This window comes from Oryzias latipes, chromosome 10, assembly GCF_053564925.1.
Source record: "Oryzias latipes strain Hd-rR chromosome 10, Olatipes_Hd-rR_3.1".
NCBI classification, from domain to species: Eukaryota; Metazoa; Chordata; class Actinopteri; order Beloniformes; family Adrianichthyidae; genus Oryzias; species Oryzias latipes.
Window position 1 is genome coordinate 25,695,665 of NC_136246.1, and position 144,179 is coordinate 25,839,843.

A 144,179-nucleotide genomic window follows, 5' to 3' on the forward strand; every position below is an offset into this window, starting at 1 on the left:
TTTTTAATATTAGTTAAAGTCCCACTCTGTTCCTTTAGCCTTTTTTTCATGATGGAGGACATATATAAAGATAATTAATCTTATAATTGAAAATGTGAGTATTTCTTTATTCAAATGATTGTGAATCAAGGGCAGATGAAAAGTGCAGTTTGAAAAACAGCATATTTGTGATATGGGAATAAAGACATTGGGCGGGCCACAAGCTCCATGCTCCACTCCATTCTGATGTATCCACTTGAAGACAAATAGCTTCATGAACATCTTTGTTTTCCTCGTCTGAGCTGGCATCTGCATCAAAACTGGATGGCTCCAGTATTGCTCGCCATTATTGTTTCACTGTTAAGGGGCTGTAAGCTGGCTGGACGGAGTTCAGTTCAATTAAATTTTGTTTGTATAGCCCAAATTCACAACAACAGTCATCTCGATGGGCTTCGTATCGGTAATTGAAAACGTGGAACACACAGTCAAAAGGATCATGAATACATAGAATTCAATAGGAAAATACTAAAATGAACTAACAAACTGACTAAGCTAAACTGAAGTGTGAGTGAAGAAAGGGATGATGGGAAGTAGGGGCAGGCTTACTCCACGACAATGGTCCCTTGACTTCCTCCCACAACTCAGAGGTAAATTTCTATTGAACTCCAGAAACTATGTCCTGGAAAATGAAACTTTTTTTTTTGCTTTAGGCCAAAAATCATTATTAAAAGAACACTGGAAATGCTTTAAAAATAGATCAAAAGATTATTGGAGTGGGACTTGAACTCTTTTTATTGTACAATTTAGACCAAACAAAAGTATCAGAACTTTATTTGTATTTGTATTACTAAACATGTATAGCCTTACAAAGTACACAAAGATAAAAAATTAATTACGCGCCTGCTTGTAAGTAATTTCAGGTCATGCCTTCAAACTCAGAACCTTTTGGTGCCCAGATGATTCATGGGTCACTGTCAAGTGGTCTAATAAACACAAACCTTCCTCTGAAAATGGTCGAGCACAAGGAGCAGAGTGGAGTGGTAAAAGCAGCTGATGTCCAAAGAAAAATGGTGAAAGACCTCCAGAAAGCCTTGAGAAGCGCTGCTCAAGACCACTTTAAGAGATTACAAGAAAATCGGACTTCTCTGTGGAAACTATAAAGAAAAAAAGAGGATAGTGTTTTCTGCACAGCATGTGGATAATGACATCAGGTTAAGCAAAAACAGTGTTCCCTATAATACCATCTTTTGAAGCTCAGTGCCCCACAGTGCAGTTATTCAGAGGTAATTCAGTGCTGATGCAATAATGATCTTGGGAAATAGTTTTGAGAGAAAAAATCTCACAGTTGACTTACAGGTCTCAATTGTGTTATTATTAAGAGTAACTAAGTTGTTAAGTGCAAAAATTAAATCAGATAAGAAAAACATCTGTCAAAGGAATCAAACGTTCATGCCAAAATTCACGGTTGGTTAAGAAGCTTGTATGTGCTTGTTGAAACAAACGGAGTAGTTGTTGTAGGTGGATGGAAAATCAAGCAAAAGTTCTTTACGGTTCCTCATGCAAGACTGTTTTCCGGGATGAAGGTGTGGGTGTTTCCTTATCAACAAACACAGGAGAACTTTGTGCACTGAATCTCAGAGGATCTACCTCAAGATGGAAACTTCTGGTTTGTTTCAAAAACAGAAAAAAAAAAACAATACAGTTTGCACAAAAAAAAAAAAGGAAAGAAAGCTCAAAGATGGAATGCAAAGATTGTTTATGAAACTATAAACGGGGGAATTCAAGTTCTACTGCATTTGAAATGATGAAACTTTTGCACAAACCACTGCGGGGATTTTCAGAATGATGCAAAAAGGAGCTTTGGTCTGTCTTGATGACTTCTACTCCAGGATTAATGCAAATGTACACAGGAGCCCGCTTTCAACTAACTTCATCAAAACAATGGAGTTACCCTTCATTATTCAGAAGGACAAAGATCTTAAATCTGTAAGCAAATAGCTCAAAGTTGTGGAATATCCTCGAGTGGCTCAGTCAGTCACCTGATCTCAATCGGCTTGTGCTGCATTCCACATGCTGAGGAGCAGATTAAAAGCTAAAAAGTCCCCCAAAATAAGCAAGAGGTGAATATGGAAACAGACAAAGCCTGGGAGAGCACGACCAGACAGGATTCCGAAAACATGCTTTGGCTCATTTCGGCCAATATTTGTTGAGGAATTTTCTGTGTAATACAATCATTTTGTTAATTCCTTTTAATAGAAATAAAAATTTTACATTTGAACTTGAATCTTATTTAAAGGCTATAGAGAAAGGATTTTTTTTCCCATTTGTTTTAGCTTCTGTTTTGGCTGATATCTGCCTCTGCAGTGTCTCCTTTGGGCTGTGCCACCTCCGTGCGTTGGCGTGTGTATGTGCGCACGCTCATACCTGTGTCTCACCTTGACACTGCTACAACTGTGGCACACTTTCAGAGGACACAGGGACAAAGAACCCAACTGGGGAGGGAGATGAGGCACAGCTGGGGATAATTAAACCCAGCACTGTCTCTGTGAAAAGACCACATAGCCTTGCTGGCTCGGTGCCCCCCTCCTTAGACCAAACAGCTTAGACTCCATGCACAAAAATGTCTTCTGCTTACTACGACTCTGAGGGGGGGTTGGAAATATGGCACAGACCAGTCAAAGACGCCACGAGAATCCCCACAAATCAGCGGAATCTGCAACATATTTAGCTTTCTGCTTGACCATGTTGGCGCATCCACCTTTGCTCCCATCACATCTGCAATATTCACAGACAAGACACAAGTGGCAGCTTCTGAAGAGATAATTGGCCAAAGCACTGATAACATGGAGGTTTACTGTAACAGGCCTGGCCAGAGTTATCAGCTGAAAATTTGCCTTGGCTTCCCATGAAACGTGGAAGCTGGCCATATCACAGCCAGGGTGTACCGGCATCAAGCCGGGGCTGGGGTTTGTCTAATCTGAGAAATGCTTTTTCTCGTCTCTCCCCCACACGGCTGCTTAATTTACAATGGCACTGCTCTCTGGTTCTGGCTTTTTGATTCTGTTTCATTGGAAATGAAAGCGTTTACTTTGGATGTCGCATTAGAAAACAAGAAACCCCCCCCCCCCCCCCAGATTACTTAATATCTTTGTAACAACCTGTAAAGCACGCCAACTCAAACAGTTTTTGGTGGAACGATCTGACCTGTCCAGCATTTAAGAAGCCTGTACTCGGCGAGATGATAAATACTGCTTTGTAAGAGCCATCAGACTGTTCGCTGTTGCCAAAGCTGTTGAGGTGAATGACCTAGCGCACAAAAATTGCTGTGCGATTAATCATAAACGGGTTGGGAAGGAGCGCACCGCCGGCTGAGCCTGTGGTATCACCACTGTTTTTACTTCCCGCTGTTTGTTTAAATAAGCTAGACTGTCGAACGGATTCATTTGATTACAAAGGCATCCAGTTTGCTCATTAACGATGTCGTTAATGGCATCCTCCATCATTCTGGAGTCACTACATTGTTGTGAAGCAGTCAACACACAGTGCATTTTGCCGCCTACACTTTACTGGTTTGTAAAATTTGACTGCAGGGCTTTTATTTGTCATTTCCTTGATAGCTGTAATTTATAGGCCGTAAGGGGCTCCAAGGAGAATCTCTTCATTGTATCTTACTGCACTCACATGGCTGTAAATAATACGTTTCATTTATTGCAACCTTCACCTGTTAGCAACTTTTTTGTCCTCACTATAAAAGAAAATGAACTGGTCCACTGGGAGATTATTAGCTGCCGTTAGTTCCGTTATTTTTCTGATTAAAGCCCCAATGGTTAATGTGAGAAAGTGCAATATGTCTTCATTACAGAAACCATTATAATGTATTCCTCAGGAATGGAGAGACTGATCGTAGCACTTGTAAGTGAACAGCTAAAGGATTTTTGATTAAATCCCAAGATGCAGAGCCGGAAGAAATGAGCTTCATCGGCAGCTATATTAGCATTTATTGCCTGAGCTTTCCCAAGAAATTACACTTTAACTAAGCAAAGCTTCTTTTCTTCCACAGTCAGTTCCCATGACAAGCACAGATCTCACAGGAACATGTGTCAGTGAGTCTCACAAACGAGCACTCACACAGACATGCGCGCATACCATGATCAGTCAGGCGTGAGTTACAAAATAGACTCTGGATTCATTATCAGGCGGATTAGAAACAAAACTGATAAAGCCTGCATGCCGAGCAGTTCCCAAACAAGTCGTCTATTTGTTCATTTGGCTCTCATATTTACTCCAGTCTCTGCAGCCACTGGAGAATGACTCTCATTTCATGTCAGGTAATAGATGTAGAGATTAGCAAACTCTCCCGCTTCAGTTGCCATTGCAGGAAGTGATAACACCGCTCCTTCCCTCAGTTTTACACACATGCAGAGAAAAGCAAACACTTTCATTTTAAAGCACATCATGTCTCTGAAAGGATCATTTAACCAAGGCCTAATAAATGCTGCTAACCATGATGGATGGCTGAACAACTACACAGTCCATATCGTGCCTCGACGGAGACAAGTTGCCTGTGAGATGTTTCATGCATTGTGACTTCCCCCCCTCTTCAGATTCTTGTGGAGGGGTAACTCACTCCACCCCACGAATCCATCAGGCTTCGGAGGCAGGCTCTGTCCGGCTTGTTAGGGAAACACGTATGACCGTGTAGGGGCCCTAATGAGCTGGAAGCTGGCTGGGAGAACAGTGTGTGGACGACAGAGAACATAAATCTCCTGTTCTGCTCTCTGCTCTGGGGACTGCATGAACACCGAAACTGTGTGTCTGCACGAGCCTACAATGTATGTGAGCATGTCTGTGAGCATGTCTGTGCAGCGTGCAACTGCACACATAATGCAGATGGCTACAGCAGCATCCTCCGGAGGTTCTAGAAAGAAGTAAAAAGAAGCAGGTTGTCTGAATTATTTTCCAACAACAGTGTTCCTCTCCTGGATGCATGAATCCAACATGGGTACATCTATCATTCCAGCTGAACTCAACTCAATCCAATTGTTTGTATTTGAATGAGAAGATATCAAAAATTATATAAAATAAAAAAATTAGAGCCCATAGACGCTACCCTCGCCACCCCTTTTCAACCCGCCATCACTGGCTGATCTGCAGCTATACGCCCCTCACCCTTCCTTTCTGCCCCTGCCCTCCTAGTCAGAGCTGCATGGGACAAACTCTTGCTACCCTTGTGCTATCTTAGATGACCCCACCCTTACTTGACGTGTTCTCCCTACCATGACAAAGGTGGATAAAGGTGGAAAGATTTCATGTAATCCATGGACACCAGTGAGGTTCACAAATCATTGAAGAAAAAAGGTTCAGCGCACTGACTTGTGGGTCTAGATGACCCAACTCCCAATGTTAAAGTGCCTAGGATAGCACAAGGGTTAAGAACAGATTTTTTTTTTCAGAATGGAAGCTTTCTGTTGTTTTTATCTCCATAACAACCATTTCATTCTTTGGTTGCCTGGGGATTGACATTCATGTCATTAGGAGGATTGGCAAAAGGAAATTCTGAGATTTTCTTAGCAACTGAGGTTATTTGTTAACCACACCCACATTCCTAAAATGTTCACATGTTATATTGTCTCATTTAGCTTGTGTCAAGGATTCATGTATTACATTTTGTGAAGATCAACTCAAATGAAAGTTTAAGCGAAAATGTAAAAATTGTCAAACTTCACACCAAGCCCTGTATGTCCCTATGGCCATCTCATAATAATTTCAAAACTTATTTTTTGTATCCCAGACATGTGGTTTTGTACTTGACTTTAAAAAACTATTTTTTTTAGTCCTACATAACATTTCATGTTTTTGATGGTTCCTCCCGTTGTGATGTCATAATTCTTTAGTGAATGTGTGTGTGTGTGTGAGGGGAAGTCATTGACTGTGCCCAAAATTCATTTTAAGCTGATACTACTAGTGTGCAAATTTTGGTGAGTTTTTGAGTACATGGGGGTGAAATTTTGGCTTAAACTGTAAAAAAGAGGAATGGCAGAAAAAAAAGCTTCTTGTAGTCCAGAACCGCTGTGGGAAAAAACTTTGTGGTGAAAAGAATTTTCTTTTACATTTCCTGTTGAGGGAGCGTCTCATTACCTTCTTTCTGCTTTGAGAAAGGACTGTCTGAAATTTTTATCAGAGGAACTGGATAGAGTTTGCACTTAAGGTATGAAACTATATTAAAGTATTTTATTGTCGCTGTTCAGATTGGGATTCGTCTGCCTTGGACGGCACAGACAGGGAAAATGGAGAACAGCTTGAATTTGTGCCACAGGAATGCGTTGCTGATCACGAGTGTGTGTGTGTGTGCAAGTGAGAGACACTTTACGTGCAAGTTATAAAGCCTCAGGGAGCTGCTATGGTCATATTTTAATAACTCGTAGTGTGTTGGATTATGTACTGTGGGCTTGTAATATCACACCATCAGGGCGAAGTCCTAGCGGATTCTCTGTTAGCTGGCTCTTAGCAGAAAAAAAACATATCAGGGGACTGGCCAAAACATTGCTTTCAGTTTTGCAGCACTTGTGAAAATGGGAGCTCCCACATGATTCTAGTTCAAAGGTATCTCTTCGCCGTTTTGTCTGCCTCAGCACGCCACGCTGCTTCTCCTAGCTACAACGAACAGAGCTCCAGGTTTAATAGGCCTTAAGTAGCACAGCCCCTTTGCAGCCTTTGAAGAGCAAACACTCTCTAGCTCACACACAACCCCATGGATGTACATCCAGTACACAGTGCAGTGTGAGCAATAAAAAAAAATAGAAAGAAACTGTGTTACTGTGGGCAGTTCTCCCTCTGACACATCAAAAGGGGAGCTGAGGGGAGTAATGTGCGGAATGATGTGTGTGTAGCCTGAGCCCGGATGCCACTCATGGTTGCAGCATTGTGGTTTTAACTATCCAAGGAGGCTTAAAGTCTGCAACTGGGGACTGTTTGATGCATCACCTCAAAATGTCGCTTCCAGTAAAAGACCCACTCCAATGACGATTGTGTTTTTAACATGTTCTTGTGGCACTTTTCTCACGATGGAGGACATGTATTAGGAAAATTCAGCTTAAAATTGCATTTCTGAGTATTTCTTTATTCAAAATGATGTGAATCAGGAACAGACAAAAGAAAATGCAGTTGGTAAAGCCTACAGTGAGGTAGGTGCTACAGTCGGCGGACCACATGCTCCCTGCTCTGCTACAATCCAATGCATAGACTTGCAGACAAATAGGTCCGTGTACGTCTTTGTTTTCCTCGTCCAAGCTGACATGTGGCTCCACACTGTACGGCTGGAAAGCGTCGATAATGCTCTTCAGTTTAGTTACACCGCTAATGTTAGGCTGGGGTTGTAAGGGACTGTGAGCTAGCAGGAGAGAGTGTACACAATGGGATGATGGGAAGTAAAAGTAAAGTAAAACACCGCTGGGAACGCTTTTACAATAGATCAAAAGATGATTGGAGTCAGACTTTAAATGGATAAAGAAATTGTTTTATTTGAGCAAAGTTCATCATGATACAACTATCACATGCCTGAGAACATTACAGTCACGCAGCTCACGCTATAAAAAAATAAAATCAACAATACGAATAAAAAGCATCTGTGCTCTTTGCATGTGGGTCCATATGTATGTTTCTGGGTCTCACAATAAGCTACAGGCACCGAAGGAGAAGTGAAAAAGTTACAATTAGCCGTCTGCCGGAAGCCTAGCCTCATGTTTACGCTTTGCTCATGTGGTAATTACATATGTCGTCTTTTGTTTTCTATTTCCCATAAAGAAGGGAGCATAATGAGGGAAAAAAGCTAATTTCTCCTCAGTGTTGTGTAACACTACACAGTGCTCTTTTTGTCTTCAAGCTCATTTAGGCCTCAGAGGATATCTATGGGGTTTGAAATGGGAGGAGAGGAACAGAGGACTGTAAACAGGGGCACTGCCTCTCCAGATGGGAAACTTCTGTTTGGCTGTAATGAGAATGCATAATTACACGAACATGCTTGATGAAGCTCGGCATGGAAGGAATATGAACCCCCCCCCACACACACACACACTCACACACCTTTTTGTGTTTATTTATTTATTTTTTTCACTCCACATTATATCAATTTGAGGCATAAATGGAGGAGAAAGGTTGAAGTAAGTGTTTGACGAAACATATTTGAGATCTTTTTCTAAAATTAAAAAGCAGTCATGCCAATTAAAGATACACGATGAAAGGAGAGTATGAATGATTAAAAAGAAAAGCAGAAAAGAAAAGAATGAGGGCTCCTAATAGGGCTGTTTTCAGCAGCTGCATTAACAACCCTGCTTGATTTGCTTCTCCTAAGTGAAGTTGTCAGCCCATGTGTCCAGGGTGCTATGTTTAGGATGTCTAAAAGAGCTGTGTTTTCTGGCACATGCGGGTAATAAATGCTAAAGGCCTGACCTTATGTCTCCCTCCAGCATGTTGCTCTACGGTCATTCTCAAAACAGGCAGAGAAATCTTCCTAGGCTGAGGTCAGGAATCCATCACCAGGGGTTGTACAATAACACGTATTTCCATATTGGGGGGGGGGGGGGGGGGTCGAGGATGAGAACTACTCTCAGGATATCAAAAAGTACCAAGATGCTTTCGCGTAAATCTCATGTGTTTCACATTTGCTTAAGATAAATGTATTTCTCTGAGTGTGGCTCTTTACATATGCCAATGTAGGAGTTTGGAGTTGTGTGCTGTCATTTCCATTACGTGAGTCATAAAATGCAGATTTTCTTGGTTGATTTCCAGCCCTGCTCCAAGACAAAATCCATATCTGGCTCTGTAATAAGACACAAAGATGATTTTTTCTTTCTTTTCCTCCCTATCTTTTCTTCAGTGGATCACATTGCAGACGTAGCCATTTGCCATCGGCACACAGTTTTCCGGTGTCTCCTGAAAGAACCCTGTGATTGTGAATTATTTTGTCATGACTGTTTGAGGAAAATGTACTGCCTTGTCCTCTGAAATGAGGCACAGCATGTTGATGTGGTTCTGGAGAGTTACTCCTAAGGAAACAGACATTCCTTCTCTTTTTTTTTTCCACTGTTGAAACAATAGTCAAGGAGGAGGGGAGACATTCTTTTGCAGACTCTGCATTATTGGATTTGGATTGTAACACTGTTGTATCAAGTTAGACTAAAATGGGCCTATGAATATCACTTGGACTCACAGTAGACAAAGGCCGATTGTTATTGCACCAAACCCCCATTAATAATTCAATCATTTGACCCGTGACATGATTTCCAGTAAAACAATCTGATCCTCTGAGGGCTTATATAGATATTTGAAATCCATGAGTGTGTGTGGGGGGAGTCAGTGTGTGTCTGTTTTGACCTTCCCAGTATGACAGAACTGATGCCTCGGGCTGCAACTACAACCATAATGTTTGGAGGGGAGGAAGGGAAAGAGAAGAGAAGATATCAGAAAGTGTGTGCATGAAAGATATCTAAAGTGTGCTGCAGCAAATTCCTCGAACTACAGACGTGTGTGCCCCAAGGGGGCTGCAATAAGCTCCAATATGAAAATTGAGGATATTAAAAAAAAAGGAAGAAAAAAATATGCAGAAACTTAAGCAGAAAACCAGCAGAGTAGGAGGGGGAACGCAGTTTTAATGAACAGTTTGAAGAAGGTCTGTGACAAACCTTCAATGAGATGAATGCACTTGCAGCTGCACACACAAAATAACTCCATTCTTGCAAGCAAATGCAGTGCCATCTCTCAGGCTGCAGATGAGAGCATGGGATGGGGGGAATCTTTCTTGTGATGGCTGTAGATGAGGACTGTGGCGGCGCTGTCACATTGCATTTAGCTGGGACATGGGAACTGTGAGGGACTGTGAGGGGGCTACAAGGGACGGACTGTCTGTGAGTGTGGAGATATAATGAACTTGGTCGGAGCATGGACCGACAGTGCGACTTTGTCACAGCTGGTGGTGCTTCTGCTGCAGGGAGCAAGTGCAGAAAAGAAAGTGTAAAGAAGAAGACAGAACGAGAGGAGTTGGAGAGAAGCCCTGCAGGACGAAAAGAAAAACAGCAAATATTCTGCAAGAGTGATGAGGCAATACTTGTGTTCCACCAGAAGAATATTTACTCTAATTAGAGGCAGCTAATGTGTCTCCAGGTATAAAAGCTGCCGCGCTTTCCTGAGAATAATTGCGAGCACAGAGCGCGCATTGTCCAGACCAGCGCTGCAGAGCCCCCTTTGTACATCATTAACAGTTCACTGACAACAAATGCACAGTTAATAGAATGTAATGTGGTTTCTGCACCCATTGGTTTGTTCAAACGGTCATTAGGGCAATGGGAATAATCCCTTCCCTCTGTGCGCAAAAGTCCTGGATTTTTTCTTCCATTTTCCCTTTACGCAAACCTTCCCTTTCGGCTTTTATCCCCCATATCACGATAATAAACATAATTTCATGGAGCGTTACAATCGCCAGTCTTCGTAAAACACATCAAATCCCCTGTTAAAAAAAATAAAAAAATAATAATTTCGCTTTGGAGAGACAGAGCCAAATGTATAGATTTACAATTCCACACTCAAGTTGCCCAGCATGTTTTAATGCTTCATAAACACTCGCTGTTTTTTGGTCTCTGTTCCAATAAAAACAGGGCGAGCGGGGGTGTAATATCTGGAGCTGGGGGAAATTAAAGATGAAGTTCTTCTCCTCCTCTTGTGCGCTCCCAGCTCTCTGACACACACGCTTGGAAGCGCGCGCGCGCACATACACGCTTACGCACAGTTAATCAGCAGCCCAGGGAGAAATCTAAGACCACATCTACACCCAGTGGAGGGAACCTGATACAACCACATCTTACCCCCACATTTCCCCTCTTTCTCTTATTCATCAACACGCACACGCTGACAAATTAGACACAGGGTTCAACACGATTAACAAAAGTTAATGAAGAATGAAACTGATCCTAAACAAGGAAACCAAGAAGAAAAAGGAAGTGTTTGAGGTAAACATCAAGCTTGCATTAGGCTGCGTTTTTTCCCCCCTCTCTTTCATTTCTTCTTTTGCTGATATTTCCAAAAAGTCATTTCAGTGTGCGGTGACAAACATAACCCTTCCGACTCGCAGGAAAATAAATCATGCTTTCAAGTGAAGACAAATGCCTCATCCGCCGGGAGTAGCTGCAGGCTACAGTCATAATGGCCTGTTTCTCTCTGCTTCTCTCTATTGCTCTTTCTCTCAAGGCGGGGAGTTTCCATGAACCCGTTTTGAGCGTCCAGGCGCACAGCAGCCTTACGCAGCACAAAGCCACTGCAGAAATATATTTCTCTCCTTTTGAGCTCCTTTTCGTGTGGATCACCTTTTCACTCTTTTTGAAAGCATCAAAACCTATAATTCAAACAATGAATCATCAAAATGTGTGACAGGTCCAAATTAATCATCGTTTTCTGTAAGTGAAACACACGGTTGCTCAGTTAACTTATTCCTGTCTGATCTTGCGTCTGAGAATTAATCACACAAAAACACGGATTTCCCAACACTGCGTTTGGCTCAGGCTTGGCCCAGTTTGGGACAGACCAGCTGCAGAAGTCTGTCTCCACTACTCTGCTCTCAGTGCTATCAGGTTGCCACTCCTCCTCCTTCAGCCCATTACACTGGGCTCTTTATGCTGCGCTAAAAGCTGCTCATGTTCAAACACTCCTGGGAAAAAAAGCTCCTTAAAACATGTCAGGAGGAGAGGCCCTGTCTGGTAAAATATTAATAGGAAGTTAATTGGTTGTTAATGGACTGGTGCTTGGGTAGAAATCAGTCTCCATTAGACAGACCACCACAACACCCCATTCAGGGGTGTCATCTTACCACCTTTATAATCTAATTGACTTCCGGTCACAGCAGCTATGAGCTGTGGTAACCTGGTGTTTTGGAACATTATTGCTTAGTTTTTATGTAAGGAGCACTTCGCCCTATGTCAACCTAGTTTCTTTGGCACCATGCATTCAGTAACTTTGGTGTCAAGTTTTAAGAACCCACTCCTTCTGTTGGTTCTCTTTCAAATCCATCCTCCCACAGCCTCCATTACCCCTGTTTTAATCCTCCCTGCATCTAAACATAAGGACAGAGTTTCATCTTTTTGTTCTTTGTGGTCAGCGTGACTCTGCTTTCTGCGGTTGCTGTTTACCCAACAGGAAAAAAGAAAGGAACGACAGAAGAAAATTCCTCCTCCACCGAAGTAGACATGTAATATTGATGGAGAGCAGACGTGGAGAAAGACAAAAATCAGATGGAATCTAAACTAAGTTCAAATGTCGACATCAACACATGCATTTTTAATCTTTGCAAACCTACATGGACGCCTGGTTTTAAGGGAAAACCTCAGGGACACTAGAGTATATTTAGAAATAAGTGATATTTCAGCATGTCTTTCAAATCTAGCTTCGTTCAGCTCCAATTCATTTATGAGAGGGACAAATGCTAGCTGAAAAAGGAGTTTTCCAGGAAATGGGGCCGAAAATGGTAGGTTACCCAGACAATAATGGCCTCTGCCTTCAAATGCACAAAGTAAACCAGCTTGTAAAGTAAAGGGTTTTTCTGCAAAATTGTTAATTTAAAGAAAGAAAAAAAAAACTTTTTCTAAACTCTAAACTTGTAATGAATAGCAGACCAGCCTTATTTACCCTGCAGCTAATCTGTCTTGAATCACATTTTCTCATAAGGAATATATTATGACTCTTGAATAAAATATGCAACTTGCACTGTAATTTAACCTCAGTCAAATGTGGCGTGAATCCGTGTCCAATTTCACAACCAAGTAAATATCAGTGGATCCAACAGATGTCATCTGGCTGCACTAATTATACGTTCCCTCATTGGCCGCTAGAGGGCACCCCAAACCAACTTCATAAAATAATTTTCTCTAATGATTTTTTTTTTTAAATGAACCACGTTTTTATTTAATCTTGTTCTCTGATTCCATTAAACAAATTAAGTCAGTAAAAAGTCCTGCTGGAAAGAGCAGCACAGCCATGCTTTGTAGTTTAACTTCATTTTATTACATTTTCAGCTTTAAATGAACGAAAAATCTGTTCTGCTCAATTGTTTGTTATTTTCTTTCTTTTTTTTTTTTGCAAAAGTGCAATAAGCTACAATGAATACAAGATGATACACAAAAAAGCAGCATTGGCAGAGAACATCCATAAGAAACAGTAGAAAAGTTACACAAGAGTAGGAAATATTCACTTGGGAAAAACATTGTGCTTGAAGAAAGTTTGGCACTCGAAAAAAATGTTTTCAAAGTTACGTTTTTTTTCTTCTTTTTTTTTTTTTTTTAAATCAGCTGAAGAACAGGTCAGTGGAGCGTGCTTTTCATACTCCAACTCTTAAAGATTCATAAATATACATTCAAAATAAGCTCGACTGAAGGTACTTGCACTTTAGAGGCGTTTATTTTAGCACATAAAACTACTTATGACATCTTTAAGAAGGTTTTTTTTGTTTCGCCTACAGGCAAGATTACTTTATTTTTCAGCATGCATGCGACTACTGCTTATTCACTGTCAATTAGCCTTTTTTTTCACCTTAGGTGCACACAACGACATTTATTGTGGAAAAAAAGCTAGATCAAACGCCATGCTGGTGTACACAGAGAAGCTTTAGGATGTGAAATCTACAAAAAGTCCCCCCCCCCCCAACTACATGTTGACAATCAGTACAACGGCAGGTTTTATTAACTGGTGTGGACAAAGGCATGCAAGAGTTTTGATTAAGAACATCTGAAGTTTGTGACACAGAAAGCAGGCAGCTAGAAGAGCAGGGTGGATGGATCTACATTACGCTGGAAGAATGTGCAGTCCTCGTCTACTGTGAGTGTCCACTCACCGCCTAAATCCGACTCATTTCATCTCCATAAAGCCTATTTTTGCCATTTCAGCCTGACAGCTGCAGATATGCGCCTGCAGTTGTGGGACGCGGGTACAGTCAGCGAGACGCTCTCTCTGTCTAGGCTGTGTTGTGGAAAAGGATGGGCTTGACCATGCCTGAGAGGATTTTGGGCACATGAACACTGACAATCTCCGAGATCATCTCGGGGAAGTTGACACGCGTCTGCAGGGACTGAGCTTGGATGAAGAGATCATAGGTGAACTGGTGCAATTTCCTCACAACCTAACAAGAGAAGACAGAGAAACATATTTAGGTAATTAGTGACTAAGATGGTTTTAAAGGTTGAAAGAAAACAAAGTAGGGGGGATTGTGGGAATGTAAACAATGGATGGGGCTGCCTGTCTTTGGACAAAAGCTTCAAGAGAGGTGGATTTCAAAGCCAGCACCTGACATCCCGAGCTCCACACGGCTGAAAGAGCCTCCCTGAGCTGAGAACTCTCCTCCAGCTCCACTTTTCTTCCTCAAGAGCCCTGCCAGATAATCGGTGGCTTCTTTCCAGCTCATAAAGCACAAAGTTGAGCATTTAAGGGATAAACTGCCGCTGCTCTGCTCTCTGGAGGAAGGGGCTCCTCCGTCAGCCACACCCTATTAACAACTTCAGGATTTTACTTCTGGAACTTAATTGTTCTTTGAGAAGTCCTCCAGCTATCTGAGGCGAAAAGCAGTTGATCTGCACCCCCTAGTGGATGAACGCCTGCTGAGAATCTTCAATGACTAAATCTGAATTGCATGAGTTATATGTGTGTTTGTATTGAATAGTAACTACTGATGATTGAGCCACAGTTTCCCTCAGCCAAGGCATTCTTATGAGCACTCCCGTGGGTTCAAATTAGGATTTTAACAAAAAAAAAAAGTGGTTATACAGGTTTAGGCTTTTCCAGAAATAAACCGAGAAGCATAATCGCAACAAATATTATCGTAAAGTTTTTACAGGCTCTCACATGCTTTAACGACGGATACATGAGTGATGAATTGCACAAGCTGACTGGAGTAGCCTGACATTTCTGCATGTTAAATAAGCTCTCAGCACAAGATTTATTTCAGCTTTTACTGACATTATTTATTTTGGCTTCGTATGTGCCCAGACGCTTGAGCAACTCCAACGACACAGTGGATGGATGGTGAGAAAATATGCACTGTGACCTTTTTATGTGGTAACACACACATGGATATGTTTCGAGGCTTTTCATTCCTGTTGTCTCCTGTTAAATAGAAATAAAACACAGGAAGACTTTTCTTTTCTGCGTGGCTTTATTTAACCAATTTTTTTTAATGGCTCCTCTGAAAAGCTGTTTTTAGAGTTTAGATCTGGGAGTTTTAAAACAAATGTGTATAAACAGAAATTGGATATCAGATTTTTAAAGACAAAACAAGAAAAACAAAAGAAAAAGCTGAAATAAGAGAAGAAAAGAGTTGTTACACGTTTCTGACTGCAGAGGGAGCCATTGCAGAGTTGACAAAACATTTAAGTAACAAACTGTCCTGGCACTAAAAAAACAACTAAATAAAAACAACTCTGGCTTAAATTTTAAATGTAATAGCTGATAGACTCTTTGATTAAATCTCACGATCTTAGTTAATAATAATCCAACTGTCCTAGTGTGTGCCAAATACAGTTTGTGTACTTATGAGGGACACTCAGACCCTCTATACTTTGCACAAAGGTACACAGGTCTGTGGCAATTACTAAAATTGAGTTTACAAACATGTTGTGGTTGTGAAATGGACTCGAGTGCATTACCGACTGGAGGTAGTCCAGCAGCTCCGTGAGCTGAAACAGCCTCTGTGTACGGGTGGTCTCCCCGCGGTGGCTGGCCAGCCGATCCAGCTCCTTGATGTAGGAGGTCCGCAGTTCATCAAAACAGCGCTGGCTCTTCAGGCCCTCTACTGGCACTGCAACCACAAAGCCAGAGCACCACAATAACTCACACACTTTATTCATCCAATAAATTCGCTGAAGTACGACTCTGCTCCTTTCTTGTCGTATTTCACGGGCCGAGGCAACATTAAAAGCTGTTACTCCAAACGCGATGCCAGCCAACTCACAGATGCTGAAGAGGACGAGGGCCTTCATGCAGAGGAACTCCTCCTCGGTCACCTCCAGCCGGTGGAAGCGTTGGGCGAGGAGCTTCATCCTCACGCAGTGTTCGTACATACTGGAGATTTGCATCCGCTGGCTGCAAAAAGTAACACAAAAAAACAATTACATTTCAAGAATGCTCCTACAAAGTGAAAGGAGAGAGGAAAAAGCTGCAGGAGAAGATGGATTGTGGAGAAAGAGACAGAGAAAAATGAGGGTGAACATGCAGGGCAGACCTATTCATTGCCACACAGGCCATAGGTCGGATGCAGAGAGAATGAGTGTCCTGCTAATGTTGCACAAAAAAGGCAGAACATTGAAAGCGACCCTGAGTCCCTCTGGCTGCCTTCAGCTCAGTGAGCAGCTCTCCTTTTTCGACCATTTACAGTTCCGAAGCAGGAAAAGAAAAAAAGAAAAAAAAAGGACTTTTATGTATAACATGTGTGATTCACACCACTGTGTTTGTCTTAAAACTTTAAAAGAACAAAAGAGGGAGGGGGGGGGAATGAAAGTAAAGGAAACATTTTGATGGAATCCAGAAAGTTGCAATAAAAATCAAAACTCATAAAGGTGAAAAGAGAAACAACTTAATGCTGCTGCAGTCAGTGGGGAATTAAGGCTGGTTACACGGAGATGAAATGGAATAAATCATCTGAGGTGATCGCTCTGCAGCCACGTTTATCTGACGCAGAGGAAGCGGTTCCAACAGAACACACTTGTTTACTGTCGCCTCAAAAGGAGATGTTTACTGTCTGATTAGTCAGACGTTCTCTGATGCTCGTCCTCCACAGCGCCACGTTTCCCTGTGATGATGACAGCTGAAATCTCCTGACGTTTGAGTAAACCCGGTGCCACAGAGAGCTGATTGCTCCCAAACAAGACGACTTTGTTCGACAAAGAAGCCGTTCTAGGTTTTCTTTACCAAAAAAAAAAAACTTTATTTACTATGGGTTTTTTTTTTTTTTGCGTGAGCTTGGTAAAGTTTGATCTTTAACAAAAACACGGAAAACTTCCAAGACTTACTCGTTAAAAACCAGATCTGGAGCAAAGTAGAGCATGGAGCAGTTGGTGAGAGTGTAGGATCTCCACCCTAACGCCAACACCATCACCCCCATCCACGACAGCTGAATCACTGACATCTGATCATCCACGTGGAGATCACGGAAACCTGGAAAACCACACGGTTATGGAAAACACTGGGTTGTTTTTGCAGTTAAAGAGGTAAATAAAGAAAAAAAAAGAATCCTTTTTAGTTCTATGATAAAAGAGACTAATAAAATTTAGGGAAAAGGAATCATGTCTGTTTTGAGTTTTCTTTCCTTAGCTTAAATGTGAACATGGCCCCCTCTAGTGGTTAGTATTTGAACTGACTGGCCTGCACACTGCTGTGTGCTTCAGCACGTTGAACTGAACTGGCACAGGATCCTGGCAGCTGCTGAAAACTACAGACCAACATCTTGAGGCCCCGCACGGAGATAACAGAGGATTCTTAAATATCCCTACTTACTGAAGTATTATTTTTTCGCACTTTTCAGAAAGAAAATCTTCATTACGTTAATGTTGCTCTTGTGCTGGCAAGTTTTTAATTGCTCTTTTACGTGACAGTAAAACAGAAAGGAAACAAAAACTATGAGAATAATCTGGAGCAGCTGCAGAAATGTCTGCAGGCGTCACCTTGGCACCAATTGCCTTACCTGGAATTGCCTTGGCCCAGCGCACCACGGTTACCAGCTGCCTCTCTCCGAGCTCGTTGAGGCTGGTTAGCAAGGACGAGGGGCTGTCTGGCTGGGCGGGGTCATGTCCCGCATTAACCAGAGTGGGTTCAATAGACTGCAGGATGCTCAGGAGGGATAAGCAGGAGCGCAGAGTCGGGGGGATCCCTGGTGGCAAGCCTTGAGGCCCTGCAGAAAAGAAAAAAAGAAAAAAGTACAAGCTTAAACCTCCCATACAAGACCTAATGTCTAAAGCAACCAGCTGGACTTGGTAATAAAAGATAAACCAAGTCCATTTTTAAACTGCTACTTGAGAGCAATACTTTACGGTTAGTTAGGAAATATTAAACTCAGGATGACACTTTTGCACAGTTAATCCTCACTACCTTGAGCCGTGGAAGCCATGTTTCCAGGCTCCGGGATAACATCTTTCTTTCGCTCTTCCCTTTCCCCAGGCCCCCAGGCAGTGGGCTGCTGCTCCTCCTCTCCGTTCCTCGTCTGTCCAGCTCCCTTCAGCCTCCGGCCTACAATATAACCCAAACAGGGCAGACAGGAAGCGGACATGCACACTAAAATATGCTGATTTTATATCTCATAAAGAAATGGAACTAATTAGCTTTTTTTTTTTGTTGGACTCTTTCCCTGCCTTCGCCCACAAGTGGCCGGGATAGGCTCCGGCAGCCCCGTGACCCCGAAAGGGATAAAACGGTTAAGAAAATGAATGAATGAAAAAATGAATGAATAAAGAAATGGAGCAGGATAAATAAGGTTGGAGTCAATGTGGAGCTTTTTTTTTCTTCTTTAAATTTACATGTGAAGAAGATGAAAAAGGAATAACAAATATTATGTGGAATGCATTGAAGCGCAAACAGCTCTGATCTGCTGAACGTTAAGCATCTGTTCTCCTGATTTGGAAACATTTCACATTTTCTTTCTCTGAAACATCCTCTTTTCATCCTTTCGCACCTTTCAGGCTCATCCCCGACATGAAGCACCTCTTCAAACGGCACGAGGCGCAGTTCTTCCTCCTCAGCTTGTCGATGGTGCAGTCGTTCCGGCTGGCACACAGGTGGTTCTGCTTACCTGGAAGCAACACACCGAGTCCCGGAGGACGCGTGTTCAACAATGCTTTGGCTTCTACTCGTTGCAATGATATGTGGGTGTTTACTGATAACGAATAGTCCTCCTAATGTCAGGTCACTGTGCCCTGTCGGCACGTGGGTGTAAGAAATTAAATCAGCGGATGGATAATTTTCCGCATCCCTCCTGAATGTTTGCGTCTTACACCCACCTGCAGCGGCCCTTTTAAAGAACACTTTGCAGCTGCCGCAGGTGACTGCTCCATAGTGACAGCCTGAAGCATCGTCACCACACACCTGGCACACTCTGCGGTCGGACAGGTAGACTCCTGGAAACAAATCCTCATGCCTGGACACACAAAAAACATGGATTGACAGGAAGAAACATATGGATCAACTTTTCATTTCTTTTAGAAAAGAAAAGAAAAATCAAAGCACAAGCTTAACCAGAATTTTTGAGAGATTCAGGTCAATCTGTCCATCCTCTTTGGAAACCTAGTGCACTAATTACTGCCAGAAAATCCAATTACCACAATGGTAACAGCAAGTGGATTCAAGGAAAGTGTTGATTAAAGAATGCCAGAGTCTGAATATTTTTTTAGGAATCAGTAACTCTTGACAAAACATCTTCTTCCATCCCGAGCACAGAATCAGCAGCAGCAGGTGCCGTATCTCTTGTTTATAGTGGCATTGATGCATTAAATCACGTCTGGATGTCTCTTGTGTGGCTAGTCACAGCACAAATAAGGCCCTTTCTGGAAAGTTGGATAGGATGAACTTTGGTTCACTCTTAGCTGGATACTCAAATGGCCAAGGCCAAACACAGCGCATGGGCTTTTTTAGAAGGCAAATAATCAGTGCTAATGCAGAGCACGTATTATGGTTTGATGGTGCTTTGATTTATGGATGCTAAAATTATGAAAGTGTTGTATAAAACTGTCGTGACATAAAGTTTGACACCTGACTGCGCACTTAAACCGAATGATTTCCTCACAGGCAGACTCTGTAATATTTGGTAAAGTGGAGCAGGATCATTAGACATGCTGATCACGCTGCATTTAGTCTTTTTGTTTCGGGTCAGAGAAGAGTGTGACTGAGCGCAAAACGCTTCCAGTCACAGGACTGCTTTTTTGGCCCGATGCCTGGCACATGCAAACGAAAACAAGTAGGAAGGATCAGAATCCACGATACCTGAAAGTTCGGTCGCCGCAGTCCACCCAAACTGAAGGTTCGGTCTTGATGGTGGAAAAAGTGTTTTGCCCTTGGGGAGTCGCGTCTGGGTAACTTTCCACTTGGCCGTAACCCTGTGCCATCGCTGCTTGTGAGCCACCTTTTCCGCTTTGCGCACCTCTACTGTACCACACACAGTTGCATTCCTGTCTGGACCCGAATGGAGTTGGCCCACAGCTGCAATATTTGCAGGAGAAATGATGTCCGTCAGACCCGCCTCTGTGGGGCTCGGGTCGCTCGCTGTAAATGCGCTCGTTTGCGCACCATGATGACCATCCGCCCTGGTTCTCCCTGTACAGGTCTGGATTAGCGGGATAAGCAGAATATGGTTTTAAAGGCGCGACCTCATTGACCTGGGAAGTCGCGGAGAGCTCTGCTGCCGGGTTCACGAACATGCTGGGATCCTTGCAGATGAATCTGGATATGACCGATCCGCGCGTAACAGACTGCGCGCAGTCCATTTCCCCCGATCTGAACAGATCCACGCAGCTCACCTGCCGAATGTTAGCGCACACTTCTCTAAAGTTGTCCCGTGCCGGGCTGCTGCGGGCTAGGACAAGTCCATTTCCTTCCGAGTTCACATTTCCAGGCGTTCCCAACTCTGACACTCCTCGGAAACCATGATTTCCGCTGTCGGCGGGGTCTGCAAAAGCGCTGCTGGGGCACTGGCTGTGGAGCGGAGACGACAGCGAATCCAGACCCAGAGACACCGACACCGCTTTACTCAGCTCGATTGTTGGACACGCGTTGGTGTCACATGGATTCTCTCTGTCACTCATCACGAAACAGTTAAACGTTTCTTGTTTTTCCGCCAAGCTGGAGCGAAAGGCCATCTTCGGCTCGCGTCCTTGGAGTTAAAGCGACGCGCAGAGTGCGCAGAGAACAAACAAAACACTTTCCCGGCGAGAACCCGCCTGTCCAATGAGACTCCACTCATGCGTCTCAGCGGAGGAGAATTCAGATCAGTCTACGACGTTGCCGCAGGGAAGGGACGTCCCGCCGATAGGATCCATAAATCATTGGCTGTGAACTTTTTTTACAAAGTAACTGTTTTCCACTCGTGAGCGTTGATTTCTTAAGATTAACTCTCGTCACTGATAGAGAAGGAAATGCAGATATCGCTGTGTTGCCTGGTTTTGAACAGCGGCCTAAAGAATAACCATAAAGTAACTTATTATAACAGTTTGAAGCGCAGGCGCTCACCCCGTCGTTATTCTGGTACACCAGCAGTTCTCGCGAGATTTGCCGGGATAAAAAATAAATCCGCTTAACGGCGCTTTCCACCTCACAGCTGCTGTCTGAATAATGTACAGCACTTAAAAGAAGAAAAGCCACATCCCTTTATCTTATATGCTTTCAATTTTATTTATATATTATTACAAATATATAATTTCTACACATTTAATCTAATGAGATGGCTCCATGTTCATTTATTTCTGCCTGTTATTAGTTTATTCCCCTCACATTATGCAAGTGTTCACTATAGCTAAACAAAAAATTATTATAAAGAAGAAAAGTTTCATAAAATTGCATGCCAATCCTTTTTAAATTTTTCTTATGTAAGAAAAAAGAATAAATTAGATACAGAAACAGCTTTTTTCAGAGCTGCTTTCCAGTAGGATGTCATAATTTCAGACGGGACACAAAGTTGTGGATAAGATGATTCACTGCTGACATTTAAAATCTAAAAAGCTCTCATTTGAATAAAATGTTTCGAAGTCCTGATGAGGATTAGAGGAGTCGCTTTTTTGTATCTCCTAATTGTCTGAAATTGAGGCTAAAATGTAGAAAATTTGAGAACATAAATTAGAATAGTAGAGCTCTATTAAAAGTGTGTCATATTTGGACATTTTTCATACACTTCCTTAATGGCTCCAAGGTTAGACTTTTTTAATTTTTAAATCACTCAATTAAGGCAAACTGATTGCTTCCATGTATATAGAATAGTTAAATGTATAAAAAAGAACTGTCCTCATCCTCTTCTTGTGTCTTCTTTATATGCTGTAAAGAATGTGTGGCATTATTGCAATCGCTATCCGACCCTACTGACCTCTGGCTTGTGGGGCAGGCAGGTCTTCCTCCTCTTAAAGGAGAGTAATTCCTCTTTACTGCATCCTGCTCAGGACACAGGCTTTAACTAAGGCCAGGTTAAGCTGCAGTCTGTTGGTTAGGTTATTTTCAGCATTGTGTGAATGAAACGACAAAAGATTGGTGGAAATGCACTAAACTAGATTAAAAATAACTCAAACTTGTTGTAATGAGATTGGATTAAGAGCTTGAACTGGACTTTATTTGCCCCCCCCCCCAATACTGAAAGGACCTTTCTTCTGAGAACTACATAAAATGAGCTTTAACAGGATTATAAAGTTATTTGAAATTTAAGTGCTTCATCAAGACAATGTTTGCCTATTTATATGGAAGCTGATACAGACTGCGATTGTGTGCTAAACGGTGGTGATGAACAGCAGAAAAGAAGGCCACAATCAGTTTGCATCTATTAACCAGTAATATTTGCCTTTTTTTCCCTTCATTGCTAATCATTTTATTTCTAATGACAGTTTTTATTTCATTCATTTCCCCTCCATATAGAGGTTAATGTAGGAAAAATCAAAGACAGCCATCCCACATTATGGCACCACAGTTAAAATAATTATTATTGATTCAGATACCTCAAACTGATTACTTATGTCAAAGTTAACATCTACTTTTCTAAAACTTTAGCTCATTATCTGTGTTTTTCCTTTAGCTGGAGCTGTCTCACATAGACTCAAACTCATCGATACGCTGTTTAGTGTTGCCTTGGCGAATCTGGCGAAGGGTCTTGTATTTGTCACGGCCTTGCTTCACATTCTCGGCATGGATCAGGTCATTGGGGGTCTTTTTGCTCTCGTCCACAGCTCTGGCCAGCTCGGTGCTCAGGAACTGAAAGAGAAAAGAACATAATAGAACATCTTACTTGATACTTGCAAACTATTCAGCAGCCGGAGCTCTCTCCTCTCAGTTCTGCCCACTTCTATCTGAAAACACTCCTTTGTCAATAGTTATTAAGTCTATTTTTTTGTGTCGAGTTGCACGTGCAACATGATATCACGCTCCGGCTGCGAGACCAAAATCAGGAGGGAGATTTCTACGCTGAATAAAACCAGAACAATGATTAAAAAAAACAGTGCAACAATGTTTAATTATGTAAAGTGCACTTAGTTCTGGCGAGACACGGTTTGTGAAAGTAATTAGTTTGGCATCTTTACAGGAGAGTTAGAGTCATACAACAAAAAACGGTAACGAACGAACACCAAAACCCTCAAAAGTGTCACAGAAAAACTAGGATTTTTCCGGCCAGAAACGGCATGACATGAGACATAGGAGTGATAACTGCAAAAGTCATTTAAGTCAACATAAAGTTTATTTTGTTAGAACACAATTAAATGCTTTATCCTGGTAATTATATTTGTTAATGTCAAGCATCTGTGTCTCTTATGTGGTTATGCAGATTTTGCTTGTATGAATGAAACTGATGGAAAACCCATTTGCTTTCCACAGAGCTGAAAACTTTTACAGAGAAAGAAGTTGAGTTTTTATCTGAATGCCACCTTGTTTTGCTCGATTATCTCGTTCTCATTCAGTAACTGTCACTATTCAGCAGAAGTGCTTTCTAATTTACAGAACATTATTCACAGAAACTGAACATTCCCATCAAGATAATTCATGCCATTTTTAATTCACCAAACCAGCCTTTTTGGTTTTGCTCAAGTTTTAGCAGAACAGTGAAATCTGTGAAACAGGGTTTTGTGAGTGCATTTCTACCTTTAGGTTTTTCTGCAGCCTCTGGTTCTTCTGCGTTTCTGTGACTCTTTCCTCCTCGCTGCGGTCTCGGACCATGCCTGGAGACCTCAGCTCAGCGCTCGCCTCTGCGCTGCTCTCATCCGTCTCGTCATGCTCATGCATGTGAGGATGGACAGAATTCTGGATGTGGACACCCATTAGTTTAGTCTTCAGCTCTTCTTTGGTTCGCTCCAAATCAGCTTCTACCATCACAGCCTGTCAAAACACGACTTACAGTCAAGTGTTAAGGTTGACTTTTTAAAGAGATGAACAGTCTTTGACGAGCACTGAGACTTTAGCATGCTAAAACTTTTGCTAAAACAAAAGATTAAAAAGCAGAAAGTATGAACCCCTAAATATTTCTCCAATTGTCTTTATATTGTCTCAAATCCTGTCCTGAAACACAACCCCCAAAGAGGGGAAACTGATTCATGTACAATGTGATTTTTTGAGGAACAAAGCTTAGAGGACATCATTGTTATTAATCCATTTTCCATAATGGCTTAAGCTATTTTGGGGTTGTGGGGAGCTGCCAAAGTTCATGACAAATTTCATAATTGACAGTTTCCCACATCGGTCCATTGAAAGGACTCATTTTCTGGAGTGTGTGACCAAATCAGAGTATTTAGTAATGGGAAAAACATGCAAGCAACACAGGAAACCTGCAGATGGGGTTTAGACCAGAAGCAAACTGGGCTAACCTATAATGCATGTGCACTGGATTCCCTCCAGAAACTTTTTACAACCGAATTCAGCAATATTCCAACACGTTCTATGTTCTTCCTGTATTTTGTGGTTAAACATCCATCTTTTGAAGCATTGCAGCCTCATGGGCTGCAGACCACAAATGGAGAGGACACGTTTTTATCTTCAACAAAAAATAAAAAATTCAGAAATTATGATGTTGTCAAGCAGATAATATGGCTTGCTTGTATTTCGTAATAACTCCACTGATGCAAACATGAACATTAGGGTTCTAGATCAGCTGATGAAGCTGTTTGGATGAGTGGCGAAAAGTTTCAAGAAGAGAAATCTTAAAACCAGATACCATAAACTTAACTTCAAGACCTGGATGGATGAGAATCTTTAGCAACTACTTTCAGGATGAGATTTAATGCAAGATGAACATTTTAACAGAGCTGTACGAATGCATTGCTGTAAACTGAGAGATTTCTGATTCTGGACTCCCCAGTTTTCAGTTCAGACTTGTTCCTCAGAAAGAATATGTGAACAAATTTGGAATCCAGGGATTCACAAAACATCTCATCATTGGACACCGTTGAGGTGTGCAAAAAAGAAAAAAATATTCCAAATTAACACCTGAAGTACACGACTGCTTTTTATCCTCAGAGTCTGAATATCTTTGGAGTCTGCGGGAAGAAATGGAATTATTACAAAACGGTGAAAGCTTCTTTACCGTATCAAACCCTTTTGGGAATTTGCGGCAGAAATACAACAATAGAGGTGCAGTGTATTAACAAATGAAATGAAGCAATGGAGATAAAAGGAAAAGCATCTTGGGCTCACTTTGTCTGTGCTGAAGTAAAAGTGAAATTTATATTTTAGTAGATTATTAAATAGTAATGAAACATCTCATATGTATACTTTCAGTTTAAGGGAAAACAGAAACAAAGCTCTATAGAAATGTTCAAATCTGAGCACAATCATTTATTTTGCACACATTTGAACTCTACTTCAAAGTTGCATTGACATATATTGGGCTTCTTTAATTGTCTGTGCATCAGAAGTCCCCCGTTTTCTTCATGTTCAAGTCCCCCCGTCTCCCTTTCATGTTTTATTTTTTCTCTCTCACCCTTTTCTGCCATCCCTTCGCCTCCTCGTCCTTTTTCTTCTTGGCTTCTTCCAGCTGGGAGATTTTAGAGGTAAGCTCTGCCAGCTCAGTGGCCTGTGCAACCATGCACACAAATGGAAAGAGAGTTAAGAGTTCTTCTGCTCTAAGGTCATTGTGCTCTGTTTGCAGGTGTGATGTGTTCAAAGAGAAGTGGGTGTGTGTCCATGTGTGCATGGATGATGTTCACATGTGGTTTCAAAGTTACGGCTATGGTTTCACAGCTGAAAGAACTATTTTAAAAGACAAAAAAGCAGATTTGTTTAAATTCAAATTTACTGGCATTTCTGAAGTTGATAATTCCCATCCTTTTAGGACCTACTTAAAAAATCATAAAATAAGTTAATTTGTTTCAGGTTTATCAAGTCCCTTAGGGTTTTGGGTTTGAACAAAACCCATTTCAATATGACTTTTGGTAAAGATATAGCAACAAAAGTGGATGTAAATGGGAGTACCAGGCTTTCTTGGTTCTTGATTTGGGTTTCAGAATTGTGCAAAAGGGTTTCTTTAGCCTCAACTGCGGCTCTGCGATCCTTGTCCAGACGCTCGGCCTCCTCTTGAGCAATTTTTCTCTCCTTTTCTGACTCAAGTGCTCTGCGAGTCTGCTCTTCCAGCTCTGTAAAAGCATCCATGTGTGCAAAACATCAAGTAAATATCTATCCAAATAAGCTTGCGAGCTCCAAAACAATCCAGAAAAACAGATTTAAAATATCAAGAGATTTTTTGAAATTGTCTTTAATGGTAAAGAAACCAAGCTGAAGTTAAGAAACATTTGCATTCAGAAAGTTGTCATACCATCTTGAGCTCTCTTTGTCTGCTCTTCAATCTGCCTCAGTCTCTCCATCAGCTCCATGGTCTCACGGGCAATCTTTTCTGTTTCCTTCTCAGCATATTCTCGCTTTTTTTTCTCACTCTCAAGAAGAGCCCTGACAAGTAGAATTGTGCATAAATACACATCTAGAAAGAAACATTACCTCCTGACAGATCTTTCTTAAAGCAGAGAGAACACAGTGTAAACTGTAAAAAAAAAAAACAATTCAGATTCATTATGTCCCCTCCTCTGTACCTTTCTTTTTGCCTCTTGCTCTTCTCCTCCCTGGCTTGGGCCTTCATCTGCTGCACCTCGATGGTGTCAGGTTTGCGTCTGCGCATGTACAGGTCATGATTTCCCATGCACAATGCCAGGATCCGTTTGTTGATACGAAGACGGGGCACGTAGAAAACAAAATCCTTCAGCAGCAAACAGGCAACAAATCAGTCGAGAGTCAAAGGTTCAGTTTGTACAACAGTTTTTTGGGTTGAAAACATGAAAAATGGATCATATTGTTGATTTTTTTTTTTTTATAGATTTTGTGTTTTTTTTTTATTATTTACCTCCAAACTCTACTTTAAATAAATCTGTGCTTGCAGAATCTGGCCTGATCTCATGTTTGTAAATGAGATCAAATGGCATCTGCTGCCGAAACTCTAGTCTGTGTAATTTATGCATCTTCAAAATTGCTCATCTCACCAGTAGCAAATGGGTTTCTGTCACTCTTTCTGTTTACAGATGTGGTGAGACAATATGACTCTGCATTTCTATGAAAATGTGTTAAAAACTCTGAAATGTAGCCTTGAAAACAAGCAGTAAAAATAGTGGGAAAGACCAAAATCTCTTAAATCCATTGGCATTAAATGGCTGTGTTAAGATACTGGCTCTACATACCATCAAGCTGTAAAAAAAAAAAACTTTGACGGGAACTAAATCACCTTTAATTCCATTTTCAATGCTTTGTGTTTAAAAAGAAATTTGTTCCGCAGTAGAAACAATTTGCTGTGATTTTTCTTACCGGGGCTCTCTTGTCAATCGGTTTAATGACAAACTTCTTGTCGTTGAAGGAAATGTTTCTGATCTCACTCCAGGGAAAACCAATTTTTGGGGTCATCCTGTGAAAATATCAGTATGTTTTTGGCCTGCAACAAATTAGCAGCAAAGCTGAAGCAAGGCGGTTGGCTACATTCTGGCACCATTGTGCAAGCATGATGCCATTCACACATTGATTGTTTCAGTTCAGCTGACAGAATTTGTTAGTCACAGTACAGGCTGAAACGCAAAGCTTAGAATATGCAAGTGTACAGCCATGTATAAAACAGCAACCTTACATTTGACTCCAGGATATTTTCAAAGTACTGACGAGCTGTGAATGTTGCAGCAAGACATGCCAAAGTTACAGCTTCAAGTGGAAATTGGTAACCAACATGACCTCTGATCCTTTGTCCCATCAGCCCCCGAGGTTTTAAAGTTGTTTAGTGTACTAAGGTTTCCAATCAAATCACGTTTTTGATTACCTTGAGGACATAAACATAGCAACCATAATATTATTTACATGTCTAGGGAGGATTTTCAGTTCTTTCTTTAAACTATGTGCAACTTACAAGTGTTTATCTTCTGACATCTTTACTGTGACTCCTGACTCTGGTTTTTCGTCAATTTTAAAAACAACACATTTTGAGGAAACTAGAGGACAAGACTGATGTCGTAATTTCTCTGGACAAGATGGAATTTTTTTACGATGAATCTTAACGCTTTTGGCCAAGATGGCTTCCTCTAAGTGCCTCTCTATTTTGCAATGTTTTAATTTGCACATAATTTCTCCTGACACGGGCAACAGTAATTTTTTTTCAACTCCTTTCAGACTGAAAATGTACCAGAGGGACGTCTTGGATATCCAACTTTTGGAGCAAATTTTGTAACCGAAGAATGCATTTTTCAGCCTTGTAGATAATTGCCGCAAAGTAGAGCCTTGCGCTGGCTACCATTACAATTGATGGGCAAAGTCAGCTTTTAATGAACAATTGTTTAAAACAGATTTTTAGTGTATTACACATTTAGTCAACATTGGTTCATGTTAGGTGGCAGAATTTCAAAGTTTAAAACGTTGCATTTGTTGCCACACAGCAGTGTGGGAAATGCGTTCTCCACATCTGAACCATCTCTTGAGAACACACCGAGCTGCAGTCACAGCTCCCTCTAGGTACCACTTGGAGGTTAAACCCTCACAATCCAACCTACGATGCAAAATGCAAATCAGGGTGGCAGTGGGACCCATTCCTTTGGTGACACCCTACTATGGATTCAAGCCCACACTCTTCCACTTTTACTGAGGTCACCCTCTCTCTGGGCCACTAGGATGGAGGCCCAGTGGGAAGTAAAATAAAAAAAATGTTTTTTTGATGTTTTATTATTAGTCTTCGTTTTTGTTTATAAGATTTGGGCAAAAAAGTACAACTTTAATTGCAGGCTTGATAGTTGAGGCATTTGTTCTCAAATGTTGTGTTTGGCAATGAAATCTCCTTGTTTTTGTCTCTACTGACCCATAAAAATAAATGTAAAAAGGTTTAATTCACTTTTCATGAGACATTTTATAATTAGAGGTACAGAAAATACACTTTTGAAAAATGAGAACAGGAAACTATACGTGCGTGTAGAAAATGATGTTGTAATTAATCCAGACTGTAAGGCTTTGGTTTTCATGAATTAGCGTACAGATTTAAGAACATAATTTGTCACTCACTTGTCCTTTTTGTCATAAATGTTCAGACCCAAAGCATCCACTCCGAGCCACAGCTCTGACCCTTTTTTGTTTTTAATGTTGAAGTAGTTCACGCCGTACATCTCCAGGTCTTGAGCTATCTTCAGATACTCCAACATAGCGTCCTCCCTGCAGTATGGCATGCTTTGATGAGATGGAGAACCCTTCCTTGCACTTGGACAATTTTTGCTGGAAGAATTTAGTACCTCAACATTCCTTTGTGCTCTTCATGCCACTTCTGGATTCTTTCCTCCCACTGAGTCTTATTCAGCTTGTGCTGCTCCAAAACCCTGGTGTTATCAGTAAAGAGGACAAAGCAATTAGAATTCAGGTGAGTTAAACTGGCATTAAGGTGAACCTCAGTTAATGCCCAAATGCACAGAATGCTCTACCTCTGTGGCAGCAGCCTTTCCTTTGTGAGATATCCCTGGACGTGATAATCTTTCCTGTAGTCCCCATGTTTGACCTGAACTGCATAAGAGGCCAGCAGCACTGCTGTCTCAGGTGGACAGTATATGTCATCGTTTAGGATACTCTCCTTCACCTAAAACAGGAGAAGATGGCAGAGTCGGTGTGCTTATGGAGAGAATCCTTTTCTGCTGTGTGGTGTTTACATCTTGAGCATGGATCAAGTTTTCTGTCCATGTACTCCCTGACGGAAAACCCATGAGTTTTTGACGGGTCTGTATGAGTCATCAGGAAACCCCTGCTGACCATTAAGTCATCTTTTACAGTTTGTTTTGACAGAGATTCCTTATTACTATTGCTTCTCCGTATTGCTTCTTGGAGAGCACAGAACTAATGTAACAACCAGAAAAAAATGTCTGAATCCTTAGTTTGTTTGCTTTATGTTTTTTGATTACATAAAGTGGTTTGTTATCAAAGAGTAGAAGAACAATTTGGTGTTTCTGACCTGCAGGAAAAAGAGGCGCTGCGTTGCTTCCTGGATGAGCTCTTCAGCCACGTCCTCGGGGTAAAACCTGGCCCTAAACTTGATCAACAAAGGATTGCTTTTCTTCACATCTTGAGCCGTCACCTGGGATTCACAGCCCACAGCAGGGGGACACCAGAATGAATAAATAGGCTTTAATTAACCTCAGGGGAACACCACAGTTGGACGCATTTGTTTAAATTAAGGCGGACGATGGATTGAAAGTCGACATGCAGCTGTAACTTTACCCTCTTGTTTAGCTTGAGCCAGGTGGAAAAGCCTTTGCTGTCTTGGTACTGAAGACCAAAGAACCACGTCTCTCGCAGCCCAATGGTTTTCACTATCTGAACACATCAACAGCTGTTAGCATAATTTCACTTATCTCAAAGAAACAGCTTCTTTGCATCACACAAAGTACCTGGTCAAAAAGCTGTTTGCCAGTAGTGCTGGGCAGAATGGCAAACTCCAGCTCTGCATCCATCGTTGTGACTCGGACATTTATCTACCAGAGCAAAGAGAGAAAAATCTCCTTTCTGTTCATACATCTGAGTCGGATTAAAGAGCATACAGAGCCACAACTGGATAAGACAGAATATGTAAGAACATCCTTGAAACAGAGTTAAATCTGTTGGTTTCTTGGTTTAAAAAAAAGAGACCAAAAAGAGTGTTCCTTACATTCTTCTGTTCAACCAGGAGCATCCAATCACAAGAGGTTGGAGGGGACTACAATCAAGAAACGAAGCCCGTTTTTAGACTTGTATTTAAGACTCAACTGAGAACATGGGGTTCATTGTATGATGCCAAAGTATTACTGACGGGTCGAAACAGTAAAATTTAGTAAATTTGGTTAAAAGTCAACAAAGTGACTCCACACACACACAGAAAGAAGAAGCATCATGTTGTCTGCAGAATCTCACATTTATCTTCCTCAAAAGACACAAACCAAATCTTTAAAACAGACTAGTTTAGTCATTAGGGAAAAAAAGTCTGCCAAATACTTAAGGTAAAATTGTTTAGTACTATAGAAACTGGAGCACCAGGAAGAGTGTAAGGCTAGATGTGAATTATCTTTGTCCCCTGTTCAGTTTACTTTATGGAACTTTGCTCACTACTAAAAATACTCTCTGGGCTTTAGGAGTACAGGCCTCACCGGTAAAGCTCTACCTGATCAATCTTAAGTTTGAAGTTACCGAAACCATAAATGAAACAAAAATAAAAACAAGGGTGTAAATAAAGACTGATAGTTACTTACAGTTGACATTTGTAGTTTTTAATGGATGGGCAAAAGCCTTCTTCAGATGCAGTATTTTGAGCAGCCTTTTCTTTGCAGTCATATGAAAGTTCTTGCAATACCTTTAAGGATTACAGTGAGCGAGAATACACTATTGTATTGTTTCCAAGTGCTTCTTGTGTGGTTAATCCATCTGCACAAAAAAGCCCAGACCATTTAAAGCGATAGATCTCAGTTTTTGTAGTAGCATGTTCTAAATCCTGCCTTTATGTAAAAAAAAAAAAAAAAAAAAGTTTGAGTGAGGAGGTTTATTGAAAATTTAGAACTCTTTGATCATTGAACCAAAAATATGATGGATCTGTCAGTGCAGGAAGATCTGACTGCTCTTTGGAAGCATCTTGCGGTGTGCTTTATTTGAAGAGATGAATCAGTAAATAAGAATCCCAGTCAAAACAGAACCATCGTCCTTGGTGAAAAGAAAACTGAAATGGAATTATTGGCGAGGTAGTATTACAGTTTGTTTGGTATAATTTTGTTTCACCATAGCCTCACCACATGGAATTTTGGGTAAGAGAAGTAAATGTGAAAAAGTCAAAGAATCTGTCTGTTCATTAAAGTTGATCAGAAAGGGAGTCACGTGATGAGGTGCCAGGAGGTGGCTGCATAGTAGATGAGCTCCGTACCCCGTCTTAATTTTTACACGTCAAATTACGAAACTCTTCCCGTCTGCATAATTTAAACGCAGCTAAACTTGTTAAGATACAAGATTTTTTTTCCTCTCCCAGCCGAAACATCGCCATGAGTCAGAAAAAACGAAGTATACAAACGCGCCTCCCGACTGTTTCTACTGGCGAAGCTAGCTCTGCTAATCAACATGAAGGCCAGAGGACCGAAATAAGCGACCTGCTTACAGAAATTACTAAAGTGGGAGCTACACTGAACGTGGTGGCAAGTGATGTTTCGCTTATTAAGTCTGACACGACAGAGTTAAAGAACGCCGTAAGTGCAATCCAACTACGGCTAACTGGAGCCGAGAACCGCATTTCGGACATGGAGGACCAAGTTGCTAATGTGGCTAAAGACAAGAAGCTGCTAGCTAAGAAGCTTGATCTACTTTGGGCTCGTGCGGATGATCAAGAAAACAGACATCGGCAGAAGAATATAAGATTGGTGGGACTGAAAGAAGGAATGGAAGGAAACGGCGCTCTATGCGATTACATTAGGAAGTTAATCTCTGACGGCCTCGGGCTGGATGGAGTGGAATACGAGATTGAAAGCTGCTACAGAAGCCCGGGACCACGTCCAGGACCTAACCAACCTCCACGCATCATACTGGTGAGATTTCTGCGATTTACAGCCCGGCAGAAAGTCCTCATGGCTGCCAAGAAGAAAAGAGGCATATTGTGGGAAAACTGTAAGCTGTCATTTTTTGAAGACCTGACCAAGGAGCGTGTGGCTCAGCGGAAGCAGTTTTCCCCAGTGATGAAGCTGTTGTGGCAACGCCAGGTGAAACACACACTGGCACATCCAGCAACCCTCAGATTTACATGGAAGCAGGGACGCATGAGCTTCACAGATGCGAAGGAAGCTGAAAACTTTGTTAAAGAAAACATGGCCGTGGAGACGGAGTAATGCAAGAAGAGGGGAGAGAGGAAGATTTTCACACATGACGGGGAGGGGGGGCATCGAGGCGTGGCTACATCCAGAAGACAGGTGGAGGACAGGTAGAGTCTTCAGAACCCACACGGACCAAAATAAAGTCTACACTTGGTTGGAGAGTTACTACACTGCCATGTTCTGTTTTAGTGCAGTGTTTAAGTTTTCGTTTTTATATTTTTGTTAATTATGGGAAATTTTCAAACAGTGAGGAAGTTGTTTATGTTGCATGTGTATTTGTTCTAAAATGTCATTGGATTCTAGGTCACGTTAAACGAGAAGCTGATTCTGAAATTCTATAACAATGGGTAATATGGATATAAACCTGGTGTCTTGGAATATAAATGGCTGCAGCACACCGATTAAAAGGAAAAAAGTTCTCAGTTACCTCAAATCTCATGGTACTGATGTTGCATTTATCCAAGAAACGCATTTTGGAAAAGATAAGGAAGCCTTAAAAATGAGAAGAGACTGGGTTGGCAAAGTGTTTCACAACTCCGTGTCGAGTAAAAGCCGTGGTGTGATGACACTTATCAACAAAAAACTTAACTTTGTATTTCTAAAGCAGCTTCAGGATGATGATGGACGACTGCTATGCATTCAGGCCCTTATTAATGGAATTAAGGTTGTCTTGGTGAATGTATATGCCCCAAATGGGGATGAACCTGACTTTATTTACAAGATTAGTAAGATGCTGAGTAAGTTAGAAGGACATATATTGATAGGTGGGGACTTTAACCAGGTGCCTGATGATTTTCTAGATAAAAGTACTAACAATGTTAAGTTCAACACCAGAAAAGGGTTAGCATTAAATTCCCTTAAGGAGGAAATTGGGTTGGTAGATATCTGGAGACTTGTACACCCCTCGGAAAGGGAATATACATTCTACTCACATTCCCACAAATCTTATTCCCGAATTGATTATTTTCTTATCTCAAACTCTAGCACTGAACTAGTTACTAATTGTGAAATAGGTGTTATTGCTCTCACTGATCATGCACCAGTGGAACTACACATTCAATTTCAAATGGGTAAAATTAAGCGTGGTAGATGGAGACTAAACTTGGGTATCCTGCGTGATGAACAGTTTGTAGCATCATTAAAAGAGGAAATCAAATGTTTTTTAGATATAAATATTGGGTCAACCGACAGACTGGCCACGGTATGGGATGCTCTCAAGGCATTCATGAGAGGAAAATGTCTGGGCTATAGCTCTAAAAAAGCAAGAGAGAGCAGGGAGAAAATAAAAATACTGGAAAATCAAATAAAGGAATGGGAAAAACAGCTAGCACAAAACTATAATGAAAGTACATTTAAAGAAATTTGTAAACTGAAATTTAACCTCCATGAAACATATAACAAAAAGGCGGAATATGCACTTTTTCGGCTTAGAACAAACTTCTATGAGAAGGGTGAAAAGACGGGAAAGCTACTTGCTAGACAACTCAAACAGCTGGACAATCAAAACGTCATCACAGCAATAAAAAAGAATGATAGACTGGTGACATCATCTGGTGAAATTAACACCGTCTTTGAACAGTTCTACCAAAAACTGTATACATCAGAAACTGCTGCTAGCACAGAACAGTTAGATGCTTTTTATAATAAGGTGACGATACCACAGATTTCACGAGAGGGGAAGGATGCAATGGACTCTATTTTAACGGAAGCTGAGGTTAGGAAAGCAATCAGTAAGATGAAAACTGGGAAATCACCTGGGATAGATGGCTTTCCAGTTGAATATTACCAAACATTTACAGAAGTACTGTGCCCATTCTTAACTAAAGTACTTCAAGAAGCCTATGATTTTGGGACACTCCCTGAAAGTTTTAACCAGGCAATAATATCATTAATACCAAAAGGTGACAAAGACTTAACGGACCCAGCCAATTACAGACCAATAAGTTTAATAAATGTAGATTGCAAAATACTATCAAAAATATTAGCAATGAGGCTAGAGAAGGAGTTGCCAAAGATTATTCATAAAGATCAAGTTGGTTTTGTCAAAAATAGACTGTCAGCTGATAACATGAGGAGATTACTACATCTTCTATGGATGAATAAACATAGTTCGAACCCCGTAGTCGCAATATCCCTCGATGCCCAAAAGGCTTTCGATAGGGTTGAATGGAATTTTTTGTTTACAGCACTAACAAAATTTGGATTTGGAGACAACTTCTGCCGGTGGATTAAGACATTATACTCGAGACCAAAAGCTGCAGTTTTCACAAATGGGGTACTATCTCCTTTTTTTGATATCTCTAGATCAACCCGTCAGGGATGCAGTCTCAGCCCGCTCTTATTCACAATATTTTTGGAACCCCTGGCTATCCAAATCAGGGAAGACCCTAGAATTAAGGGCGTATATGGAGGAGATAGGGACCATAAACTATTTCTGTATGCGGATGATATTCTAATACTGAGCCAAGACCCCGCTAACTCCATACCAACTCTACTTGAGGTTATGAATGAATACTCCAAACTTTCTGGGTATAAAATAAATTGGCACAAATCAGAGGCAATGCCAGTATCTCAAACTTGCACCCCAAGTTTGCTGTCTGGCTTTAACTTTAGATGGGTAGATAAAGGGATGAAATATTTAGGTATAGAACTGAACCCAAGTATTCTTGACATTATGGCAGATAATATGGAAAAATTACTCACCAAAATTAAAACTAATTTAGATAAGTGGAGTAAGTTAAACTTGACATTATGGGGTAAGGTTAATACAATAAAAATGGCTGTGGCCCCGCTAATTAATTACTACACCGGAATGTTACCAATGAGCATCCCAAAACAAATCCTACTAAGATATAATAAAATGATTAAAGAATTTCTTTGGAATGGCGGGAAACCCAGAATCAGTATGGACCGGCTTTGCCAACCAAAAAAAGATGGTGGATTAGCTCTACCTAATATAGAACACTACAGCATCTCCTTTGAGATGTCAAGACTGACAAAGCACTGGGTTGGTAGAGAACTGGACGCAGATTGGGTCCTAGTAGAACGGGGCATTACGTTCCCATTTACACCGATGGAGATATTAGTGCAAAAGCCAGGTGAGCAGAGAGGCAGGACCAATAACCCAATCTTGGAATTCTCAAAGATGGTGTGGCTGGAGGTGCATAAAAAGTGTAAGCTTTCTCCACATCTGCAAAAGTATGCATCTTTATGGCACAACCCTAAAATTAAGATTGGTAAGCGATCTATCTACTGGGCACAGTGGTTGCAAAAAGGTATTAGAACAATTGGGGATGTATTCCAAGGGGACATTTTCATGTCATATGATGACATTAAGATGAAATATAATTTGGAAGGACATGGTAACTTTTGGAGGTATTTACAACTTAGAGATTGCTTAAAAGGGAAAGTCGGACTGTCGCAAGATGGGAATCCAATAGAAAACTTTCTAAGACTACCCACACTGCTAGGCAAGGCATCCAAATGGTATAAAATCTGCCCATGGGCTAAAAAAAACACAAGCAAAGGACTTAAAACAATATGGGAAAGAGACCTGCGTTGTATAATCGATGATGATTCATGGCAAACAATTCTTTCTGACAATGGAATTTACATCAGGGAAGCCAGAGGCAAATTTATTCAATATAAAATACTTAACAGGTACTACTACACTCCATCTAGACTTCATGTGATCGGAATCAGTGAAAATGATCTGTGTTGGAAGTGTCATAAGGAGAGAGGTACCTTTATTCATGCAATATGGGAGTGCCCACTTATTTCTAGACTTTGGAGTAAAGTGTTGGAATGCATACAGGGCTGGATAGCATGTGAACTTCCCAAATCAGCAAGACTATGTCTCTTAGGGGATAGAAAAGAGGTGCCGCTACTAAGCAAAACTACTTTCAGAGTATTGAATACTGGACTGGTAACATGTGCTCGTCTGATTTTGAAATTATGGAAAGAACCCCAAATCCCAACGCTAAAAATGTGGAAAGAAAAAATGATAGAAAATAGCGCCTGTGAAAAGATGTTAGGAAGAGTGAGTTGCAAAAATATATATGTGGCTGAAAAATGGGACAGCTTTTGTCTTTACTTATCAATGATGCCTTAATGATGACACGTTAATACACTATGTATTGGAAATTGTTATCGGTAATCCTCACTTGTGTATGTTTATGTTCGGTTTTTGTTTTTATTTTATTTTTATTTTAGTGTTTTTTTTTTGTTTTTATTGGGGGGATTTGTCATACATGTTAACTGTGAAATCTCAATAAAATACTTGAATTAAAAAAAAGTTGATCAGAAAGTGTTGATACATTTAGCCTGTTAGCAGCTTTTGGCATGCAACCTGTCCCACCAAAGAACTGCTTCGTGGCCAATCTAAGGTCCAGATCCAAGGTGGAAGCACCAAAAGGAAGCACAGAAGATCCCAAGGAGACACTGACCAAGAATCCCAGAGGGGAAACCGTTCTGGAGGAGTAAGCCATAATTTTTGCAAGATGATGTGCAGCTCTGATCAACGGTTATTAGAATTGTTTAGCTGCCCTTCAAGGGGATTACACCCACACACTGTATATAAGAAGTCCAAACAACTGCTATTATATAATCCACTGGTTTTCCAATGACTGTTTTAAATCATCAAGTTTGACTTTAAGGCATTTCCTCTCCTTTCTGGCATGTTGACCTGTCCATTTTCATAAATACAGGCTATAATTACACCAAATGGTAACAACAAAGTTTTGCTTTGTTTTGCCACTCGTGTTTTTCTTTTTCTCTTAGAAAAGCAAATGATGTAGTTTTGGATAAAATTGTGACAGTGCAGTTTTTGGAAAAGCATTTATTTGTTTTTTAGATGTAAAATCTTTTTCAAATTGATATTTGGTATGTTTTCAGTTTGGCTTCAAATCATAGGGCTCTGGCGTGGCAGGTTAGACATTTCCAAATCCGTTGTGGCTAAATGTATTTTAGTTCTTGGTTTGAATCTTGTTTTAACAGAAAAAGATAAACTCTTGAAGAGTCATAGAGTAATAAGGCACACATTTTAAACCGGTTTAAATTTAGTACACAATATATATGTACATCTTTATTTTTATTATTTTTTGGAATTTTTACAACTATTTATGCTTTGTCTTTGTATGCTTTGCCCTCGTTCATGAGAGCATACGTTAGAGTCATATTCCATGTGTGTTCACTAATACTTAGTCAACAAAGCTGGTTCTGATTTGGAAAAGTATCATCTTTTGAAAAACAGAGAAATATCAGGGGGGAAGACCACATGTTGATATGAATGCAAGCAGAAGAATTTTAAAGTAGACTGTGTAGTTTGTGTAACAGAGAAAAGATTTGAGTATCAAAGTCACAAAATCTTGTTTACTTGTACCAGTGATGACGCTGGCTGCTGAGTTTGGCAAATATGTAATAATCGCTTTGATTTAAAAAAAAAAAAAGAAAAGAACTACAAAAAAAAGTGCAATAATGCTAAATTATAAATGGCTGCATTAACTTCTTTTTGTGTAGCTAAAATAATAGAATCATGTTCTTGTGTTTTGCAGATTTTTTTAAAGGAAAAGAAAGGCCAAAAACAATGCTAAGCTCCTCTCAGTCTAAAGCTCTTTCCATGACTGTATTTGCCATGATAATAAGAGGATCATCATTAAGCAAGCAGACGACACAACCGTCCTTGGTCTCATCAAAGGAAGGGACGAGTCCGCATACAGAGACTTGGTACAAAACATCACCATCTGTGGCGATGACAATGACCTTGTCCCCAACATAGAAAAACTAAAGAACTAATTGTGGAATATAGAATATCCCAACCACATCAGCTGCTTACCATCAACAGGACTGTTGTGGAACAGACCAACTGCCACAGGTTCCTTCATCTGCAGATCACAGAAAACCTGAGCTGGAAAAAAAAAAACACTGTCCCTACACTAAAAAAAATAATAAAAAAAAGCCCAGCAGAGGCTGTACTTCATCAGGCTGCTGAAGGAGGCCGGGTTCAAGCACCAGGCCCTCACCCAGGCCTAAAGGGGCTTGTTGAAAGCATCCTCACCAGCAGCATAACAGCTTGAATAGGAAGGAAAAGAAGATGCCGCAAAGAGTCATTAACACGGCAGAAACAATCATTAACCGTAATCTTCCATCTATTGAGACCATTTATGAATAGCTAAGGAGGAGAAAAGCGATGAGGTTCCTCAGGGACAGACGCCACCCAGCCCATACACTGATCCAGTGTGTGGACTCAGGCCACAACCTCAGACACTGCAGGCCTGAAAGCTTTTACAGAACTGCTTCTTCCCAGCTGCAGTGAGATTGGTGGCGCAGGACATAAGAGAGAGAGGACTGAACTATCCAACACAGAAAAGGACATAATCACCCCTGCCATACAAGTCATAATGCACCAGAACGGTTGGCAATAAGTAGGGATACTATGTGCAATACTGAAAAAATTGTGAGACGGATTTACCACGCGCCTATCCTTTTATTCATTATTTAATCATCTAACCGTCTAGTTGTGTTTTAAGTTTTCTTGTAAGTCATTCTCCCGACTTAGGAGCTGCCAAAAAAAATCCAATTAACTTGTTTTTAACTTGCACAAATGGGAATAAACTCTAAAAAACAATGTGTTGACTAGGAGGTATAGAAAATATAAGGATAAGATAATAGATTTGTTGCCCGTTTTAAAGAATATCATGTTTTGTTTGTGTTTGGCTGTTGGAGTTGCATCTCTTTAGTTTAAAGGCAGTCTGCAGTTAGCATCCTCAAAAGGCAGGGGACAGGAATGATCACTTAAAGGGAGACGTATAACTCAGTGTTATCTGTAAAATGTGCTTGCATCTGTCTTTATGAAGTCTGCTTGAGATTTGGAAATATCATTTTCCGATGTTTTATAGATGTAAAGCAGAGGAAATGTTAACATTCTGTGATACAAGTTTGTTTAAATCACACATGTTGTGTCAACAGTGTCAGTTGTACAAAAGTTTCTTACATTTTAGGTTGACTAGGTATGTGTAAGAGGATCGTATGAGTGAAAATGGTTTTGGACAACAGCTTTTTTCAAACAAATATGGGTGTGTCTCATTTCTTTAGCAGAACACTGCTTTTGATGCAGCGTTGTGGGACAAAAAAACATGGCAACAATACAGAGAGAAAAAAAAAACCGGAAGGTATTTTGTTAAAATAAGCAAATGGGGACTTTTATCTTGAGTTCAGAGCGAGACAGAGTCTCCACTGGAGGGTTGCATAAAAACTTCCTGTCCTTCTACAGAACAAAAAATATTGTGTACAAACATGAATACGAGTGACCACTCCATCAATATTTTAATATAATTAAACTTTACTCGATGGATTATTGAAAAGAAACATGATAATGGATGACAAGCTTTTATAAAAAAAGACAGAAATACAAGACTCTGGTCAACTGAACTCTCTTCAAAAGAAGGTTGTCTTCAAGTGGTCTTTAAGGATAAGCTGAGAAGTCTTTACATATGTAAGGAGGAGAAGGCCAAAGACTGAGCCACCAGTAAATCATGGTAGAGGATAAATGAAAAGAATAAAAAGTATTTACTATGAAGACCAAGCCAAAGATTTAAAAGCAGCAACAGGAGGTTCAAGTAAGGAGAGGAATAGATGGACAACCACATTAAAGCGGCTCCACCCTGGTCAAGTAGGTAGACGATGAATCCAAGCATACCTCAGAGCTTTTCATGACACACGGATCAAGAAGAAGTGCCTTGTTTTCAGTTCTCCATTAAAATCTGGAGGGGCTCCTCCGAAGCTGCGCAATTTCCATTTTCAAACTCAACTAAATAAACTGCATTTCATTTAAAATTTTTAGTGTCTGATCGTGCTTTGAGTGCAAATGATCCAATGCCCACAATGTGTTAACGAGATACCCTTTGCTTCGGATGGCATTTTGAACTCTGTTGACTCAGTTCTGACACCATGTTTCCTATTTTCACAATGTAAGTAATGCTCCGGAGGAAACTTGAGGCACAGCCATTTTTATACCAGGTGAATTACGACTGCAAGGAGATTAAGCGGAACAGGTTTGGGACGAATAAATCAAATATACACAGAATTGAAGAAATCTCATCTTTTGTCAAAAGATCAGATGGACTCATAATAAAATTAACTCTGGATAAAGCATTTGCATTGACTTGGTGACCATCTTCCAACATTATTCAACGGAATAATTTTCTACAGGAAATAACCTTCTGGTAAAGTTTTTGAGCTAAAAATCCCAAGGTGCTTGTTTATTTTTTTATTAAAATAATACAAGATATTTTAGCACATTCTTTTTAGCTTTTTACCTAATCCCGTCACTTTATAGTACAGTCTGACAGCAAAGGCGCAAGTCATTTTCAGTCTATTTCTTTTATGATGCATTTCTCTGCTATATGCATCACAAAAAGATTGTCAGGAATTTGTGGAGTAAGAATCAAATATGCAGGAGAAAAGGACTGATGTCAGAACATAAACACGACAGAATCCAATGACATAAGGGAGCAACAACAGCAGTTGGCTTGAAAACCTGGCACTTCTATACTTTGAGGACCATTAGTAGAAATGAAAACAGCTGTGACTTGTTAGCGTGTGACTGTGAAAGGGAGACTACTCAAAACACAACCTAAGAATATCACTGATTGGAATTGAAAATGTATTGTCACATGTACAAGTATGAAAGTACTAAAATAAAAATAAAAATAAAAAAATCACAGAAAAATAAACAAACAACCCTCACAAAGATGGAAATGATGTTTTTTAGCATGAGGAAAAACTTTCAACAACAAGCAATATGGAGTTACAATCCATGGCAAAACAGCATAAATAAACGACATGTAAAAACAAAAAAAGTTTAGCATTTTTCAAATAACATGGACATTTTTTCCACAATCGTTCTGCTAATCTAATTTATAAATTTTAATATATCAAGCTTTTTTCTTTACTAATTTTTCTTTTATTTTTAGAAACTCAAGAGATTTTTCTATATGTATTCTAATATAAGCTATAGGGTATTTTTGTCATATTTGATCTTTTAAAATATATGAAGTCATAGTGAAATAACAACTAACAAAAGTAAATAATAATAATAAGAAGAATAACACAAATTTGTAAGTATGATATTTTGAAAGAAATGCATCATAATTAGGGCTGCACGATATGAAGAAAACTCGCGATATGCGATATCAGTGATTAATATTGCAATAACGATATAATTTGCGGTATATAAACAATTAGCAAAACAACCAAAAATATTATTCCCATTCCTTTACAACAGCTTAAAAATTATACTACAAATGACCCTTGTTGACGTAGGAGGCGAACATACAACATAATAGGGCGCCATCCGATTAGTTAACAACGTGAAGGGGTCCATCTGATTGGTCAAATGCAGAAAGGGATTCTTTCAATCCAATAAACACTTCAAGCTGCTATAAGATTGCTTGGCCACATCTAAGGTAACCATTTATTGCAAATTTGCTGTCTTTTGCGATATGCATATTGCACAGCTTGATATTGCGATAACGATAAATTTGCGGTATATTGTGCAGGCCTAATCATAATATACTAGAAAATAAACAATATAACAAAACAAAACATGAAAACAAGCACTAGAAGTAGCTGAATGACTTAAAGAAAGAATCAAAGATTGGGTTGACATAGAAATGGAAAAATCAAGATGTTTACATTTTTTTTTACCAATAACTGTAGATTTTGTTTGCTTAAAAATCTCAAGTAATGAAAAAAATAAGGTAATTTACTTCATTTTTTGTTAAATGCTAATCATGCAAATTGTGCATCTATTGCAAATGCATTGGGGTGACAATTGATGGCATTTTCTTTTACCCAATGCTCAATTATTTTCTCTTATGTTTATTTAACTTTTGTATTTAAAAAGAAATAATCAAATTGTACTCATTTCTCAAACAAAATCTTAGAATAGGTTTCTAATTTAACTTAGAATTAACCTTCACACATTGTTGTCCTGTTTGAAGATGGTTACTTCAGCTCACTTGAAGTGTGGGTGCATTCTTGCACGTGCTCCATCATGTTGCCACGGTTTCACTTTAAGGGAGCGCGCGCGGAGGCGCGCTCTTGCTGCTATTGTTTCTTTTTTTCGCTCTCCCCCCCTCTTCAGTTTGTAGACCACCGCGGCCTTGTGGGGGAGCAGCGCTGCCCAGTTTGTTTGACGACAAGGCTGCTGAAATCATGGCGGACGAACAAGAAATAATGTGTAAATTGGAGAACATCTTGGAAATACGGTAAATCTCAGACTCCTGCTCGCTGGTGGCTAACGTTAGTTTAGCTAACGTCGTCAGCCATCGAGAAGCTTTTGTGACTGACCTCGCTAATATTAGCCTTCCTGCTAGTAATTAAAATGCTTCTGCTGCTTTCGTTTTACCCAAACGTCTCTATGAGTGACTGGGTTGGCGGGCTTGTGGGATGAATACACACAAGGTGTAATTTAAGCGCATATTTGGATGATGCATCAACAATCCAGATGTGCGACAACAAATGCCAGATGTGGGCTGCTGCGCAGAGCTAGCTGTTAAGCTGGTATTAGCTTATTAAGCCAAGTTGTCTGCACTTAATCAAATGTGATTTCTGCAAAACGATTCATTCTCTAATACTTATAATAAATGCATAATACCAGAGATGAGTTAAAAATAATTGTATGAATTATAACTGCGTGTAAAGAAATGGTTTTTGTGTTGTTTTGGGTGTAATATATGTCTTTTTGACACGTCATTGTGGCAAGTGACGGAAACAACACCAGTACAGCTGTTGACTATTGTCTTCACCGCTTACTAAAGAAATAAGACGATCCAGATGCAGAAGATCAAGTCTCGTTTGAAGATGGAGTTTGAAGCTCTGGAGTCTGAGGAGAAGCATCTGAAAGAGTACAAACAAGAAATGGATCTCCTTCTACAAGAGAAAATGGCTCATGTTGAGGAGCTGCGCCTCATTCATGCTGATATAAATGTGGTGAGTTGCTACAAAGAACTGACAGTTTGTAATTGATCCAGCGACAAACCATATTTGCTTAAATCTGTGACATTGTTGCTTATTTGGACCATAATAAGAGGATTTCCATCTTGTTTCTGTTGACTCAAACCTTTACAGGAACTGTGGCAACTCAGCTGACCTATAAGTGCAGGTGTACAAGAAGTGAGATAGTAAACTAAAATTAGCACACTTCATGAGTTTTAGTTCTTTTTCTTTGTTTCATTTTTTTAAAAGATACAAACTTTGAAGGAGAACAAACAAAGATAAGCAAAAAACAAGAAAGACAAGCAACAGTTAGAAAAACAAATCTTATAAATTCTGAACTTTCTGTAATTCTTGTCCGAGTTCAAATATTTTCTAAATATTGTTAAAAATATACAATGAACAGCTATTTACACATAATAATAAATACAGAGGTATAAAAGGAGAAGAAAAAAAGCATGACAACTGATTGGTAGTCGTCTTTCTTTAACATACACAGTTCAATTCCTGGAACTTTTCATTATTAAGTTGTGAGTCGTGATTATATTATTTTAATTAATCTTTGAATATTATTTATTAACCAGGTGTTACTATAAAAGGAGTTTGAAGGAAAGCTTTTTGTTGCATTTCAATTTATGTTGGAGATAAATGACTAACTTTTCCGGTTAAATGTTCACCTCATGAAATACATGACACTGTCTCCTTTCAGATGGAGAGCACCATCAAGCAGTCAGAGAACGACCTGAATAAGTTGCTAGAAACGACTCGCCGTCTTCATGACGAGTACAAACCGTTGAAGGAGCATGTGGACGCCCTCAGGATGACTTTAGGACTACACAGACTCCCTAACCTGAATGAAGAGGAGGAAAAGCTCTCCTTGGAGTCAGTATATGCATACACAAACATATATATTTCTTTTTCATATATAACCAAATCACTTTGGTTGAAATGTTCATTTGGCCAAGTGGATGATAACTCTTTATATACATCCTTTTAACCTGCTTGCTTAGAAGTTGTGATGAATGTAATTTTATTGGACGTTTAACCCAAACCACCTGCATCTGTCACTAATAGCTATCCATCTCAATGTCAAATCTGAAGAAAGAATTACACTTTTGAAAGCTTTTTAGTAAAGATTGTCTGTTTTTCTAGTGTTATCCTGCTGCCTAAAGTTCAAAAAACAGTAATATAGATTCATATGAATGAAATTCATGAAAGGGTTAATACTTATTAAAAGTTTAAACATTTAAAAGCCAACCTTTCTAGAATGGCACTCTCTTTATGTTCACGAAGACACTCTTGTTTTGACAAAAATTACTTGATATAGCATTTTTCCTGATAAGCATTCAGGTTATATAGTCTTTTAAATTGTAAAATTGACCATTTTTAACCTCAATAACCAATTTCAGGTACTACTCATCTAATTTTAACCATTTATTTAATATTTTTAGCTTAGCTCTGTTGTACGGAAATCAATCTTCAAGATCTGCATTCAAACAATTCCCTTTGTTAATTTGAAAAGCTCAAAAAATGATTGGCAAATATAGCATATGTAAAATATGTCAGTTAATATCACAGATATATGCAATACATTTTTGTTTACATCGAATTTTAAGGGACCAACTATTTTAAAAAGCCTTTTTTTTTTATTATATTGACAGTTATTTGTGTTTACTTAATGCCGTACATTTTTCTGTTTTTTTTTTTACAACTGAAATACAAAATACAGCTTCTAACAGAGTCTTATTGCACGATTAGTTGTTAGTAGTAACTGAAATTAGGATGTGATGCAATGGGGAAGGTGATAGACCAAATAAAGGGGGTTTGACTTGCTTGTCGTCGTTCAGATCGTTATAAAAATACAAATGAAAAATTTTTTTTAGTCAAATCAATGCTAGCAAACAAAGCACCGTAGCTACATCGCTAATTCATGTTCTGAACTATTTGTTGCACAGTGACATAATCATCGGCATACATTTGAACAAAGTTAGTGAAAGTCAGAGTACATTTGATTAAGTATCAGCTAACTCTCATTCAACAGTTTGCAGTTTAAATAACGGCACTTGAGGAAGTTTTGGATTTTGTTCAACCTAAAGGGACCTTAAACTTTCAACGAGGTTTATCACTTTTTCATGACCTGTCTCTTCTTTTTCCCCTGGCCGCTTTTTGTTGTGTTTTTCACTTTTACAACCTGTGCCATCAAAAAAACGAAACTTTGTTTTTTAACCTAAACGCGATGGCAGTGTAGAAGGTTTTATGACACTAATTCTGACTATTTTAAGGTTTATTTAAAGGATAACTTGAACCAATTAAACAAGGCTTTAAGGCAAAAATAAATAAATAATCCAAACTGTAATGAAACTGGCTTCAAATGAATTTTGAAACATTCTATTTCTTATCAAAACATAGACATTTGAATAGAGTTTTTTACTAGTCTCTTTCCATAAAATTCATGTGTTCTGCTTTATCTTTCTGGCACAAACACGCCTCAGTGAAAGACCTCTTTGTCTTTGAGCTCGCCTTATCAAAAAACGATAGAAACAATTTCTTTATCATATAGCGAACTTTGGCTGAGCACTTGTTGAGTCATCACTGCATCTCAACCCTATAAATGTGTTCCTCGCTGATTTATGGCCCTTGACTTGATATCAGAATGAGTTTCAGCATTACTCTTGGAATGATTGAAGCATAGAATCGGTGTCAAAATGTGTGACTCATTTGTTTGGCAGGAAAGGTTTAGGAAGTTTTCCAAATCAGAAAAAAAAAAAAAAAAGGTTTTTCATGCAATTAAACGAAATACTTCCCTCTGAAATGAGTTAAATGCAAACAGTTGGAAGCTAAAATGATATTTTTGCTTGATGAGTATAAAGCTGGGAACGTTGAAATTTAATGCCAAAATGAGTTAAAATGATTCAGCGATGTTAAGATGACTCTCGCAGTATCCAAAAGAAATGTACTTGGTGTGAAGAAAGTAATATAGCAAAGTAGTAGAGATTGCAATGGAGAGATGTTTTATTAACTGTGTGCTCATGGAGACCAGGGTCTCACAAAGAAAGCTGTTAAATGAAATGACCACTGCGAGCCATAGGGACCAGGAATTTCCGACTAATAGAAATGTATTGCATCACATGTCAAGATCATATTGCTCAAATGTCAAGTGCAAATGATAGATCCCTGCCCTTTCCTCTCCACGGTGTAAGTTATTTTTTTTTGTGCAGACATCAAGGTCGAACGTGTCCTTTGAAATATGACATGGGGCAGTTGTGAGGCAGTTCATGTTGTATGTTGAAGAGGTGCAAATACCTTTTTTATAATCATTGCACTAGCCACGGAGCATTTGTCATTTTTTAGTGGTTAATCGTAAAACTGTCCTGTGTGGCTTAGCGTGGTGCCATTTTTACTGCAAAACGAACGCGTGTCGTTAAAGGTCAATGTCAAAAAGTCTGACGGTGAGAGCAGGAAGCGGATCAGTTGGCCCCACTTTGGTTTGTAAATTAGTTGAGGACAGCAGTCAGATTAAAGGGCTCAAATTTGGCCCATTGTGATGCATTGTGTTTGATTTGAGATCAAACTATTGTTGGCTTTGTAACCTGACACATAAACCCGCTCACTGTTTAGTCAGGACGTTTTATTGTCCCATTTAGGAGAAGTTTTGGACAAATGTGTGTGTATTTGTAGAGATCGTTTAATTCTTTGTTAAACTGGGATTTTCTAAAAACAAATAGATGAGACGTAGACATTGGCAGCAGTTAGGGCATGTCCAGAAACCACTGACTGTATGTCAGAACTGGACCGAGTGACCCCTCCTCCTTAACATTCCAAACAGGAAGTACCCGCTGGCTCCAAGAAGCCAAAAGCCCCATAGACTTCTATTGAGAACAGCCATTGTGTTGTGAGGTGAACAACAACTCAGTCATTCTATTTGTCAGAGTAACCATTCTTGCTCTGCTGCCTTTATATCATTCATTCATTCATTCATTCATTCATTCATTCATTCATTCATTCATTCATTCATTCATTCATTCATTCATCATCTTCTGCCGTTTATTCCCTTTCGGGGTCACGGGGCTGCCAGAGCCTATCCCGGCCACTTGTGGGCGAAGGCAGGGGACACCCTGGACAGGTCGCCAATCTGTCGCACATTTATAACATGTTTTTTTTTTTTCCAGATACTTTATTTATCCCACAATGGAGAAATTCTTCTCCGCATTTGACCCATCCTCTGGGGGAGCGGTGAGCTGCAGCTGAACCGCGTGCTAATCTTAATTTTTATTTTAAGTTTTTTATTTTTAGTTACAATCAGATGCCCTTAAATAAAGTAGGTGGTGGCTCGTCGCGCCCACAGCGAACATTGCAAACGTTTGATTGACAGATTCCCTCTGAGCCCCCTTTTAGGTGGTAAGGGGGTGGATTACCAACAAGCTCACTCCTGATTGGCGAGAGTGGTTGCCATAGAAAAATTGACTGTCAACGTCTGGCTCCAACATGGCAGCGTCCGTATAGCGAAAAAATGGTGACTGAATTGACTTTGGTTAGTTGGTTAAAGTAAACCATTTCGTCTGGATGACGTCACACTGGCTCTCATACACAGTCAATGCCGGAAAGAATTTCCTATTGAGCTTTTTCCAGAAGAAGCAGAAATAGCTGCGGTTTCATGGACAAAAGTAATCGATTAAACGCCTGAATATAAACGCGTCACGTAAACACACCGTTTGGAATACTCTGACCCGATCAGACTCATTCGGATCAAAATTTTCCATTCATTGAGATAGGTGGGTTATGCCGATTGTTGATCCGATTGTGGTGCATATAAACAGTTTAGTCCGATTGTAGATCACTACTCTGGCTTTTACGTCAAAGTGTGGCGTATGTAAACGTTTGTTATAGTTGGATGAAGTTTTTCTGGGCTCATGTACACAGTTCAACTCTAATCTAATCTTTGATCCGATCAGAGACATTTTGCACATGTGACTGCAGCTACAGACAGTAAATGGAAATCTTTCCTCTGAGGAACTTCTAGTGTTTTGTATTTTAGAAAGAACTTTTGATTTTCTTTCAACAAAGCCACAGATATTCATGCTGATGGACGAGAGGGATTTGCAGAGATGTTCTACAATGCCAGGATCACTGAAAGAAAAAATCAGAGCTTTTTGCGGGAGCATTTGTTTAGCTCTGGATAACTTACAACCTTGGACGGACGGACGAACAGATAGAAACTTTATTAATCTCCCAAAGGAGAAATTCAGGTGTCCGGCAGCACTCACTTTAAAAAAAAAACGGAGTTTAAGAACTCTGGATGGATCTTTTGAAGTCTTATGATCCTAAAGCAGCAAGACAAATCCTGAAAAACAGAAAAGGAAAAATAAGTGGGGTTGCACTAGTAAATACCCAAGCATTTAGCTGTCCACGCCGCCATTTCTTCACCGTTTTATCTTAAATTAAAAAAAACAAAATCTAAATGAAGGACCCCAGTGTGGTTTTTATGGATTTAATCTACCTACAGATGTGAGGAAAAGGTTTTTAAAACCAGACAAATTGGGTGGAGTACAACAAACATCTAGTGGCCACTTGGTGAACTGACTTGGCTCCAGTTGCTTTTGACCTGAAACTTGGACATAAAAATGTAGTTTCTGAGTAATATCAGTTTTATTTTTAAGAATTCACACCAAAAAAAAAAAAACTTTTTCTCCTGTTGTTCAAGCTCTTTAGCCCCCCCCCCCAAATGGAGATGACAAGTAATTCCATTTGAGGTTTTACAAAGTCTTTTGTTTTTCACTAAACCGGAGGTCCATCACTTGAATCTGACAAGTTGAATTCCAGTGCCGGAGGCTGCAGGCTTCAGCAGAGGATGATTGCACAATTTACTCCAGTAAACCACAGCGGATGGTCCCTAGAATACAGATGTGAAGCCTTCCTCAGTGCTCGTCATCCTCACACATCCCTGGAAAGTGTTGGCTGTTTATTTGAACATTTTTACTCTGCTAATCAAGAAGCTGCCACATCTGGACTTGCACGGGTTTATTCCTAATCAACAATGTTCTTCTCTTTAAGAGTCAGAAAGGTTAGCCATTTACTAAAAACTAAAAAGCTGCTTTGCCAGCAATTAGAATTATCCAGCGAATTGTTTTTCATTTTCCCTGTTTTTGAGTCATTTCCTTTAAATGTTAAGGGCTTAATTGTAGGAAGCGGGCTGACCCAGCGTTGCGCTGACCTCTACATGGCTGTTTTCTCGGGTGATAATGTTGCTGACCAGGTGGCAGTCATCTCTCCTTCCCTGCTTCCCGGTACGCCCCTCCATTCTCCGAGTACGAAGATACCAGATACTTTCAAAGCTGCAGCTCATGTTCCGCTGCCGTTTTTCCTAGTTGACAGAACTCATCAGAGATCGTGAGAGATTTATAATGTAGTAAAGGGAGACGTTAACACTATCATTTACATATTTTTTTAGAGTAATTGTGCTTAACAACAATGGGGCCTTGTGTAATTGTAATACAGGCTGTGATGAAGCAGTTTGGGAGAAAATTAAATCACACCTGTGGGCAACATTTGTTAAAGTGATGCATCTGCACAGAAAGGAGCTCGCTACACCTCTTCACAAGCAAAACTATTGAAATATCAGCCTGTTTTTTAAAGAAAACCTGCAAAATCCATATGTGTATATATATGGTAAGGATTAATATTATTGAATCAGGTTTAAAAGTAACACAACATTATTGTAAATACCTAAAGTTCTGCTTCATGATCCGTTTTCTTTCAGGAGAAACTAGAGTATAATGAAAATGGATATCTCCCCCCCATTCCTTTTTTTTGAAAATGAGCCAGGCAGGCATAAAGTCCAAGGCCACATTTTTTTCTCAGCCCTCTTCTGCCCACACACATGCATACTGACAAACAACCCTGCAATGACTTGAGTTTCAGTGCAAAGTCCTGCATTAAAAGGAGTTTCCCTTGAGCACATTGTTGTCACTCTGTGCTCACCTCTCGAAACGCAACGCTGACAACGCTGCCAAGTGCTTGGTGAGTCACGAGCACACTTCACCAGGTCTCTCGTTTGCTCTCTGCAGCTACTTTGAGAAGCAGAAGGCGGAGTGGCAGAAGGAGCCACACGAGCCCGCCATCCCAGAATCCCTAGCGGCTGCCGCCGCCGCAGCACAGCAGCTGCAAGTGTCCAGGAAGCAGGACGCCCGACAGACAGCCACCTTCAGACAGCAGCCTCCTCCTATGAAGGTAACTCGCCATCTGGCTGAAAATAGACACAGTGGATGAATCACAAGATCGTTTTAAGACAGAAGTGGAGCCATTAGGAGTTTGACCTAAAATCCCACGTCAAGTTTTAGTCAAATCAAGGACATAATAACCAGAATAGAAGTCAGCTGAGTGTCTGCTTCTGCCAAGAATTTGGATTTCATCTTCTAAAACTGCCAAGTCTGGCAGTAGGTGCTGATTGAGCCTCTTCATGTTAACCATGTGCTGATCAGTTCCCATGTTTTGACATGTTTTTGGATGAGTGCATGCAGCCACATTTGAAGTTTTTCTTACCTCTTTTTTCTTTTCTTCAAAACTCTAAATCTTTTGAAGAAACTCATTGCAGTTTGAGAAACGAGGTTAAAAATGAAATCCCCATAGGTGGCTGAATTTCTTGCAACGCCTCAATGACTCCAGACAATGGACCAGCACGCACACCGCCACGGCCCTCCCTCCCCTCTGTGGTATGGGGTAATCTTAAATGCATCTCTGCATTTCCCCGGGCGGCGGCGTGCCACATTGTACTGTGGAAAGATCCACACAGAAACTCTTAAAATGACCCGGTGAACACTTCATTTATTGTTTGAATCAGCAAATTGTTGAATTTCTATCAAGAAAAGACCCAAAAAATGAGATAAAATTCATGTGAATTTCTCCTCAGAAAATAGTAACCTCCTTAGCTTCTCATGACTTACTTTTAAGATCTTAGATATGTTTTTTTCCAGATTTTAATCTGCTGGAATGTCGTTCACAGAATGGACACAAAAGCAGAAACAAGTTTAGGTCTGTTCCTACCAAGCTCATCCAGTTATGATATTTTTAGGCTCTTAAATAATTTTAGTCAAGGGCATTGGTGTGTTTGTCAGCTTTTTTACTGTCGGCAGCATGGGGATAAAAATAAATCATTCATGTCTTGTCGCTGCTGCATACATGCTGCCCTGCTGTTTCACAGAAACGCAGAAATGAAAACAAGATAATAAAAAAAAAAGTGAAGTTTGAGATGCAAAAGGATCGAAAATCGAACCTGTAACAGTTTGTTACAGGTTGGTGCCTCACAGCCAATGTATTCCTGCCTTGTGGAACAGAAATCTGAAGTTAAGGACAGAGTAGCAAAGACACAGTAACAAAAAGACTTTTAAACTTGATGAAAACATGAAAAAATCATGTCGATCTGACATGAATTCCAATAAACTCAGACGCTGAGTGAAGTTTTCTGCTGTGAACTCGTCTCCTCTCCAGGCTTGCCTGTCCTGCCACCAGCAGATTCATCGTAACGCTCCCATCTGTCCGTTATGCAAGGCCAAGAGCCGCTCTCGCAACCCAAAGAAACCCAAGAGGAAGCCAGATGAGTGAACGCTGCTCCCTGGCACCGTCGGTGGAGTTTAAAGGCACCTGGTGCAGCTTTTTTTCCATCTAAGATCAGCCCCAGTGTTTATTCTACTGACTGAAACTACAGGTCTGTGCTTCAGGACGGTTTTTGGTGTCCACTTTAGTAAATAGTTATTGTTCCAAATTCGTCTGCAGCTGGTAATGTCATTTCGTTGTTTGTGCGTTTTGGATGTGTTTATAAGTAATTGTCTTACAGTAGTTCATTGACGAGTGTTATTGCAATAATACTAAATGGAACTTGTCCAAAAACGGTAATGTTGTTTATTGCCTTAGCTAACTCCTTGTACTTTAACTTTTTTTTTGCAGTGCATGCCTGCTGTTGTGTATTTTTTGTGCCAATATGAAATGTAATGGGTTCAATTGTTGAGACGAGTACAACTAGGAGGTTGTTTTTATGTTTACAGACCAAAAAGGCCACTCATTTTGCATTGAATAGTCTTGTGTTTAATACTGCAAAAAAAGAAAAAAAAGAATAATAAATTGCTGTTTTGTACTAACTGGGCTAACGCGTCTGTTTTTTCTGTATGGAGAACAAAACCTTGAGGGTTGTTCCAGCTCTTTTACGGTGTGCACGTAAACATTGCTTTGCTTGACCTGCACAAATGGGAGGGCCTATCCTGTGTTTGGAGGTAAAGAGGTAGGAATATGTTTGCCTCTGCTGCGTCATTGTAATTTTCACTCTATTAATACTGTGACACGCCGTCATGTCTGCTGCTATCTTCCTGAAAAAGGACAGCGAGGTTTTGATAAATGAGCTCCAGTAGCGTTTTTGTCAGGGTAACCCCTCATTTCATCTGTTGCCAGGGAAACACTATGATCCTTAGTGGTTGCTAAGGCAACCCCGGGTTGCTGTGACCCGCATATCTTCACCAAAGAAGTTCCTCCCAAATCCAGTGAGGGGTATCTGGAGGCTTTAGGAGATTTTTTTTTTTTTTATCAACTGCCCTAACGTGTCAAATCCTGCAACAGAGTGGATCGAATAATTAGTAAGATGGACCACGGTGGGTCTAAAAGTTACTTAAAAAAAAAAGTTTGTGTTTAGTCTGTCCTTCAGAGTTTAAAATTAAAGTTGTGTCTTCTTCCACCTTCAGATAAAAGTTGTCAAGGCCAGCCGTGGCTTTCCCTGCTGCAGACGGGTGGAGCCACTCCCTCTGCAGACTGTCATAATGAAGGGGAGATAACACCAAGTGAATAAATCTGGGCCTCATTGGTCCAGAGTTTTACCTTCAGTTGGCAGGGACTGAGGCTGGACACTTGGATCTTTTCCCGAATAGAGGGAGGATTTGTGGGTATTTTTTTAGTCTGCTCCATCAGAGAGCTGTAAGCCTCCCGCTTTAATCTCAGCCTCTGCTGCAGCTCAGGTTTCACTTTCGCTCCCATATCGCCTTTTCGCCCCTCATAAGATTGTTTCCTTTCTTATCGCCTTTTCGCCCCTCATAAGATTGTTTCCTTTCTTCCCTTTCAAAAGACTGACGAATTGATGAGTAGCTTTAAAGGCCACAACACGTTCGGCCTCAAATAACATCTTTTTATTTAAATTCTGCAGCACAGACACAAGAAGTGAAGTTCTACTTAAAAAACAAAATAGTCAATTTTCTCTCTCAAGTTGTGAAATGTTCGAACAATTTTCAAAACATTCATAATATAGACAGAAGAAATACAATTATTACCAATAGAACACCGATAGAGCGAGGTTATTAAATATTGTTTACTAAAACATGTTTGTGTCCCTCCTTCAAATGTTTACCGGCGCACTTCCTGTCAGCTGTGTACCTCTTCCGCCATCTGGTGGCCAAGCAGGTGAACTTTACCAGTTCATGATGTGGAACGCGTTCTTCATAAATCTGTTCATAAAGCCGGTGTGAAGTTGTCATAATGTTTTCATCTTGTAAATTCACAAACACCTTCTTATGTATGCCTCAAATTTACACAAATACTCAAAAGAGGACCTTAATTAACAAATGTTGAACTTCTTCACAACAAAAATAAAGGTATTGCATTTTAAAACAGCATTATTTTTAAAGTTTATGGCTCTCTTTTTTTTTTTAAGAAAGGGCTTTGGGAAAGAAAACCACATTTCTACACGCACACACAAATGAATAGTAAGTTAAATAAAGCAAGATCTCATATGGAATTGCCAAAAACCTGACAGTCTGCCATCTGGGGAAAGAATCTGGTGTGTTAACCCCCCCTCTCGTCTAAATGTGGGACATTTACAAGACATGGGTGGGTTTGGCAGAGGAGCAGGTGACAGGATTCTCCTCTAAAGCCTGTGACAGTCACCCAGCTGACACTAAAATTGTTCTCTAAGTAGGGGGCGGAAGGTCAAATGACTGCAACAAAATTAAAGAACGACTCTCAAATACGCTTAAATTGAACAGGACACCCGAAAACAGTCCTTTGTTTACTTGAGTATTTTCTTTTTAAACAAGAAAAGTCAAACATTCCAACCACAAACTGAGTATCAGTTCTATCACCTTTCTAATTATAAACCTGAGCCCTGACTCTCCCAGAATGGAAGTCTATCCAGGCCCCCCGTGTGGCCTAAATTTAGCCCCCCACATTCCCCCAGTAAGAAGCCCTGGCCCCCATTGTCAGTTTTCACACACAAACTCAGCATACTCCACTTTGACAAATCGTGGTTGCTGCAGGGACGTCACTCGCTCTCTTCGGAGGACCTCTCTTTCCGCACGTGACCAGTGACAGAGTTTTGAAGGTGAGCCTTCTTTTGAGATTTGCGCAACACATTGAGGTAGGTGTTTTACCACATCAATCCCAGTTTGTCCTGATGCAGCAGGAGATTTGACATCTTCAATTGAAGGTTTCAGCTCCAGCGCTCCTCTGTCGTTACAGATGGAAAGTGTCTGACTTGCCTGGAGTTCCCTCCGAGCTCAGGGTGCAGCTGTCAACATGAGTTTAATGGACATTTCTAAGATCTTCTCCCTGCTGCAGCCAAAGGAGGAGGATGAGGACAAAGAGCAGTGTCAGGCTCTGAGCAGCGCTGTAAGCACAGACAACGTGACTCTGCTGTCTGAGCTTCTCTCTCAGGAGAACTACAGGCGGTACATCAATGCTCCAAGTGGGTGGGGGGTCCCTGTAACCCCCCTGCGCACAGCTGCCGCTCTGGGACACCTGAGGTGTTTGGAGCTGCTGTTGGAGCATGGTGCAGAGGTGAGATATAGGGTTTAAGCTTTTATTTTGAAGCTTTACTTGCTGGGAATGTACAAAAAAATAAAAAAAAAAGCTGCATAATCAGCCTTTGTTCTCTATAAAAAGTTAAAATCTTTATTTGTGGTATTTTTTTCCACTCAATTCTTACCCCCTTGACATAAAAAACAGCTGATATTTTAGCATACCATCTATTTAATCAATGCTGATGACAAGTTGAAGACATTGTCGGCTGTCATCAACATTGTTGTCATTGTTTTAATCATCCATTGTGATAACTTGATAAACAGTCTCTTTAAAAAAGGTTGACAACTATTAACAAATCACTGTAGCTGTGAGTGAATCAGCAGCAGCTATCAGTGCAGATCAGGATCAGGAAAGCTGTTGTCAGCTCATATGTAATTCACAGCAGGTCTCCTCCCCATTAAAAAGGATTTTCAAGTGCAGTGCAAACCGCAAAATTGATCATAAATTTTGATTTTAAGTAATAGGCTGTGAAACTCTTCACCCTGAATGCTGTAAATTACATTTTTTTCTGAAAGTAGCTGACCTCTTGAACTCAGAATGAAGAGACTGCCAAAACAAAAACAAGTGTGCCGCTGGTGGAGAATGATGAGCTGTTCCCTTACTGTCACTTCTCTTTTAAATGCTGCTGCTTTCTCTCAAGGTTGTGTGCACTGAGGCAATGCTGCAGTCACGCAAAGACATGCAGTCTGCAACCTATGGAGGCCCAGAGGCCCAAAATATCAAAAGAAACAAAAAAATTGACTGTTCCAGGCAATCATAAATCCTTAAAGCCTTATCATTTAAAAGAAATCTTGTCAATCCTCTTTAATTAGCTTGAGGAAATCCACAAAAATTGCCATTTAATTTTTGTACGAGATCTAGATAGTATCAATTATATGTTGGGTGATTTGGTACGTTTTTTCTCACAAATATGTAAGCTGAAGATGCAAAAAATATTGACATGAGTGTTCAGGAAAAAAGCTCCTCTTTTCCCCTCTGTCTCAAATTTGATCCACGTATTTTTAACATGGTGTCACTGTATCATATGGAATTAATCATTTTAAAAAAGCATTTTTTGAATACAGAAAGTAGTCATTAAAAAAGAATAACAATAGATGAGTTTTTGTTACCGTAAAGTTTTTAAAATGTGCAAACGTCCTTCAAAAAGCGTTTTGGGATTTCATGGAAGCAGCCATTTTAAAATGAGCAGGATCTACCATCCACTATCTACTGCCTCTAGTGGAATAATATTGAACTACAGGGCAGAAAACATGGACCAAGTGATACAGAATAAGGAAAGTTTGGGTCACGTTAATGAGGTAGGAATCACAGAAATGCATTTATCAAATAAATTCAAATGGTTATATGATGTTAAAGAAACAGATATGGGCAAAAGGATTTAATTAAAAACATGTATTTAGGTTGTGTCTGAATTCCCTTACTATTTAATGAACTAAATAGGACATTCACCATTTTGAGCATCCAAATCAGTGACGTGCGGTCAGGTGAGGCAAGTGAGGCTCGGCCTCACCTGTCATGATCGTAGAAAAAGGTAAATTAAGTAAATATTATTTTCCACTGATCTGTGCTAAATATAGATTTTCAGTCAACTCAACACGTTTTTTACAGTTTCTGAGGTTAAAACCGCCGAATGTGAATGTTGCGATCACGGAGCTAAACTCCAGATGAGGCTCTGAAGCACTGTGCCTCATGTCTGACGGCATATGGAAGCGATTCTGTAGCATAATTAAAAATAAAAGTCAAAACCAGAAATGCTTTTTCATTTTCAAAATGAAGCTGCATTTTTTGACTCAAAATTCAAATGAAAAAGCAATCCTTCAAAATGCTTTTTCATTTTCTACTTCAACACTGCTTATTCTGTCACGTAATTAAAATGATAAAGAAAATGGTATTTGACAAATGTGTGCTGAACACATACATATATATACTTTAATTTGTTTACAGTACATATGAATAATTCATCCGCAAGAAGTGTGTTCTATCTATGTCTATAACAGAAATATTCTCTGTGGGAAAATATTTGCTTGTGTGGATTTTCTAAGCTGTTAGCTGCTGTTGGATGAATGGTGAAATATTCCGTTTTTGTAATTGTAAATCTGACTCCAGAGGAGTCAGTGCCTCACCAGCCATCAACCTCACTGCACATCACTGATCCAAATGTACAATTTTAAAACCTGTTGCCCTGAAAATTTCCCAGAGGTCTCTGCAAAAAGCTCATGTGCATCGATGCTCACTAGCTTGTTGAATATAGACCATAATGCATTGCGTTTAAATGATTGCTCATTAAAAGAAAATGGATGTAAATTTGTTTTTTATAAACTGCTCTAGTTTATATTAAAAAACATGGTGAATTTATAAATAGTCTTTCTAAAATGTTCATACTATTTAGTTTTTTACTGGTAAATTGCTTTCCCGTAAAAAGAAAAAGTAGTGAGCATGTGTCCAAATTGTTATTTGATTTTGGAGTTAAGTTGAAATTTGTGCGTAAAACAAATTGCAGTGGAGCAGCTTATAGCTTAGTGTTTAAGCCTTCAGTTTCATAACTGTTTTTAAAGTCAGATTTTACATGATTTTTTTTTCCTGAAATTTTTCAAAATTATTTGATTTTTTTAAATGTATTTTGCTAAATATATTTTTGCTGTTTATATCACTAATAGTTTAATTACCTGTGTTTGCTTGAATTTTTTATTTTTGCTTTGAATCCAGGTGGATGTTTTGGACGTGAAAGCCCAGACCCCCCTGTTCACTGCTGTCAGCGGCAAACATCTGGACTGCGTGGTTTCCCTCCTGAAAGCCGGAGCCGACCCGAACGGCAGCCAGTACAACAACTGCTCCCCGCTGCTCACCGCAGCGCGGGAGGGCGACGTGGATGTCCTGCGAGAGCTGCTGCGCTTCGGAGCAGATGTAGACGTCAAACCCAAAGTCCCTGAGTGGGCCTCCAATGCCACAACCTGCAGAGGGCCCCTCTACCTGTCAGCTGTTTATGGACACCTGGACTGCTTTAAGCTCCTCCTCCTCCATGGAGCAAACCCCGACTACAACTGCACAGACGAGAAGATGTTGGCGAGGATTAAGCTGCCAAAGACTGTCCTGGAGGTGTGTCTCCGTTACGGCTGCGGGGTGGAGTACATTCAGCTTCTCATCAACTTTGGAGCCAACGTGTACTTGCCCACACTCATCATCGACAAAACAACAAAGCAAAATGAAGCTCTGCTTCTGCTGCTCAAGGAAAGAGGTGAGATCTATTCACACAGCACCACAGAGTCAACATTTCAACTGCAAATGTTTCACCTTTTTTCTCCTGTTTCTGCCCCAGTTTGCCCCAAAACACTGATGTCGCAGACTCGACGGATGATTCGAAGATGCATCTGCTTTGCAAACAAAGAGCCTGCAATTGACAGTTTGGACATTCCTGTGACCATGAAGAACTATTTAAAGCATAACCCCTCCTAACGTGAACCGTGTTCCTGGATGGATCAGCTGGATGGACGGTTTGAGCTGCCTTAAGCTCCAAGCTACACGTGGATGCCCCCAAGAAAAGGCTTTATCCACCTATATGTGAGTGCAGTAATGTCACGGGTTGTACAAAAAAGGGCACTGGAGCTCAGCAGAGAGGAAAGTTAAGATGGCAGCAACAAAACCCTCACAAATACAGGGCTTTTGGGGCTCCAACAGTGTTGCTTCATGTTTATCAACCTTATAAAGCCCGATTAATGGTTGCTGTCTTAAAAAAAAAAAAAATCACAATTATACAATCTTGGTATCACAATCACAAAAAAGGAAAGTATAGTACAGCAAACTGAATTTTTGCTTTAGTCTAGAAGGGCAAACTGATGACCTCATCATTAAAGGACACATGAAAGTCCCCAATATAACAACTCCTACCCGACTTTTACAGCGTGTATAAATTCATGATCGTTCCCCTTACTTTTTGACAAATTCATGGTAGTGTTGCACATTTTTATGAGATCCTGTCAATCTCAGCATTAAAAATATCAACTGGAGTCAGAATATTCATACATTTTTTAAGAGTTGGGACGTTTCTAGTTAAAAATGTCCATCTGAAAGTGGGTTGAAATTACTAAAACGTTAAATGCTGGTGATAGGGTTGGCACCATCACCTAACCATCCAATAGCAAGAAGGTCGTGGTTAAATCCTGGCATGCTCCCTTCGTCCCACAAGGCAAACAAAAACCTAACAAGTAGGTAGAAGGGATATTGTAAGGCACGTGTGTCAAACTCAAGGCCTGCGGGCCAAATGTGGCCCGCCATGTCATTTTAAATAAAATTGTTTAGTATCTCTTTGTTTTATGGTTCTGGAATAAAGGAATTTGCATCAACATTGACAACCATCTGTTTTGATGTTTCCTTTTCCAATTAAGAATCCATTCCATCAGAGTATTTAGTTGACTTCTTTGAACTTGTGACACTGAGATCGTAACACATTCAATTTAACCACATGTGCTGCAATGTCTTCATCCCTTTTAAGGCGCTCCTTCTTCCTCTTCAGATGTTCCTCTTGTTCCTCCAGTTCATGTTTTTCCTTTAGTAGCTTCTGTCTTGCCATTAACGCTGCCAGGTCAGCTTCTGTTTTCAGACATGCAGATGAAGAAGAAGAAGCAACAGACCTTCTCCCAGAAACTGAGGTTTTATTTTCCACGTTTGACACACCGTCATACGGTTTAATGTCGTCTTGCATATCTTCTGTACTGAGCAGTGATGCAGTGATATTTATTTGTGGACCATCCTCTTTTCGATATTGAAGCATTTCTTCACCTTTTACAGCTGGAACTGTTTGAAGCAAATGGAGGGCTTCCACTTTGTTGCACGTCTTCGACCCACTCCGCCATCTTTCAATATCTTCTTTAAATGCATTAGTATATGTCATGATGCTGTCAAACCACTCGTTTTGCTCATCCTCCATGAGTTAAGGCACCAAAACATCATGTGAGGCGATAGCAGTTACACAAAACTGATTTAATTCCTTGAAAAATGATTGGACATGTGAAACATTTTCTTCTGTCTTCATAAGTGATTTAATTTCTGGTATAGTGATTTCATTTTATTAACTGCTATTTTTCGATCATGTTGAAGCTTTTCAATTTTATTTGCCAACGCCTTGGCCGTGGGTTTAATCAGTCTGTTATCACGCTCCATTTTAATCAGTCCTTCAGTCATTCATTTAATTCAATGTTTGTTCATTTCAAAACCTGCAGCATCAGCGTGATTATGGCACATTTCATTCTTTAGCCACCTTTGGATATTGTCTGTGAAGCAAAATAAACTTTATCCAAATAATATCCACATTTGGAACAAGAACAGCGGCAACTTCACCAATTGAGCGCATTCACGCGTCACAGCATTGCGTCACTCTGCAAAAAGTCACTCAGCAACGGAATGTTTTGCGCAGAACTAAACCTCCTTCAGCCACGAGCCAGACGACAGCTCCCAATCTTCAAACTTTTGAACTGCAATCCTTCCTTCCACTGGCACAGCTTCCATGCGCACATCTTACCTGGCTGTAGTTCGCTTGAATGATGATAGCAGCTTCTCCTTAACTGTTTGAAAGCCAGCAACTATCTCCCTTAATCCTCCTTTGTTACTCCAAATCTCAGCTCCGTTGCTTAATCACATAATATCCGTGTTTATTGGCCTTTTTTTTTGTTGACAAAAATGTAGCAACTTCAATTGTTCAAAACCAAACAGTCGCTGAGAGGCTGACGCTGGGTGGGTCCGGGTATTGAATGACGCGCTCAAAAACCATAGAGCATAATAACGAAGTTTGTTTTTTGAAGTTTTAATAATGAAAAATGAAGGTAATTAAATCCACTTGTTATATTGTGATCAAAAAAGAGAAATATAAAGCGGTCAACAAACATTACGGCAACCAACCCAGCCCCCCCCTTACACAGGGAAAAACCACAGGTGAGTTAAAGTAAATTGATGTCACCGCCCACAAACATGTGACCCACCAGCTGATTATATGACCCATAATCAAAAGAAATCTATATTCATTCACCATAAGAAAGACCACACTTAATTCATGGCACCTACACAATATATTTAAGCATTTAGTGACTACAGTTTCATTGGGGAAAATGAGCAAACTCTGGGACTAAATTGTTGACTTTAGATGAGAACTGGACCTAGTTTGTATTCAAAGCAGGAAGTGGTTTCCAAGAAGCTAAAACCCCATGGACTTCTATTGAGAAATAAACAGCTAGTATTTAGCTATTATATTTGTAAGAATAACCATTCTTTCTCTTCTACCTGTTTTTCTCGATAATCCGAATTGCAGTAGTGCAAGTTATAAACTGGCCAATCAGATGCCTGAACAAAAGCATGTGGCACCTGCTGGCCCCCCACGCCAAACACTCAAAACGTCTGATTGACAGAGTTTGTGAAGCTCGCTTTCAACTGGTAGGGGTGTGGACTTCCAACAAGCTCACTCCAGATTGGTAAGAGTGGTTGTCATAGCAATGTCTCAGACCTACTTGGACAAATCGTTGCTTACTGATGATGTCTGGTTCCAACATGGCAGCATCCATATCCAAAAAAAAAATGGCGACCGAATTGACTTAATTTTGGTTGGAGCCAGAAATAAGCCTTTTTTTATGTGTGATGTCACACTGACCCAGTTCAGTTCTAAAATGAAGTCATAAAGCTTAAACTACTTCAGATATCTCACACCAAACAGAGATGGACAATGGATTAATGAGGGTGCCGAAAAAGAAGACAAAATCCCCCATTTACATTATTTTAATTTTACATAAAGGTTTTTTCATGCTGTAGACATGTAAACAAACATTCAGGATCACCCAGAGTGATCCTGACTGATTGGACCAATGGAAAAAAGTGTCGTACCACCACTGACCAGTAGAGGCCGCAGTGGCACTGTCAACTGCTTTGTCCTATTAGCTGGTTGGCTCCTCGGTTTGTATCTTGCATCAGCTTTTTGCTCTCTCCCATTTTCAAAGGTGATTTTCAAAGGAATTAAATGGACCCCCACTCACTTTAGACACAACTGAGGAAACACACACGCACACACACACACGCACACAACCCGCAGAGTGGGTGCATCACAACAGGATGCCTTAGATCTCGGCTGAAAAACACTCTTGCATCTTTGGGCTTCAAAACATCAGGAAGCGCAGTGAGCAGACACACTTCATGGTGGCCAAGTGGGAGATATCTGCGTAACTCCTCATTATTTATTGATTACAGCCGTCCAACGCAGACATGAGCATGAAACATATTGATTTATGCCGTGACGTGTGATTACGCTGTTTATCTCACGACCCTCGATCCCTCCCCTGCAAGATATCCTGGAGAGAGTGTGTCAGCAGTTGGGAATGGCCGCAACAAACAGGAGGTGATATCACACACAACAGGAAACCCGGCACAATGCTCCTACTCACACACTGACGCCTCGACACGCACTTCTGCAGAGGTTTTATTTTCAACAAAAGTACAGCTATATCAGATATGGATTTTTTTTTTCATTTTTTACAGCGAAATACAACATATTCCCAGTGCTTCTGATTACATCAAAACATATAATGTACAAACAGTTGACATCTCCACTCTCTCATTCACAGTTTCTGGATTGAATAGGCATTACTTTTCAGGATTTAAATTTCTACAAGAAATAAACTCAAAAGGCTGGCAAAAAACAAAAAGAGGAACATAGAAATGTTTGCATATGATGTCAAAGGGTTTTCTTCGGGGAGGGGGGAACAACTTAAAAAAGATGAGTAATATACAATGATTGATTTTTCCAACATGGGGTCTTCTAAATGTATCCTAGCTGCAGGATTCTGCTGTGCTAAGTGTGAGTATGGGTGATCACTGGCTCATGTAAACTCTGGACTAAGAGGAATTCGAGAAATCCAAGCATCCTCAGATGCATTCAGATGACAGTCTGCTTACTTGGCTGTCTTAATCAGATGCCTGAGGAAAACAAAACAAAGCAAAAAAATTTTTTTGAGCTCTCAGTACAAAGTCAGATTGTTAATTACATAAGAAAAAATATATACACCCTATTAACACTTTGGCCCAAATGAAACCATATAATACTGATGCCAATAAATAGAGCTGATGTCAAGTCATTATTGGAAACAAAAGCAGGAATTGAATTCTGATGAAGTGCTGGGTCTTCGGGATTAGCTGTATATTAAAGACCTACTCCAATAAAAATGGTGTTTTTAATGTTCTTGTGACATTTTTCTGATGGAGGACAAATGTTAAAAAAAATTAAGCTTAAAATTGCGTTTCAGAGTATTTCTTTTTTCAAATCGTTGTGAGTTAGGAGCACAGGAAAAGAAATGCGGTTTGAAAAAGAGCTCATTTGTGTATTCTAATGTATTACTGCCACTCTGCTGAAATTGTCTTAGAAAAAGGCAGGTTTTTGGTCAAAAACAGCATAATTATAACTGAAAGAAAAGTGGGAATGCTTTTAAATGAGCTCAAAAGATGATCAGAGTGGGTCTTTAAGGGAGACTATAACCATTTCTATACACAAACATCCATGGTGAAAGCAGAAACTGCTGTTTGGTTGACTGTCAGAGAGGAAATATACCCGTTTTGCCTCCGTTGATGAGGTCACTTCAAAAATGATAAAAAAGGAATCTATTTTTTAAATGTTTGTGGGATGTGGGCGAGAGAACATTAGTATTAGCTCTAGCAGCTATGAAGAGATTAGTTTTTGATTTAATCTTCTGATTTGCCTAACAGGAAATAAAAACAAAGGTGAGGTGATAGGGGGACTGACAAAAACAACTCCCTTTGGTGAGATGGCATGAACTCATTTAAAAATAAATAAATAAAACAAAGTAAGTTTATCTGTTAAGTGTTGCCTTAAGTCTCATGCAAAATATTGGATGCCACAAGCATGCATTTACCTGGTACTGAGGTCTACCGCACGCTAGAACTGGAACAACATTCGTTTCCAACGCAAAATACCAATATCCAAATATATGATCTGTTCTTTTTACAGTATTTACAGTGTGTAGCTGACAAAGGTAAAATAGATTACTCTTCTTTTAATTCATAACGCACTATTTATTATGATACTATATTTGAAAAGTGAAACTTAACTTGATTGACAAAGAAAAATGTCCTACCGTATATTAAGCCATCTTTTAGGAAGATAAATAGATACAATAAATCTATGCGGTTTCTAACACACCGGAAATTAGAGTGAGAGTCTTTCGATGCAGCTAAGCTTGCAGCTATGTAAGCATGACGGAGTACAATGCAGGGGGTTCCGAGTTTTTCGGTATGTACTCGCACAGGGAAAAAAAAAGTCTGCGCTGAGTTTCTGTCCGAGTGGATCTGGAGTGCTGGGAAAAAGGAATTCCCTGCGTGTGTGAGAGCAGAGAGAAAGGAAGAAATGCACTGAAGGGAAAATACATGACTAATTCAAATCTGCCTGTGAAACTGAATAGATAATCACTAGTGGAATGCTGGAAGGCACTGTTAGATAGCATCTCTCTTCTCCGCAGCAGAACGGGCCAACAAGTGCACGGGATTGTGCGTCGGTGTGTGTGTGTGTGTTTTCCAGTATGCTTGGTACCGGTGGTATGGGTGGTGGTGGGGATGGATTAGGGCGGGGCACGGGACCTGAGGTTATCATGGCCTGGGAACCGTGTCTTTTTGCTGTGCCAGGCAACAGAATTATCTTCCAAAACAATCTCAGCGGGAGCCATCTCTACAGACACCAGCAGCCAAATCGCCCTTTTCTCAACTTTTTTTTACTGAAACAAAACATAAATTACACAACATACAAAGCAGTTCTAAGGATCTTTGTTCCAATAGGTTATAAGGCCTATAAGAAGGCAAACAAATGACACAGAACAATATATAACTCTTTCATGTCACGCCGTAGTGAATAGTGAGGATATATAATGATATATCACATTGCACAAGTTGTCATACTGTATTTGTTCTGTCCATCAGGTGGTATAATCCAAACACAAAAGGTACATCTGAGGCATGATCATGAAGCACGGACAGATGTCTCACTCACATTCCAAGTAGAAAAGAACTACACTTTCATGAGTGTACAGTGGTAGATCCTCCTCGGTCGCTTCGGCAGAAGGACTGTATCTATGGCAGACTCTTGTCACAGAGCAGCCTCGGGGACTTTGGTGATTAAACAAATCAATCTGATCAGGCCACAGTTTTCCGGAAACCACTTAACGGTGCTGGAGCTAACTGTCCAAGTACGAATCAGATTGGGAAAAAAAAAACAAAGTGACAGGGAGGAAGCTAGGGTCTAAACCCAAAGATTTTAGAGGTGCACAAGTCTGTCAGAGGATATGCGTTCACTTCTCCACCTCCTCAGATAACTGCTGTTTTGGACTCATTCTCAGTTCTAACTCAAAACACCTGAATTTAACCTTATTTTTGATCATTTATCAAACGCTTTGCTTTTAGAGGCTTCAATTATCACGTCTTAGCACCACAAGTTTGAATGGCCCAGGCTCCGATCAAATGAGAACTGAATTTATAGTGTCAACACTACAAAATTATTAACTGAAGAAGTTTTTTTTATTTTATTTTTTTTCCAAAGAGAATTTTTAAACCTTGGCTGATGCGTCAACTTGACTTTTAGTGCTCATTCCCAGAGGTAGGCTGTGCTCTTTCCAAACACCCAGCGAGCTGCCAGCAAAGTGCTACAGGAGTGGTCTCCAGGGAGAATGGGAGAAGGGGCTGGGGCATAAGACAGGTGTACCAAAACCTGCCCCTCTCCTGCTCCCAGCCGCTTCCTCCAAGCAAGCTCTCTGTTGGACACAGCACACTGAGCCTCAGTGTGAGCGAATACCCTGTCACAAGTGGTTGGTGATAAAATGTAAATACCCTATCGATGTTCCAACTATTGATTTGTTCCCTGACCCATCATGCCATGGCAGGTTCGTCAAAAAGAAACTTCCTCCACGGATTAAAAAAAAGAAACAGCAGTTGTGTGCAGAAGGATGGAGAGAAGGAAGCGGGAATAGGTAAAAAGTGGGATAATCTGTTTGACAAAGGAGGACTGAGAGCAAGGAGATCCTGATTCAGACATCAGTGGAGTTTGATGAGATGACCCGTCGATGATCATTTGTCAAAGTGATCCAACTTAAAGGTGAAACTAACAGTGGGGCTTGTCCCGTCCAGGCTGCTGAGGTCGCTGCATCCCACATTCAGAGGAACAGAACAAGCATTCTAACATAGCAGCGCAGCAAAGTCTCAGCAACAGTCACGCAGCCAGGAGGGACCTGGCTTGGTCTGCGGTCTCTCTCCAGATTTTAAAAGCAAAATTAAATAACAATCTACATAACTGCAGGACATTCAGATGGTGTGAAGATGCAGAATCCAAGGGAAAAACGTTCATGATTGAGCTGAAGAAGGATGACAACTAAGAACATTACTAACATACATGAGCTGTAAAAGTGTTTAGTTTGTCTGAATCCTTTTAGGTCCACTTGGTGCTTCCAGTAAAACCTTCTAATCGCATTGGTCCTTAACTTCAGAGTCTTTTGTGGATGTGTTTTTTCTTTTTGTATCTTCTTCACCATGGAACATAGCAATCCAGTGTTTAGTGCTTCTAAGAAAAATAGCTGGTCCTTCAGAAGAGTCTGTGTTTCTCTATTTCTTAAATGGAGCTAATCTACTAAAATTCTGCCAGAAAGGAGCCTGGCCTCTTTTGGATTGACTGAATTCAAAAACTTCGCCTTGTGCCATGTCCTCCATTACCTCATACTGCCCCGCACTGAGAGGATCCTGGGGGGGCGGGTATGAGGGGGGCGTACATCTGTTTACACCTAAAAAAGCATGTGCAAATAGAACAAGAAGGGGAAGGCCAGGGAGACGAGGAAAGACACAGAGTAAGGAGACAAAAGAAGGAAAGGCAGAGAGCAAAGAGGAAACATCGTCAATAACGGTCATGACATCGATACTAGGATGCAACATCAAGTCATGCTTCCACAAAAACAAGCACACAGACAAAACAAAATAAGCCGTCACTCAACATTCCTGCATGTTAATCCTGATACATGATACAGGATGGATGTATGATGAGGTTAAATTGGGAAGATAAAGTGGATAAAAATGCTATTCAATCAAAGTGTGCAGCAGCCAAGCACGAGAACTGACGGCTTACACCAGACACCAGGCAGCTGGACATGGACCGCTGATCATCCATGTTTGTTGACAGCGCGTTTGTTTGAATAGCACCCTTAACACTCGTGAACGCAGGATTAGCCAAAGTAGAGCCAACAGAAAGCCGTCAATGTGCGTTTGAACTACACTCTACCATGTCATTTTGCTACAGTCTACAAGCATCACAGCTATGCTACTGTTATTAAGGAAAACAGAACAATATTTGGAGATGAAATATCTAAAAGTTGCCATGGCATCTTGGAAAAAAAAGGAGAAGATGATAAACAGTGTCTTCTGTTCCAAATCTAATTTTTTGCCAAACACTGTTTTAGCAGTTAGAATGCTTTGATCTGTTTGTGTTAGTAGAGCCTATTTATCTTGGATAGTCAAGATAATGCTTGTAAACAGATTGGACGGTGACTGCATGCTCCAGTGCCAATGGTTAACACAACACCTTCCAATGCGGCTTAGCAGTTGCCATGGCATCTTATTGTGCTAGCTCTAAGTAGAACTCTAATGCATATACCTTTATCATTTTCAAACCATGTCCATACAACATGGCCCTCTTTCTCAAGATGAAATCTATAAATGAATCTGAAATTCAAGAGAATACTTCACCTTGTGCCAGCCAAGAACACAAACAGAACTCAGAAACACACATTTACTTCTGACAGACGTCTGCATCTACCAAAGAGATCATTTCTCGTAGTGGTTATCGTTTTATTTATACTTCAATGGATGGTCATGCTTATTGTGGGAACTGGCGAGAATATCAGTAATGGTAAACAAACGAACATCTAATCTAGCAAATAAAAGGCTAAACAGCAAAGGATGATCCCAGAAGTGAGCGGATGTGTGAGTCCTTGGTTGGGAAAAATCAGCATCTCGTCAGCAGATGTTGGGCTCGGTCAGTGCAACTCGAACAGTTTGAACTATTTTAGGCCTTAGCCACATGCGCCCGTGTCTGTTTTGACTCCTAGAGTAATTGTGGGAAGTGCATTGTCAAGTATTTGTGAGGATAATGTAAGTATTTGTGAGGATAATGTAAGTAACACTCACTTATGATGTACGTGTGATGCTGCCATATGGTGCCCTTACGCCACTGTCTATTCGTTAAAATGTGCATACTGGCTCCTTACTGACTATGCACAAATGCTGCATGCATGGGTGTGCAGGTGATACACATCAGTGTCCAAAAGATGCCCCTAGGATCCACAAACTACCCTGCGATTGTCTAATTTCTTAGACAAGGAGCACACACTTATTACTCGACCAGCACTGATAGGCCCATAAGTTGAAAAAATGAAAAATTAGTACGCCACAATTGCATCTCACCTACTTTACCCTTATTTATTCTTACCTAGACCTGTTGCCAGCAGCATGCCAGTATAAAATATGCATGAACACTTTTGGTCTACAGACCAAGAGGTCTATGATCTTAAAATTTCATCCCAGTACAGGTTACCTATTGTTCACCCTCAGACACCCGCTCATATCCATCCATAAGGGCAGTTGTGACTAAGGCATTAAGTGTGGACAGTGTTTCTCAGCCCACCATCATGCATTTTTCTGCTTTCATGACTAAAATACCATCTTTTGCCATTATCAGACCTCAGTGAAACTTCAAAAATAACTCAAGTGGGAATAACATCAGATATGTTCACACTAGGCAATATTTATCACAATATTTAGTCAGATTTGCCTTTTTAGTGTGCTGTTAGGGGGCTCTTTGGTAAGCTAGATAGATCTGCATTCGTAATAAAAAAATAAAGTACACCAGGGTTCACTTGCAAATGAGCCAAAACTCACTTGGGCTTGATTGTCTTGTCCACACTGGTGTTCAGATGAGCTTTGACACCAATGAAGCGGACTGGACCAAACAGTTTAGAGTGAAAATATATATATTAAAAAAAAAAAAAAACTCAAGCTGTATGAAGAGCACCAAATTTGAACACTGCTGTATGAAGGGAATCGATATCAGGACCCAACCGGACTTCATCAGTCCAGGGGAGTGAGAGCACCAGCCCACAGTTTTACATAAACGAATTTAAAATTAGACCAAATCAAAAATGTCAACACCAATTGACACATTATTGCCTTGATTTTTTTGTATTAAAGTGACCAGGAAATTCATCGAAATAACAAACCTCAGGCTTTTAATTTCTCAAGGCAAGCATGACACAGAACCCAAACATCCTCAGCACTGGCATCATCCTTTAAACTAAATACTTCATGCATACAGCCCTCTGTCTTTTCATTGATGCTTAACAGCTGCTTTCCAACTCACAGCAGGCTGTTCTCCTGTTTGGGCTGGCAGAAAGTTACATTAGAGACTGGACGCCAAAAGACATGAGAACTCCTGACAGCTCTAGCTTACGATAAAAAAATAAAAATAAAACTTTTGGTATAAAACCAGCTTTCCATTTTCATAAATAGTGTTTAAAAGGAAAGAGAACAGGTTAAAGAAAGAGTAAACAGCGATGAGAAGACAGAGCACAGCAGCAAAGGGGAAATAAAGAAACAAACAAGGAAATCACCTGATATCTTCTTGTTGCCTCACCTTTCTGTTTGGTCACCTTCCTCACCGTCATGGCTGCCTGTCGCTTCTGGTACTCAGAGATCTCAAAACCTAAATATCGACAAAGTAGTATGTTGCTCAGATATTCCAGGTGTGCTTTGATACCCAAGATAAAGTGTTGTGAGTTGCTGATACACCATGATAGTTATCTGATCCATTTGGACATAGCAAAAACTCTATCACTACCGTAGAAATATTGTGAATTGATTTTACAAACAGGAAGGAACAAAGAAGAGTGTAACAAACCGATTTTCTCATCCTCCTGGACCATCTTCCTCTCCTCGTGGAATGCCCTGAGCCAGCGGATCTTTTCCTCCGGCTTTTTGGCCAGAAATATGTGGATCTCTTCGCTGTCTTTGTTGTACAATTTAAAAGCATTCTTCACACTAACATTGAAGTCATCATCGCGCCCATCGATGGCGTCCCGGACCTCGTAGCGATCCATGTCGATGCGGCCTTTGTAGTACAGGATGTCTCTGCGGATCAGATCCTGGTGAAGATGAAAAGGAGACGCTTGTGAGTGCGCTGAACTTTCAAGGTGTGAAAAAGCCTTTCAGCATCCTGATGGTCTCTTTCATACAACACATGTTGCTGCATTTTCACAAAAAGACAAGTTTCTTGCTCCAGAAACACAAAAAATACTGGCTAATATAGCAGAGAGTGAAGATCAGTTCTCACACAACAACGTGCCTTTGTTTTACCATAAAAAGAAAGGTAAGAAGAGAAATCCTTTCATCAGCAGGGGGAGATAAGTGTGAAGCTTTGTGCTGATAAGAAAGATGGAAAACTTCTTACAATGTGCTCTTGCTGTACTGCACCCTGAGGGCTGGCACATGCACCAAAGGATGCTGGGTACGCAAAAGTGAAAAAAAAAAGACTGGGTGATTTAGAGCATCACCCTGCTGACTGTAGAGAGATGAACACAAAATAGGAAGCATGGAAACATAAACAATATATTTGTATGTACAGGGGGGGTCGTGTCCTTGTGTTGTTAAACAAATTAGCCATTTTTGCATTCAGCCTGTGTGTAAAGATGATGCAGTTATGTTCGCGTCTAAGTGTCTGTCTGCGTTTGTGCCTGCATGTTTGCGTGTAACGAGTCCAGCCAAGCGTGGATATTCCTCTGACAGGAGAGAGTGCAGCCTCGGTGCATTGGAGCCAAAAAGCGCCGCAGCTCCATTTTGTGAAAGGCGCCGAGGATTTGAATGCGTCTCCTCAGAGGACTGCCGTGTCTCATCCAGCTTTATGTAATCTATTTTCAACTCCTCGTATGAAGTCACATTTTCTTCAAGGCTTGCTGTACAGCAGCCATGTGACACAGCAACTTTCAGGAAACTGCGGATGAACTTTAAAAACGAGCCTAAAATAAAAAGGAACAAAAGGGCGAGAGCTCACCTTCTTACAGAGAACCAGCTGGTGATCAAAGAGGAAAAAGACTCGCTGCTGGCTGCGTCCATACGGCTGATAGATCCATGACAACTCCCCAGTGTAGATAAGCTCCGAGCTCCTGTCTAAGATATCGTCTCCCTAAACACAAATTTAAAGGACACTTGGACTTAGTACAGTTGGAGTCAATCTGCTCATTACGGTTAGTCGTTCTCCGCCTGTGGAAACAGTTATGTAAAGTTTTTCTGTGATATCAGAGGATCCTTTCGGACAGAGGAGACTTGAAACATCTTAATTATTGTCACAACCGTTCAAGTTGGAGCTCAGTTCTGCACAGCCACATGTTTGAACCAGCTTTAGATGAAATACAACATATGCTTCTTCTGATAAGGGCTGATTCTTTCATTAAAAATAGTTTCTAGGAAGGAAGCCGCAGTTATTAAACCTAATTACTCTTCAACAATAATTTACAAATATCTTTACTCCTGCCTATAGGTCTGCACTTCCAGCTGAACAACAATGATGCTTATTATGATGTTTATTTATTTATTTTAAATTGGTATAATATATTATATTATACCTCAGGAACTGGTGGTGTAGGATCCAAAATGCAGGAGATCAGGCACAGTGGCAGAAACTGGAGCATTTAATAAATAAACTCAAATTTGACAAACCCAGGGGAGGCACCAAAAAAGGTGACAAACGCGATGTACCAGAACTCTTAGAGAAGAATTAGCTTCAACTACATATTTAAAGTCCAAATACAATCTTTTTCAATCTGCATTTTTTTTGTTTGCTCCTGATTCATGACCTTTTTAAAATAGAAATAGAATTTTTATCCTAATTTTGTCCACCATTCTCCAGATCTCTAACAAAACCCAACTGGAAGCGATAAATATCCTCGATGTTCCCAAAAATTACCTTTAGCTGGTCATCGTTAAACATGTAAAACGTGCTTCCTGTTAACCATCATCAGAAAAATGCCACAAAAACATGTTAAAAATACCAAAAACATGATTTTAAATGATGTGGATCTTTAAGAAAATACCTTTAGAGAACAACTTAACTAGCTGAAACAGGAGCACTTTTTATCTTGCAAAAGAGAATTGTACCATAGCCTCAAAGTTTCATCGTAATTACAATTTTGCTCTGGTATTTTACTGGTCTGGAATGTTTTTTTCCCTTAAAACTGACCAAAATATGACAGATTTCCAACACTTTTACAGCTATATTTTGTTTGCAATCGCTTCATGTAGATGGGAATAAATCTACAAACAAAGAAGAACTACGTGAAACCTTTCAGAAGACAAACACAAATAATGAGTATAAATAATACATTCTTACATCACTTTTATAAGTAATCCCCTTTAAATGTGGCATGATGTCTGACATTAGGCAGAGTGCAGCCATGCCTTCAGTTCCAATCAATAATCATACCTGCAAGCCACATGCTTAAGCTTTGATTAAAGATGTTTATTTTCACACTTTGGTTATGTTTGTTTTTGAAATTACTGTTGCCTTTTGGTTCACCCAACCAATCCCCCTGTTGTTCTCTAAATTTTGGCATCAACAAGACATGAACATCCCAAAAGATGAGTAGTTTCTGAAATTGTGAGATCTTCTTTGCTTCTGAAAGGGACTCCTGTACAGAATGCGTTCAATTTTCCAAATCTACATGAATCTTTGATTCATGATCTTTGTTTTCATTTCAAAATACTGGACTTATTTTTCTGAGAAAGTTTGAACTTTAAAAGTTTAAAGTAAAGAGAAAAGTGGGAAAATGTTATCGCCTGTTTAAAAAAACTGTATAGTGTGTAAAAACCTCTATAATAGTTGCAAAACATAAAGATGAATACTTTGGGGTCATTTTGAAGACTTAAAGCCTGCGATAAACAAAGGACAGAGAGTTATCATATATTAAAGAGATTAGTTGTGGGATTTAAAACCCCAGGTCTTACATACCTCCCAGTCGAGCACTGAGGCTTGCCACTGAGCGATCTTATCAATGTTTTCCAGTCTCCTCTTCCTCTCATTGATCTGTTGAGTGACGTTCCGCATGACAGCCAGGGCTGCTGCCACGTATCGATAGTCGCTACAAACACAGCAGGTACATAATTACTCTGCGGTGTTAAGAGGCAAACTTATAGCCCTTAAAGGCTGACACAGACAGCCAACGCTACATTCACAAATGATGCAGAGCGGCCCAGTACAAGCAGTAATGATAAACACACACTGAAGTGGTACATCAGACTGGAACACAGCCAGAAGATCACAGTGGTTTTTAAATCCTAATCAGACAATCTCTTTTTTTCACAGTTAACTTTGATGGCATCCATGGCAGCTGAGCTGGATTTATCCTTCTGGTTTAGATGTGCTGTGAATTCAATCTTCGCTTTGGAAGATAATATGTGTGTGACACTGTTGTGTGTACAAGTGTGACAGAGACAGGCCTATATCTGGCAGATTCTCCACAGCTCCCTAACAGTTGAACACTGTGATCTGGCAAGCCTCGCTGGCAGAGCTGGCACATGTCCCTCTCCAACTGAGAACGTGGGGATTGTGAATGACCTGGAGCTGGCTGAGACATGCTGAATCATTTGCAGAATCTTTCTGTAGGCTTGAATTCATGAGTTTGCACATCTGGATGCTAACATTCACATCTGTGCACGAGAGCTCATTTACAAATATTTATATTACGCGCTTAGCTTCTGCACCGGGCATGCAGTTTGTGGAAAATGTGTGATCTGTGTGAAGGATGTATGAATGATGATCCATAAAAAGCTGTATTTTACATTTTATCTGTAGTTTACAGACTGATGTAATATGTGCTGCATTATTTATTGGTAAAATGTATATAAAAATTGTTAAAATACACACACACACACACACACACACATATATATATATATATATATATATATATATATATATATATATATATATATATATATATATATATATATATATATATATATCCACATGCATGTATGATAAATGATAAATGGTTTCAGAAGAATAAGGCCAACACCTGCAGATGCTGCACTGCAACACGATGCATCCAGAGCACAATGATGCACTCGTGACTCTGTTTTCTTTATCAAACTAGCTAGTGTTAAAATGAAGCAAACTCACTGGATTCAAAATAGCCGTGACCACAGTGGACAGTACCTGTGCTCCTGGGCTGTGTATTTAAGGAGCTCCGCCAACTGGAGGGGATATTTGCAGATTTTCTGGACGGGGGTGAGCAAGAAGCCGTCTATGGCGATGTCAATCATTTGCTGGAGGAGGCGACAAGCTTCAAAGAAGTGCTGGTACCTGCCATCCCTCATCAGCTTGCTCAACTCCATACATGCATCCAGGTGGTTGTTGCAATACTCTGAATAGATCCAGAAACCGTCTTGCTGCATTGCAACACAGTAAAGGGATTTTGAATCAGTGGAGATGAAGGGACACATCCAGTCAAATAAACTACATTTACTATGAATTATCTCTATTTTTCTGTTTATTTTAATATTTTTTGTTGATTTTTCAATTCAAATTAGGTTACTAAGATAATTTCAAGGTAAAACACAAAAATATAATGAGCAGTTTCATTTTAAATTTGCAGATACCTATGAAATTAAAATAAAAGGATACAACTCACGTGTTCTAAAAAGCAAGGGCCGATTTCAGACAAGTGCGGTTCCTCTGTGTTGTACTGTTTCTCCAGATCCCTAACAAAACCCATCTGGAAGCGGTAGATGTCCTCGATGTTCCCAAAAATGACCTTTAGCTGGTCATCGTTGAACATGTCAACACGCTTCCTGCACTGCCGCAAGTAGCCCTGCAACAAAATGAAATTTGCAGCAAATAATAAAAAAGGAAAGAAAACCAGACTTACAGAGCTTAATATTGTCTAAATGTATCCTCCTTTATTTTTTTAAATTCTTGAGTAATTTATGTACAAGTATGAATTCTGTGTGGCAGAGCTCACCAATGGTTTTTCAATGCTCTCTGGACTGAGTTGGTGTTTTAAACATGTTCTTGTGGCATTTTTATGATGACGGAGAACATATATTTAGAAAATTAAGCTCAAAATTGCATTTCCGGGTATTTCTTCATTCAAATCATTGGGAACAGGAGCATACAAAAAAACGGCTTCTGAAAAGGAGCTAAAAATTTGCTAAGTGGTCCACAAGCTCCCTGCTCTCCAATGGGGAAGGCCCACAACTCAGAGGCAAATTTCAAATGAACTACTGCCGCTCTGCAGAAACTGTCCCAAAAAACAACAAAGGTTATCCGATTTTGTAAAAAAATAAAAAGGTGATTGGAGTAAGACTTTAAAAACACATGGCCACAGAGCACAATCTACTTTAATCAATGTTTAATATCAACTTAAAGATGCAAGTAGTTTGTAGTCAAAACACCAACAGATAAGTGACACAATACTATGTTTTGTTCTGGAATCTGAAAAAGCAGAAACAGCTTCTTAGAGCCCCTCCTTTTACTTGATAATCTGATAGCTTTGCCTAGAAGAAGCAACACACGAGTCTACAACATAGCATGCAGTAACTACATTATACTGCATGTTGTTTTCACTCGTTCAGTAAGCATCAAAAGACAAACACTTCCTGGTTTCTATAAGTGCTAACTGTAAATTCCCGGTGTGGCTTTTTTGCAGGGATTCAACGCTTTTTTATTTTAAATACGGGACCTGTAACAGCTGTTTGTGTTGTGCAGTTTTGTGGAGTTTCTTTCCTTTTACGACGCAGTAAACACTGTCTCAGAGTGATACAGAGATGTTCATCCTTTACATCTGTAACTTCAAGACCGTCCCACTGTAATTCCCTTCTGTTGTTGTCCTTAAAGTACTTTGAAAAGACTTCAGATGATGGAAAAATGCTGTAGTAGAGTTTCCATGAGCATTAGTAGATGAGACTACATTTCCCAGATTGGGGCTTTACTTCGTTGACTGCCAGTTGAAACTGGAAGAAAATTTGTAATTCACAAGTAAAGCTCTGTCTAAAGATCTTATCCTAAAGATCTGAAAGTTTCCTTTTTCCTCAACAGAGTTTGTTGCTCTCAGACAGCAGGCTTACAAAAGAAAGAATATTAGGCAGAACATTTGGTCTGTCATGGCACCAACTCTCTTCTTCCGGTAGGAAAGCAGAAAACCTCATTATCTTTAAGGCTAGACTTGAAACACTCCCTTTGAACAAAGCTTAAAGTTAAGTTAGCCTGGGTGGCGCTCAACCACGCCTTTAAAAACTTTTCTCACAATGCTCTTAAATTTTTACAAACTCAATATATCATCATTAACTTATTTATTTCCATCTTTATCTTAACCGACATTTGAGTGCTTTCATGCTTGTCTCTATCTAGATTGCTCTTTCGGATTCAGGTTCGGATTCAGTCCCCTGTTAGTCCATCCTCTTTCCCATCTCCTTACGCATGCAGAATGGTAGAATCCATTTGAAAGCTCAGAAACACCTTAAAACTGCAGTACATTTCTTGCCCATGCATGCCTATGCAAACCCAAAGAATGCAGGTGCACATGCACGTGCAGGAGTTTAGATGTCAAGTTTACGCCCTTTTGCAAGTATTCCAAAACAATAAGCTTGATCCAAACAAGTTATTTGACAGGAAACGGCTAAAGATGGTTAGATAACAGAGCCTTGAACCAGGGAACATCCAGAGTGCTGCGAATGGATTTGTGTTCAGATATGACCTCAGTCATGGAACAGCTGTTGCTGACAGACAACTCCAAAAAAAGCACTCAGAGCTGAACTGGAACATGTTTTAGGGAGTTTTCTTGATATTCTCTTGCACTCATGAGGACAACACTTGAAAAAATAAACCAAGTAACCAGTAGCAATGATTCTTTTGATCATTGTTAGTTTTCATATGGCATTACAGTCTACCTGAAGGGCAATAAACTAACATTGCTGTATAGTCATCTGCTTGCGATGCTTTAGGAGATCATCTTTTAAATCTGTTGTATAAGCGTTCCTAGTGGTCTTTTAAATATCTCATTTTTAAATTTGAGTGGTTTTCTAAGACATAGTTTCTGCAGAGTTTATTAAAAACCTCCCTGCTGCTGAGAGCTCTTTACAGCCTCTCCTGCTACCTTACAGTCCTCATACCACCAAACAAACATTAGCGGCGCAACGAAAATGGGTAGCAATATCGGAGCTATCCAGCTGTACAGGTTTGAGCCACATGCCAGCTCGGATAGTGAAAACAAAGACGCACAAGGATCTCTTTCTCTGCAAGTGGATGCATCGGCGTGGAGCAGAGCAGAAACCATGTGACCCGCCCATGCTGTGCATTTTCTACATCACAAATACAGTTCTTTACAAACTGCATTTTTTCGTCTGCTCCCGATTCACAACAATTTGAACAAAGAAATACACAGAAATGCAATTTTTAGCTTAATGTTCTTTGAATCTGTCCTCCATCATCTGCTGTTTCAAAAACCCCAAAAAATTCAATTTTCATCGTAAAATTGCTTTGATAAAAAAAAGGAAATGCCAGATAGTTCCGGCATCCAATCAGAGGTGACAGACCACAACATTTTTAGTAGAATCGAGTCTGAGAAAGGAAATATGGGGGGTGAGGATGTTATAGATTAGCATTTTTAAATTCCCAGTGGTCCTGAGCGGTCTCAGGGGAGTGCAGTCAATTTTTCATCCTATCATTGCATCGTATCAAAAGTTACGTAAATAGAGTCTCATTAAAACTGAAGCAATGCCTTAATTTACAAAACAAAAAATTAAATTATCAATGGCTCGGCCAACATTATCCATAAAACGTGGTAACAACCATTTTTATTACTAGTAGTAGTGAGTAGCACTTTTCTTCATGTCTATAACTCAGTTTTTCCTCTATCACATTATAATATTGTTAGTCCATCCCAACCTAAAATGTTAAAACCTGTATGTTTGTAGTTTTGTTTTAGTTTAAGGTGAGGTATTTTCCCTTCTACTCCAGCTCTGTTTGAAAAAACTCCAATAGTTCTACAAGAGGTGAAAAATGGTTTGCAGGAACCCAAAACCGAAATGTTTCTCTTTATATTTGTGTTATTAAAAAAGAAAAAAGCTTTTACCAATTTCAACACAAAATCTGGTGTTAAACAAAAAAGAATGATAATAATAATGGGTAGGTTAATTGGTAGCTCTAAATTGTCCCTAGGTGTGAGTGTGAGAGTGAATGGGTGTGTGTTTGTGGACATTCTACCCTGCGACAGACTGGCGACCTGTCCAGGTTATCCCCTGCCTTCGCCCACAAGTGGCCGGGATAGGCTCCGGCAGCCCCGTGACCCCGAAAGGGAAAAGCGGTTAAGAAAATGAATGAATGAATAATAATGTCTGAATGTGTGTAATATATCAGCACAACAGCAGCTTGCCTCTCACTCATGCTTCATGTCACTGGGCCTCCTACTGTTTACTAGCTATCTTGCTGTTGCTGACTATATTAAGGTAGTCTTCAGAATGGAAACACACACTGCTATGTGTTGGTGGAGGTGTTTGTGTACCTCACAGATGTCCTTGAGGTGTTTGATGTAGTGTCTCTCTGTGCTCATGATCTCATTGATGACGTTGGCTCTCATCTGGTCCCGGTTTTGGAGGGGTGAGCCCAGACACAAGCAGTCATTCGTTGGGTCCAGGTGCCCGTTCTGCACCTCGCTGGTTCCCTCGGCCGGCTCCACTCCCCCGTCCTCTTGATTCACCCACAGCTGAGGACAAACGCATTCAAACACACCCACAAAAGAGCCACTTGAATACAAAGAGTACACTCCGAAAAATGCATCGATAAAAAGAAGACTTCTTAAAATAGACAACAGGAGGTGTACTTTGGGGGCCATATATTGTGAAACATTTTCACTTGACACTTTGCATTTTTCTAAGATTGATATGACTCATTAGCATGAGCATGAATGCCTACAAGCACAATAAATGCATGAGCTAACCATATACACACACAAAGCTTCATTTTAAGGGCACTAAGGGCGCTTGCACACCTTTGGCATTGACATCTTTATTAATTTATTCAGTTTATAAAAATGAGTTCATAAAAATGCAACGTTTCCCTCTTGATTTGGTCTGCTCAGTAAACATGCAAATGCACAGAAATGCATCACATCAAAACTTCCTTTTATCTTTGCTTGTCAGTCAAAAGAAAACATAGAACAGCTTTACAGTTTATATATATTTTTGACCGGCATTAAACTATAACAATAATTTCGTAATTGACTGTTTTACATTAATTAATGCTTCCATCCAACATAGTGGTACAACTGAGGTTATGCCTTAGTCACATGCACCCATACGGGAGTTGACGAGCATGGGTACTGCGGGTTTTTGGGTTGTCCTGGCACGTGGAGGGTCTTAGATAGTAGGGGCAGCATCTTAAGAGGAGCGCAGGGGTGTCTTGCAGTTTTCTTGATGCTTGTGTGGCCACCTTAAGGGACGCCCTAAAATACGTAAAATTCGTGAACTATTTGTAAGTAAGTTACACGCACTTATGATGTACGGATGATGATATCGTATTCAAGTTGTTAGTAGGTCTGCGCACTGGCCCCTTACTGACCACGCGCAAATGCTGCACCCATGGGGTGTGCATGCAATACGTAGATTCCTGTAGGATTCCCACACAAACTATGCTCTGATTGTGTGATTTCTTCATTTCTGGGTGGGGTGTGCACCTTTCACTTTAATGGGCTTCCTGTGCGCAGGTCCAGAGAGGGTTGAAAAAAAAGGAACATTTTGTACGATATGCCTCCTACTTCACCCTTGCTTACCCCTACAAGTGTTCACTACGACCTGTCGCCCGCAGCATGCTCATAGAAAAAAATGTGCATTAACATTTTCTTTCAACGGACTCACTGAGAGTTCTACGATTTTGATATTTTGTTCATGCAACCAGTGTGCCCCGAACAGATTTGGCCATATTCTTGCCAGTACTTCCACGTAAGGGCAGGGGTGGCTTAGGCATTGTGAATCAAAAAAGGGTTTAGGATGACACTTATATCAAGTCAGGGGGAGGAAAATCTTCTTTAAATGTCTGAAATTCTTTCCTTTTTAACCAAGAATTTTCAGAAGGTTATGATTTTTGGAGCCTTAAATTGACCGTTTTTGTTCTGGACGCAGAAAATGAAAAACCACACCAAGAGGGAAAACAAAAGTGATGAAGAGGGCCTAAAGACTTTAGCTGGGAAAGTTCCACGACACTCAGGACTCAAAAGGTTAAAAGCGTGTGGGACATTGCCAAAGTTTGATGTTTCTTTAATGTTTTATAGAAGGACACTATCTGAAGGACACTGAATACTTTGTGTACTTGTGTGGTAAAAACTCCATTCCACAGAGTCATTTGTGTTGGGATCATCTACTAAAATAAGATAAAGAAAATATTTCTTGTTAGGAACTAAAATGAGGTACATTTGACCTTAGATCACATGTGCCATGTTATACAGTGTCATTTCAAAATATTAAAACTAAGCCAAAATACACAATATGTGTGTGAAAAACCAAGTACACATCATAGTACTTCCATAAAAGTGGCAAATGCAATTCTCTTTTAACTTGAAGAGGGCTAGTAAATAATGCAGATCAGCCAATTATTGCCTAGAATGATTGTTTTATTACAAAAAAAAGGTTTAGGTAAAAGTAAAACATTATAACTCAGATAAACACAATGTTTAGGGAAAAAAATAAGGAGCGGTTAAGAATGAAGCAATTACCGCTGTCATTAATCTGGGCGGGATTATAAGGCCATTTCCAAACAAACTATAATCTGTCATTGTTAGAAAGACTGATGTGTAGTTTCTTCTAATGAATGTCCTTGTAAGTTGACTCCAACATCTGATTTTAAAGCTCAGAAGAAAAAGCTGCTACATAACACAACAGAGACCCCACAAGTAGAGTTTGAATCCTCTCATTCATTACACTCACTGTGTTCGTATAAGGAGCTGAGGCCCGGCTCAAAGGCAGTTTACACTTGAACAGGCTGTCAATCCATCACATAATCACACACAGGCTCTTTCTTGTGGTCACTTTAAAGTCACTCAACAACTCGGCATGCTAGCTTTTGGATTGTGGGAAAAAGCAGTTACACTCGAGAGAAAAGTCAGACGGGGATGGGGGGAACATGCAGAGACCACAAAGAACTCTAATGGGGATTATACAATTTGGAACTTTCCTTCTGTGAAGCACTAACCAGCATAGCACTGTGGTCATCATGGGGGAAAAAAATCTATTTTTAAATCGATAAAATGTAATCTTAATGAACAGAGTGATGGAAAATTGACATAGGTTTGGGTTATATCAGGCACATTGAAACAAATGGGCAGGCGACATTTCTGGGCTGTTTCAAAGTAATCAAAATGAACGTAACTCGCTCCACCACAAAGAAGACTACAACCTTTGGTAATAAGGACTGATTTATAATCCACAGAACAGCAGAGTAATTAGTTTTTCACACTTTTGGATGCATTTTGACTCAGTTTTATTATGAAAAGTAAAGAAAATTTGCCCCTGTTCACCTGACATGACTGTGTGCACACCCCACTTCATGATTTCATCACACTGCCACACACACACATCAAAGCTTATGTCACTCCTGTGCATAGAAGGGCCAACGTGAGCATGGCTTTAGATGCCCAGCAGCAAACACCTGATGACACACAGTTGCCAAACACAAGATGGGAAATGTAGAGCCACAGACAAGCAGAGTGACAGGTGGTAGAGCACTGACTGCAGACAAAGACTAGTAGCGTAGCATCAGGACTGAAAATAGCCAGAGTCAACAGTAAATAACACTGACGTGAAAAGGATTCAGCTTTAGAGGAGGGATCACCTTTTCTTTAAACACCAATCCAGAATTTGCGTTATTGAGTTCGATAACATTGGTAGAATTTCGAAAGGCATTTTAAATAATGTTTACTTTTGACTCATCAGTTCTGCCTTTCTTTCGACCCCTTCAGTAGAATGACATGACAACTCCACGGGCACATTAATGTTTGAAGATGTCGAGGGGACGCTGCGTGGACAGACTGGAGCGGGCGGGTTTGATGGTTAGATGAAGCTTGGAGAACGCACCTTTGATGCTGTGTTTTGGAACCTTGGAGTTGCTATAGGGTTGATATAGAAAACCTGTTTTGTTTGGGGCTGAGGAGGGTGGGGTTCCACCTTGGAAAGAGAGAATGACAGAACAAAAAGATACTTTTTGGTTGACAGTCAGCCAGCCTGTCTGCCCTGCTCTCTCAGGAGTGAATATGGAAAGGTGGATAGGTGGGAATGGCCATGAAGAGTGTCTGGAGAGGGGTGTGCTGCTGTGTGAGGCCTTGTGCTATAGCTATTAATTAAACGTTGGAGAAATAAAAGCAATAATCTAATTGATATGTGCATGGTTTTTTGGTAAATACACAGCTTAATATATTAAAAATCCTAAAATTATATTTCTGTCTCCACAATAACATTCAAAGTGTGATATTTTTGTTTTGTGAATTTCTGGGTGCAAGATGTCCATCACTCTATTTACAGTGAAATCAACATGACTTACTTTCAAGCTGCTTCTGAAATAAAACAAAATTATACAAGTTAGATTATGCCTTTATATTGAAATGTGGAAAGAAAAAATTGAAAACCAGAATCTGGAGTAAAAGTCTGACCACATCTTCTGTGGAGTCAAAAGTTAAAAAATTTAGCAGAGATGCAGAGAGGAAAGTTGCAGGAAAAAGAAAATGGAAAGAAGGTTACATACAGTTTGTGCACCACAGCTGTGCTAAAACAGGATTGCATTAGTCAGACGCAGAAACAGATAATGCAATATATCCCCAACAGAGCCATTGGAGCTCATGTAATTCTAATGCTACGTTCACACTGGGCTTGAAAACGCACATGTGATTGAACACTTCCAAAAAAGTCTATTTAAACAGGTGCATATGTGCGTTTCAGGCTTCCTTGTCGCGTTAATGTGCATTCACACAAATCCATTTTCGGTCTTTAAGTACAAAACAAGGGGCAATTTAACACGGCCTGAAAGTTAAACCAGTTGAACTTTGATCAGTCAGAGAATCCGCCTTGGTAGGGATGTATGGGTAGTGTCCCTTTCAACTGGTTGAAAATCGATCATGAAGGAAACATTAATGATCGCGGCTTGTGCCCAGCCGGAATAATATGACGCTCATATATTGGAATAGAGCTGGGAGGGAAAAAGCCTGGAGCAATATTCACAAGAGTTGCACTACTTCAACATTTAGCACGCAGCCTCTTCCAACTGGGACCACATGCGCTAGTATCGGGTAGCAGCAGACCTGTGTGAACACTATATACTAAAAGCACATTCAAGAATGCTCTCGTTCTTGAAGGTGCCACACAAGCCCGGCATGTACGTAGCTTAACAAGGGCAAGAGCTGAGGGTGATGCCAAACTGAAGCTCATCAGAGTCTATGTTATTTGCATGTGTACTGTATATGTGTCTCACATATGATAATGTCCAGAATAAATGGTAATGAGCCAGCATCCTTGAATACCAGAGGTGGTGTTTTTGTGTCTGTACCCAAACACAGAGGCACTGAACTCACCCGTACAAAGCTGGCGGGGAACCATCCCTCCTCCTCATCTATTTGGCCCCACCACCAGTCCTTGTTGGAGGCGTCCAGCACCTTAATGACGTCCCCCGCTTTAAACGCCAACTCCCGATCCGCCATGGTCACATGGTCCCATACTGCCTCAGCGTTGACAACTGATCCTCCACTTATCAACTGGAGTGAGCGAAAGAAGAGGAAGGGACATTTTTAAGCTTTCATCCAAATACGTCAAACCATCACTGTGGAAACACTTAAACAGAGGTCTACAGCAAACATAGAAACAAATATTGATACAATTACACTGCTCAACGAACTGATTCTAGCCTAATTTATGGATTTTTGTTTTTATTCCTACTCAGAAAAATCCCAAAGGAGGCAAAACGCATGCCTTCAAAGGTCCACTACCAGTTAGGGATTGCAATCCAAATAGTTTAGCATGATGGCTAACTCAGTTCATAGTACCAAAAAATATACTTTACCAAAACAAACACAATAACACACAAAAGGCAGAGCTGTATAGGGGAGAAACAACACAATGCTCAGAAGCACCACGCGACTCTACACAGGAACGTAATTGGCCCATTATGACATTATAATCATTACATGTGTTAATGTAATATAAATGCTGAGAAGCAAACAAATGGGAAGGGATAATCTTCCTTCCTCAAGCTAACACTGGGGCTTGTCATTGTATCAGCTGCACAGCCTTCACAAAACATGGACAGATGACTCATCACTTCTTTTCTATTGATTTCAAAATCATGAATAAATAATGTAGACATTGTGGTTGCAACACTGACGATAAATACGCAGCACATCTGTGAACACGCACACAAACAACACTGTACAGTCAGCATGAACTGGGTACAGAGGGGGCACTGAAGCTTGCAGGGGTGATGAGTATTCTTTAGGGGATGAGGAGGCCAGAGGTTGCCCTCATTAAAGGACACGAGGCAGCAGACAGACCCACGTCTGACATCATCCATCCACTGCTTCACCATCCATCACCCTGACATCTCAGCTTTCTTGCTTTGCCAACCACACGCTAATGCACATACACCATGCAGATGTCAAACCCCACTTTTATATCTGTATGCACTGAGGCAGTAATCCAGCTCCTCGTTTTGTCTTCCAAGGCTACATTCACCAGGACTCTGCAGTCCAGAGCAAGCTGTGCATTCACTCCCTGGGGCTATGAGCAGGGCAGCAAGTTCTTAGACCTAAGCTAGGTAAAAAGATGTCTAGGACCTGAGCACCAGAATAGAAATTATGCATCTTGTTTTTATTTATCTGCTGGAATTAATAAACTTATTTTTATTTATTTTTATGATGAAATAAAAAATCTTTCTAAGCTGTCTTCACTTATCTTGATGCACTATAATCTATTTTTTAAATCTGAAATAGCAAAAGGCTTGTTGATCCATATTTTTTTTTCAAAACTCCCCTGGAAAATATAAGCTCCCAGACTCAGCAGCTATGCCGGCCTTTCAACCTGTACACAAACCCAACTCCCCAGTGGCTCTCTGAGACAGCTACTGGGGGAGATAAGCCAATCGGGGCAGAGTAGTGAACACAAGAAGAGACGTCCATGCCTAGAAGGGAGAGAACAGTCGTTGTCATGGTGACATATTGAGGATGCTTCACTGGAATTGACAAGATGAGCGGATGAGGTAAAAACACTTGAGGATGCATGATGCCAGAATATTTCCAAATTTGGTGTTTTAAAGAGTCACACATACTGACTATTAAGTAAAATCAATATTCCACTCCCATTAAATATAACAGTAACAACTTATAATCAAATGCAAATGTTATAGATAGGGGGGGTTTGGATCAAAGATGACATTGAGCCTTCCTTTTCCCTTTGAACAGAGTTCTTACAGTTGAAGCCCGCATCTAAAAACTCTCCATCACAGCTGTAGAGGACGACTCCTGCATAAACATGTGTCATGTTGCCATGGAAACAAGGCCACTCACAAATGCTTAAAACAATAAAAAAGAAAAACAAGTTTGTAACATAAAATGTACATTAAAAAACACTTTAAATAATACCAAAGGTGGAACAAAAGAGTTCAACTAAATGCCACCATCTAACGCCGGGAAAAGAACAGGTGAGCACTGGAACTGAGGTCAGTCCTCTTCTTGCCCTTCCATCTTTCTGTTCTTACTAAAGCAGTGCTGCATTGCTGAACCCCAATCACCACAAGCTCAACATTTTCTCTCATAACATACACTAACAGTTTGGAAACAGACAGAACCCTCCACAGGAAAGGACCATATTCTCTTTCCCTTTTTGAATCCCTTCATCACCAAAACGAGATCAGTACTCCCCTCTCCAATATATTGCATCCCCTTCCCCTTCACATGCCTGAATAAATTAAAAGCATTACATAATCAATCTTCCCCAATCCTCCCCTTAGTGCAGCCTCATACCTAGCTTGATCAAATGTCATTAAGTAAACACACAGGCGAACACGGAAAGCTCCTGCTCATCATGTTCATCATTACCAGGTTCCATGTCATCGTTACGGTCGTGCTACACTTACAGCATCAAAGATCAGAGGAGAAAGTCTCCCTCTTTTAACTACTAAAACTCTATTGAGGTCAGGAGAAATGCATGCGGAACAGTTTATATGTTGGGATAAAAGTGTATGTCCAAGGGGTTTCTGTTACGGGAAAATATGGGAGCGACAAAAGCCAATTCACTATCATCTTTGCTGCACAACACATCAGCATTCACAGCACTGACGGACCCCCTGCATTCCAGCATCCCCGTCTCCTGCCACAGCACAGCCGCACCAGCGCACCTTACAGCATCACAAAGCAAACCAATGCACATGCTTCAGCCAGCCTTACCATGTTTGTGGCATGTAACTGCTCGAAGAGGGCATGCATGGAGAAGTCCACTTCAAACAATCATCTTAACTGAATCTCTGCTGCAAGACGACAAAGCGGTTCCTTAACTCAGCCTAAGGTGCCAAGTCACAAGACGGCGTATTCCAGAAAGAGGTTCCTCTTTCCGATGCAGCGAGTGAGTCTCACGGCCCGTCCTCCCTGTGTCTGCCAACCCTGTTATGTAACACACTTATACCCCCAGTCTGGGAGCCAATCAAAGACGTTCTGCCTTCAAACCGGTGAGACGTACACGCACACCCTCGCACGAGTGTCGTCTCACTCGCACACACCATCTGCACGAAGTCAGATGGTGTGTGCCGCACAGTTCTATTAGACTTTACCAGCTCGAGAGGAATTACAGATGTGTGAACCCTCTGGACGTGTGGGGAGCTCTGATTCAAGAGGAACAACAGCTAACACCCACTCAGAGACAAATCTCTCAAACAAGCCGGGAAACATCAGTAACTATGACTCTAAGGGTGCACCCGTGTGCTCAACGTGATATTCTGACATTATGATTAAATGTTTGCAAGACCTGTGGGGGTCTCTGCTTGGGGAAAGTTTATGCAATGTGCTATACGATCATGACAACACTCATCCACATGCCACCGCATGTGATGGGAGTTTCTGTGCACATAGTGCGAAGCTGCAAGAAATAAACCCCCTACTGCCACACTTTACAACGTTTTCCACTTAAAAAGGCACAGAAACGGTGCCGCACTTAGCGTGGAGTTCAAAAATCCCAGCCAGTCCATCTCTATAAATAGGGCTGCCCTGGGACAGGCTTTTAGCATATCTATTTCTGACGTTCATTCAACATTTATGACACCTGCCTCCAATCCTTTATTACACTGAAAATGCTCTTTGTCCTTTTAATCAGCCTTACTTTTTTCCCCACTTCTTTTTATACAGAAAAAAAAACATCTGTGTAATAACTTGGTTGCAAACAGGTGAAAAATAAGGATGCAAAGTGGAGTATATAGAGAGCAGTGAAATGGGAGGTGAGTTTAGCAGAGTTGAATCTAAAATGGGGGAAACCTGGAGTGATGGAGGCCATCCTTTATTAGGCTGTGTGCTGCCGGTTACTGTTCAGAGATCATAATGATCCCCACAGCCCCCCCAGAGCCTTTGCAATGGAGCAGGGACCTCTCACTTGCACCACTATTTGCTCCAAATAACACATTAACTTCTGTGGAAGGATCACTGCACAGCTATTAGCTGCCATATTGTGGATTTGGCTGGAGTGGATCACAATGGAAAAAACAAGTCCTGACGCAGCAGAAGGATGCGATTTAAAAGCATCACATCATCCCTTCCTGTTGTTTTTTTTTTTTAATTGTTATATTGGTAAATATTTGACAAAAATATAGATGGGTTGAGGGTTACAGGATAAAAAGAGGAGATCATCGCAGGTTGGTGGGGCGGGGGGAGAAGGCTTTAAATGCTAGGGATGTGGATTTCAATCCCCACAGAAGCGGTGAAAGCATCACATATCCGCACAAATCACCACTGGACAACATGAGCTGCCACAAAACGAGGAGAGGACACAAGACATAACGGAGGACCGGGGGTGGGGGGGGTGAACAGAAATACATTATGTTGTACCAACGTCATTCATTTCAACGCGTAGCCGCGCCGGAGCGCCGGGTGTCCCCGCTCTGGAGCACCGCGCACCGCTTTTCTCTCCTCTCCGGTACGAAAGCGTGGTGCGCTGCGAACCGGGCCCCAAGCGCAGATCCATTAACGAGTACCGAGGATGAACATCAACAGCACGTTCACAAGCACCAGAACCGCGATCACCGTAAACACCGCGCAAGTCTGGACATCCAAGGCCATGGCGCAGCGCTGCGGGCCGATGCTGGGATGTGCTCTCTGTTTATGGGCCGTTTTCAGCTCCACCGTCTAGACGTGCGGCTTCAAAGCGACCGATAAATCCACCATTACCGACAGGCATGAAAAAAAAATGTAGTGGAGGAAGAAAAAGAAAAAAAAAAAGAAAAAAGATGACCCTACGTGTCTTCACGCTCGCACGCGATGCAATTCAAAAAAGGCACGGGAAGAGATGCATCATCCTCACCATCATCTCCGTCATCAGTCTGCACCGCGATTTCTCCCTGCAAGTCAACACCTGCCGGTGTTTCACCCTCTTCCCTTCAAACCGAGCGGCTGTCAGGCCAATAGATTCTCAAAGCAAACAAAAGACAGGCTGAGCGCAGCGGGTCTCAGCAGCTGAGCCGCCTTCCGGTGAGGAGCGGGGCGCAGGGGAGACGATGGGCTGGGAGCCGGAGAGGCGGTCCTCCACTGCTGGACCACCGGCTTCAGCCTTCACCTACAGCCGGGGGAGGGGCACCATTTCTGACCACAATCATAACCTCATACATCTTCCACCCCAATCTATAAATATCCCAGCGCTGCTGTGCCAATTTATCTTTTAGGACCTATTCCAAAAATAAAGGATGAATGTGAAAACAAGTGTTCCTCCTCAAAGTAATCTCCATCTCACTATAATTCTATCAGATGAATCCTGATCTGATCTGAAAATCAACTAAATCACAGGTGTGCAGACAAAAGTCATTACTAAAGAGTCTCAAAATTGTTTCTGAAACGGGACTAAAGACAAAAAAGTGCATCCATTCATCTTCCTCCCCTTATCTGTGTCTTGAGTTACAATTTTCCACCAAACATTTTAACTTTCAGGCTGGATGGTGGAGCAGTGGTTAGCACTCTCGCCTCACCAGGTCCTTTCTGTTTGCATGTTCTCCTAATAGCAGACAGGTTGATATTTCAGAAAAATCACGCATTTTGTGGTATAAATCCCTCTTTCAGAATAGCCACAAGTAAAATCTTAAATAGCAGCCATTTCTAAAGATGGAGGCCATACACTACTTGTTCAAAAAATATTCAATGTCTACTTGTCCCAGTTTCAAAAATATGGGCTGTTCATGGACAACATTGAATCAGTTAGTTCTAAAGTGGCCCAAGTCCACAATGTTTCAAAATAGAGATATTATATGTTCTATGGTCTTCAACGGAAAAGCTATCTGATTATGTGCAAAAAGTCTCAAGACCGTTGTAATGTATTGACTATGCTTGACATTTAGAATGCATTTAGTGCAAAATTCCTGGACTTGGGCCTCTCTTGCATGGGTTTTGCTTCATCCCATAGATGGCAGCACTAGTTATCCAATATGGCAGCACCCCTGTTTAATTCAAGAAGGGCCTAAGTCCAGAGACTTTAGTTTGCTAGTCATCTGAAATTATATAAGTGAGGTACTTCATATTATAGCATTTGTAAGCCATGAATTGGTGCTTAATCTGAGTAAAGTATTAATCATTTGGTGTAGCCTCCCTTTAAGCTATGCAATTAAAATAATTTCCTGGAAAAACAAACCTCTTGGACTTGGGTCCCTTTTGAACTAACCAATTCAATTGGATATGGATAAGGAAATGGTTTATTTCAAATAATCAAAGCAAACAAAAAAAATATATATCTATACAAAGATACATCAAAGATGGGGTAATTAATCATATAATTGATTGGAAAATACGCATAACCACATACACTAGTGAATGATTCAATTGTTACTCTTAATCATAAGTAAACATATTAGCTCTTCTGCATATAGATCACCACACAACGAAACTGTTAAATATTACGAGTGTCAAAGGAGTTCAATAGATTGCTTGAAAGGAAGTGGGAGAAAGCACATTCATATCCCACCCCTGCTTAGCTTCACCTAACTTTTAATCTTTTTAATTTCCTTTACTTAAAATGCAGTCATTAAACTTGAGGGGTACCGATGGAATACTATTATATGCAAATTATGTGCAGTACATATTTTAAAATCTAGGATTTTCTTGTGGCTGACATGTTTTTCTGAAAGAGGGGATTTAAAGGTACATTCATGCCAAATTTGGTGATTGTACCACAAAATACATCATTATTTAATAATCAGTTTCACTATTTTGCATTCCCGAATATTCTATTCTTCTATCATTGTCCCTATAGATGTTAAAAAAAACAATCCGATCAGATTTTTTTAATCTATTTTCAAAGCATTATAATGTTTTTTTATTATGATTTATACCATTTTTAGCCAAAATCAAAAGAACGTTTCTGTGAAGCATTAGTGGTTCATTATTCGTCTCTGAGTTGTGGGCAGGACCATTGGCATTAAGCAACCCCATCCCTCCTTCCCATCCCTGTTGCTGAGGGCTCTCAGTTTACACTCTGCCCTGCTTAAAGCCCCTCACACCCCAACATACAACAAAAATGGCGAGCAATATTGGAGCTATTCAGCCGTCCAGTTTTGATCTAGATCCGTGGCCCGCTCAGCGTATTTTTTACGTCACAGTTAGCTTTTTCAAACTGCATCTTTTCGTCTGCGCCTCATTTACAACCATTTGAATATAGAAATACTCAGAAATGAAACTTTAAGCCTTATTTTTTTATTTATTTTTTAAATTGTCTTTAAGTATGTCCTCCATCATCAAATAAATTCCACAAGAAAATGTTAAAAACACCAAAAACAAAATTTTCATTGCAGTGGGTCTTTAAAGCGTGTGTGATTGTGTGGCCCTGTGATGGACCGGCGACCTATCCAAGGGGTACCACGCCTTCGCCCAACACAGAAGCCCCTGTGACCCCCAAAAGGAATTCAGTGGGTTCACAATAGAGGGATGGCATTTAAACTTTTACAAAGAAAGACTGCATTCTTTAATCAAAACAAAATGCATGCAGTAAATATACATCTTCATTCCTCTTCAGCGTTGTGTGCAGAGATTTAAATCCATATGAAAATGTTCATTTGTTTTAAGGCATCTTAGTCTGGGTGTAGTCCGAGTGTCTGAAAGTGCCTGGTGTTAACAAACATACTGGTTTTATTATGCAAACATGAATTCTCTGCATATGAATAATGCAGCATCAAGAAAATGTCCTCATTCAAAATGTTAGCAACAAGCAGAACAGGATCCTTGGTATTACACAAACACTGGCTGACACAGCGGTGTACTGCTGGGCATATGTGGGTTTATGGAGAACACCTGCTTATTTTTCATTCATCAGAGTATGCTCATTATGAACCCCTCTCCCCTGTGTGCCTTATAGTGAGCAGTCAGCTTCTTCGCTTTCCTTCCTTTCTTACGAGAGTTAATTTAAAGATTTAATTCAAGCCTTTTTTGTTGACTTTGTTTGGGTTGGAGGGTCAGATGTTGCCGTTATCGAGTGACGGTTCATCACACAATCAGAGAGAAACACACAAATAAAGCCTTCTAACACCACCGTCTATCTAGAATGATTAGTATGAGAACGGTGAAGGAAGAGATTGGTTTTTGTGATGGTCAGGGTTAATGTCACAGGAAGAGATTCTACCCAAGATAACTCAGGTCGCATTCACACAAAAAAGTGCTACAAATCCATATTTTGCACACAGTCTGATCAGTCTTAATGACAGGAAAATGCATTTTCTTTCTTTTATCCAACTTTTTTCATGTTATATAAGCGTCGTCACAAATGTCCAATGGTAAAAACATCGTTAAACAGGAGAAGCATGGCAGATGGCAGCAAAGGCACACTTTAATCCGAATAAACAAAAAGTGCTTGGATAGACATCTTTGTCTAAGCGAAGCTTCAGGGCTGATATTGTAACCATTGTGTGTTGTGTGTGACGTTAATCTTTCTTCTACAAACAATGTTAGTCATTGTTTTGTGCATGCGGGTTACTTCGGGGCTCTGGTCACTTCACAATGAAATCTGATATAAAAGCATATTCTGCACACGAACGCTGCCATCAGAGGATGGGGACTGGGCTTGGGCACCAGCGTCGCAAATACAGCCTGGTGCCCAGTTGTTTACTCAGACTATCACCGCTTAGAGATCAATATTTAAATTAGAAGCAGAGCGCATTGTTTAACCAGTAAATAAATCAATACTATGACATTTTGGAGTTTTACATTAGTGTTGGATGACATTTCTGACCTCTTCTGTGTGACCGAGGCATCCCTATTATTACTCCTCTTGCGCTTTTCCTCTCATTGTTCGCTGGTCACCAGATTTATTATTTTTTTTAAATATCCCATCAAGAACAAAGCATTTATAAAAGCAATGCTTAATTTACTTTGTAAGACTTTTTTTTAAGCTCTGATGTTAAGACGTTTTTCTTTTTTTTTCTTTTCACTTTTGCCATTTTTATGTTGAAAATAATTTACAAACCATCTCCGATCATCTTATTTTCAAAGCGTTCCCAGTGGTCATTTGTGCATTAATCAAATGCACGCATATAGGGGTTGCCCCGTACGAGTACTGCTGATTTTTGGGTTGTCTGGGCGTGTGGATGGTCGTAGAGAGGTGAGCGCAGGTGTGTCTCTCAGTTCTATTGAGGGCTTGTATGGCGACCTTAAGAGATGCCAGGAAAATGGTTCGTGCCATTGTTGTGCATGTGGTAAATGTGTTGTGAAATATTTGTAATAATAACGTAAGATACATTCTCTTATGACGTACCGGTGTCCTTAAGCTACACTCTAGTAGTTAGTAAAGTGTGTGTGTCGTTTTAAAGGACATAGTTTCTGCAGAGCGGCAGTGACTCATTAGAAATTCACATCTCGGTTGATGGCAGGACTGTTGGCACCGATTAACAGAAACAGAAAAAGTCAGAAAAAAGTAATTAAATAACCTTAAAGTAAATGCAGCTTCACCAGCAAATGTTCTCCGATTTGTATTACTTTCAGGCAATTTTTTTTCCTGTTGATTTTCTTTTTATATTCTTTTAAAGAATCTATTTTTAAAACTTTCAGAAAAACGAAAATCAGTACACTAAGATACATTTTAAAGCAGTTTCAACTAATCTAACCCCATGACTGCCTTTGCTTGTTTTCCCTCCGTGTGCACGACACCGTGACAGTGCTGACAGGACATGTCATCACTCTGGGAACAAGTGAACTTTACACAAAAAGGCTCCTTGCAGCCTTCCAGGTGTAAGACAACCATGTATGACATGCTAATGCACAGCCAAACATGTTTTTCATTAAATTAATTGACAAGCCGCTGTCATTGTTGACATGTTTACATAAGAGCACAACATTTTCCGGAAGAAATAATAAAAAAAACGAACACAGAAATAGTACGCTGAAATTACAGTTTAGTCATCACCCACTCATAGCAGCCACCACCTAGTCAACCATCCAAAACACATAAAGTGCACTGTTCGCTTTCACCTGAGAGCTTTAGAAAGGATAAAAAAAAAGACCTCAGACAAAGTTCAAAAGAATAACACCAAAGGAGTGCAACATATCAGTATTTTTAAAGCCATAAATAATTTCCAGGGCACTTTCTGCACATACATGCTGATAAAAGCAATAGCTTCTGAAAGCCTGGCTTTCAGTGACAAGAGATAAGTATGGTGCATCACAGCTGAGATATGACAACCATCCTCAAACATGCTTTTTCTCTCATCTGTGCTTTTGTGTGTGCATTTGTGTGTGAGACTCAGCGAACAGATTACATAAGCCTGTCCTACCTCTGTGGGCTCCCTCTCAAATCTCCCTGACATTTAGACAACAAAGGTCACATTTAAAAGTCTAAATCTGCACAGACACCAATGCTAATACATTCATACACATACAGACAACAGGGGGAGAGTTGGGACAAATATGGCGGACTTTCTCACACCAGCTGAAAATCATATTAGATAAGTCTGAAATTAAAATGACGGCACACTGAATGCAATACAAGCTCCGGCGCATGTCTGCAAAAGGAATCTGATTCACGTGAGTTGTACTCTGGTGGTGTACTGTGGAGCCACAACAGAAAACAAAATCTATTTTTAAATCCCCTTATTTCCATGAAACCAACTATTTTATGATGATCTACCAACATTCAGGGGTGTTAGATTTTGGGAATCAGTACAGCACCTATTTAGATCGGTGCTGAAAAGAAATGCTGATCAAGTTAAAAAGAGCAACTGGACAGTTCCGAAGCAGGTCAAACTAACGTCACCTTCTTTGGCTCCATCAAACGTTTGATTGTTTTCGTCGAGTACAGTGGGACGGGGGGGGGGGGGGGGGGGGGGGGGGGGCTTCCTGTTCACGTCCCCACACTTCAATATTTAACTCTTTATTTTTTGGGCTAAGGCGGGGTTAATGACTTGGTGCAATTGCTGAGCCTATAAACAGATTACGCCATTCTTCCGTGCATGCTCGTTTCCCTGCACACATGGGGTTTTCATTCGTCTTGAGCTGAACTGTGACGGCAGGCTGCAGCTGATCCCTGCTCCTGAGGCTCTGTTCCCTTAAGCTTTTGTTTAATATGGCGGGACAGGTCACCCTGTTGTTTGCTTTTCTGTTCTTGTTAAAGTCTGGTTGTGTTGGTGGGGACAGTGATGTGCTGACAGCTGTCATGGCCATACACTGGACCTTGTCACCACTTTAGTGTTATATTAATTACATTTTTGTTTTCTGCTGCAATTTTGGGCATACAATAAGAGTTTTGGCACATTTAAAAGAAGCTAAATAACAGAATAAATTAACACAACCACTGCGGTAATAAAGGCAGAGGCCCATCTTTGTACCGCCTTGACTTTTATGATTTAGATTCACACGACCTTCTCAATATCATTCCTTGTAAACAGTTGCAGATTTTCTTATATTTGGAATTTGTAGAACCAAAAAAGGATCTAGTGTGTAAAACAATTTGAAAAATCTGCTACTAAATTTACAAGTTTCTTTTACAGGACGTCCTACATGATAATGCTGTGGGAATCCTTCCACTTGCAGTAAATTTTTAATTCATACAGATGAAACAAACGATGTTGTTTGTTCTCTGGATGCTCATTCAAATGCTTTCTGATTATGTGAACAATGATGAGTCAAAATTTCTCTACTGGAATTTGTAAAGACAGCAGGTGACAGCACGGCCAACAGGTGGGCAGACCTGAGGATTTCGTAGACAAGAAAGACAGCTTGCTCACTACATACAGTACTGCTATTTTGTGGCCCTATGCTAGCAGGAGACAGTGTAAACAAAGGGATGATGGGAAATGAGGGTTACTCAGTACCAACGGTTCTACCAAGATGTGAATTATGTGATAAACTCCTGCTGCTCTGCAGAAACTATGTCCTAGAAAACCACAGTCTTTTTTAAATTTTGGCTAAGAACAGCATAATCATAATTTAAAGACAAATGGGAATGCTTTTACAACAAATCAAAATATCATTGGAGTAAGACTTTAATGCTGCTCAGAAATCCCAAAACCAAGAATGCATTATAATGCATCCAAAAATATTTCACTGAGGCATTTCTAACTTTAAAATGATTTAAAATGCTAAATAGAGTAACTTTTGGTGTTCGAATCCCTTTAACAGTAACAGTTTTTCAGCACACGAGGCATAAATCCCACCTTACCAGAAAACCTGCTCAGTAACTTTGGGCTGCATAAGGACATCCAGTCCTAATGTAGCCCAAAGTTACATTAGTATTTAGTTACAGAATGTTTTGCTGCATCATCTGTCAACATCACCCAGGTGTTTTTGTTGTATGTGTTTTACCCTTTCAAGTTGCACTATTCCGCCTTCAAATCGGTTCTGTGACCGTCCCTGGAGATGCCACAAAGCCGTAACAAAATACTGCGCATCTACAGAACGGGTCGTTTCACACAGCACAGTGAGGCAGAACAAAGGCGTCTTACAGGTGGAGAAAAGGTGGTTGTGTGAGAGGTTTTAGTGAAGTCTTTGTAAAGCTCCCTTTGGTCCCCTGTGTCTTTTAGAAAGTAGTTGGCTTTTAAGTTGTAGCACAAATTAATGCAACAAATGACATTATCAAGCATCATTCATAAAAAGGTCAGTTCAGTGACGCCAGTACGGCTGCACTCTTAAGCAAAAAATGCGTTTCTAGTATTTAATATTGTCAGCTGGTAGATTGGCTCAGAAAATGAAAAAAACACTGTTCACCATGAGTTTGGTTGACACATCAGCTCAATATCAGACACGTCTGAAAATGCTGGTTTTTGTTAGATTGTGTGATAGTAGCTAAAAACTGAAAAATGGCGGAACTCTGACCCTTTCCTGATTAGACATCATCTCTTTCACTTACACGTCAATTCAAATTGCCCTTTTTTTAGGTCAGTCATAATCAGAGCGTCTGCAACTTTAAAACAAAAATGTTTTCCCTCACTGAAACTACAAGTTTTAGCACTTGTGGATAAATGTTTGTGGTCTGTAGGTATTCAGCTAATGGGAGGCGAAGCCCACCACACCCATTTCCCTTACAGTCTGCTCCAATTCTTTTCTTCTCCTCCCATCCCCACGGTAACCACACTGACTTCCTGCTTCCTCCCAGGCCTTGCAGCCACAAAGTGCCCTAAAAATAAATTGCCGGACCTTTCCTGAACGAAGTTTTGTCACCATTGTTCAGCCATCAGCTGTTTATTCGTTCAGCTTCGTTTGGCTTCTAATGTAAAGTCAGTGGGTCAGAACACAGAGAGAGTTGAGGAGCAGAGTGAGATTTTTGACACTGAGAAGGAAGGTCATGCCAGGCGCGGTGGAAAAATCACAGTTAGGTAATGCGCGACATGAGAACTCTCCCATTCTCCAGTCAAGCTGCTTCAGTATACCAGTCTTTTCACGTTACAGCAATGAGACCGGCCAAAAAGAATGACTTTTTAATGAAGCATCAGTGCAATATCTACGTGTTCTGCAGACTGCAAAACAAGATGAAAATAGTCAGTGACTGTGTTCCTTGCGTCAGCCCCTAGTGAGGCTGCATAACTTAGTGGACTGCTTCAACTGCAGCCCAAATGGAAGGCAGCGAGTCTGAATATATCCGCCGTATGAGCCTATTTTTATGTTAAGTCTCTTGAGGAATAATAACATCTGAAGACAAGATTGTGCAGGGAGATACTAACTTAGAGGCAGAAGCTAATTTAAAACATCTTACTTGCTGTTTCCCTCCTCTGTGAAGAAAATTACCACAATACATTGGTAATTGTATAATTGAAAGGAGCTCCTTAGCAGCATTAATGACTCAAAGTACACAATACATTGAAATGCAATCAAACAGACTCCATGTTAAACCCCAATTGATATTTCAATCAGTCTGTGGAAGCTTTTTCTGCATGTGCATCTGCTACTTTCAGTCATTTATTACTAACCCCAAACATAAGAGATGTTTTCCCTCACGTACAACAGATTTAAGTTTTATTTCTTGAAAACAATAATAAAAATAGAAAAAATTAAAAATCCTCCTGACAGAGGATTGCAAGCGCAAGGTGGGTACTTTTTAATTGAACAAAAAGGCATGTCATTTCATTTACAGAACAAAAAAGATCAACCTTAAAAAAGGCTTAGGAAAATCCCTTTATTGTTTCTAATGACCTCTGTCAGGGTTTGCTAGGCCACCCAAATTAGGAATTCCTTTACTATGTCTGCTGTGCTGGTGTGAGTGTTACATGCATGAGCATGGTCATGAGTGTCACTATTAATCAGAGGACTGTTTGCCACCTGCAGCCTAAAACACTTTTTTTCTTTGCTTATTTCTGAGCTCCTCTGCATGCTGTGGTTGTTGGATTGTCTGTTTAGGCACAAAAATCCTAGACTTTTTCAACTTTACATCAGTGGTAAGCCTGCTAATTTTAAAACTGAATAAAAAAAAAACTAAAAGAAAACTAAGCATCAGTAAAAGTGTTGTTAGTATTGTAGTAGTTAGTATTGTTTTTTTCTTCCAACAACAAAGTCAACTCCTCTTCCTCTGATTCATTGATATAATGGATCAGATGCAATTTTGCCACCAAATAAAAACCCCAAACTAAAAATATTTGCACTGAGGATAAACACAAAAACTCACATGCACATCAGGCTGCAGGAGGCAGGTGTTTTCACATGCCTAGAGGGAGGAACAGATAAGGGGAGGGCGAGGAAGGTGAGGTAACGTAGAATAAACCGTGGGAGGGAGACAAGCTGATATGAGAAAAGGAGAAAGCAAAGGATGGCAAACTCTTAGGTCAGGAAGAAAAGGAGAGTCGCACAGAGTTAGAAAGGGGGGAGAAATGAGGTAGAAGCACAAAGAGCAAAGGGGGTTGCATAATACGAGCATGCGACGGAGAGGTTTTCTCTGATGCCGCATGCGGTGCAGCAGGGAGGTCAGCGGGAGAAAGTTAAAGCTAAATAATGTACACGAGAAGTGGCAGCTGCCAAAAAAATCTGCCTGCCGTTCACAGAGGCCTGCAGAATACATTCTAACTTGCAAAAACTGTGCGGGCAGTTAGCTTCTGTCTCATTATCTTAGTTCGGGACAAAGTGACAAGGGCTGGAGCCTTTAATTTATTTAAATTATAGCAACCGAACTGGATAGTCGGTGAAATCCGACTGTCTGTTCAGCAAAGCTCTCGAGGAAACCCCTTCAGACCTAGAAATACTAATAAAAATGACTGAATTAATAGTGAGTGTAAGCTGCCTATACCTTTAAACACAACATAAAAGATACTTAAGGACAAGAGAATATAACGAACAGAACAAATACCTTAAATGTCAGTTTTATAAGTGCAATACAAGACAGAAGTTACACAGATATGTACCATATTATAAAAAAAAGTATGAATATGATTTTTTGTAATCAATCTCCTCCATGCCGTGTCTCCTGTACAGAGACATGCAGCTCTCCAAATCTGTATAAATCTTCCATCGCAACAAAATCATTGTTTTCATTCTATAAAACTGGACAAATCTTTCTATGAAAGTTTTAACTTTGAGAGTTTAAAAAAGATACGAAAGTGTGAAAATGTTCATGTTTGTCTGAGAAATATATCAAAAGTTTGTAGTAAAAGATGTTACAGCCTTAAAACATCTATAATCTTACTTTGTGGATTTCACAGATCGCAGGTTATCATTAGAACGTAACCCCTGCGATAAACGAGGAACCACTGTATAAGTAGTGTACATTGACTGAATGTGGGAACTGGACTGAGTGGTGTCATCCATAAAAAATGACTTACTTCCAGCTTCAACCAAATGAACTTTTTTTGCAATAAGGGCATCACTATGTTGGAATCAGAAATCGTCAATAGAAGTCTATGGGATTTCAGTTTTTCGGGATGAACGGGTACTTTTTTTTGGAACGCAAGGAGCAGGGGTCACCATGTCCAGTTCCCATATACAGACAATAGTAGTAAAGTAAAAAAAAAAAAACAGTAGAGTTGTCACAAACTAAAGATTTTTGGGGCTTTGGCCTCAAGGTGGAAATTGACTCAGCACACTGGGATTACGATGTTATTAACCCCACAGTCTTCCTATGATAGCAACATAGCATGCCTTGGGTGAGTGATGGAATGATAGATAGGCTGGCCCAGACAAGAGACAAGCTGCAAAAGCACAAGCCTGTGCATGCAAATGGGTGCACAGTGTGCTTAACTGCAGAGCATAAAGAAGAGATGCAGAAAAACAAGAAAGACAAGCGAGCATGGCTCTATTGGTCCATGGGAGCCAGCAATCATCAGAAAAACAGCTATTGCAAAGAGCAAATGAATCCTTCTCTACGCTTAGGAGGAAAGACGCAGGCTTAAGGCCTTTCTATTATAAACGGAAGCATGAAGTCACACGGTCGTGTGTGCACCGTCAATACAAACACACATGCCGTTATTTCAAGAAACATCCTGGGGGAGCCTCTAACACAGCCACCTGCTCAGGTTTGGACAGGGGTACCGCTGTTTATCAGAGCTCACCATAGACTTCAGAGCAGCGTGAATTGCTGGCACCTTGGCCGCTCAACAATGCTGATGAAGGATTCTAGGTCACCTGTGGTTCACCGCGTGAACCCTGCACGCATGTGGTTATTTAGGAGAACGCCTCTTTTCACAGTCTTTTGAAAAATTGAGCTTAGGGTGAAACAACATACAGTGTGTGTTTAGCAGAGATATCACAGGGTGGTGCTATACATGCCTCACCCAATAATGAAGTTGTCATTGCAATGACTCCCGCATCCTGACGGGTTAATCCTGAATACCAAACGAGGTGCGCGTTTGCCACTCACAGAGAGATCATCCCGAACACGATCTCTGCGTCGGCGCATCGACAATTCAACCGATGGGTCGCTTCATTTCTGACAAAAACCTCCTTTAACCCGGCAGTGCTCTCCTCCATCACTGCCCCGTTCTTTGGCCAAGTAGCCAACTGCCTGCTGACTCATGCATAAATAATAAATACACACCATTGCATAATAATGTTGCCATCAGAAAAGTTCTGGGTCGGCTCAAACTTAATCACGCAGTTGTGCCGAAAAGCGCTAATCTGAAAGAAGCCTTTAATAAGACCCCCACCCTGCATGACAAGTTGACAGCAGTGCTTCGGGCAGAGTGCTAGCAACACACAGGAAACTGTCCTCTCCTAGGAATAAAAGACGGCTGCTGCCATGGTTTGCTAGAGTGTAGCACGGCACAGGATGAAAGAGGAGGGGAAAGGAAAAGAGAGGGGAGGATAGAGCTGAACAGAAAAGGAGAGAAGAGGAGAAGAAAGGAGAGCAGAGGAGAGTGACTGGGGGAGAAATCCATTTAAATGAAAGGGAGAAAAGAGGCGTCAGCATTAGCGGTTAATCCACTGCAGTGAGAATGCGTTCTCTCTCTGCCTTCGGCCTCTAGGATCCAGTCGTCATCATAAGAGGAAGGGTGCAATATGCAGTACAGTGTATCGCAAACAGCAGACCATCCACGACAGCCTCATGAGATCGTTTGTGAACGATCAAATCCTCTTGTAATGCTGCCCTGCTTCCATGTTTTTTATTTAAAAAAATACATGTTTGTTATTTATTCAGCAATTTTCAATGGGTCGTATCAAATTTTCTTCCCAAGAAACATAACAATGAAGATACAAGATCTCTCCTTATCTGATCCGAATCTCAAACTAGCTTCCCTCCCTATTCAAACACAAGAGACATAACCAGTCTTACATGGCCGATGTGCCTACCCCAAGGGAGCACTATGACAAAGGGAGCATCTCTCCTCTCCCACCTCTTTTTCTCTCTTTCACCCACACACTTTCTCTATTTAGCTCATGCCTAAAAAGGCGGCCTAAAGATAGAAGCAAGGAGCTGAACAGGAGCCAGCTGAGTGTCATAGCAACAACGTGCTGTGGTTCACAAACGCAGTTTAGATCACAGAGGAAAGGGTATAAACAAAGATAAAATGCAGCTCATTTCTTTAAACACAGAGTTACAAAATTCCAATACAATTGAAAACTACAGCCTGGACTCAAAACCTGAGCAGATGGCCTATGTATTAAAACAGTTTTGCTGTACTTTAGCCATCAAACTACATCAATATGAGGTGTACATGGAAAATATGACAAATGTTATGACAATGCATACACTGCAAAATATTTTATACCTGCAAAGATTTAAATCCTTGTTTTTAGACATATTTTTACCAGCTTTTTTCACTTATTTTTTTCTACACCTTTTTCTAAAATCCGCACAGAAAAGCTCATTAAGATCTAGAATCTAGAAATAAGGAAATTATTATTAAAATGAGTATTAAAACTTGATTTATTTAATTTTTATTAATTTAATTTTATTTTACTTTATGTTATTTTAAAGTCAAATAAATGTTGACTGGCACTCATTGTTAATATTTCGAAAACAAAAATTTTGATTTATGTTCTAAGAAAAGCAGCTACTTTTAGATTTTGTGCACATTTTGTTCCAAAACTTAGGTATTGCCACTTCTTACAGTAGTTTTTTTGGGACTAATCAAAATGAACTACAATTAGGTAAAGTACATGAAAGCTAGAAAAGATACAAACCATTTGCTTAGAACTAGCAAAAAATACCTATTATGGGGTTCTAGAGTATTGCACTTGAAGCAGTTCTATCAAATATTTCGCTTTTAGCTAATTTTTCCATTTTTTTCACTGCTTGCGTGGAACTCCTTGTTTCTAGATTTTAATGTATTTTATACATTTTTTTGTTAAAAATGACTTGCTGCATGGAAAGATAATTTTACAGCTTCCTATGTCTAGGTTTCCTCTTTTTGAAGTACCTGAAAACTTACTTTTTTGTCATACAAAGATACACACGGTTTCCCTAGGACTACATGTTCACGTTTAATTAACTAAAATAAAAGATTGTCCAATTATAGCAAGCAATGAGATTCAGAGAGTTCTTTGCAAGATGTTGAATGTTTTTTATGCCGTCAAAAACATAAATGAAACACTTTAATGCAGAAGTGGCTTCAGGTAAATTCCAAAGTTTGAACTTAAAAGTGGCTGGTTTAACTTCCAGCATAGTATTAGTAGCATAAGCTCTGCAGCTACCATTACTTAAGGTGAAAAGAGACTCTTTCAGATGCATCTCAGTGCACACCAGGCACTGCATGAAAATGATTTCATGGAACTCTTTTTTTTCTTCTCCCCCTTTTTTTTTTTTTTTTAGCTGTGAAGGTCACTTTGTCTGCAAAGTTACTTTACACAATAAATGTGAAACTCTTGAGTGTGACAGTACACAATAGCATATGGCTTTTTTTTGCTAACACAGGTGCCATGTTTGTGTAGCTGATGGAGACCAGGACTCACAATGTTGACTTGCAGCGGTTCAGATCCAGGCCTCAACAGCCTCCTCCTCCTGCAGCTCCCGGAGCCTCCGGACCTTAAACGCACTGATGATGACGTTTGACCCATTTGTACTGGACAGAAGCACAAAAAGACTTAGAAAGCATAAAAAACCCTTTAATCTGTATTCTTTTAAAAAGAAATGAAGGTAGTACCTGACTGGGGCAAGAGTAGAGCCAAAGCAGTTAGGGTGCTGGGTGGAAGAGGCAGGGACCGACACCGCTGCAGAGATGCTCTGTGTGGGGGCTCGAGTGGCGACACACCCGGAGGGCGAGACAGGGCCTAGAGGGTACTAAAGCAGTTAGGGCATTTCCTACACTGATAACCCAACTGCTTACATACCCAAGCTTGAATGCACACACTTGTTTGCCCTTCAAAATAAAAAAAAAAGCTCTGTCCCCCTTTTTTGCAGCGAGTATTTCACATGCAGCAACTCTATTCTGGTGCGTTGGCTAGTGAGCATGCCCCACAGTAAGCCACAAGAGACAATACATCATGCCAGCCAGGTGTTCTTTCAGGTCAAAATGAACTGACTCTGAGATAGGGCAATGAGAGGCAAAGCTTATGGGAGCGATGAGGCAGAAAATTGGCCACAGAGAAAGGCAGAAAGTGAGAAAGAAGGAAAAGACAAGCCACATGGAAAGAAGGGTTGGGATGGAGGGAAGAAAAAAGAGAAAGAAGGAAGTAGAACTAAGGAACAGAAACGTCCAGCAATACAGGAGTCTATGTAAAAATGAATTAGACCATTGTTGCAGCTAACAGTATGTGGTATAAAAATACTGGGTTTGCTCTGGGCTTGCCCTTCAAAGTCTGAAGTGTGCGTTTGATTCATTATGAGCATGGGCTATATTTATCTGTGAGTTGGTGGAGGCTACTAGTGAGACTTGGCCATCCTACTTTTAAGCAAACAGAGAACTATTTCAATGTGTACAGTAAATAAATATATCCAAACACATGTATTTACTTTTTAAACATTTGCCCAGGGTTTAATTTATGACTGCTTATTTGTTTATTTTGCTGCCAATATTTTTCTTTCTGTGAATTCATGCATGAATTCTCAAGTTACGAAAGTTCTTACTCTTTGGTGCAGCTCCGTGGACTGTGGCTCTCTAGTAACACTGCTCTCTATGACGGAACAGGGCCTGGAGCGTGCAGCCATCCGTCTCAGCCCTGGAAAGAGTTGCATGGTGGGAGCAGGCTTGCGTCTCAGCCTGGACAGTGAGCCGACCTCACTATAATGGGTGAAGAGCTCTGGAAAGGGCCTCCTCTGGTCCAGTACAGCTGAGGCCGGGCGAGGACGGGGCCTTGGTCGCTTGTGGGGTACAGAGGCCTTCTCTGTGCTAGAGTGGGGCACGGTTGGACCCAGCTGTCTTACACTGCTGCCTGTCTGGTTGGCAATCTGCTCACACAGCTGGGATTGGCAAAGATACTCAGTGGTTTTGGCCCAGATAAAAGTGGAACAATTCATTTCTTGTTTAGGGAGTTGCATGGAACCTCTGTGCAGATTAAAAAGTTAAATACACCTGAAATTTCAGAATAAAAGACTCTAACGGCCATAAAGTCATGCTTCTACATGCTATAATTGATAATCCAGAGCCCAACCCGTTTCTCATAAAAATGACTATACCAGACAGGTAGAATTTCAAAAATCTGATAATTATTTTTAAAACTATTAATTCTTTACTCTTTTAGCAGGAGAAAGAATAATTCTTTGTGGTAAGCTCTTCCAAGATTGTACAAAAAGTTGGAGAAACTTTAGCCCCTTTCCAGAATTTATGTCCAATTATATAAAACAATGTTTTTATTTATTTCAATGTGATGCTTAAAATTAGTGGAGTCCTGGATGTAATGGTGTAAATTACATAATTTGTGAACGGGTTAAGGAGCCATGAGAAATTGGTTTTTCAAAGTAAACAGCGAATGCAATAAAAATACTGTATATACAAAGTAAACATTTGACTTGTTGAAAAAGAACTAAACATGTCAGGTTGGAACTAACTGGGCTGAATCTCAGTAATGCCGTAGTCAGGAGGGTTGACCCTTTCAAGTGGTATAAGTTTTGGGTTGTCCAAGCCCGTGGAAGGTCGAAGACAGGTGCAGTCGCATTTGAAGGTGTGTCTTGAGGCCACCTCATGAAAATTTTAAATTGTTGTGCATGTAGTAAGTGCATGATGAAGTATTTGTAAGGATAATGTAAGGCACGTGCACTTATGACGCATGGGTGATGCTGTCGTACAGTGCCATTACACTGCACTTTAGTTGTTTGCGTACTGGCTCCTTACTAACCGCACACACGGGGCAGGGAGGTGACATGTAAGTGCCCGAAGGACGCCTGTATGATGCCGAAGCAATAAACGCTGTGATTGTCCAATTGTCTAATATCTAACAGTCAGGTTGCAAGGACCGAACGCGCAACGGGAGCACGAGGAGCACACTTTTATCACTTGAGCAGCACTAATCGGCTACAGTCCACTGGCTTGGTGGGGTTGAACTAAAGAAAAATGCATAGAGCGTGCTTGCGTCTCACAGACGTCCCCTTTAATTACCCTCATGTATTAAGTGTTCACCACAGCTGGTCGCACGCAGCAAGCCCGTAGAAAAACTATGCATTACAATTTTCTCTCTACAGGCTCACCTAACGGTCTACGATCTTATATTTTTGTGCAGGCCACCAGTGTACCCCGTACAGGTTTGCCCATTTTTTGCCCACAGAAAACCTGCATCTGCCCGTAAGGACAGCTGTGACCAAGGCAACAGGACACACAATTCTGTCCTGATAGTCTGGAAATATAAAGAGGATCTTTAAGACTATCTGGAAATGAAGGCTAAACATCAAAAAATAAAAAAAAGTGTCACTGCAACATTAAGAGGAATTCAGCTCAAATGAGAAAATTTTAAACTGGATTTAAAGTTGATGGAATGTTAAAACCCCAGCTTAATCCTAAAAAAGCCAGTAAAGAATTCAGGAAGGCTTCATTGATATACTCCAAAAATATTCCCGAAGTTTCTTTCTATTTCTAGACTATATTTAATGTTTTTTTCTCTTTTGCTGGTGCTGTTTCTTTTTAGCCTTTTTCAAATTACACATAAAGTGTTTGTTTAGAGTTAGATTCCTTTCTTAAAATAAAGACATGATGTGTATTTTGTAGTCACTACCCAAAAAAACGTGCTCCTTGTATTTTAGCCCATCACAATGTATGTTAGCAAAGAACTTTGCTTAGTTGTAGGAATACAAATCAGCACCCTTCCCTAAACAAATGCTACAAAAGCCACTTCCCTTTGCATAATAAACCTCCATGAAAGTGCGCCGAGTATTGAGATGTCATATCTCATTTAGTCACAAGGAGCTGGAGCTAACATGTCCTGACTCGCTGGTATGACTACAAGGGAGATGACTAATTTTTTTCACTGGAGAGAGAAAGGAAGGCTGCAAGGAAGGGATGACGTCACAAACCTCGGGGGTGGCCGCAGTCTCTCCCTGCTAGCTCTATGGGGAAATGTGGGATTTTTATTTGCTAGCTGCAAAAGGCTAGCATAGCAGGAAAGGACAGACTTTTGTTCTTTGCTGTTGTGGACTTTTCTTAATGACCATTTCCTCTTCTCTCCAACAGATGGGGCAAAAGTACAACAGGCAGAGTTGGTGTCCAAATCATTTCTCTAGAACATGGTTCTTTGTCATGAAAAAGTGAGCTCCAGTAACAATTCAACTCTAGGTTTCTGCTGGTTTTGAAAAGCAAAAGAATGACCATGGTTAAAGCAGCTGCATAAATGATCTTCTAAGCAGTAATTACATGACACATGCCTTTGGCGATGTTAATGATGTTGAGAAAGCCTGCAATGGAACGCAGTAACAAAAATGCAACACATTTAATATGTACATGAATCCCTCTGAAGAGAAATAGAAATACAACAGCAGGTAAACATGAAAAAAAATCAAATACACTTTTATTGAATGATTTTGGTAAAAGTCAAATAATTATGATCGCTTATTTTACTTTTAAAGTCACTTACCTTAAATATTTCTTCTGTAGAATTTGATGGCCGTATGCTATTGGTTGTGCTCTTTTTATCACCTTCTTGGGATTGGACATTCACTTCCTGTATCTGGTGGGAGTCAAGTGGAGCATCCTTGGAATTCTGCTCATTTCCTGTTTGTCCTTCTACCTTTTCCTCTTGACAGAGACCGTTCAATTGATTACTTCTAACCTCCACGTCTTTTCCCGTCACTGTTTCTGAGCTCAATCGAGGAATGTGATTCTCTACAATAGCTGTAAACTTTTGGTTTGACTCTGGGTTCATATAATTGACTTCCACATCAAAACTCTGAAGGCCGTTAGAAGCTTGGGATCCAGAACAAGGCCTAAAGGCTCTTAAGACAACTTCGGGAGATCGTGTGCTCGACGAAAGTTCACTGTTTAAGTTACTGGAGTGCGAGGAATTAGCGGTAAGTTCTGGGGACGGGGTAGGCTTGGATTTTGGAGCTCCTTCATTTTGAAGTGTCAGCAACACTTGGGGAACGTTGTCCACTGTGCGTTGCAGAGTTTGCGGGGAGCTCATAGGAGTTTTTTCCCCCTCTGGAGGTGAGAAAGAGCGAGATGTCGTCCGCCATTTTCTGGCAGATTCCGCAACGCTGTTGAAAAATTTGAACAGACCCCCAAAGTGTCCCTTGGTGTCTGTGTGCTTTGGGGGCGGCGGCTGAAAGTCTCTAACACTCTCAAAGTCTACAGAACCATAGTCTGAGTCCATTGTTTTGTCCAATGAGGGAAGTTCTGAGTCAAAGCTCCTCTCAGAGTAGACGGGATTGGCCTTCCCCAAGAGGGAAATCCTCCTCAGGTAACTCCACATATCTTTGTGCCGTTTTCCTCCATTGGGAGGGTTTCTTTGGCTACTCTTCATGCTAGCCTCGTCACATCCTACAGTCACTTTATTACAGTTGGATGACGTGTTGTTGCTTCTCTTAGAGTACAAAACTTTTTCTGAGGGTTTACAACCGTTCTGCGGAACAGCTTCTCCGACTACAGCGGGCAGAGCGCCATCCGTTGGAGAAGATAGGTCTATTTCCTCCAGCGAACACTCAAACTCTGCTGTATAGCCAGCATAAGAATGCCTCTTGCCTCTGTGTCTTAGCGTCCCCCTGCTGGTCTGCTGAGGAGTACCAATGTCCCGACAGAACAACTCCTCATCCACCAGTGAGCTGGTGAACTTGGCTGTGGACAGTTTTCCCGTCTTTCCTCTGAACACTGCAGGGGATTTTAGCTTCTTAAAAGACCGAACTTTATCAGCAAATGAGAGTTTAGGGATGGAAGTCTCCCCAGGTAGGATCATGGAGTGGGGTCTCCTCTCCAGTTCTGAGACAGCTCTCTTCCTGTTCAAGATCTTCCAGATGCCCCCTGTGGCACGGGGTCTCCGACTGACCTCCTGTCTGTCCTTGACAAGGATCTGAGAAGAGGCGGCCTGGATCTCTCCTTGCTTGTCCACATTTCCTGGCCCAGCCTCCTGAATATAAACACTGCCGCTCTCATTCTCCACGTCCAGAGAAACATTAAACACTCGGTTGACAAACCCATTAGGGTTACTGCTGTCAGGGACAGGGTTGTCTGTCTGTTCCATCCTCTCTCATTCTACAGTGTCAGCTATCAGTTCCAGTAGGCATCATGTTAAGGCCCACTCGCGTTGTCAAGCACCTGGGGGAGCAAAAAACATTTTTATTCAGGAGTCTGACATTAATCTGAAAACACATTAACTACACTTAAGAAATAAGTTTTACTTACAGCAAATACTTGTATCCCTTAGCAAAAAGTAGCCTGTGTAACCCTTGTGCTATCTTAGATGACCCCACCCTTACATTGACGCATTCTCCCTACCATGACAAAGGTGGATAAAGGTGGAAAGATTTGATGGAATCCATGGACACCAGTGAAGATCACAAATCATTGAAGAAAAAAGGTTCAGAGCACTGTCTACTGGGTCTAGATGACCCAACTCCCAACGTTAGTGCCTAGGATAGCACCAGGGTTAAATGTACTAAGCAGTCTATACTAAAAGTCAGGCAGTATACTTAAAGTTTCCTTTTTTATATACTACCTATATATTATACACTTTCATTTAGTCTGAAGAACATGTACATGGTTTATAGCATACTTGCTATACTTAAACTCAAATATACTACTTTTTGCTAAGGGATATGAATGCTAACGGTGTACTTATTAGGAAGGGCATTTAATGTATTATCTAATCTGCAATAAAGGTCAAATATTTAGGAGTAACAGATGGGAACAAGCTTTCAAACAGCAAAAGTCTGGGACATCTCCTTCTTTGATGCTCAGACTTTTGAATTGCAGGGAACCCACTGTACCCTCCACCCCCAATATTTGCTTTTGCACCCCCATATTTGCTTCAAAGTAATTATTTTAGACACAATCCCAACTCACTTTTTAACTGGGAGGCGTTGTTGTCATAGAAACACTCACTATAGTGATGTCTTTTACAGATCTGCTCCAGTAGTAACACCACCGCACAGCTTAGATGGGCTTCGTCAAAAGCGGAAGATGCTTAGAGTATGCTAATTTCACTAGTTTGGTAATTCGACTAATGAGTGGAAGCATCTTGTTTATTTGAGGCTTCCACCACAACACTAGTTATTGTAAATTAAATTGTTACAGAGGATCAAAAACTTAAAAATATTATTACTTTATCACTGATAATCTTTTGAGAATAATAAAAAGGTACAGATGCTGTTTTTGGTGAGTTTTAATTGAAGTTAGGCTGCACTTAAATCTTGGATTTTTCTCTAGATAAGATTTGAGAAAAAATGAATCGCAGTGACACAAAAAGGAATTCCCACTAATGTTTTATCAAAATGAGATCGAACTACACAAAGTCAAAAGAAAAGCAACAACAAGTTAAGATACTGTTTGGTACTTATATCTAAAGAGGAAATCCTTGTTCAGCTTGGTAAAATGTGCAGGTTTACACAGTCTCAAGCTTTGAATCACCATCCTTTTCAGACGCTCTCAAAGAGTTAGTCATACTATTGTTAAGCTGCACAATGAAAAGAAAATGACTGTACATAATTAATCACGGCTACCTATAAGGGTGCACACTGTTTATATGAGGATTATAGTTTCATTAAAAAAAAAAAAAGTTAGATCAGTTCTATGTTTGGAATGCTTTCTGCAGACAAATAAACCAGAAGTGGGATGTGATCAGCTCAGATGGACAAAGTCACCCAACATTACCAGGTGATAGAAAGGGTGCACAAGGATTTTGGCAGTACCAAATTAAGAAGGTTTATAGACAAATCTCCACAAAAACACACACATTTTTTTTAAAATAAAGTTATAAGAAGTTATCAAAATCTCTGCAAGAAAATATTCTGAAATCCCAAACAGGAATTTTCTGCAACGTTCTGGGCTGTTTCACTAACAAAAATAAGAACCACAGAGACAGCCAAGTGAAGGAAGAGCATTTCCAAAGCCTTAAAAAAAGGAGGATACACATTCTTTTGATGATGTTTGTGGCCTCCAAATGTCTGGGAGTCATTTCCTAAAGGATTCATAAGAGTTTAAAAAAAAAGAATTTTGAGGTTATATTAATCCGGCCAATTAGAGTTGGAATCTCTTAAACCAGCCTCCCATTTGGATGTTATTACCCACAAATTAAGATGGAGTCTGCACTTAAAGCCCATAATATTCAACATATAGTCGAATTAAACTGTCAGTTAGGACACAGACTATTTGAATGTGTAGCTTTTTAAAAAGATAGTCCAATTTAACTTAGGAGTAACAGCAACTTGACTTCATTTTTAACCAACTTGGGGTATTAAACAGGTGAATAATGTTAACTAGTGTGGCGTTTGCGGCCACCTTCAAAACTTCAAGAACTTTACCTCTGTCTGTCTAAAAGCTGAGACTAAAGTTGTTTGTTGTTGTCCCGAGGTCTAAAAGTCAAATCGAAAAGTTACGTCATTACAAAAACTCGGGTTCACGATAAGACTGTTGAATTAGTAAAATTACCTTAAACAGTCGCTGCGTAAAAGGAAAGAAAAATGACAGCTGTAGCGCTTCAACCGTCCACATAAAGTGAATAGAGAGTTCCGTGGAAAAGGTCCACGCCGTGAAAACGCCGTGATTGAGACAGAAGAGCCGGCGCAAACTTACCAAACCTGTGCGCTTTATAAGGACATCTGCCCCGCGATCAGTCAAGTTAGACCAGCCACCGGCTGAAGTCCACCGCTGTCCTAACTGCTGCCATCCGAGGGCGAGAAGGCGGACGCTGCGATAGGAACAGCGACTCCCTTTGCGCCTCTCATTTGACTCCTTTTTTTCCCTTCTAACTTTCTGAAGTGAGGCTCCAACGTTTCAAAAAAAGTTTCCCGGTGAACTCTTGCCCTGTGCGCCTTAGCAGACCCCGACACTCTGATTTGTGATAAAGCTCTTTACGCACGGAGAAACAACACATCCTCCTTCACGCGCGCACGCACACACACACTTACACACATTAGTTCCACACATACACACAGACCAGAACATAAAAACTATAATTATTTTCAGTCAAAAGCTAATAACAGATAGTTAAAAGCTTAGTAAGGTCTTTAAAACTACTAAAATTCATAAATCGCTTGTATTCTGTGTTGTTCTCGTGTTTCTTCTGTCCCTCATGACTGTTGTTCCACCTTTTTTTAATGCAGGTCATACACATTCACATACACACATAGTATTTGTTGGATGGTTTTGTTACAAAAGCACTTATAACTTCCAAAGGAACATCAGTGAAAACAAGTGATTGACTGAACTCTGGTCTCTGGCTGATCCTCCTATGGGATTTGCTCTGAATGTGAAAATCCTTCTATTCAAGTGACACAATGGGGAGAGGGAGCTGGAGGGTGTGTGTGTGTGTGTGGGGGGGGGGGGGGACTGAAGGAACTCAGAAAACTAAACAGCTCCATAAGTCCATAGCCCTGAAAGAGGAGATGGTGGAAGAAGGGGGCCTAAATTTAAACGTTTCCTCTTTGTCCTGTTTTGGGCCCATTGTCACAGCGTGGCGTTCTCCCTTCTGCACAGGAAGGAGTGGATCTGACATCAACGCTCTCAGGCTGACAATGCCAGGAAGTCTGTCTGACTGTATGTAAATATCTCTGCGTGTCCATGCTTCCCTTGCTTGTCCGTGGAGCAGCTCTCCGCTCCCTCGTCCGCTTTACAGCTGCAGTTCTTGGTGGTGTAAGCAGCAACTCTGATGATTTACATGCCACACTCTCCTGATAACTCATCCGCAACTGTCACTGTGACTTACAGCAGCCTCATCTCCATGTGACATTATGGAACTTCCATATTTGCAAAGATTCTTTTTTTATGTAAATGATTTCAGGATTAGTCACATTTTTTTTAATTCCTTTTGAATTCAGACACATTCTTGCATTTTTTAAGGCTAAAACTATTCCCTTTGTTCCTATACTTATTTAATTCTTGCAAACTTCCTCAAGACCGCCTTCCTGCCGTCCTCCTGCTGTCACAAAACATCCTGGCTCGAACAGGCAGCAGGTTCTTCCTCATCTTTCACAAAAAAATTCACCCAAATAGTGTAAACATGACAGAAAATTAAGTAGGATAAAATTAAAACAATGGATAGCATTGAAAAAGTGAATCGTCATTTGCAGGGCTTTCTTTTTTTGGTTTTGTTGACTTGACTTTTTTTTTTTCAGAGCAAAACCAAACCCTTTGAAATGATGTCATCCATCCCTCAATTTCAGAACAATCGTCTTCTTCCTCTCCATCGTATGACACGGTCCACACTTACAGATTTTATTTTTTGGGGGGGGGGAACTACAGAGGACAAACACCCTCAGCATAGACCCAGCTGTAATTATTTCACCAGTCTTTGTCAAAGCTGCTGAGAGAAAACAGGCTGCCGTGAAAAAGCCAGCCAGACAGAGGGAGGGGAGAGGGAGGTGGGGGGGAGGAGAGGGATTGGGGGGGGGGGGGGGGGGGGCAGATATGTTGTGATATCAAATGAAAGGCTTAGTAAAGCCATGGGAACTAGATGCATAAGCTGCAGCTCATGTGAGAACAGCTGGGAGGTCAAGTCCAAGTTTTGTTTTGAGTGCAGGTGTTTGGTGAAAACAGACTGAGGTTTACTCCATTTTCTCAGAAGGAGACGGTTGCTGAGTTTGGGGAGACTGGGGAGAGATGCTGTGTAGTTATGGGGGGGGGGGGGGGGGGGGCATCACAAACAATAAGCCTACAATAGTTCTTTTTTGGATGGATTTCCCCGCCCCCAAATTTTTGGAATAAAAATCATTTTCAGGTAGTCTTTTCCTCTGGTATCAGACCTTGAATTACTCGGACATTCCTGAAATTCCCGCTGGACTGACCTGCATACTCTTCTGGCTTGGGTGCAACATGGCACTGCGTTCAACACACACACATACATACACAAGTTCACACCCCTTTTGAACCCATCTTACCAGTTCACATTGTGACATCTGACTCTTTTGATCCCAACTTCAATCCCCTCAGGTTAATCAATCAATTTAGGCCCTTTAATGTGTGTGTGCCAGCACACGACAGCTGGAATGTGTGAAGAGAGATGTCAGTGATGGGAATTTCTCACTTTTTAAGAGTCTCTTCTGTAAGAAGAAGGAAAGAGGGGAGTGTGAAAGGACAGGACAGAGGGAGTGTGCTGGTTTGTTAGTTAGTGTGCATGCGCAGCTTTCAGCTGGGGGATTTTTTTGTCTTTATCGGGATGAATCTGAAAACAGGAAGGCGGGTTCCAATAAACAAGACGAGCGGAAGAGTACCAGAGTTTTACTTCCTGTTTCAGAGCTTGGAAGGAAACAGCAGATTTTTTAGGAATTCAAAGCAGGAGTAACACTCCTGTAGGCTACCATCTCCAACATGCTCTGAAAAAAGAAAAAACAATAACAACACTTTTTTATGCCCTTTTTTATAAAATAGGAGCAATTAATTCAGAATATTTGACTGGCTCTGTATCCTGCTATGCCCTGCAGGCTGAGCTAAACTTGGCTTTGTTTGTGGGTCAGGATCAGTGACAAAAAAAGCAGCCTGGCACTATATGCCACTTCTGCTCATCTGGGTGTATTCCACTGATGACAAAAAAATTAAATAAATAAACAAATAAATAAAAATTAACAACCAGTAGACATCGGGGGGGGGGGGGGGGGGTGTTAAACCAAGCGAGAGCATAAGGAGATACAAGTTATAACATCTTCTCTGCAGAATGTATGAAGTCAGTAAAAAAGAACCAGATTTGAGAAGTTAAAATCGCAACTGACAGAAAACTGCCTTTCATATGGCAAAAATAAATAAATAAATAAAAATTGTTGTCTAATTTATCTCGTTGATAAATGTTGACCTCTGACCTCTTCATTCCTTCTTCCCAGAGTTAGTTGAACTGTGAAAACTCATCAGTTGCTACATAGCTAAAGTGAGGCGAAGGGGCACCCAAAATCCTGACCTCTGTCTCCTAACCAAACCAGTTTTCAGTCTCTATAATAAATCAACCTTAATTACAGTAATAAAATTAAACTCTTGTAAAAGAAAAAAACAACACAAATTTTCGTTACCAATAGTATCATATGACTAAATGTAGATTTAAAAGTGTTTACATTTCCACTGCTATATGTAAGCATATACTGTTTATTGAAGATGAGAAATGTACTTGGGATGGATGGAAAAACACATTTGAGTGAAGAGAGCCATCTAGTGGAAGCACCTATAAGCACCACATAGAATTTCTTTGCAAAAAGCGTCAGGACGGATGTCCATTTTTGCTGGTAGAATTGATAAAAAAATAAACCAACTTAATCCATGAATTTACCTCAGGTAAACATCTGCCGCTTCGGCTGCAAACCTACCCTTTCCATGTGGATGCATCCTTCTCTCTGCACTCTCACAAACCAAACTACAGCTCTCCACACGATGGCACTCTGGCTCTTTCAAACAACCCCATCGTCTTCGGCAAGTTCAAACAATCTTTCATTTTAAAAAATCAGATGTGCATTTGAGAATGTGGTCTATTTCAGGAGTAATACCACACAGACAAATCCGGTTTTCAGGGGAATGAAACTCACTGAACAAAACTGGGGGAACTGATCCAAAATAATGAAATGGAACTGATCAAATTTGCTATAAGGTTTTTTAATTAACTTCCAGAACCCCAAGGTTTGGTTCACTGTCTCACTGAAGATATGTCTACTGTATAAAGTTTCAATAAGAAACCTTCATAATATCTGTATTGTGAATACAGAGTATTGTGTTCAGCACTGGTTTGTGTCAGAACTGAGGGCTGCTGTTAATGACAGAGGAGCCCCCAGGCAAAAAGGTGCCTAACTGTCGTGAAGTTGAAGCTCCATTCCACAAGACCAGGTCAGATTCCTAGCAGCATATTTGCCACTAAATCATTGGTATTCAGACCTCAGTCCTGTCTGTCAGGATCATGGGCACACTGTTGAAGTGGTGACCACAGACTTTTTTTTTTGACAAAATATGCCTTGGGTGAACAAGTAATTTGGTGTTAAAGTAAAGAATTAAACCTCTGCGATGCAGCCAGCATTTGAGTCAGACGTTATTAAGGTTGCAGGCATCGACTGGATCTTTATTATGAGGTTTCAGTCCTGGGGATGTTCTCCCATATAGCAGAGTCTCCAATTTCACAGTTTTCCACTGTAACCCAGTAAGATAATTTCACTTGTGTTGTGTATTTGCACAGAGGCTCTGTGAAAACGCCTGATCTCCCTCTATTGCTGGTCAGTTCCACTGATTCCAAGGATGCCTAATTGAGACGAGTTAGGTAACGGCTTGGTTTAAATTAAAAAGTCGAAGTCAAGTGGAACAGTCTCGTTTATTATTCAGCGAGGCACATCGTCCTTGCTTCAAGGCCCTACATGGAAAGATATGAGGCTTTTTAATCTTTCTATGAGAGACAAGCATTCATGTGGAAAAGCAAGTGTGTCCCATCTAATCGTCTTAAACTGTGCTATTCATATAAAATAAACTTACTTGATCTCAACGAGAGTTTTTTTCTACTTTTTGAGGCCCTCCTTGTTTTTTTCCCACCTTTTAATCAGATTGAAGTTTTGGACTTAAGAAACTTTGAGCAACCTTTAGAATCTGCACTCAAATCAACTGCTTGTTCTGGAGTCAGCAAATACACCTTGTACCATGACACTTCTGCCACCATGCCCCAAGAGCAAAACTGACTAAAAAAATACGAACAGTTTATTGTAAATATGAATTATTTGCTGGTGAACATGTTTGTTTGAACACTTTCTTCACGTCATATCTTGACATCCCATATAAACAAAGAATCAAACATAGGCAAAGGCATACTGCTACGGAACATGACTATAATTAGAAAAGAGTTTGAAATGAAAAAAAAAAGTCCAATTCCGAATAAGTTTTATTTGTCTTTCATGTTCCCTTAAATAGTTTTTTTGTTTTTGTTTTGTCAGATAAATTTAGGGTGAAGCTGTAATATACCTTGACAGATCTGTACTGCAGGCATGCAGTCTCCCTGAGTAGATTTCCCACCGGTCGTGACGCGTACCTATTAGTTGCGTGTTGTGGGCGTGGCCAGCCGGACAAATCTGTCGTGTCCATTTTAACTCAGCTGATGGTGACGTGCCACGACAGGCGCAAAACCTATGGAGGAAGACTGCAGGCCAGCAATGGAAACATGTCATGATAAATAACAGCTTAATCCTACATTATGACAAAAGAAAAATACATGTTTTCCAAATAAATTGCAACATTTCATTAATGAGATGTCATAAAATATTTAAGGTTTTATACATGAACATATCAGAATATAAAGATTAATGTAAATAAATGTGCTGTTTTAAATATAATTTGTGGGAGACATAAACTGGACTCGTAGTTGCAATATAGGTAAATATAAAATACTTTTTGAATTAAAAATGTGTGAAATCATTGAGGTTGCTTTCATAGAATTTTTGGAACATAACTGATGTTAAAATCCATGTTTACTTTGGAAGCAAACAATTTTCACAGAGTCTAGTTTTTTAGCTCAGTTTTATTTACCAGTAGTACTTTACTCCATTCAGTTTATTTGAGATTGATGGGAAAAAAAGTGCTGTCATTTTATGATTAAACATGATTCCATGATTTGTTGTTTTACTCTAAAGATGTAAAGACATCTATTTTAGGTTCCACTATAAAAAAAAGTCCTTCATGGTTTATTGTGCAGCATTTGAGTAACTTATTATTTTGAGTAACTGATTGTTTTATTTTCTACCACATAGGGCAGCAATCTGCAACCTTAAATATGAGAGCCTTTTTAATTACCAAAACGCAGCAAGAGCCCATCATAGTCACTTTATTTATATTTTTGTGGCCCTTAAGCCATTTATTTTAAAATTTAGCATATAAATATTTACAATTAAAAAATTGTATAAGCGCTATAGTTCTTATATATTACTTTCAGCAGAAGCACATCCAAGTTCCTTTCAAAATAAAATAAAATCTGTGTCAAATCAGATCCACCGCCTGCCTTTAAACTTATTCTTATAATGAGCCACTCTGACAATGGACCAAACCTTTTACTAGCATTTTGTGTCATTATTTGACATGTGTGTGGGAGCCGGTTTAGCTCGTGCTGGTTTGCGGAGCCTTCTGTCTGTGACACCAGGGTTCGACTCCGGGCTGCTCCCTGTTCTCTTCTCTACTTCTGTGCCGGTCCCAAGCCCGGTTGCTTTGAGAGGGTTGCCTCAGGAAGGGCATCCGGCGTAAAACATTGCCAAGTTTACCATGCGACTCGTTCGCTGTGGCGGCCCCTGATGGAAAAAGCCGAAAGGGAAACAACAACATTTGACATGTGTGTATTTTAGAGGAAAGGTAAAGCTCATCATGCTTCTAAATTTGGTGCATGGTTAAACCATTTAAAAAAGACAGGTAAATGTAACTAATGTCAGATCAACTCATGTTACGACCCCTAGTAGTTGTCTGCTTGTCTTGTGTGTGCGTGTGTGTATGCATATGTGTTCTCAGCTCCTGTAGAAGTCCAGCTCCTGCACAGCTGCTGACTCCGCCCCTCTGCAGAGCTGATTGAGGCTGCTACCTATCGCCTGGCTTGGAGGGAAGCTTAAAAGCTCCGAGGATCCTCTGCTCCAGTGGCGGCTGCATTCCTGAGTGGGAATTTGTTCTTCAGCCTGCCCCTGCTGTCTGCCTGGCCTTAGCTTGAGAAAGCCTCTGGTTTCCCCCTTAGCTTTGATTCTGGTTTTTGTCCTTTTGTTACATTTACTCTTGTGGTCTTTTGTTTGCATTTTGAGTAATTTGGTGCCTTGCTTTAAAGCCTGAGAATTTAAGTTATCCCATTATTTATTGCACCTTTGGTGTTGAGTTGATTATTTCTCTTTTAGTCCCCTGTGAGTGTTATTTGTCACTGAATAAACGGCTGTGTGGCCAACTTTAACCCCGCCCGGTTATCATAATTTTCTTTATGTTACACATTTCTCCCTCCTCTCTGAAGAGGGACGTAACATAAGTGGGGGCTCGTCCGGGATTATTTAAATTTAAGGGGTTCAAGTGTCAGCTGTCACCAGCTTTTACCTTTGTTTGTGTGACACCTGCAGCGTTGTTGTGCTGACGTGTCCTTTCCTCCTGTTTGTGTGCCAACGCCTGTGTATGTAAAGGGGAAAACCATGGCATCCGGCTTTAGTTTGGAGCACTTCATTGCTCACCCAACCTTTGAACAATTGGAAACGTGCCGCAAAAGCGATTTGATGCAAATAGCGAATCACTTCCTCGTCAATTTACCCAAACCCATCCTCAAACAGGATCTGAAGGATCTGCTGGTGAGTAGCTTGGTGGAAATGGGTGTGGTTTGTCTGCCTGTCACTGTCACTGATGTGCCTGTGTTGTCCGCGGACGGCGCCTCGGGGAGAGGTAGCCGCGAGCGTGACGGCGGCGCCCCGCGCGTGGGTCGCCGCGTGCACGCGGAGACACTGCCCGTGCTAGGAGCCTGTTGCGCGGACTTCCTAGAGCGCTCCAAATCAGACGATCCCGGACGAGCCCCCGGCTTGTTTTGTTGGATGTCCTGCATGTGACCCAGTGAAAGGGGCACTAGTTTTTAGACCGGGAAAATTAGGCAGCATTCACTCCTCGCGACGTTCCACTCCGGCCTTAGGCAGGAGTTCCAGCCCGGAACTCCTAACCAGCGCCTCCGGCGCTCGGTTTTGCTGGAGAGGAGAACCAGTTAGGTGATGACATGACCAGTTTGGATTCACGTTCTCCCTCAGAGTAAGTTGTGCATCACACACTTAATTCCATTTTGGTTGGTTTGCTTGCAAATCTTTATATTTAAAGGTTTGCAGCTTAAGGGGAGGGGTGTTACGACCCCTAGTAGTTGTCTGCTTGTCTTGTGTGTGCGTGTGTGTATGCATATGTGTTCTCAGCTCCTGTAGAAGTCCAGCTCCTGCACAGCTGCTGACTCCGCCCCTCTGCAGAGCTGATTGAGGCTGCTACCAATCGCCTGGCTTGGAGGGAAGCTTAAAAGCTCCGAGGATCCTCTGCTCCAGTGGCGGCTGCATTCCTGAGTGGGAATTTGTTCTTCAGCCTGCCCCTGCTGTCTGCCTGGCCTTAGCTTGAGAAAGCCTCTGGTTTCCCCCTTAGCTTTGATTCTGGTTTTTGTCCTTTTGTTACATTTACTCTTGTGGTCTTTTGTTTGCATTTTGAGTAATTTGGTGCCTTGCTTTAAAGCCTGAGAATTTAAGTTATCCCATTATTTATTGCACCTTTGGTGTTGAGTTGATTATTTCTCTTTTAGTCCCCTGTGAGTGTTATTTGTCACTGAATAAACGGCTGTGTGGCCAACTTTAACCCCGCCCGGTTATCATAATTTTCTTTATGTTACACATTTCTCCCTCCTCTCTGAAGAGGGACGTAACAACTCAGTTTAAAAAACTTAAAAAGTTTAAAAATCTAAAAATAAAAGACAAAACGTAATTACCGGTAACAAAAATATTATTTATTCAGATTTTTTGCTTTGTTTTAAAGTCAAAGAGCTACAGGTGGCTCCAGAGCCTTAGGTTGAAGACCCCTAACTTGTTTCTACTGGATTGAGACATTTCTCGAACCATTTTTATCCCAAACTGTATCCATCACATTTTATTTCTAAGGCTTTTGTGAATACAGTCCTATTTGTTTATTATTGTTGGTATTACTCATCTATGGATGTAAGTGCTTTGATGATTTACCTCTGAGGTGTGAACATGACTGAACAGATTTAGCTTTTTATTTGTCCAGACTGAAAAAGGGGAGACTTATATAGGTCTGCTATTAGTTTAGGTATGATTTTAATAGCTGCTAAAGTGGAATGTGTCAGAAAAACAAAACAAAAGAAAGCAAAAGTCTTCTTCATGAAATACATTCTTTTTTCATGACCAACTCTGAGATACACTCCCAAACTGTCATCCACATAGAAAATAAGCAGAGACAACACTCATTTGGGTTTAAGTGTCCCATAAGCGTTTACTCATTTTACCAGGGCACATATTCATAAAGCAATGGATGCTTCTGAAAGTGCAGAGTACATGACAGAAAAAAAAGGTATTGTGGTTGAAGAGGTTAGAGCCCAGCACTCCAAGCTGAAGCCACTTTTGCTTTCATGTTTGCAGCTGTCCAAGCCCAAAATGGCCAATTACCATCATTTCTCTGCTGGTGGTGGTAATGTCAGTGAGATAGTCAGGCATAAAAAATAAAAAACAGGAGGAGAGATGCTGAGAAAACCAGCAACAGATGAGGTGGAGGAAGCCGAGATAAGCCAGGAAATAAACCCATATTTCTGCAGCATGGAAATCGGACAGCATCCACCATGACAGAAGGTGAATTCATCATCTGCAGACGAAATAGATTCAATTTGATGGGTCCCTCTGATGTGTGGATATTCTCAGAAATTGTTTTTATGGTAACAAAGATTGCAGCTGCAGTGCTCATGGACACAAATTAAACTTTGTGATATATGAATACATACGTACTGTATAAAAAAGAAAGAAGGATAGAAGCAGATCTGGGTTGTCTGAGCTCTCTTCAGACAGTCTTCATCTTTGTTGTACAAGAAAATTTTTTTAAAACAAACCTTTTGTCTTTTTTGAATTTGTAAGATACAAACCTTTGCCTTTTTTGTGGCAAATGAAAATAAATCAGCTGCTTAAAAGATGTCAATACATTATTGCCATGGAAACTCTCTTAAAAGTGGTCGATTGTACATCAAACATACTCTGTAATTAGCGTATACTTATATTGGGATTTTCCATTCTTTAAAATCACAGTCCCATTCACCCATACTCACACACATTCACACACTTAACACACATTTACCTTTAAAATACTATAAAAAACCCGCTGGAATGTCACTTGCAGAAGGGGAGCAAGAGCTGAGCTATCAACTATCTGGATAAGTTGGAAAGCTGTCTGTGCCCCATACGCCGCACTACCCTGAACAGTCTCAGAGAGGGTGTGACAGACAGATAAACAGACTATTCAATATCCTTTCTGGTATCATTTCCCATTTTAGAATGCATACACATGAACAGGATACAACAAGGGTTACTTCCCTCAACAACAGCTTTCTTACTTACAGGATTTCACATTTCCAAGGAGTCTTAGTGACCATAGGTGGGGCTAACCCCCAGGTCACCACACTACATTCCTTCTCCTTGTTATTTATACATATCATACATAAGAGCCTGATAACGCCAGAAATAAAAATCTTGTTTTGTATGGGCTGTATGGGCAGTTAAATTTTCCCAACTTTTATTAATTATTGTTCAAACCATTTTTGTAAACTATCTTTTTATTTTTATTTTTATTTTTTAACAGCACACTTTGCTCTGCATCCTGATTGATTGGCTTTTGACTGTGTCAATCAATCTCCTCCGTACCGTGTCTCTGCACAAAATGGATTCAGCTTGCCAAATCTACATAAATCTTTGATCGCCAGCCAGCAGATCTTTGTTTTCTTTCTGTAATACTGGAGTCATTTTTAGACAAAGGTTTGAACTTTGAGAGTTTAAACAAGAGTGAAAAGTATAAACATGGTAATGTCTGAGAAAAGAGTATAAAATGTGTATTGAGGAATTTCACAGCCTTAAAACATCTGTAATTTTACTTCTACCGGAGGTTTTTTAATGAAAGTAAATACAGCAAAAACAAGGGATCACTACTTCTTTTAATTGATTTAAACTGTTTTATTTTAGATTAGTTCAGCAGATGAATGTGGAAAACTTTTGTATAGGTGAATTGGGTTTGGTTTGCTTTCACACTTCATTCTTGAGAGCTGACCTGGACATTTCAAAATGTTATGCAAATGCAACAACTGCCCTTTTGGGGGTCAGTATTGCTCAAAACAAGCAGACCGGCTGTCGAAACAAGGGTTCAATCCGCGTGATGAGCTTCATCCAATGTGGGTTCTTGGGCAAGGCTACCCTTAGTGGCCCAAGTCTGGGTTGTATCAGGAAGGGTATCCAGCATGTAAATCTCTGCCAAACCACCTGTGGCGACCCCTGAAGGGATATGCTGAAAGGTGAACAATGACATTACCCAAAATAAACACTGACCAAAACAAATTAGGAATAATACAGTCTTGCTTGTCCTTTGACCATTACAACCTTGAATAGATAACCCAGTTTTGCAACTTCTGTTCTTTTTGCTTACCTGGAAAGTTTGTCTGGCTGCAGTTAACTTTACCATAGTTCACCTGTTGGAGAAGCTGAGACCGCTTCTTTTTGGGCAAACTGGAGTTGGACTGTGTGATTCCTACAAGAGGGGATGAAATTTCACGCATGCTAAACTATCTGTGGTTTAGATGAAACAACCCAGTCTAAAAATGCATTTATCATCTAAACACGTGAAAGAGCAACAATTTCCAAGTTTTATCCGAAAAAAAAAATTAAATACTGACAAATATTTCAGGGAAAAACTGAAATAAGCTGAAACGCCCCCCCCCCAACAATCTCTTGAGAGACAGACTTTTGAAAAACAATGGAAAACCAGTCCCAGTGAGCTAAAAGTGATACGTGCTTCTGTTCAACTGTGTGCCACTTATGAGACTGACTTCTCCCTGGAGACTTCTCCACTGATCTGCAACTCATTGTTTCAGTCTGATCTCTGTCAGAGAGTAAATGCTGTTACAGTCTAAAAACACACAAAGCAAACAGGTTTTTATGAAAAATCTATGCTTCCATAAAGAGCGTCATGGTGCTTCAATCTAGCTCTCTCTCAGTCTCACATATACCCGGATAAAAAAACCTATAAGAAAAAGTAAATATCTATAAATCAATTTCCTCTCCTATCTGAAAGGCCTTCAAGAAACTTTACAGTAGACAGCAAGCGCATCTCATAATTAATCCCAAACAGCAAACAAACTGCCTGAGCTGCAGGTAAGGTCCAGGAGAAAGAAATGACATTTCTCAGGTCATTCGTAAGTTACCGTCGCGTCTTTTCATCAGGGCTGATAATGCGGTACACAGTGTCACATGTGGGTGGCTCGGTTGCTACTGAAATGAAAAATATAGTCTGCTGTCTGACCTTTTATTTCACTCACCAACGGATTGACACACAGCGTGTAAAATGTCGTCTCTGAAAAGGGGGGGAAAAAGAAAAAGAAGCAAATAGGATGGCGAACTAGAGCGGTGAAGTTCACACAAACAGTGACCTGCATGATAATATTTTATGAAAGGACAGAAAAAAAGTCAGTGGTGCAAAAGGCTTTACTGGTTTCTATGACAAGTCATCCGCTGAGGAAAAAAAGATCATCCTCTGTGGCAGTGGTCTCCAATCCCTGGGCTGCAAACTGGCACCGGTCCATGGGGGAGAGAAAAAAAAAACTAAACACAACCTATATTTTGGAAATCTAATGTTTTTGCACCACGTCCGGCTCAGTCTAGACATGTCATGTGTCAAATATACATCTGCCAGTTTCTTAAAGCGACTATGCTGATCGCCACGTTGACACCCCCAAGCTAGTGGAGTTAACAGAAATCTAACTTTAGTCAAAAGTTTCTTTTGCAGAAAGAGCCAGTGAGGAAACAGAAGAAGAGCCTTTGACTTCAAAGAAAAAGGAAAAAAAAGCTGCATTTAGCAGACATAAACTGTAGTCTTCACTCCAAATATGGATTTACTGTGACCGTTGTTTCCACACACCATAACAATAATGTATCAAACGTTAAATAATGGTTTTAATGTTACGAGGATGCTTCTAAAAAAGTTGCTCAAACAGTGGGATCACGTTTATTATTTTTGGATGAGGTGGAAGTTGGCGCCGATTTATTAGCTTTACGTTGGCAGTTATGGGTTTTAATAGTTCCTACACTAAATGTAGTGTACAAATTAATTTTAAAGCAGCTGCAGGTATTTTGCGAAAGATGAAGATGAACTTTACCCTTAAAAGTTAAAGGAAACTGGAAGCTAAAAAAAAAAAGATGGTCCGTGAAAATACTGTCTGGCATTTAGCTTGTCCGTGGATTGAAAAAGGTTGGGGCCCACTGTTCTGCGGTCAATCTTTGGCTCTGTGGGTTCTCATTTCGGGCCCTTACACGACAAGCAATACTGCACTCCTCATGCTGAGTTCATTTTTGTTTGATTAAATCTGATGTGGCTTTGCCCAGTTTGTGATAACAATGAGGGTTGCATGTCTCACTGCCTCCATCTGTCCTCCTTGAACATGTCTGGGAACACAACATCACCAAACCACCAGAACGGTTAATCTGCCTTATTTACTTCTCCAATATGGCTTCCTTGTCTCACGCATGCACACACACACACACGCACACGCGTCATTTGTCCTGCAGGATAAATATTTCCCTTGTGTCGGTGCACACTAAATGTTGATTTATCCTCAGCCTGTTAAATTGACCAATCTGCATATGGCGTGTTTGTGTTTTGTCAGAAGGCATCCACTGTGACAATATATACTATAATTATCATCTAAGTGTTGCGGCTGAGCAGGAGTCCTTTCACTGGTCTGCTGAGACCTTAGTGTGCGTGGGTGTATGAACTGAGTTGTCGCTTATGTGCACCGGAGAAATTTTGGCTGACAAACAGCTAATTTAATAGAACGATTTAACGTCAACTGATTTCATTGTAATGGACAAGATCTTGACTCACTTTGTTCGCCTCAAAGGGAGAGAAATAAGGGGGGAGTCAATGGGAGGCAGAGCAGATGAAGATCTGATTTGTTGACTAGCTATTTATGTTTGATGAAACAAAGCAAATTCAGGGAGGGCCATTTAACTTAACGCTCACTTTTCTTCGTTAACGGTCTGAAGATAATTAGTATAACTCATCAAAACACTTGTGTCTCCTCCCCCTCTGCTGTGTCATCTGCTTACAGGGCACTTGGAAAATGTCTGTTGCAGTGAAGGGTAGTCAGTTGTTCCTTTATGTTTCTATGGATCTACATGGGCCCAATCTAATGAATTTCTCATTTATTGCTGCAGCTTTAATATTCCCAGTACATAGTTTAGCTCCAAGCATCTTCTGAAAAGGCTTAAATTACCACCACAATTTTGCAGTTTGGGGTTTAAAAACACAAATTTTTTAGTTTGATTTATTTCACAACTGTAAAGGGTTAGTTCAAGTGCCACTCTGGTCATTTTTTAAATATATTATAAAAGCAAAAAAAAAAAAAAAAGACTGTTAGCACGGAGTAAGCCTGCACCCATTTCCCATCATCCTTCTGTTTACAATCTCTCCCGCTAGTTTACGGCCCCTCACAATCCAAATGAACATTACTGGTGCAACAAAAATGGAGTGCAATATTGGAGCTATTCAGCCGTACAGTTCTTAGCAAGATGCCAGTTCCTACAAAGAAAATGAAGACGTACATGGATCTGGTCGTTTACAAGTGGATGCGTCAGAATGGAGCAGAGCAGGGAGCATGTGGCCTGCCGATTGTAGCTTCTATGTCACAACATTTTTTCATATGCTCCTGTTTCACAAAGATTTGAATAATGGAATACTCAGAAATGCAGTTTTAAGCCTAATTTTCTGTCCTCCATCATGAGAAGAATGCCACAAGAACATGTTAAAAAACCCAAAAATACTCTTTTCATCAGAGTGGATCTATAGGTAAATAGTAAACCGTGTGTTCCTTTTTTTTTTTTTTTTTTTTTTTGATGCATCTGCAACCTTTAAACACGTTCTTACTTTATCAATTTGCCGGTTAAATTTTGTTTTGTTGCAGTCAAGGAAGATGATCTGTGCTTTACAAATAAACTTAAGCCACTAAATCATAAAATACAAACAATGAAATTAAATTGTGTTGGTGTTACCCTTTAAGCTTATTTCCACTACCAGAATTTTCTGGAGGTCTGCATTCTAAAGCATCCAGAAGCATTCTGGACAGAGATCTATGGCTTTGCTTGTGCTTTTATGCTCTCCAATTATTATTCTTTTTAGGAAGCCTAAGCAGCAAATAACTCTTCAGAAGTAGCTCTTAAGGTCTGCCAGAAGATGTGAATGCTGCAATAAGTAATACATTACAACTAGAAAGACTAAGAAATGTAAAACCTGATGAACAAATCTTTACAGTTTTGGAACTGTAGGATACAAGGAGACCCATTTTGGTCTTGGTATGTGTAAGGTACATATGTAACCTATCTAAGTCTTAAGTCTCCAATGCCATTATTGAAAGCGCCATCAACTCTTGAAACATGAGTTATTTCTTTAGCCCAATTCTTGGGTTATTCATGTTGTGACGCATTTTTGAGTTACTTTTTGGAGGAATAGTTATCTTTTGGGATAGACATTCTAAGTAGATCAAGGCTGCTGCCCCCCTCCCCCCCACACACACAGTTTCCCCCCAATTTTTTGAGTCAATATAAGTATCGTTATTGACAAAGATTAGGAAATCATTGATACAAGCTTCTTAAAGACTGTCAAAAGAAACAAAACCATTATTTTTCAATGAATCTAGCAAGCCCCTCAAATGATTGGGTGCACCCCTGTACTGTGTATGCTGGCCAATCTGGGCTTTCTATGAATTAAAAAAAATGCTACAGCTTTACATTAGTTTTAGCCCCTCAGCCTAAAGAACTGATGTTTTAATATTTCTAACAATGACAACATTTTTTTTTTTGAATACATATTTTTAAATCTTTTGCCTTCCAATCTGCTGTTCTCATTTGCCATCCTTCCAAAGTCCTTTGCACCCCTCTTGCACCCCTCAAATAAAAGGTTCTAGCTGGCTGTAAGTGATGAGAACATTGGTTTGACCAACATCATTACATCAATAATCACTGCTACTTTGTGAGAACAACTCTGGAGAACAACAGCAGCAAAGGCTGAGGTCCAGCACATCACACAAGACCCCAGGTGCAGGAAGATGCCCAGAGGGCAGTTCAGCACAAACAGGGATTTGCTAGATCCGAGCGCCATGACCAAATAGAAGAAATAGTGTCAAGTGGGGTGTTAAACCTAAATACACACAGGGTCAAAGCTGAACGAGATGATGGGTTGTACTCGAAAAATGCACTTCATCGGTTAAATAAAGTTCACCACCTGAGTCTAAACCAGTTGTCTTGTAGATGATCACAGAGCCTCTGATAAGACAATAGAACTATAAATGTAGCACATAGGGGAAAAAGAAAAAAAGTTCGACACGATGACAAGCGGAGCAATTGTTTGCCAGAAGAACTGGAAGGTTGACTCAAATCTGTCATTCTTTATGTTTTACAATGGATGACACTTTCACGTGGGAGGGTGGGTGTTGACAAAGAGAAGAATAATAGTTTTCTGAGACCTCATCTTAATAAAATATAGCCTGTCATGGACTATAGATTAATTAGTTTGTCTTTACCTGAGAGCGATGAGTGGAATCCAGTAGTGAAAAGACCAATTTCCACACATCTCTGATTAAATTGTGTAAAATTACTTTTCCGAGATAAGAGCACAGAGGAAATTGTGATACTTGTTGGTGATACATGACTGCAAAACAAAGTGAACTGGAAAAATGATAAAAATTTTAATTAAAACACTCAAGTAAATTCTTGTGTTGTTTGATTTGTGCAACAAAAAGAATAAAGATCTGGTTCAACATTTTCAAAACATTTTACCTCAAGCAAATGATCTTTAAAACTTTTTTTGTGAAAATGCTTTTAAGTACAATCCCAGCTTCTCCTTTTTTTTAATTTACAGATGTCTTGTCATTACATTATACCAATTCTAAAATAAACCTGAAACTGTATAAAAACACCACATTCTGAGTGGTAAATTCTTTTTTTTTTTACTGAAAACAAATCACAAATAACTGAGATCTAACTGTTTTATGTCTTTCAACAAGGGTGAATACAAGTATCAAAAGTTTAAAAGCATAATACAAAGTTATAAACCAAAATAAAAAAGCAAAGACGAGGTCCAAACAATATGAAAATTGACTTTAAAAAACAGATGAAACTCCCCTAAAGTGTAAAAAAAGCTTCAACAATTTATTTTAAGGGGCATTACAATGATGTGTCAGAACTCTGATGTTTGTTTTAAACCAAAAATTTCAAACCTTTTTGAAACTCACATTTTGAATGAAAACAAATGATGGGTCTGCGTCATCCCTAAGCCATTGTAAACGACTGATGTGATTGACAAACGCACCGGTGAGTTCAGGAACTTCTGAGGCTAACAGCTCTATCCGTAGGTCTACATGTAAATAACCAACAACCTCACTAAACAACACTATAATGCCAAGAAAAACGGATGTATTTTCTGGACGTTGTGTCATCACTCTTCATGGAAGTAGGTCACATATTTTGAAAATAAAATTAAAGAAAAGTTGCGTTACAGAGATTTATTTATTTATTTTTTTAAAGTCAGAAACAATGATAATATTCTTAAAACTAGAACTTAACTATCAAAGGCATAACTATCAGGGCATAACAATAATCTAAACAACTAAAAATAAAAGCATGCATCAGCACCTCTGTGCTGGCAAGAGAGAGGAAAGGGCGGATTCTGGCAATGTTTTTAAGATGATAAAATCCTGTTTTCACAACGTTTCTGATGTGAGGATTAAAACTCGGCTCAGAGTCAAAAAGAACGCCCAGGTTTCTCACACATTGAGAAGCTTTAAAATTCCCAAGTTTGGTTAAAATCATCTCTTTCTTGTCTTCAGGACCAAAGACAAAATAAAATAACAGTTTTTTTTTTCTCTTGAAGTATGCAATTTACAGACATTTTTCCCAAAATAGCTCAAATGATAAATACTTGAGGGGGGTAGTAAAGACATTAGTTGGAGATCTAGATAAAGAGCTTGCATAAATGATTCAGTTCAAAACTGAACTTTACTGTGTAATTCTGAACATCAATAGATTTTTCTCTGTCTATTGCAGCTCTAATAAATGTTTTTCCACCCAAACTATTAATACAGTTGCTGTCATCAACAATGGTCAGTGCCTTTGGGACACGATTTAGTCCACACATCTACAATCTAGTTCCTTTGTGTGTCGATTCCATGTAAAATTGGAGACTTGTCAGTGGTGTATTTATTGCAAGTGTCAGGCATCGACATGACAACAAAGAATTAATTTACTACACTTGAAAACATATTATTATTCATGAATCACCTTTGGCAGCTAAATCACTGATCATCCAAAAAGCTGTTGAGGGCAGAGCTCAGATCAAAACAGAACAAGACACAGAGAGTGGCGGTGACAAGCAATCCCCAGAGAAATAGCAACCTTGATGGGTTTCAGACACTGCTGGTGTCTGAATAGGCTGTATGGCCTCTTCTCAATACCCTTATTCATGAAACTTTGCTAAAACAAAAAAAACCAGAACAAAAAAAAGATCAAACTTGGTTTTTTTAGGTCCTTATACAAAATCAAAATTCATGGCTAAATAAAATATGAAAACCAAGTGGACTTGAAAGTTTGTGCATGCTGTTTTATGTCAGAATCAAGCTTTGCAGATGACAGCTGAAGCTGCAGCGTTCACGTGTATTTGAAATGAAAAGTGCTCATCTAAAATCTCATACATATTCAGATGTGAGGGCAGGGCAACATCTCTCTTGAAGACGTCTTGGAGCGTTCCAGCTTTACTCATCTGTCACATGCTTTATACTGTGCAGGAACTCTGCTGAGAGCGGGTTCAAATGTTTTACAAGAAGACCCCTTTCAACGGGTGGTTCTGCCGAACGATCAGATGTGCCCGACTCAGCTGTGATGAGCACAACACTGCTGTTAGATTGGGAAAGAGTTTAAAGTGTAAAAAAATATAATTATCCTTCATTTAGTTGGTCTTCTAAACTCATCATTGCTACTTAGACCACCGAGGATAGAGTGTTTTTGCAGCTGCTGTGATTAAATACAATATGCACTCAATGCGTGCATGAATAATTCAGCTGCACGTGTGCTTGAATACTTACATTTGTATGTGCATGTGTGGGTGTGCATCCCTGTGAGACAGGATTAAGTGTAGATAGAGTTTTCAGAGTAGAACTGATCTCTTGGAGAGATGGGGTCTCTAGGCTCTTAGAGCAGAGCCTTAGGTCTTCTCCTCGGCATTCCTCCTCCCACTCCTCTAAGCGCCCTTGCCTAAATACTGCAGGGACCTGGGATGAAACCTGGATACAATTCCATGGTCTGCAGGACTAAAGGTTCCATTTTAAATCAACCTGAAACTTCATTTTGTAAGAGTGGTGAAAGAAGGAGAAATCGACTTTTTAAGAGACAAAAAGGAGAAGTAGCACATATATTTTTCCTCAAATCACCAACTCAACTTGTGCGTTTTGAGTTTAGGACCAAAATGTAAAAAAATGAAGGTTTGTTTTCCTTGGTCGTGACTGGTAAAAAGATGAGCAGAGAGAAGGTACCAGTCACAGTTGAGGTCAGAAAACAACAGTCAATCCCCAAGACGTTTATGTTTTTCATCACTCCAATCTGCGGGAGAAGAAAGGAGCAATTTTTTTTATCCTGTTGCGCTCAGAACAAAATTGCAGAGACAAGCAGACATTACCTTGCAAAGTCAAGACCCAACATTTGCAATGTGTATTGACATATTGATTTTCCTGGGCAGTTATTGGCAGAAGGAGTAAGGAGGATGGGGCTGTGTGTGCGGGTCCACGGGAGCTCGGTGGGATCCAGACAGCATTATGCACACCAAGAGAATGAGGCTTAGCATATATTGAGTGTTTATGCTGCAGAATAGAATTTGCGGAGCACCTTTACTTAAACTCACTGGCTGTTAAATTGGGCTTAACCAAAAATCCCTCTTACACAAACATGGAGTGATCCGGGGTCTTTTTTCCTCCTTGTTTTGCATAAAATCTATTTTCATGTGGGCATTTCCTGCAAAATATGTTGTGTACTTTTCATTTATGAATATGTCTTCTTGTTTGACATGAAAATAAAGACATACATTGCTGTATGGATAAAAACAAAAATGAGCAGATGAAGGATAATGTGTTGAAAGAGGTGATCTAGAGGAGAGTGAAGGATATCTATTGTTTGCCTTCTTAAGGGCAGGGCACACATGGGGGACGGAGCTGGAGTGTATGTGGATTAGCAAAAGGATCTGTCCTGAATATATAACTAACTCAAGGTCTCCTCTCCGCAGCCCCTGTCTCATCTCCTTCTTTATTGTGGTCATCACAAAAAAAAGTAGTAAGAGTGGAAAATATTAACATTCACTAAATATTTTTTAGCCGACTGCCCTTTTGATGTGCAGATTACAAGAATTACATAGAGCACCCAGCTTGTGCAGTTTCATCACGTTTCTGGTCTGATGCAAAAATGGGTCAAAAGTGGAAATCATGGTGTGGGATGCATTTTTCATGGGCTGGTTATGAGCACCGGCAGGAAAAAGTAGTAGACGTCAAGATAGATTTTGATGCAAACATAAAACCTTTCAAAAATAAACAGTAAAAGGAAACAAAAAAAACCATGGTTATAGTTTCTTTGCTGCTGTCTATTTGTGTGGGTTTTCCAGCTCTAGTGCCTATGTTCATAGGAAGACACAATTGCACACAAACGGTCAGTTGTAAGATCACTGTATGTATGGTCCTACCCTTTTACAGATGAAGGGAATAGACAGGAGCAGGAAAGACAGATCCAACACGCATTGCAACTCTACCTGATCCAGGATGGGTCATAAACAAAGGAAAACAACAGATAAAAAATAAGAAAATAACAACCAAAGGGAAAAAAAACTATCAAAAGCTAAGAAGAAAGTGAAGAAAAGTTACAAGGAAACAATAACCATTCAATCCGTTAGGGGAATAACTGCATCAAAACAAAGAGTCGAGAAGAAACACAACATAAATACAGAAACCAAACCTCACATAAAACTGAGACAAGTATTGGTTCACCCAAAGGACCAAAAGGAACTTACAGTTATTCGTGAAATACAGAGTAAGTCTCGTCGAAATACGTTTCCGTTAATACAAGGAAAGGGGAGCACAAAAATTAATTTGAGGAGACAACAGGAAGACACAGACAATCAAACAAAAAGAAGAAGCGGAGCAGCAGAACCTCAAGTCAGCAATATTGCAAAATAAACAATCACACCATGGACTGGAACAACATGAAAGTAATTGGAACATGAACAAGCTCAAACATTGGATTAAAGAAGACAGAAATCAAGAAACGACATTATAAGGTAGGGATGGGGGGGCGTGGTCACTTGGAGAAACCCGATAGGGCTTGATAAGAGCATGAGACATTTGGGAAAAGATAGCGGGCCAGAGATCAAAGAGTGTGTGCATGTATGTATATATGTATGCATGTATGTGTGCATGTATGTATGTATGTATGTATGTATGTATGTATGTATGTATGTATGTATGTATGTATGTATGTATGTATGTATGTATGTATGTATGTATGTATGTATGTATGTATGTATGTATGTATGTACATGAGCCACTGCAGGACAGAGGAAAGTCTCCTACCCAGAATGTTTTTGATGTTCAGCAAAGTTCAACTTTTTCACTGGAGAAGAGACAGTAATTTGTTAATGCCTCGTTTTGAATGTGATAAAAATCTGTTTATTGGTGACGACTTCTCAGTGACAGGACACTTTTTTTTGTGTGATTTTTTAGTCACAAGTACAATTAAATACAAATTATGTAAACATTTATTTAAACTGCATATTAAATGCATTTCTGCACTGAATTCAATTGAAAAATGTAGTTATGTACTTCATGTAGTTTAGGTTTTTTAGTTTGACTCTTAACTTCATATTTACTATTACATTTCTGAGTATTAGCCTTTAGATTTTGAATGTTTATTTGTGCTTAACTTGTTTATTTAGAAAACACATTTGTAATTATTTAGCATTTCTCACATCCACCATCAGATAGCAATGAAACACATTTTGTGTTAAATTACATCATTCAACGCTCTCATCTGTAAAATCTTTTTTTCCATTTCTCCTCATAGTGCAATATTTTCAGATTGAAACTAGAATCTCAGTCTGAGTCCTTGTACTCTCCATAGATTGACTTAAAGACAAGGTCATAGGTTTTTCAGTTCAGTTTTCTATCTTAGTCCCTTTTTTGAAGTCTTCTTAGATTTCTTTTTTCAGTTTATAATTATCTTACAGTTACTAATTTTTGTGCAAATACTAATGATCTTATCTTTGTGCATCTTAAAAACTATCTTTAGATTCCTTGTTTATAAATTAATCTTTGAGATTTTGTGCAAAATGACTTTGAATGCTTCACACTTGCCCGACGACAGTCTTCTGATTGGCTGCATAACCCCCTGCTGGCTTCAGCCTCCTCTTGACCCTTCTCCCACACCTCAGAGCCAAAGCTTTTGCTGCTTGTGTGAGATCCACACAGGTCCAGCTTTCTTCCAGTTCAACTATGACCTCAGGAGACCCTTTCTGGTCCATGGAGCCCAGTAGGAAAGTCCAATTCTAGCATAGCTTTGAGCCAATTCGGCAAAGGGAATCTTTCAGCCTTCACGATCTTGACTGTTGCCATTTGATGTGGTTACAAACAGCCAACTTTACTTGTCCTAAATCCAAATTTATGTTTCATATTATTTTATTAAATTACTTTATTTGAGAATTTATCATTTCTGTTTGAAGAATTGTGATTTATTAAAAATGTCCCTCATAAATGTTCACATAATCATTCAAAGATAAACACAAACACATCCATCCTGAGCTAAATTGTTTTCCCTTTTCCTTCATGTGCCTGCTAATTTTGTTCCATGTATGTATATATTGACACGTTTGTATGTGTATGGAAAGCAGCAAGAACCCACTCCAATCATCTTTTATTTATCGTAAAACCTTTGTGATCATGTGAAAGCCAAAATAAAAAAGAACACAGTCATCTTTCTTGGACAGTTTCTGCAGAGCTGCAGCAGTTCATTGGAAATTTGCTGGTGGAGCAACTTCGCCCCCTCCCCAATTCTAAAAGCTCAGAGCAGGAACCACCCAGCGTGTTGTCTACATCACAAATAAGCTGTTTTTCAAATTGTATCTTTTCATCTGCTCTTGATTCACAACGATCTGCATAAAGAAATACTCAGAATGCCACAAAGACTTGTTAAAAACACCCAAAAAATTGTTTTCATCGGATTGGGTCTTTAAAGCATATATGCAGTCAAAAACTTCTCGCTTTGATATATGTTCTCACCTGAAGTTTATCTTTGATCATTTAGTCTGTTTGAAAGTTTTGCAAACTATGTTAAACCCCACCAACAGTGATCTGGGCAGGACCAATGCATCTCTCCCACAGCTACTGCTGTGTTGCTTCACATCTTCAGTTTTTTTTTTTTTTTTTTACATGTTTAGTTTCTTTACCACCATGAACAGCTTCCTAAACACCAACATAGTATATGTGCCCTGCCTTTCAATTCACTTATTCCTCTTATTTGCAGGAAATTAAGAGCTTAACATGGCAAATCTGTGCTTCGGCTGAGTACAGCATGCAAATAACTAATCGCAATTGATATTGTTAGATTATTTGTGTGTGCATGTGTGCGCAAAATGTCCCGGAGCCAGAACGAATGCATTATTTTGGCTGTATAACACGGGTCAAACGGAAGGCTATGTTTCCGCCCACACACTGACCTTGTGCTGATAAGAGTGTGAGCGAACGATTGGGTTCGATTTGCAGCTTGCAGCATGCGGCTTGGGAGTGATTTAGGCTTGATGACGAAAGTTACTGCACACAGATAAAATGTGTTCCAAGATTAGTCCGCTGGGCTATGTTCACTTCTAATGGCTTGTAATCAAATGCAAACAAACAAAGGGTTGGAGGCAAGATGGCTTTGCTGCACTTCTGCTCTATGTAAACCAATAACAATTTTAATGCAAATTGTGCATTTCCTTCTTATGTTTAAAGTGATATTGTGTGAGGCTTACCTTCCCATTTTATTGATTCAGCTCACTGACTTATGGTGAGCACCTATTTAGATAAGGTTTGCATAAAGAAAGAAACTAAAGTGATTCAGTGAGCTTGCTTTAAATATATTAAAAGCACAGAGAAAACAAGAAAGGAATGTGTTTTAGGGTGATATTTTTGTCACGATGGAGAAAAAATATAAAGGAATTAAATTTAAAATTGGATTTCTAAGTAAGATTGGATTTCTGAGTATTTCTTTATTCAGAATGTTGTGAATCAGGAGCAGATGAAAAAATGCCGTTTGAAAAAGCTTGTAGCAGTGACATAATGGACCCCTGCCACTCTGCAGAAACTATGTCCCAGAACAGGCCCAGTTTTTGTTCGCCTAAAACATCATAATCATAGTTAAAAAACCACTGGAAACACATTTTTAAAACAGCGCAAAAGATGATCGGATGGGGACTTCAAGCTTTGCTATAGCTATTTACATCAAAAATGTATCTTTTCCAAAAATAAACAATTTTAAGGCAACAATTTAACAAAATATGCCTACATGGGGAATTGTTAGCCTATGATGCTAATAAATGTTGTGCATTGTAGCCCTTAGTTTTTTGTATTACATTTTTTTTAAAGGAATATAGCCCTTGAAGTCTTTACAGCATCTGTCTCATCTTTGCCTTTCAAGGCAGCATGCATTTAAAAATATCTGAAAGTAAATAGTGCCACAAGCTAATAAACTGGTACGTGTGCATTTAACTTATTGCAGTTGTGTGTCAGTTGATGCTGGAGGGCTGACGGTAAGACCCGGCTTACCCCCAACTGAGCAGGCATAGCTTAGCCTGAGTTTTACAACTAGCCTTATTGATTTACTCATTATCTTCTTCACAGGCGATACCCCTGTAGGGGATCAAAAGTCGCACTCTATTCTCTCCTATTTAGCTCAGTTTCATTGCAAAAGTGAACTTGACATCAAGACATAAATACATAAAGCTGGTCAGTTCACTAATGATAATGTCTTTCTTTTATATAAGAAATAAATAATTACAGCATTAAGGCAGGAATCTTGAATATTACAAATATGTTCTATTAAAAAGTTGTTTTAAATAATAGCATTACATTATCCAGATATCATTATTGAAAATTACTTTTCTCAACTCTAAAAAAACAACTTTGGAGACAGTTAAATATCTAGTTTTGATTTCTTGTATTGAATAAAAGTCAGCGTTTGGTGTTCGTCGTAGATGTGTGTTGGTCTGATTTCGCTTATCAAATCCTTGATGCTTCGTTTTATTGATGCAGAGTAAAGTGATTGTGGCCAAACAGCTGAAGGTGCTGATGCTTAATGATGACCATTAAATTTTCAATACCGACATTTTCTGCCTCTGAGTGAAAAATTATGTTTGATACAAAGGGAGCATGCCGCTTTACTGTTTTAGTTGCATATGAAACACAAAAACCGAGCTGTCTTTCAGCCTTTCAGAACTTGTACACTATATGAATGTTGATGCGTGCATTGACAGACTCAGCTTGAAAATCAATGTGATATTCCTTTGTTTATGCTGATGGTATTAACAGTCAGCACAAATCGCATCAGGAAGGGACTGTGTCATTGTGCTGTAATTGAAATTATGCAAATACTCGCAAGACAGAACTTTGTAATAACCACACTTATTCATAAATTTCCTTTTTATTATTTGTTCACTCTGAGGCATGCACTTTTTTATCATTTGCGTGGTATTCATTATTTTCTGTCGCTGCCTTATACTGCCTTTATTGTGTCAAGGTGTAAACAGAAGGACATGGTGAAGAAAAAGGGCATCCTATTGAACAATGAACAGGGAAACAAAGTTAACAGTCAAAGAAGCTTTTCATGCATAAGTGTTGATTTCTCTGGGGAGGATCAGCAGGCACTTTTTCTCTCCTTCCCAATTCGATCCACTTCTGCGCTGCAGTAAAGTTGGGCTCTGAAGAGACAGAAGAGAAATCCATACGTGTCTCTGTCTGGCCATTGATATTCTCCTTACTCCCTTCCTTTTCTCTACACCTCCATCACCCCATCTCTCCTTCTCCCTTGTTCATTCTTTCTCAGATGGTCCACAGTGGCCAATCCATCCTCACGCCCTCCACTGGCCAGGTCAGGATATCCAATATCTCATGGATTCAAACTTTTCTGAGGCTACCTACGCCAGAGTCTCGGCCATCTCGACACTCACTTTTCTACTTTGTCTTTCCTCTCCTTCAACCACTCGAGTCTAAACAATCCCCACTTTCCTTCCATCCTCTCTCTCTTCAGTGTTGCAATTTCATTTATAATTCATTTTTTGTATAGGACACAAAGACACGCTTGTTTCTCCTCTTATCACATAAACAATGCTTACCTTCAGGCAGCATCGCAGATTGCTCTCTACTACTTCCTCTCACGACCTCCACTTAGACTGAAAAATCACAAGAGCTTTGTTTTCTGTACAAGATGCCAATAATCAATGCTTTTGCTTTTTAAGATGTGTGATAAAATATAAAGTAAATGTTTCATGGTATTTTATCTAAATAACCATATCCTAATGCTTAGAATATGATTTTATCTCAGCTATGATTTATGCTGCTGTAGGTTAAAACCTCTAATAGGTTGCTCTCTGGTAGAAAATGTGAAAAGAAGCTAAAAAAAAAAAGCCCAGGTTAAGACCGATCAGTGGACCGCAATAACTTTCTGGGTGACGTCACACTCATTCGGTCCAGTTCTCACATAAAGTCAATGATCTTCTATTGTAATTTGGGACAAAAAGTTCAGTTTACAGATGATACTCTTTAACCCTTGTGCTATCTTAGATGACCCCACCCTTCCATTGAGGTGTTCTCCCTACCATGACAAAGGTGGATAAAGGTGGAAAGATTTCATGTAATCCGTGGACACCAGTGAGGTTCACAAGTCATTGAAGAAAAAAGGTTCAGAGCACTGTCTAATGGGTCTAGATGACCCAACTCCCAACGTTAAAGAGCCTAGAATAGCACAAGGATTAAAGAAGCTTTAAATAAAACTCTAAGCAACATAAAAGTTTCTGAGTAAACCACAGCATCCCATCATGTCTTTGTACTAGTGCTCTTTCAGCAGTGGGTCATGAACTGAATTCTGCTGGAAGCGATTTGTGTGCGAGTGTCATTGGAGCCTTTAGAGCATGAGAGATACATACAGACCTATATGTGTGCACAATATAATAATGTACCTCAGACCTTGGTGATCATGAAGCTTCTTTTGAAAATGAAGGAAATAGAGGCACCATAAAGGAAAGTATTCATCTGTTTCCTAAGTGTAAGAAAAATGGTAGAAGGATCACACGATATCTTCATTATTCTTAGCGATAGTTTTAGTGGATCACATAGCCTTCATACTTTTGCCAGCCATACAGGATTGTTGTACATATCAGGCCTTGGCCCTTTTTAATTGACCTCTGTCAAGTTTTTATGAATTTGAAACCGTGTCTTGGATGCAAATCTGATAATGTTCCCAATAATTAGATGCAGGTATTTCTTAAAGAAATGTAGAAACTATTATCTAAACAGAGATTGTGTAAAACGTAGAACTGAAGAAGCCATTTTTTTTCTTTTTAGAGAAGAGAGTTTAATGATTGCTTTGTTAAAAAAAAAAAAAAGAAGGTAATTCTGCTTCAATAATTTGCTTTATGGGTTATTTTTTCCAGGTAAAAGGGCCCATTAAGGTTTTTATAAGGACAAAGAAATTGTTTTTTTCAAGTAAAAAAAATAAAGTTTCAGTGGCCAGATGATTTGAATCCTCCACCTCAAAGTCAGAGCTGTTATTTCCAGTTTTTCTGGAAAGTTTTTCAGTTTTTCCAGTTTTTTGTTTGTTATTTCAGTTTTTTTTGGATGAGCTTTTTTTGATCTGATAGTGAAACCAGTCTCAATCGTATCCAATCACTTTTCAAGGTACTGTATTTTATATTCATATACTATACTAAACGTTTATGCAACTAATATAACCAAGTATTGGATTATTGCTGATAGAAAAGTTTAGCATATTGTATGGGCCTAACTCCTTTAAACTGATTTTGAAGAGCAATCCATAGGATATTTTTTTCACTTTGAATTATTCAGTTAAAATAGTTAAATTTACTTGTTAAATCCAATTTATTTTATTTAAGTATCCTGTTATTGGCGAGTCTTTTTTTTGTGTGTGTGTGCAAACTAGTCACTCAGGATTATTGTTTTAACAGTGCACTGCCACCAAAGGCCTTCAGGCAACGCTCAGCATAACTTTGGGACTTTTCAGCAGATGTTGGTTCTACAGGTCAGCTTCTGGTTGCATGTACACATAGAGACAAAGGCAGGAAATCACAAGAAAAAAATGATTTTGTGGAAAAGTTTAGCATTTGTTTACGTCAGTTCAAAAAGCAAAACTCCTCCCCTTTAAAGGCACAGGAAACCTTTGCAGTTGTCTTGAATGAATTGATTAGGTGAGAAGCCATGGGTTTACAAAAGTTACAAAAGGTTTTTAATCTTTGTTTAATGATTCTATATAAACGTTTCACTTTTAAACTGAAAAAAAACGGCTGCTTTCTCCCCCTTCTATTTCAATTTATTATATCTGCCCTTTCATCAATCTAGCCACAGGGGTTGCAAGCCAGTAACTTCTGTGCCGGTCCCAAGCCCGGATAAATAGAGAGGGTTGCGTCAGGAAGGGCATCCGGCGTAAAAATTGCCAAAATAACCATGCGAATCATCCACAACACTTTAGACATACCGGATCGGTCGAGGCCCGGGTTAACAACGACCGCCACCGATGCTGTTAACCTACAGGGTGTCGGTGGAAATTCGACTACTGTTGGTCGAAGAAAGAGGGGAGGCAGAAGGGTCCGTTGCCAGAGAGAGAAGGGAAAAGGCAGGAACATAGGTTTGAGAATAGGGACTCTTAACGTTGGCACAATGACAGGGAAAGGCAGAGAGCTGGCAGACATGATGGAGAGAAGGAAGGTAGATGTACTGTGTGTGCAGGAGACAAGGTGGAAGGGCAGCAAGGCACGTAGTATTGGAGGAGGATATAAACTTTTCTATCATGGTGTTGATAGGAAGAGAAACGGGGTAGGAGTGATTCTGAAGGGGGAGTTTGTAAACAGTGTTCTAGAGGTGAAAAGAGTCTCAGACAGGATGATGAGCCTAAAGTTAGAAATTGAAGGGGTGATGGTGAATGTAGTCAGTGGGTATGCGCCACAGGTTGGCTGTGAGTTAGAAGTGAAGGAGAGATTCCGGAGTGAGTTGGATGAGGTCATAGAGAGTTTTCCCAGAGGAGAGAGAGTTGTTATTGGAGCAGACTTTAATGGGCATGTTGGTGAGGGCAACAGAGGTGATGAGGAGGTGATGGGCAGGTTTGGTGTGAAGGAAAGGAATCTGGAGGGACAGATGGTGGTGGACTTTGCGAAGAGGATGGAAATGGCTGTAGTCAACACTTACTTCCAGAAGAGAGAGGAACATAGAGTGACATACAGAAGTGGAGGTAGGAGTACTCAGGTGGACTACATCCTATGTAGACGAGGTCATTTGAGAGAGGTTAATGACTGCAAAGTGGTGGTAGGAGAGAGTGTAGCCAGACAGCACCGCATGGTGGTGTGTAAGATGACTCTGGAGGTCAGGAAGAAGAAGATAGGGAAAACAGAAAAGAAAACCAAGTGGTGGAAGCTACAGAATGAAGAAACTTGTGAGGAATTTAGGCAGAAGTTGAGGCAGGTCCTGGGTGGTCAGGATGAGCTTCCAGAGGACTGGGAAACTACAGCAGAGATTATCAGGGAAACAGGTAGGAAGGTGCTAGGTGTGTCATCTGGAAAGAGGAAAGACGGTAAAGAGACTTGGTGGTGGAATGAGGAAGTACAGGAATGCGTCCAGAGGAAGAGGTTGGCTAAAAGGAAGTGGGATGTAGAAAGGACTGAGGAAGGTAGACAGGAGTACAAGGAAGCGCAGCGTAAAGTGAAGAGAGAGGTGGCAAAGGCCAAACAGAAAGCTTACGATGAGCTATATGACAGGTTAGACACAAAGGAAGGAGAGAAGGACTTGTACAGGCTAGCCAGACAGAGAGACAGAGATGGGAAGGACGTGCAACAGATAAGGGTGATTAAGGACAGAGATGGAAAGGTGCTAACAACCCAAGAGAGTGTACAGAAAAGATGGAAGGAGTATTTTGAGGAGCTGATGAACGAGGAAAATGACAGGGAAAGAAGGGAGGAAGATGTGGTTGTTGTGGAGCAGGAAGTAGCAGAGATTGGAAAGGATGAGGTTAGGAAGGCTCTGAAAAGGATGAAGAGCGGAAAGGCCGTTGGTCCTGATGACGTACCTGTGGAGGTATGGAAGTGCTTAGGAGAGACAGCAGTGGAATTTCTAACAAGGTTGTTCAATAGGATTTTAGAGAGTGAGAAGATGCCTGAGGAATGGAGGAGAAGCGTTCTGGTCCCGATCTTTAAGAACAAGGGTGACACGCAGAACTGCAGCAACTATAGAGGAATAAAGTTGATGAGCCACACAATGAAGCTGTGGGAAAGAGTAGTGGAAGCCAGGCTTAGGAAGAAGGTGGAGATTTGTGAGCAGCAGTATGGTTTCATGCCCCGTAAGAGCACCACTGATGCCATTTTTGCTTTGAGAATGTTGATGGAAAAGTACAGAGAAGGTCAGAAGGAGCTGCATTGTGTGTTCGTAGATTTAGAGAAGGCGTATGACAGGGTGCCGAGGGAGGAGCTGTGGTACTGTATGAGGTCGTCTGGAGTGGCAGAGAAGTATGTCAGAGTAGTTCAGGACATGTATGAGAGAAGTATGACGGTGGTGAGATGTGCTGTAGGTCAGACAGAGGAGTTCAAGGTGGAGGTGGGACTACACCAAGGATCAGCTTTGAGTCCTTTTTTGTTTGCTATGCTGATGGACAGGCTGACAGACGAGGTAAGACAGGAATCTCCCTGGACAATGATGTTTGCGGATGACATTGTAATTTGCAGTGAGAGTAGAGAGCAGGTGGAGGAACAGCTAGAGAGGTGGAGGTTTGCTCTGGAAAGAAGAGGTATGAAGGTCAGTCGTAGTAAGACAGAATACATGTGTCTGAACGAGAGGGATCAAGGTAGAAGCGTTAGGTTACAGGGGACTGAGGTGAAGAAGGTGCAGGAGTTTAAGTACTTGGGGTCAACAGTTCAGTGTGATGGGGATTGTGGAAAAGAGGTGAAGAGGCGAGTGCAGGCAGGTTGGAGCGGGTGGAGGAAAGTGTCAGGAGTGTTGTGTGACAGAAGAGTGCCAGCAAGACTCAAAGGAAAGGTGTACAAGACAGTGGTGAGACCAGCTCTGCTCTATGGGTTAGAGACGGTAGCAGTGAGACAGAGACAAGAGGCTGAGATGGAGGTAGCGGAGATGAAGATGTTGAGGTTCTCCTTAGGAGTGACCAGGTTAGACAGGATAAGGAACGAGTACATCAGAGGGACGGCTCACGTTGCCTGTGTTAGCGACAAAGTCAGAGAAGCCAGACTGAGATGGTTTGGACATGTTCAGAGGAGGGATAGTGGATATATTGGTAGAAGGATGTTGGAGATGGAGCTGCCTGGCCGGAGGGCAAGAGGACGGCCAAAGAGGAGATATATGGATGTCTTAACAGAGGACATGAAGTTGGCTAACGTTAGGGTAGAAGATGTTCATGATAGAGTGAGGTGGAAAAGGATGATTCGCTGTGGCGACCCCTGATGGGAAAAGCCGAAAGAGAAAGAAGATATCTGCCCTTTCATATTACTCTTTTTTTTATTGGTAAAAATGTTATTATAGTCTGAAGGATAATTGCCTTTTTAGGCCAATATCTTTCCTTATTCTGATATTGTGC

The 144,179-nt window shown here is 40.2% G+C and overlaps 5 protein-coding genes across 27 annotated transcripts; 2 read left to right on the forward strand and 3 right to left on the reverse strand.

Moving 5' to 3' along the window:
• Nucleotides 1–13,000: 13,000 nt before the first annotated feature.
• ar-alpha (androgen receptor beta) lies at nucleotides 13,001–21,249 on the reverse strand. 2 transcript variants are annotated; one of them, XM_011480160.4, is made up of 9 exons: nucleotides 19,975–21,249; nucleotides 18,996–19,132; nucleotides 18,671–18,787; nucleotides 18,091–18,228; nucleotides 17,687–17,893; nucleotides 17,016–17,160; nucleotides 15,959–16,089; nucleotides 15,654–15,805; nucleotides 13,001–14,134 (listed from the first exon to the last, which is right to left on the reverse strand). In XM_011480160.4, exons 1-9 carry the CDS (start codon nucleotides 20,844–20,846, stop codon nucleotides 13,970–13,972), a joined length of 2,064 nt encoding a protein of 687 aa, XP_011478462.1. In that variant the 5' UTR covers nucleotides 20,847–21,249; the 3' UTR covers nucleotides 13,001–13,969. The 2 variants fall into 2 exon arrangements, with proteins under 2 accessions (XP_011478462.1, NP_001116383.1); NM_001122911.1 differs by having other exon boundaries at nucleotides 13,746–14,134; nucleotides 17,687–17,896; nucleotides 18,088–18,228; nucleotides 19,975–20,846.
• Nucleotides 21,250–21,353: 104 nt separating this feature from the next.
• Nucleotides 21,354–31,578, reverse strand: LOC101173478 (moesin a-like). Of its 2 annotated transcripts, none has more exons than XM_078953668.1 (14): nucleotides 31,440–31,578; nucleotides 30,606–30,689; nucleotides 30,436–30,531; nucleotides 30,170–30,292; nucleotides 29,649–29,800; nucleotides 29,463–29,546; nucleotides 29,239–29,385; nucleotides 27,514–27,610; nucleotides 26,751–26,914; nucleotides 26,480–26,610; nucleotides 26,140–26,300; nucleotides 25,649–25,741; nucleotides 23,818–23,976; nucleotides 21,354–22,935 (listed from the first exon to the last, which is right to left on the reverse strand). In XM_078953668.1, exons 1-14 carry the CDS (start codon nucleotides 31,446–31,448, stop codon nucleotides 22,771–22,773), a joined length of 1,665 nt encoding a protein of 554 aa, XP_078809794.1. In that variant the 5' UTR covers nucleotides 31,449–31,578; the 3' UTR covers nucleotides 21,354–22,770. The 2 variants fall into 2 exon arrangements, with proteins under 2 accessions (XP_078809794.1, XP_023815105.1); XM_023959337.2 differs by having other exon boundaries at nucleotides 22,624–22,935; nucleotides 23,818–24,051.
• An 11,519-nt stretch (nucleotides 31,579–43,097) lies between these two features.
• zc4h2 (zinc finger, C4H2 domain containing) lies at nucleotides 43,098–53,161 on the forward strand. Its single transcript, XM_004073433.4, has 5 exons — nucleotides 43,098–43,303; nucleotides 43,856–44,027; nucleotides 44,740–44,912; nucleotides 51,095–51,257; nucleotides 52,515–53,161. Exons 1-5 carry the CDS (start codon nucleotides 43,251–43,253, stop codon nucleotides 52,626–52,628), a joined length of 675 nt encoding a protein of 224 aa, XP_004073481.1. The 5' UTR covers nucleotides 43,098–43,250; the 3' UTR covers nucleotides 52,629–53,161.
• Nucleotides 53,162–54,401: 1,240 nt separating this feature from the next.
• Nucleotides 54,402–60,208, forward strand: LOC101167629 (ankyrin repeat and SOCS box protein 12). Of its 2 annotated transcripts, none has more exons than XM_004073434.5 (4): nucleotides 54,402–55,380; nucleotides 55,518–55,835; nucleotides 58,566–59,094; nucleotides 59,176–60,208. In XM_004073434.5, exons 2-4 carry the CDS (start codon nucleotides 55,575–55,577, stop codon nucleotides 59,310–59,312), a joined length of 927 nt encoding a protein of 308 aa, XP_004073482.1. In that variant the 5' UTR covers nucleotides 54,402–55,380; nucleotides 55,518–55,574; the 3' UTR covers nucleotides 59,313–60,208. The 2 variants fall into 2 exon arrangements, with proteins under 2 accessions (XP_004073482.1, XP_011478706.1); XM_011480404.4 differs by having other exon boundaries at nucleotides 55,263–55,416.
• A 3,091-nt stretch (nucleotides 60,209–63,299) lies between these two features.
• On the reverse strand, nucleotides 63,300–112,437 carry LOC101167879 (rho guanine nucleotide exchange factor 9). 20 transcript variants are annotated; one of them, XR_909457.4, is made up of 16 exons: nucleotides 112,168–112,437; nucleotides 108,020–109,692; nucleotides 105,087–105,419; nucleotides 104,164–104,290; nucleotides 103,973–104,082; nucleotides 84,527–84,706; nucleotides 83,040–83,129; nucleotides 79,478–79,678; nucleotides 75,608–75,787; nucleotides 75,133–75,365; nucleotides 73,927–74,056; nucleotides 71,974–72,105; nucleotides 70,825–71,068; nucleotides 70,538–70,629; nucleotides 68,527–68,594; nucleotides 65,590–67,663 (listed from the first exon to the last, which is right to left on the reverse strand). XR_909457.4 is itself a non-coding variant. In XM_020706732.3 (16 exons), exons 2-16 carry the CDS (start codon nucleotides 109,616–109,618, stop codon nucleotides 67,658–67,660), a joined length of 3,702 nt encoding a protein of 1,233 aa, XP_020562391.2. In that variant the 5' UTR covers nucleotides 109,619–109,692; nucleotides 112,168–112,437; the 3' UTR covers nucleotides 66,876–67,657. The 20 variants fall into 20 exon arrangements, 19 of the variants coding, with proteins under 19 accessions (XP_011478707.2, XP_011478710.2, XP_078809795.1 ...); XM_020706732.3 differs by having other exon boundaries at nucleotides 66,876–67,663; nucleotides 70,561–70,629; XM_011480405.4 differs by lacking the exon at nucleotides 68,527–68,594 and having other exon boundaries at nucleotides 63,300–67,663; nucleotides 70,561–70,629.
• Between the last annotated feature and the right edge of the window lie 31,742 nt (nucleotides 112,438–144,179).

Coding starts and splice junctions, on each gene's coding strand:
- ar-alpha (NM_001122911.1), bottom strand. CDS start 20,846: ATGGCCTTTCGCTCCAGCTTGGCGGAAAAACAAGAAACGTTTAACTGT. Junction 18,229..18,670: donor GTCGGGGATGAGCCTGAAAG/GTGCGAAAGGAT, acceptor GTTATATTGTAG/GCCGGAGGCTGAAGGGAGCT. Junction 14,135..15,653: donor TGCTGGACTACCTCCAGTCG/GTAATGCACTCG, acceptor TTCTCTTGTTAG/GTTGTGAGGAAATTGCACCA.
- LOC101173478 (XM_023959337.2), bottom strand. Junction 30,532..30,605: donor GCAAACAGCTTTTTGACCAG/GTACTTTGTGTG, acceptor TGATGTGTTCAG/ATAGTGAAAACCATTGGGCT. Junction 26,611..26,750: donor AGCAAGAGGCAAAAAGAAAG/GTACAGAGGAGG, acceptor TCTACTTGTCAG/GGCTCTTCTTGAGAGTGAGA.
- zc4h2 (XM_004073433.4), top strand. CDS start 43,251: ATGGCGGACGAACAAGAAATAATGTGTAAATTGGAGAACATCTTGGAA. Junction 44,913..51,094: donor GAGGAAAAGCTCTCCTTGGA/GTCAGTATATGC, acceptor TGCTCTCTGCAG/CTACTTTGAGAAGCAGAAGG. Junction 51,258..52,514: donor AGCAGCCTCCTCCTATGAAG/GTAACTCGCCAT, acceptor TCTCCTCTCCAG/GCTTGCCTGTCCTGCCACCA.
- LOC101167629 (XM_004073434.5), top strand. CDS start 55,575: ATGAGTTTAATGGACATTTCTAAGATCTTCTCCCTGCTGCAGCCAAAG. Junction 55,836..58,565: donor TGTTGGAGCATGGTGCAGAG/GTGAGATATAGG, acceptor CTTTGAATCCAG/GTGGATGTTTTGGACGTGAA. Junction 59,095..59,175: donor TCTGCTGCTCAAGGAAAGAG/GTGAGATCTATT, acceptor TTTCTGCCCCAG/TTTGCCCCAAAACACTGATG.
- LOC101167879 (XM_011480405.4), bottom strand. CDS start 109,618: ATGGAACAGACAGACAACCCTGTCCCTGACAGCAGTAACCCTAATGGG. Junction 104,083..104,163: donor TCTACTCTTGCCCCAGTCAG/GTACTACCTTCA, acceptor GCTTCTGTCCAG/TACAAATGGGTCAAACGTCA. Junction 67,664..70,560: donor GAAGGTGACCAAACAGAAAG/GTGAGGCAACAA, acceptor ATGCTTTTTTAG/GTGTAAACAGATGTACGCCC.